Here is a 121,420-nt window from a genome sequence, read left to right as displayed (position 1 = left end):
TTACTATATAAGGTTGGAAGTGATGAGTTGTTTGAAGAGAAAGATGATAAGCAGTTAGAATAAAGGAGGTGTGACTTTACACGGGTGGCCAAGGAAAGCCTCTCTAAGTAGGTGATATTTGAGCAGAGACCTGAATGGAATGAAAAAAAAATGAGGAAGCTCTGGGAGCTGAGTGTTCTAGGCAAGAGAACAGCAAGGCAAAGGACTTGAAATGGGGCTATGTTTGGCATGCTCCCATGTACAAAACTGCGGAACTGCAATACGGGTGTCACTACTAGGTGCCTGTGCATTTAGAGTGTTGCAAAGTGAGGTGAATCATGGGGCTGAGGTAGTGCATTTGACAATGCAATCTAACAGTGTGCTGTGTGTGTGCGTGTGTGTGTGTGTGTGTGTGTGTGTGTGTGTGTGTAGAGGGGTGTGGGGGTGCCTAGCTGTGTGAGTGGGTGTATCATAGGATGTTGTTCAGCTGTGTTCTGGCCCCAGAGGGAGAGCGAAATCCCTGGAAATCACAGTTCTGCCCTGCCCCTGGGTCTCCTGGCAACAGCACCACTTTGAAGTTACCAGGAGACAGAGTTGCCAGGGCAACAGGGGCATGAGTGGCTGCTCTGGGGAGAAGTCTAGGTGAAGAGACCCAACCAGTGATCACTTGATCACTCACTTTGTTCCTCCTTCTCTCCCAGTTTTATATCGATCCTCCCTTCTTTTCTTCACTCACTCCTTTAATGAAACTCTATTGAGAATCTACAAGGCGCAAGGCACTGTTCTGGGAGCTGGAGATACCAAAGTGAACGTGACAAACAAGGTCCTGTTGTGGCTCTCCCTCAGTCTCCCAGCCCCTGCCCCTTTGCCTCGTTTCTTCTGGCCCCTTTTTTGTTCCGTGGTCCTGCCTTCCCCCACCCTAGTACCCCAAGCAGGACTCCAGCAGGCCCCCAATCAGTGAGGAAGCTGAGACTCCCCTTCTCAGATCCTCGGAGGTGGCTGCTGCTGTTTTGCACACGAAAATCCACAAGCCTGCAGGCCCAGACACACACTTGTGCAGGTACTCAAAAGCAGAGAGTGGAGCACACAGCTCATCCATCTCTCCACCTCTCCACTGTCATTGGGTGACATCAGCAGAAACACAGATACATGCTCATCACAATATTCTTGAGATATCATGAGCTCCATATTACAGGTGAGCAAACTGAGGCTAGGAGACTTTAAGTAATGTATCAGTGATTAGGGCCTGCTCCCTCCAAATCTTAGCCCTTATGTTGTCTGATTAGCTGATTAGCTCACAATAATAGTATTCGTGCTGCTTCCGCCGGCGGACTCACCCAGGGAAGAGCCTTATCTCCCTCAAAAGCCTCCTTTTCTTCCTCAGACTAGGTTATTTGCCCCTTCACCAGGGAGGAGCTAGGAAACGTCGATTTGGCTTTGATGAACAGATCCTTGGACCAATGGAGAAGCTAAGTGCACTGTAACCAATGAGACCTCATCTTGGGCGGGATTAAAGACAGGAAGGGGCCGCCGATTGGACAGAGGTACGCTGCGAATGGCGGAGACGCTGAGGCGGGTGCTCAGCTCAGGCAGCGCGGCTGGGACCGGGGAGGGGAACACAACTGAGGTCGGACCGCCTTTGCTGCTGCTCGGTGGCCCAGGCTCTGGAAAGACAGCGCTGCTATTCGCATCGGCCCTGGAGGCGGCAGGGGAGGGTCGAGGCCCAGTCCTTTTCCTGACCCGGAGGCCTTTGCAAAGCCTGCCCCGCGGGACTAGAGCCCCTCTCGAACCGCTGCGGCTACAGGTAGGGAGAGGCAGGACCAGAGGCGGACCAACCAGTAGCGGGGCGGATGGGGGAGTAACAGGTAGGCCGACCTATGGCGGAGACGAAGGAGGGGCAAGCCAGAGCAGCCTTTACGGGATAGATTCTGGAATGAGTCGGGGGTGGGACCATGCGAAGCTTTGTTAAGATTGAGTGAGAAACTACCCAATGATGGGGCGGAATTAGCAAAAGCCTGTGCCAAAAGGGTGGAGTCAGGGGCGAGGAAGGGGTGGGGCTAAATCTGGGTCTTGTCTTGGTTGGAGTTGGTTTCTGGGCAGCCAGAGTTAATGATAGGGTCCGACGCTACGGGCGGGTTTTCTGTGGAAAGACTGCCCTAGAGATTTGGCAAAGACGTACCTTTTCTCAACTAATACCGGCCAGTGGTGAGCGCTGTATTAAAAAGAAGGGGGAAGGAGAGGCGCGATCAGAATAGTATTCAACTACTCTGAACAGCTTCACTCTGGAATCACCGTCCTGGGGAGTGAGAGCCTCGTCCAGGAAAGTATGCAAGGAAGCAAACCGTCTATAGCTGGGAGCCTGGCTTCCTGTGCTGAATCTGACCCTTTCCTTTTTTCCTCTCTGTAGAAGATCCGCTTCCAGTACCCACCCTCAACCCGTGAGCTCCTCCGGTTCCTGTGCTCTGCCCATGAGGCCCGGGGGCCAGTCCCCTCTCTCCTGCTGCTCGACGGCCTGGAGGAGTACCTAGCAGAAGACCCCGGGACCCAGGAAGCTGCCTACCTGGCTGCCCTGCTTCTGGACACAGCTGCCCACTTCAGCCAGGTTGGGCCTGGCGGGGGCTGTGGGCTCATTGTGGCCCTCCAGACCCAGGAGGGAGACAGTGGGGATGCCCTGCAGCTTGCGCTGCTCCAGAGGTATTTCCCTGCCCAGTGCTGGCTGCAGCCGGATGCACTGGGCCCAGGTGAGCACTGCCTCCGAGCCTGCCTGGAGCCAGGTGGGCGGGGCCCTAGGGCAGAGTGGTGGGTGGCTTTCCGACCAGATGGAGAGATGACAATCACCCCATGCCCCCACCAGCCTAGTGACCCCAGCTCAGACAAGGGTTCAAGCTCTGGAGGCCAGCCTTGAGCTTTGGTGTGTGACAAGCTCTCTGTGCCTCAGTTTCCCATGACTGGAATACCTACCTCAGGGACATGAGCAGATTCAAAGACCTAAAGATTATAAAGTGCTTTTTTCTCTTGTAAACATAGCATTTTCACATCCATATTGTGCCCAGTCAATGTGTTGTTTAATTTTGCTGTTTTGAACTTTATAAAAAGAGTTTCATGATAAATGTAATCTTCTTAGACTTCCTTCTTCTCCTACTCAGCATTGTCACTAAGATAGGGCCACATTTTTTTCACTCACTCCTTTTTCCCTACTGCATATAATTCCGTGGGTGACTATACCCCAATTTACTCATCAGTTTGGCTTACTTACTGCTATTAACATTCTTGCAGACATGTCCTGGTTCATGTATTCGAGGGGTTTTAGGGTAGATACCTAGAAGTGGGATTGCTGGGTATGTTCATATGTTCAGCTTTCCTAGGTTATGTGAAACTTTAAAAAAATGGTTAAACCCAAACTCCCAATTCTAGCCACTTGATGACATTCGGTGTCATCAGAGTGCTTTCTTAGAACAGGGCTGATTCAGAATAAAGCCTTATGAATGCATGTTATTGTTGTTATTAGTGGCAGGGACTAGCTGGCGTTTCATTAAACAGCTTTTCTCTCCTGGGTGCACAGCTAAACTACATTTCCCAGCTGTCCATGGTTCTGTTAGAGGAGCCAGATAGTTAGATATGAGCAGAGAAAGGAGGACACAGGCCAAATGGCAGGAATTGGGCAAAAATGGAGGAGCACAGGCCAAATGCAGAAAACCATACAGCATGTAAACAACAGGGGTCCCTGGGCAGAGAAGGAAAAGGAGGAACCTCTGGGCTGATAAGAAACCACACATTTTGGGGTGACAAGTGGCCTGGAGGCCAACAAAGAAAGGTGGGAAAAGGCAAGAATCTCTAGTGTCCGAATGTAACCTTTTGCAACTTATGCCCTCATTACAATAAAATTAGCTTTGCAGATAAGAAGTACCTATCATGCGCCGATGCCATGACACTTCCGATCCAAACTAAATAAGGATAAAAATCCATCTTCCCTTTGGGAAGGTGTAGTTGGGATGAAAATCAGGGAATACAAACCCAAACCCTTCCCTCCCCAGTGAATAGTCTGCTGATTCATTTTTACGCTCTATGTAACCAACTTGCCAAAGAAACTCAGGGCAGCCACTCACTTGAGCCTGCCTGCTCTCCCAAGTGTACTATCTATCCTTTAATAAATCCCCATTTTACTTTCTTAACCTCTATGTCTTGTCTCTGAATTCTTTCTGCGACGAGACAAGAACCTGATCATTGGCAACAGCTCTAGCCAGGGTCTTATGACCATTTCTGGCCAGGAGAATTTGTGAAGAGAGAGCACTCACCCCTAGGCTAGATCCCTAAAATGGCCCACAGAATCTTCTGCTGTCTCCCTCTTTGCTTGTTGGTTGGCGAGATGCAGATTATCCATCTAAAGGCCCCAGAGTTGCCCTGGGCAAAGCCACAGTCTGGCCTTCTGACTCATCCCAGGGATAGCTGTCACCTTGTTTCAATTGAGATATGAGGGAAAACATTTACTATGTTAAGTCACTCAGATTCAGGAGTTGTTTGTTAGGGCAGCTAGCATAACTTATACTGACTAATTCATTTTATTTTATTTATTTATTTTTCATTCTTTTTTTAAAAGCTTTCTTTTGGGGGGAGGGAGAAATTAGGTTTATTAATTTTTTTTAATGGATGTACTGGGGATTGAATATAGGACCTTGTGCATGGTGAGCACATGCTCTACCACTGAGCTATACGCTTCCCCTAAATTCACTTTATTATAATTATTATTATTATTACCATTATTATTATTATTATTATTATTATTATTATTATTATGGCCAGATCAGAATTTCAGACTGAACTCAAGGCCTTTTTGGCTGCCCCTATGGTCTGGGCCTAGGGAAAAGATGGGGCTTACAGGGTATTGATAGAAGTCATGACAGAAAAACTTATACGTGTTTATATATATTATATATATATCTACATAGAAAACTGTACATGTAAAAATAACTGCAAGGTTGTGACTTTTTGAGTAGGATGAATTGAGCCGAAAGCCAAGGTCAGCAACGCCTCTAGTCCTGAGGGAGGCCACACTGACGCTGCCTGATAAATCTTGGGTCTGCAGTAGCACTTGAGATCACACTGGGTCCCCCAAGCACCTGAGGACTGGAGTCCTAGGAGCAGGCCACATAGTTCGGGGGTGAAGGCTTGGAGGCTGGGACGAGGCTGTTCTCATAAGGGTTGGAGTACAGGCCATTGGATGAGCCCCCCTGAGCTCCCTGGGAGCCCCCCGAGCTGTAGTCAGTTGAGATGCCAGAGTCAGACACCATGAGGTACAGGTACTTGAGGTGGGGTGGGGTGGGGGGCAGCTCAGTGGGCAGTGCCCTTGGGCGCAAGAGCTGGGAGCTGGGATCCAGGATGGTGTACTCAAAGCTGGCAGCCGAGGCCCCCTCTGGCCCAGGCTTCAGGGCCGAAGCGGAGGAGCAAGAGGATGCTTCTGAGGCTTCATCCACGGCTGCTGTGTCCAAACCGCCACCAGGCCGTGGGAGGTCCTCACTGGGCAGGCTCCGGGGCAGCAACCATCTGTCCAGCACCAGGTAGGTGTCTCGGGCATGCTGACTGCCCACAGGTTCCAGGAGGGCCCCCTCTTCATCTGGTCCTGGCTCCCCCACCTGGGTGACCCCCCAGCAGTGCTCAGAGAGGACTTCCAGAGGGGCAGGTGGGTCCTCTGCGAAGGGGGTGCAGGGGCTCCACCACAGACAGCCGTCAGTCTGGTACAGCCACAACTGGGGAGACAGCAGCAGCCTGCTCAGAGACCGGGCCTTCAGCCACAGGAGCAGGGAACCCCCAGGCCCTGAGGGGACAACCGGGCCACCTACCTGGAAGTTACCCTTGTGGGTGGTGAAGAGGCCCTCAAACTCGCTCTCAGGGCTTGGGATGCCAGGCCAGATCTTCTGTTTCAGAGCCCTGGTGAAGCCAAATGAAATGAGTACCTGGGCATGTGTCCTTGCACATTCATCAGTACCCGTCTCAGCACCAGTCACTGGGTGTGGATACTGAGTCCCTCGTGACTGTGGTGGAGGCAGAGGAGTGAATGGGCTGAGGAACAGGGGCTCTGCCAAAGCATCTGCAAAGCCCTACAGAAGGGCAACTGGAACAGAGTTTTGAAGGATGCATAGGAGTTCAAATACACTGCTTTATGTCCCCTCTAAAACTGAATCAGGCTTGCCTAAAAGTCTATTACTTCTCTCTTCACTCCTTTCTATGGTTCCTCAATGTATTCAGAATAAAATCTAAACCCCTCCCCACAGCCTTGCAGAAGACCCTGCATGATCTGACCTGTCACCTCCCTCATTTCATCATTCACCACTTCCCCTCACACACTCTGCTCTAGCCATATAACTTTTCTTGCAGCTGCTTCAGTGTTCCAAGCTCATTCCGTTCTCAGGGCCTTTGCACTTGCTGTTTCTCCTCCTTGCTTGTCATGTGGCTGCCTCCTTCCAGGCTTCAAGTTTCTGCTATGATGTCACCTCCCAGAGGCTTTCCCTGACTATCCTCTCATGTCCCCATGCCCCATTTGTTTCTGTGATATCACTCATCACAATTTACAATCAAATATCTGCAAGTTCCCTTATGTATATCTGTCTGACTCAACTATGAGATCCACAAGGTCAGGGACATGTCTGGTTTACTCTACACTTTCTCCCCAGTGCCTAGCACATAGTTGGCACTTAATATGTATTTTCCAACCAAGTAGATGAACAGGGCCTTGAAAGACAACAAGGAGACTGATTGGCAGACATGGTAGGAAGGAAAATCCAGGCAGAAAGAACAGCATATGCCAAGGGTGGGGGTGTGAAACCACATGCTATGTACTTGGAGTTTCAAAAGCCTCAGAATTGCTGGTCATATCATAAAGCGCCTGAGGAGCTTGACAAAGGGGCAGGAGGCACTTGGGGTTAAATTGTTCCATTAAGCCCATCTGGTTGATTTTACAGAAGTTGATGAAATTGGAAAAAGGAATCCAAGAATCCAAGAAGAGATTCTTGGATTCCCAAGGAATCCAGGAAGGGGCAGTCACTGAGGTAGGAGGAAAACCAGGTGAAATTATGCCCAAGAGTGGAGGATTTTAACTAAGAGTCTGGGTCTGACCTGGCTTGCATCCTAGCCCTGCCACTGACTCCTCATCGTGTGACCTTGAGCAAGTGCCTGCCCCTTTCTGCCTAGTTTCCACACGGAAAGGGGAACGTTGGTGAGGAGTCCAAGACAGGTGCCTGAATGGGGCGCTCACCGGCGGTGGGAGAGCAGGGCGAGCACGGCCAGCAGCAGCAGGATGAGCACGAGGATGAGGGAGAGCGTCAGGATGAGGGGGTCCAAGTCTGGGGAGCAGGGAAGAGGTCAGGGTGATGAGCTTGCCTCGTGCTCGGTCCAGCCCCTCCTACACCCCTGCCTGGGGTCTCACCACTAGCGGTCAGCAGCGACGCAGGCTCGGACCAGGCGCTCCAGAAGCCACCGAAGCTCGGCTCGGCCATACGCGCGCGTACCATGAACGTGTAGCGCGTTCCGCCGCGCAGGTTGCTCAGCACGCATTCAGTGCGGCCATCGAGGATCTCCACCTGGGAGCGAGGCCGGAGTAAGAGGCGTGGTAGGCAAAGAAGGGTACGTGGTGGGTGGGCCCTGAGGGACGGAACCAGTCAGAAAGAAAGAATCTAGCCGAAGCATGGGGAGGCGGGTAATAAAAGCAGGAAGCAGAGCCCGGGAAGGCTCAGTGCCAATCAGGACGGGGCCCCAGGTAGCTGGGGGCGGACTCGGGCTATTTGCGGGGCCAGAGTACACAGGGGGCGGGGCTCTGGAGAGGTCTAGGGTTTGGGACAAGGGGATGAGACTGAGTCCAGGTGGACTGGGGAAGGGGTACATTGGGAAAGGGGACAAGTCGGTGGACGTGGAGCTGCCTCGGCGGCACGTGGAAGGGCGAGGCCATGGGAGCGGGGCTGTGGTGACCGTCTGGTTGGGACTTAGAGGGGCTGTCGACCCGAGCCTTTGGCGATAGGCAGTAGAATTAGGGCCTCACCCTCTGCGAGCCCCCTGCGGCGTTCTGTGCCGAGATGTTCACCTCGTAGCGGATAAGACTCGCCATGGGTGCCCCAGGCGGCGGAAGCCAGCGCAGTACTACGTGGCCGCCCTCATCGGCTCGCCGCGCCAACAGTTCAGCGGGAGGGTCTAGGAGCACTGCGGAGAGGGGTTACTCAGGTAGGCGGAGACTGGGACCCCCTTTCGATCACTCCTCCATTCTCAACGCACTTACCCACTTCGTTGATGTGGATAATACGGTGATAGCGTGGAGCTCCCGAGGAGGCCGCAATGACGCGCAGCTCTAGGGGCACGAAGCTCGACGTATCGGCTGTAGGCAGCGAGCACCAGAAACGCACCAAACCGCGGGCCGTGGGCGCCTGATGCAAGCGGCACGACTTCCACGGCTCACCCCTGTTAGCCGAGGAACCAGCGAGGGATGGGATCAAGATGGGTGGTATTGCCCAGGACCGAGGATGCGTTCTGGACAATACAACCAAGGGGAATCGCAGCCCCTACATAGGCGATCCCTTAGTCCTGATTTGTAGCAGTGATGTCCCAGCCCTGAAGTTTGAAGTCGGGCTCCACCAGTAATCACGGGAGTGTTCCAGCCCGGGCCACTAGTGGGCGTGTCTGCCCTGACCCCGCAGGCTTCCCACTAGGAACCAGCAGCGGAGATGCGATCCTGCCCCTAGCACCAGGAGATGTCCCAAAGTGCAGGCTCTGGGGAGCTCTGCCCGGCCCGCTCGCCCTCTCCACCCTTGGGGCGCTCCACCTGCCCCGTCGGACTCACTCCAGTTGGTAGGAGAAATTGTAGTCAGCCGGACCGACCCCGGCTCTTGCCGACTCCTCCCAGAAACACACCAAGTCCTCTAACCGCTCCGTGAAGCACAGAAGCTCTTCGGGCCCGCGGGCTGCCAGTAGGGCCGCTAGGGGTGAGGGCCAGGGGAAGGGGGCGGTCAGGGGACCCGGGCCCGGTTCTCGGGCAACATCATCCTCCCGTGTCTCCTGCCGCCTGTGCGAACCGATAAGAAAAAAAGCCCCGCCCCGCTCTCTACCCAGGCGGTACTCTTCGAAGGGTAGGGTGAAGTGTTGCCCCCCGAACTCCCAAGTTCAGGCTGCGTGTCTCACTGTCCCGCCCCCCACCCCGCTCCTGCCCACCCCGCGACGGGCTGAGCTGAGAGCAACATTCAAGGCCTCCGCGACCCACTGCCGGCCCCGCCCAAGCCCTGGACAGGCGTACGAGTGAGTGTGTGCAGGAGGAGGGGCCCCCTATCGGCCCCGGCAGGCTCCCGGCCGCCCGATAGCGCCAACCGTGCCCCCCGCCACCCTCCCTCAACCCGGCGGACCCATGGATCTGGCGCCCGCACACAACCATGTTTACAGTCTCCTGAGTCCTGGCCCCTCTACACGGACCCGGGTTTATTTTCCTTCCCCCACTGTAGGGTCGGCCAGGTATCCTCCCCTCAAGGACTCTAGACTGCAGGGCCTGGACTCAGCACCACCCCTGCCCCATTTAGGGTTTAGCATGTCCCAGGCTCCCTGAAAAGATAAAAGAGGACTCATGTCCCTCTCTAGCTTCTCCCCCAGAACCCAGTCTGAGAACATAGACCCCAGTCTCCCATGTCAGGTGCCAGTCTAGGGGTTCAGACACCAGCTTCGCTCCCAGAACAGACTGGAGGTTCAGAACCTGTCATGCCCCCCAGGACCCAGTGCGGGGGGGGGGTCCACATTCAGCTCCATCCTTACCTTTGCTTTCAAATTTGGGATCCTGTGGGTTGGGTGGGGGAGCCCAGGCGGCCCCAGCGAGCAGGAGGCAGAGTGAGCCAACTCCAGGACAGAGGGACGCCCTGAGGTGATCCATGATGCAGCCCCTGCCACGGGGGTGGGGTGGGGGTGGGGGCACAGGACTCCTGCCCCACCTTCTTCCACCCCTGGCACAGTCCACAGCTGGGTCAGCAGCTGCCTCCGCCGGACACAGCTGACCAGGCCCTTCCCGGCCAGGCGCCTCCAAGTGGAAGCTCCTCCGAGGGGGTGGGACCAGCAGGCAGCCTGGGCTGAGATAAGAGGGAGGCAGCCGCCCAGCCTGGCTAGAGGGCTGGGGCCCTCCAGGGTTCTGAAGCCCCTTGGGGGGAAGGGGGCAGGAACAGCTCTGTTTTCTGCTGCAGACACAGTTTCTTGCTGTGTGACCCTAGACAGGTGACTTACCTTATCTGAACTTCAGCTTTCTCATCTGTAAAACCTGGCTTGGCACATAGCAAACATTCCAAAAATGTAAGGTACTGATATTATCATACTGATCAACATCTCTTCCCAGTCTGTGTAGGAAAATAATACTTCTAATAGTGAGTGGCAGTTGAGTGTGAAATGCCAGGCAGTGTTGCCAGATGGTGTGTGTGAATGAGCCTGTATTTGTTTGGTTTCTTTCAGTTTTTTTTTTTAATGGAGGTACTGGAGATTGAACCCAGGACCTCGTGCATGTGCTCTACCACTGAGCTATACCCACCCCAAATATTTTATTTAGTTTGTGGGTTTTTTGGGGTGGAGGTAATTAGGTTTATTTATTTAGTTGTTTTAACAGAGGTTCTGAGGATTGAACCCAGGACCTCGTGCATGCTAAACATGTACTCTAACCACTGAGCATATCCTCCCCCCGAGCCTGTATTTGTAAAATTACACATATTCTGGAGTGTGAGATTTCATTTGTGATTTTTTGGAAAAAGTTGTTGTTGTTATTGTTGTTTACTGCTTACATTTGTATACTCAGGATTTTATTTTACAAAGAGTGTGCAGTTCTTTTGATAATCTGGAAAGTATAAAGCAAGCCATAAAAGCTTTTTGCTTGGGCTGAGCTTAAACTGGGGGGATAGAGGTACATGCCTCGGGGACCGATGAATACCTACCTCACTGCTTCAGACTGCCAATCAGAGAGCACCATTCCCTGGAGCACAGTGATTGGTTCAGGGTGGGCATGTGACCCAAATTGATTCCGTGAGTTTCCATCCTGGGACTTTCCCTGGAGTTACTAGGAAAAGGGATGCCATTTTCTGTTGGGTAATGAGGCAGGTAGATGGCGTAGCCAGAGACATCTTGGCCATTAGGAGGGAAGAAATTGCCTGATGATGAAGCTCACATGGGCTTCTGCACTGTCTGTTCCCTCTACCTGGAAGGCTCTTCCTCTAAATATCCGCAGGGCTCACTCCTTGACTTTATTCAGGCCTCTGACTAAATGTCACCTTCTCAGTGACGTTCTCCTTGATAACCTTACTTAAAATAGAAAACCTCTCACCCCACACTCCCCACTGGCCTTTAAACGGCTTATTTATTTATGTATTTTTGCATTCCCTGTACTTATTATATCTAAATTACTTAATTCTCCCTAGTATCTGTTTTTCATTTATTAAATAGGTATGATAATGACGCCTCCTCCATAGGTCTATTATGAGGATTATGAGATAGGTTATGTCAAGTTCTGACGCGCCTGGCACATAGTAAGCACTAAGTAAGGATAGCAATTATTTGCTTAGCGTGCTTGAGATCCTGGGTTCAATCCCCAGTACCTCCGTTAAAATCAAACAAACAAACAAACAAACAAACAAACCTGCGCTACCTCCCCCACCCCCTACCCCCCAAAATAGGCATTTATTTCTTGCTTTTGTAACAATCCAAGTAGCAGCAATAAAATATGGCTGCTCCCTGGTCTCAGAGAGCCATGATTCTTTCAGTTTGTGGCTATTATTCAGAGGGTATGAACCACCCAGTCCAAGATGATCCATTCCATGTCTTCATTCTAACCAACAAGAGGCAGAAAAGGGGGAAGGAGAGGACACATCACTTCTCTTTAAGAGGCAGGACCTGGTATTTACCCACATCCTTCCCCTTTACATCTCATTGGCCCAGACTTAGTCATATGACCACATTTTGCTGCAAGGGAGACTGGAAATGTGCTTTTTACTGGGGGTGGTCAGCTAAAAATCAGTGGTTCTATTACTACAGAAGAAGGTGATAGTGTTTGGGGGAAACAATGGACAGTCTCATCATCAGAACAAATCGGAGCCGAGAGATTTTGTTACAAAGTCCTAGTGACATCTTTTGAGTCCCTGGATCCAACTGTGCCTGAAGCTGGACCCATGGAAATTTTCGATTACACAAGCATTAATTTCATTTTTTTTCCCACATACCTCTTTGAATTGGGTTTTTGACAACTTGAAACAGAAAGAACTCTGCTTAATACAGTTAGATATAAAGGCCTTAGCTGATGTCAAGCAGAGTGGGAGTTCATAAGTGGGTATTATTATTGTTGTTACTGTTGTTGTTATGGCTGTTGCAGGGTCCTGCAGCTCACTTCGACTGTGCCTTCTCCACCTGTTTTTCAATCTACTGCAGTACTGCTAGCTCACCCCTCTCCTTTCATCCTCACAGCCCTTATTGACTCATGGGTGATGATCTTACTTGTTTCTGATTCCTGTGGAATTTTGTTTTTTTACTCTTCCATATACATGACAGAAAGGAAGCATTTCACCCCAACAATGTTGGGGGGGGTCCTGAATCCTCTATGTGTGACAGAGAACGCCCCCCTCCCCCCCACCGGTGTCTAGTCATGTCTCACCCAACATTTTTCTTAGGGCTTTTAGTTTTTCTTTTCTTTTCTTAAAATTTTTTATCCTGATGAACAGTGAACATGGTGTACAGGCGCAGAACAAACAAGACTGACTTCTGTTTCATAACTTTGGTCACTATTTTCATCCACTTCTGTCACTTCTGATGTGTCTCCAACAGTTACAAGATTTCTCTGGGGAAGGGTCTGACCCCTGACCGCCTACCCCTGTCTATGTCTATGGGCTGAAGCTCTGCAGTTACCCCATGGGCTGATGTCTTTGGAACAGAGATCCAGTGCCAAGAGGGTCAGAGGGATGGGGTCCGATAAAGTCGGGGGGTGGTTTACAGGGTGCAGAGAGAGCACAATGGCCTATACTGGAGAATAGGAGCTTTCCAGAGAGGAGCCCCCTCCCCTGCCCCCTGATGATGGAAGCCAGGCCCCTTGCTGCCCATGGGCCCATTTCCTGGAGGGAGGGGAGGGCCACCTCAGGTCGGGGAGTTTGAGGTTGTATGCTGGGTCCTCTCCTTTCGCCGCAGCACGAAGTCTCCCGGAGCGGCTGGGCTCATGGCGTAGAAGACATTGGCATTGTCAGGAATTGGGAGCTCTGGCCAGGCATGGAGAGGATGGTGAAAGGCCCACACAGCCCCACACTTCCCCGCAAAGGACTTACATAAACTTCCACCATTCACTCTGGAGACTGAACCACCTTGGGTCCCTCCAGCCAGTGCTCAGCCAACCTCATCCTCCTCTCACTGGGAAACTGGACAGCTTCCCATTCGAAGCCTGTACAACTTCTTTGACTTGGAACCTGGGCAACCTCCTGCTATTTCCCTCAGGGTCTAGACAACCTGCACTGCGAGCTTAAGCAAACTCAGGCCACCCATCCCAGTCAACTTCCTTCTCACCCCACCCTTTCTCCCTGCAGCCAGTTCCCAGCAAAGTTCATGCCACCCTCAGTCTTTCACTCCAGAGGGCTGAGCCTGAACAACCTCATAATTCTACAGATTTAAGCCCAGACAACCTTCTACCCTCCCTCTTCCATTTGACCCTGGACAATCTCATTTTCCCATAAATCCTAGGAAGACATTTTTAGTGCCCGCTTCCCTCACACTGAGCCAGGACAACCCTCTGACCCCGCATACCAATATTTTTCTTCCTCTAATCCTGGAGCCTGCTTCATCTGATCCCTACTCTGTGCCCAGAACCACCCTGGTCAGTCTGCCGCCCTCCCAGATGCCCCCTAGCCCGGGCTCTAAGCTGTCCCTGCTCACCCCTGTCCCCAGGAAGGACTTGGAATAGCTGGTAGTCACGGGCCCAAGACTGGGCCACATTGTGCTTTTCCAAGGCTCGCTGTACCACGATGGGGGCCTTGTCCTGACTAGTGAGCTGGGAAGAGAGGGTGGGAGGTGAGTTATTATGGCCTAAGCCCCCAGGGCAGGGCTGCCCCCAGTGGGTCCCAGGCCCAGCCTCTCACCAAGATGCTCCGATACAGATTCCCGTGGTCGTTGTCCATGCTGACGCGGATGATGCGGGCTTCTGAGCCCTGCTGCCCCGAGAAGGGGATGTGAAGGCCACTCAAGGGCAAGGCCAGAGACCGGGGGCCTGACAGGTCCGGACTCAGGGGTAGCTGTAGGCAGTGGGGGTGGGGGCTGAGCAGTGAGAGCATAAGGCCCCTCCCTCACTGTATTAAACACACCTTCCCCCACATCCCAAGCCTGGGGACATGAAATTAGGGAACATACAAACACAAGCCCACATCTTTGCCATCCCATTGCATACAGACTTTTATGCCCAAATTCACACATGACCCATGTTCACACACAAACAACTCTGTGTGCCCAGAGAGCAGTGAGTACACACATATGTTCACAATTGTTGTATGTGCACAAGTCCATGTCCACGAACTACCCTGCACATGGTGCCATGGATGTTGTGGGAATTCATGCCCACATCTCCCATCTAGGTATGCTGGAGACACACATATCCTTGCAAAAGTGTGTGATTGCACCCCAGAGGGCCACTGTGGGCAAGTGGAAGCTCTGGTGCAAATTTGAGCATAATGGATGGACAATCCCCCAAGCAGGGCCACGGAGAGGCACAGGGCCTCCCAGATAGACATCCAGGGTGCTTAGACAACTGTGTGTACAGTCTCCTGGGTATATACCTGGCCCCAAAATCCTGTGTATGGACACACACACACACACACACAGCCCTGGGTCCCTGCAGTCCCATATGAACACACAGTCCTGGTACCTTGGTGCTGGGGCCCTGGGGCCCTGGAGAGGCTGGAGGACTGCCAGGAGGAGGGTCCTTGATTCTAGGACTGGATGGGGGGGACGCTGGGGACAGACTGGGGAAGACACAGAATTGAAGGTGGGATGGTTCCCCTGATCTCTGACCCTGCCATTTGCAATCCCTTCACCAAACGGGATGCTCACCTGGAGGTGGAGGATGAGGGGTCCCTGGAACTTCCCCCAGGGGATGAGCCTCTCTCTCGGGACAGCTTCCTGAGAATAGGGACAGGGGTTGAGGCTGAGGCTAGACCCAGTGCCAGGAGCGGCCCCCATTTCTGCCCACATCACCACCCCACCACACACTCCCTGAGACTCACGCACTGAGGCGCTTGGTGAGGCTGATTCGCCGCCGGATGTGTGGGGAGCTAGGACAGGAGGCAGCCGGCGGCTCAATGACACGGGAGATGCGGTAACTGAGGGGTCAAGATCCAGGTGGGGTGGGTGGGTTGGGAAATGAGAATTAGAATCAGTCAGGAGCTGGGTTTTGGGTATATGTTGCAGGGAGCAGCCAGGGACTGGGCAACAAATGTCAAGGTCAGGGTAACAAATGAAATCATTACAGCATCAGGGTCGTTGTCTCAGGGATGCAATGAGATGGCTGGGTTGGCAGGTCACATGGGGATTCACAGAGCGGGACTGAGGAGTCAAATTGGGGCAAGGATAGAATTCAAGGTCAGATAATTACTGGGATTAATGGTTAGGGTCATAGATTCAATAGAATGAAAGGAAACCACTGGGACATTTGGGCTGGGTGGTCTGACCTGGAGCCACAGTCAAATATACGTCAAAGTTAGAGTCAGTTGTTCAGAACTGGGAGTCAATGATTAGACTCAGAGAGTCAGATGGAGGTCATGAGTGTGGTCAAGGGTCAAGTAGGATCAGAGATGTGGAACAGAATGGTTGAGTAGAATGGTCAGCCTCCCATTAAAAGGTTGAAGTTGGAATGTCAGACGGGGTCAGAGTTCGAGATCAGAAGTTGACTGAGGGGATTCAGGGTTCAGGAGGGGGTCTTAGGAGGAGCTGGAGAGGTGCGTGGGGTAGGTGTGATCCAAGGTTGGCCGGTGAGGGGGTCGGGCCAGGCTGCGGGCTGGTCACCTCTGCTCCTCACTGAGCTGGTGCTGAGTGCGCAGGGCAGCCAGGATGGGCAGGCAGGGGTTCAGGCAGTAATTCTGACAGCGCCTCTGCAGCTGCTGGATGTGAGCCAGGATCTCCCACTCCTGAGGGGACAGCCTCTGAGAACCCGCCCCCGCCCTGTTCCCTCTCAGATCCCTCCCCTCATGTCCACCCCAGTGTGCCCACTTACCTTCCTCCTCTTCTCAAAGTTGATGAGATCCCCCTAGGGGCAAACTTTGTCTGAACTGGAGCCTCCAAGGTCAAGGATCAAGGGTAAAGGTCAGGGGCTGGGATGTAGGAAACCTGACTACACTAAGGGGACTAGGGTCAGGAGCACAGGCAGGGTCAAGGGTGTGATGTCAGGAGGCCCACTGGGCTGAGGGTGAGTGGTGCTGGGGTCAGGAGTCAGGGCTCAGGGCTCAAGGCTCAGACCTCCAGCATGTCCGGCAGGGCTGTATCCAGCATAACCAGGTCCGTGAGAAAGGTGCCAAGGTATGGGATGGGGCCTGGGGGCAGCTTCTGTGGGGGCCCCAGAACTCCAGTCACTTCAGCCATCACTGACTCCATCACGCTCCACCCCCTCCCTGAGGATCCCGCTGGTCCCTCGTTCCAAACCACATCACTCACTGAGGGCAGGCTTCCTAGGGGGGCGGCGTCCTCCTCTTGGGACCCCTCGGTGGCCTCCTCCTGTGGGGAGGGGAAGGACTGGGCAGTCCTGGGGTCTCTTTGACCCCTCCCTTGGGGAAGATGCCTCAATCACAAGCAATTGTAAAGGCCATACTCAAGGGAAAGGGAAAAGGGGGAGAGAGCACATAAGCAGCAGGTAGCAGGCCACACCGAGGACGATGACAAGTGGGGCTCATGGGTGCCGTGGAATCCTTGCACCTGGCCTGGATGGAACAGGCCCACTGGTGATCCCCAGGAGAAACCCTGAAACTTGCTTTCACAGCATCGCTCTGCCTGGTCATTAGTGACATAAATTGCTGGGCAGCTCTTTTACTGTGTGTCTCCCCATCTGGGGCCTGACTCCCTCGGAGGGTAGGAAGCTTGTCCGTCCGTTCACGGCAGAGCCTTCTGGCCAGTGCCCGGCACACAGTAGGTGCTTAATGCAGATTTCCATTCATTCACTTTACAGATACCTACTGAGCACCTGGGCCAGGCACTGTTCTGGGTGCTGGGGAGGCAGCAGTGAACGAAACAGACAGAAACCCTGGCTGCATGGAACAGACATGAGCTAGGGAGAGACGGCAACCACCGAGCTAGCCAGACAATGTAAGGACAGGCAGAGATAAGGACAATGGAGGGGGGCTGGAGGTGCTGCGGGTTCAGGGAGGGCCGCTTGGAGGAGGGAACATGTGAGAAGACACCTGCAGGAGGTGAACATGAAGAATGTTCTGGGCAAAAGGACGGGCTTCATGTGCCATAGATTCTGAATTCTCCCTATGAACCAGCATCTAATTGCAGTTAGAACCTAAATCTTGCCTACAATATGTTAGACTTGTTGGCACACATTTTTTTGTTGCTGTTGTTTTTAGTTTTTGCTTATCAAAGTCAAATGCTTAGCACAAATTTTTCCCCCTTCACTCTGTTCAATCTCTGGCCTTCAGCGACCTTTTCCCTGTAACTTCTGGTATTTGTTGAATGAATAAATAAGGCAGCCACCAAGTGTCAGCTATAATGAGGGCAGCAGAGGCAGCTAAAAACATCAAGCTGCCCACAAACAAGAGGAAGGTCATTCCCGCAGCGTAGGAAAAGGACACTGAATGTTGTGACAATGACAAGAAATGCCCTGCCAGGCCTCAGGTCCCCTTCCTGAGCCCGGAGGCCGAGGGCTCCTCACCCATCCGTACCTGGGAGAGAATCTCTCTGCTGCTGAGGTGGTTGTTCTCATCGGAGAAAATCTGCGAAAGTTTCCTGAAAGTGGATAATGGTTCCCTGGCAGGGGGGACAGGAGATGGGTCAGGGTTGGCAGGGGGGAGAGTCAGAGATGGGAGGGAGTGGGCAAAAGGTCTGGCCCCAGTATCCCTACCCCCAAATCCTTGCTCACCGGCTCAGGGCGCCCCAGCTGCGCTTGAGCCGGTATATGGGGTTAGACTGCAGGGCAGACAGGATGGCTCGCAGGGAGGAAAAATTCCGCAGTTCTCGGCAGCGCTAGAGGGCAGGATGGGGGACGCTGGTCACACCCCAAGGCTAATCCCCACATTTGATCCATCTTTCATCCTGTGACTTGTGACCCTATGTCAGACCCTTACAACTCGCCTCACATCTGAAGAGCTACTCAGATTCAGACTCCTCCTCCAGGGCCCCTCCTTCCCCACCTGCAGCCCCAGAGCTCCTAGAAGCGCTCATAGCTCTCCGAGACCCAGACGTCTCCTCCCAGGAGAGTTCAGGTGTCAACTCTCTTCTTCCTTCCCCTCCCCCCTTGGCCCTCCCCCACTCTCTTTCCTGGGCCCCCGTTTCGACTCTTCCTATCTGCCCTGAGGCTCCTGCCCCACTTCCACCCAGTCTCTTTCAAGGCCCCCGCCTCCTCTTGGCTTTGGCTCCTCCAATCCTATCCCCTCCTCAGAGCCCTCTTCCCCTCCTTATTATTCCTAGACCTGCCCAACGTCCCTCTGCAGTCCCAGCCCCCACACCCCAGCCACCAGCCTTGCCCAACCGCCTCCTAGGCTTTCCTTTAGGCAATTTGGAGCTCCAGCCCTCCCCTTATCCCCAGACCCGGGTCCCCCACCTTTCCGCCCCCGGCCCCTCCCCGAGCCTCGGCCCCGCTCCTACGCCCCGCCCCCAAGCTTCCTCCCACCCTCACCCCTCAACAGGCACCTGGGCGATGCGGATCCACTTCTCCAGCCGCTGTGCCCTCTGCGAGGGGGCCAGACCCGGCGCCCCGAGCACCGAGCCCAGCACGCAGCCGGTCACCGTGTTGAACTGGGTCACAGTGGCGCGTACAGTGGGGGCGGTGCCTGTGGCCCCCGGCCGGTCCCGCTGCGACCACACGGAGCCCAGGCACTCGCAGGGCCGCACGCGCGAGAAGAGTTCCTGGGCCGGGGGATGGGGTGGGTCGGATCTGTGCTCAGCGGGGCTTGCCCCGACCCCTGGCCCTGCGGCGCCCGGACGGATCCTCACCACGTCCATCAGGGTCAGCTGCTCAGCCACCTCGTCTACACTGAAGTCCAGGAGCTCAGGGCCTTCCCGCAGGGGTCCTTCCTCCTCTTCCAAGCAGCCTACCGGGGAGTCTGGGCGGGGGATCTGGGCAGCCCTAGGAGGTCCTGAGGGAGCATTACAGGGGCTTAAAAATCCTGAAGTTTGAATCCAGGACTGGCTGTGTGACCTTGGGCGTCTCTGAGCCTCACTTTTCATATCTGTGGAAGAGCTATCCCTGAGTGTTTTTAAGAAGGTCAGGACAGCAGTAACGTTCATTGAGCACCTTGGGTGGGTTAACTAGGAAATTTAGCACACTAACTCAGAGAGGGAGGTCCTATTATGCACCTTCTACGGGTGGGGAAACTGAGGCAGGAATTTGCCCTAAGTCACACCTTCAGTAAATGGCTGGGCAGGGATCTGAAACCAGGTGCTCGGAGGCTAGAAGAAAAAATAGAGATTTTTGACTTTGAACTTGTTTTGAGATAAGATCTGTCTGACCTTTTCTGGTGGTGAGTGGTAGTGGTATAACTCTGTGGTATAACTTTGTGTTTAAGAGGAAGTTACTGCCATGAAGTCCCAAGTTCAAATCCAAACTTGTCCATCGGCCTGCTGTGAGAATTAAAGCAAGACTTTTAACCTCTCAGTGCCTTAGTTTCTTCACCTGGAGTCTCTCTCTCTCTTTTTTTCCAAATGAGATCACACATACCAGACTTATATAAATACTATAAGTACTCACTAAATATGGTTTTTTCGAGGTGGGTTTCAATAGTGGCTCCCTCTAGGGGACATTTGGGGAAATGGAATGTTGCCACAAAGGGAGCCTGACATGCACAGTGAAGCATTGTGCCATCCAGCCTCCAGATGTCCCTCCAAGATATTTGCGTCCTTGAAAAGTCTGTTTACAATAATGTGCATCTAGAACCCAAGTAGCTTGTTCATAAACACTAATTATTTTGGCTCCAGGAATGCAAGGTCCGTGAAAGTCTGGACTTTGTTCTGTTTGGAAATTGCAAGTGCTGTTCACCATTTTGGAAATCGATGTTACCAACATCTATGCTCTTGTGTCTGTGTCGTCAGTGTCACCAGTGCACTCCCCTGCATTAGTCTGTGGCTGTCACATTCACCATGATGCTATGGCAGGCAAACTGAACAACTTCAAGTCTCCTAGTGAGGCATGTCCAAGTATTGACACACTGACTAGTACAAGTTATTGTTGTATAAACTGTTTTTGTTTTACTTCTCCTTCCTACTACATTTCCACTGTCATATTATTATTTTAAAATGATCTGTGTGAGTCTGCTTAATTATCTTTCATTTCAAATTGGGACAGATGGCATTGCAAAATATTAGTTAGAAAAAGTGGGCATTGGGGGGAAAAATTGCACCTAAATCTAATCAAACCTTTAGATCTTACAGCAAATGTGGGGGATAGAGGAACAGGCTTCATGTCACGATGAGAAAGCAAACAGGTAAATGGAGAAGAATGTAAGAGACTCCTCAGGACAAATGATCCTTTTCCCCCCCAAATGGCATTAAACAAAAGGCAAAGGAGAACTGTCATAGAATAAAAGAGACCTAAGAAATGAATTCCTTGAATGGATCTTTGGATTTGGAAGAAACAACTATAAAAAAAAGACAATTTAGGAACAGTGGGGGGAGGGTTTGAATATTTTAAGTAATTATTGCTGATTTCCTTGGAAAAGATTGTGGACATAATGGTTATATCTTTTTAAAAGTCCTTGTCAGTTACAGGTGTAAACCAAAGTGTTTATGTATAAGGTGACATAAGTCTGGAATTTGCCTTCAAATCATCCCCCCCCAAAAAATATTTTTCGTCAAACTGATAATTGTTAAATATAAGCAGTGGGTGTTTGAGTGCTCTTCATACTATTCTTTCTACTTCTGTACGTGTCTGAAAATTTCCATGGTAAAAATAAAGATGTTAAGTTTCCCAGAGCCTAGCATACAATCAATATTCAATAAATGTTCATTTTTCTCCTCTGACCTCAAGAACTCATAGCTTAGGGCAGCACTTTCAATAGAATTTTCTGCAGCAGTGGAAATATTTTCTGCTTGTGTTTACTAGTGTCAGCACTAGAAATGTGGCTAGTGTGACCAAAGAACTGAATTTTATTTTTATTTAATATTAATTACTTTAAGTTCAATTTCAATAGCCACACAGGGCTAGTGGTTACCCCAGTGGGCAGTGCAGCTCTGATGACTTGGAATCAGTTGGTGAAATATTGAACGCAGAGGAAGAAAGATACTTAGTAACCAGGAGAAAAGGTGCAGGGATAAAATGTATATAAATAACTGAGATTTTTGTTACCAGGAGATAGATGTGGCTACTACTTTGTAAAGCAGGGAGGAATATAGCCACTTTAATCTGAGGATTAAAGAATGGGGATTAAGGATACAGATGCTTGTATGAAAGAGATCAGATCAAACACAGATGGGTGAAAGATGATACTTCATAAGCAGGCTGCAATTATTCAGTCAACAAATCCGTGTTTTTCCTGACCCTGGGGACAGAGCTGGGGACAAGACCGATGGCTGCAATGCAGAATAATAAGGCAGGTAAGAAGACCAAGAGTGGGAGGGGACCCGAGAAGGCATGTCTGAGGAGGTGACAGTTGAACAAAGATCTGAATCATGTATGTGGCTATTTTTCCTTTCCCCCAAAGCTCTCTACAACAGAGGCTGGCAGCCTTTTCTATAAAGGGCCAGATAGTTTGCTGACACCTACCTTACTAGAAAATATCAACATGACTTCTATAGATTTCATTATAAGTGGTAGATTCTGTAAGTAAGAATCCTTGACAACAACAATAATGAAAATAATACTATTTGCCAAGCCCTCATTGTTTATTTGTTTACTTGTTCACTGATTGACTGCCCCAGGGAGCTGGGAGCTCCTGTCCACTGTTTGTGAAATTTGCTATTTTTAATAACATAATTGTTTAAAAAACAAAAAACAGAGCCAGTGGCCAAATATTTGTTGAATGAAGGAAGAGGCCAATGAGGTAAGTACTGTGATCTCCCCCATTTTGCAGATAAGGAAATTGAGGCTCAGAGAGGTGAAGTGACTTATCCAAGGCCACACAGTTAGCAATTGGCAGAAATGGGATTTGAACCCAGGTCTTTGTAGTTCCTAAGGCAAGTAGCATTAGAATGATTTGTAGCCAGCAACACAGGGTATCCTGACCCAGTGATGGATCACCTTTGTACTTTGGATATGTTGGGTGGGGGAGGTGATAGACAAATGCCAATACTTCAGACAATGGGTTATTATGCCCATTTTACAGATGGGGAAACTGAGGCTCCGGCTGGGTTAAGTACCTTGCCCAAGATCTGTAGCTCAGCAAGGGGAGGGGCCCTCTGAGGGAGGGAGTATGCAAGAAAGGCCTGCTCAAGTCATTATCAGTTCCCCAAAATGCTCACCTTCCCAGCTCTGGGGCTGCTCCTCTTCTTTCTGCTCTTGCTCAGCCTCCTCCAGGAAACCTCCCAGCAGCTTTTCTGCCTCCTGGGCCTCAGCCCCCAGTGGGGCTGCCCAGCCCAGAAAGGTGCGGATACTGCCCAAGTCGGAGTGGGCTGGGGGGTCCCGAAAATCCTGAGGGTGGTCCCGCAGCCAGGAGCCCAGCACTGACACCACAGCCCTGGACAGAGGGGCGGGGCCTCAGAGCCTGGCTGGAACCTGCAGACCTCTGGATCCCCTGCACTTCAGGCCTGACCTTTAACCTCTGGGATTCCCCTTCCCCTACCCAGGGGGAGACAAACCTCAGGTTCTTGTTGAAGCTCAGATCTCTTCCCTGTGTCTTCCTGATCTGTACCCTGGAAAGAACCCCCTCATCAGGTGAAAAACAGGGGGCCTGGAGGGGACTTAGTAGGAAGGTTCTTGGGTGGGCGAGTTTCCTGGTTCCAAACCCGAAGGAGTAGAGAGAGTATCCAGGTAAGGGGCTGGGGTGGGAACATGAGGGTCTCCTGTCAGTACTGACCCTGGTGGCAGAGGTGGCGGCGGTGGTGGCAGGAGAAGGCTCAGCACACGGGCAGTGGGCACAAAGGCCCGGTGGGTGGCCAGGAAGGCAGGCACGAAGCCCGGGTCCTGCTCTCGGTCTCCAGACACCAACTCGCGCACCAGCCGCTCCAGCCGGGCGGCCCTCAGCGTGCGCACCTTACTGGTGCGGTAGTGGAGGAAGGTGTGGGCAGCCGGGCTGGGGCTCTGAGGGGCAGTGGGACAGCAATGAGACACAGAAGAGTGGCTCCCAGCACCTCTTTCCAATCGTCCATAGACACACTGCTCTTGCATCAGATCCTGTCCATTTTTCTGAATCCTGCGCCTGGAGTCTTATTCTGCCCCATGCACAATTGACCCCCGGAACTCGCCCTGGACATCCTCATCTGCCCAGGCCCTGCCCTGCCCTCTGCCTCACTTATAAGGTACCCCTCCCCCACCCCTCAGGCAGCTCTCAGGTCTCCAGCCGCGCTCCACTGGCCTGTTCCCGATCCCTGTCCTCTGCAACCCCAACCGACTCCACCCCTACCCCACCTGGCCGCTTCTAAAGACCACTCCTCCTTCTCCAGCTCCGCCCCACTGAACCCGGCTCACCTAGGCCCTGCGGTTAAGTTCAGTCCCCAAGTCGTGCTCCGGCAATGCGTAGTCACCTGACCCTGCCTCACACATCCACCCCACTCACCTGGCCGCCTCCAGGCCCTGTTCTATCCTTACCAGGTCGCCACTAACCCCTGCCCTTCAGTCGGGCCGAAGCCCCGCCCCTCCACTCAGCCCCGCCCTCACCTGGTCACCTTCTGCCCCGCCCCATCCTCCAACTCCTGCCTCACCTGGGTGCTCCCAGGCCCTGTCCCCGGACTCAGGCGCTGACTGCGCTGCCGCCGCAAGGAAACAGTGTACACCGCGCCGTCCTCGGTCTCCTCGCCCCAGTCCTGCAGCGGCGCCTGGACGAGGAGGCGGGGTCAGGACGCCGCGGGGACGGGGCTTGGGGTCTGGGCCCCCCTCTCCCGCACAGGCTCAAGCCTGGTCCTTTCCGTTTCACCTCCGCTTCCCAGCCAGAGTCAGCAAGACTCGGGGCAGGGGCTCAGGCTAGGGAAGTTCCCTTGGCGTGTCGGGTATCGTCCTCACTGGTCCTTGAGAAGATGGGGTGGCATTTGGGGATGTCCCAGTGCCCAATCTCACGGAGTCTGTCTCTGGCACCTCCTGCAGACATGCTCAATGGATTGGCACCCCCCCCCCAATCCCTAAGAGGAATCAGACACTTCACTGGGTCAGGGGCCCGGAGGCCCGAAGGGTCCGATTTGTGCTGAGAGAGGGTCCGCGGGGCGGAAACCTGGAGTTTCTGGACTTAAGGGTGGCCAGGGGTTTGGGGTCCCAGGACCTCGGGTCCCCTTACCAGGGCGAGCTCCTTGCCCGCTGCTCGCTCCATGGTCGGCGCCTGTCCCGCTCCGCGGCGCCGCTGAGTGAGGCGGAAGGACCAGTGGGGCGGGGCGGCGGGGGAGGCGGGCTGCGAGGTGGGGGGGGCAGAGTGGGGAGGACCCACGGCTCTCGGATGCCCCTGCCGGACCCCAGCGCCCAGCCCAGGCCCTTGGGGAAGAGGCTCTGCACCTGGGAGAATGGACATCTCTCTCTCCCAGGGGAGGACTCTTTTCAGTGTCCCCAGGTATGGGGGAGCTAGTGTATATAGCTAAGTGTACAGCTACACATCTGGGTCCTCAGGAGGAGGGTCTCCTATCCTCAGAGGAGGAGGCCTGGTCCATGCCAGATGTGGGGCTATCTTTCATTTCTCTGGAGGGGCGGAGAGAGCTCAATCTGTGTCCCCAGCTGATGGGAGTCATCGCTCCCCAGGTCGGAGGGGGCTGAATCTGTAGCCCTGGGTTTGGGGGCAGCCGTCTTTGGGGCGGTGCAGGATCAAGGAGAAGCGAATACTCAGGGGGCTGGTCGGTGACCTTTATTGCGCGATTCCGAGGCCGGCGGAGACCAGCCTGGGGAGATTTTACTGTGGGAACGTCCAGCAGCCCAGCCCCCTTCTCTACTCCGGGCGTTGCCTGCTCGCTCTGCTCCCTTGCCAGGGCTGCCTTCCGTCCTTGAAGGTGCCCCGGGGGCCCGCGGTTGGGCCCAGAGGGGTCGGGGGCTCTGCAGGGGCCTGGAAGCCCCAGGTAAGCTCGAGAGCGAGTCTAGGACCTCTGCGAGCGAACGCGCCTCTTGTTGCGGGATTCGATTAATTTCTGGGAACGCATCTTGAGTGCCTTGCGGGTCACCACGTCGTTGTCTTCGTCCTCACTCTCCTCTTCATCTGCGAAGGGCAATGAGAAGATCAAGGTTCCCATTCCTGGTTCAGATTTCCCTTTCCAGCCTTTAGCATCCCACCCCTACCTTGGCTCTAAGTCCGGCCTCTGACCACCTCCCGGTGCTTTGCTTGGGCCCCCAGCCCCGCCCCCCTTTCCTGCCCACACTGACCGAAGAACTTGTCCTTGGGACTGGCAAGGGGCAGGGCGATGCGGGTGTTGTACGTCGGCAGCTTTCCCTCTAGGGTGGAGTAGAACTGGGGGAGGGAGGAGTGGGGAAGCAGAGTGTGGGCGGGCAGGGGCTGCAAGGAAGTCCGTTCCTCCTCCTCCCCACCCCACTCTGAGATATACCGCCATTCCATTCGGCACCTCTGCCCACTCCTGTAATTTGCTTCCAGCCCAGCCGCGGCATTTGTTCTCAGCACGCACCCTGATGCCCACCCCTAGTCTCAAGGTCCCATCCGTTGGACTCTCGAGGCCCGACCCTCGATTCCCCCCAGTCCTGACCTCTGGCCTCCCCGGGCCCTCTGGATATTCTCCTGGCTCCTCAAACCTCACCTGTTGTCCCTAAGGCCTATTCCCAGCCCATGGGCCTTCCCTCTGGTCTCCAGGGAGTTGCCCCAGCGCCTGTACCCTCAACCCCACCCCCTGGCTGAATGGGCACCTCGCGTTCGGCCAAGTGGCGCAGCATCGCTGGCACATCGTGGTCCTGGAGTTGTCCCTGTAGCTTCAATAGCTTTTCCTCCACAAGGCTCATCAGGTTGGGCAGATAGTCACCCGCCTTGGAATCCAGCTCTTTTTCCGCGTAGCGGTCGTCCTCCTGCGGCTGAGGGCGGAACGGGGTCAGCCAGGAAGGGCGGGGCCCTTAGGGCAGGCTCCACCCAGGCGTGGGGCTTTCCTTTCAGGGCCGAGGCCTTTGAAGTGAGGGGCTACTAAGAGGGGTGGTGCTAATCTCTGTGGGGCCGGGGCCCTGTGGTCATGGGCCATGCCTGTGAGGCAAAGCCTCTGAACTCCAGAGACCCAAGCCAAGGAGTTAGGGGAGGAGGGGGTGTAACTGGAGAGAGGCCATTGCGGCGATGACCTGAAGAAATGGAACTCAGCTGCGGGCATGGTGGCTTCTCTTGTCTGTGGTCGCTCCAGGATTGGAGTGGGGTTTCTGAAGTTTTGGGTGTATGGGGGGTGATGGGTGGGACTTTCCCACGGGGGCGGGACTCGAAACGGGACAGGGTCTCTTGAGTCCTGGGCCTCTTGAGGAGTAAGGGGGTGCCCCCTGAGACGTAGGTCGGGTTTCCCCTATGTTTGGGCCTCTGACGATCTGGACAGGGCATGAGGTGGGTTCCCATGAGTAGGCGTCGTGGCAGGAACCCCACCTGGATGGTGACGCCGCCTTTCACATCCTGTGGGGCTCTGGGCGGGGCTTCCTTGGGGGCGGGGCCTGCCAGTGTGACGTGTCTCAGCTTGCTCGCCAGATGCTCGAAGCCCTCCTTGGTCATTTGTATAGCCCGCAAGGTGCGCTCCAGCCGATCCTGTGCGTCTGCGCGCCGCTCCTCCTCCGCCTTGAGGCGCCCCCGCAACTCGGCTTGCAGCTTCTGCTCGCTGCAGGGAGCAGGGAGGCCGCGATTAGAGCACCGGCGATCCCCGTAGCCCCTCCTCTCGTCCTCGGGCACCGAGGCCTCACCTCACCAGCTTGGCCTCCCCTGAGTACTTGAGATCTTCGAGCTCCCGCTGCAGCCCCTGCTTCTCCTCCTTCAGCCTCAGCAGCGTCTGCTCGTTCTCGCTCTTGAGTGTCTCCAACTGCGTGAAGGTGTCGCCCTGTGCCAGGAACCGCCGCACGATGGCCTGGGGGCCGCCCAGCTCAAGTCAGAGCCAGGGCCAGGGCAGACACAGGTGCATCCCTCCCGCTTTCCCCGGGACACGCAGGACAGGTGGCCTTGAGCTGGTGGCTTCTGCACAGCGCTGTTTGGGCACTCTGTGAATCAGAGTCCGGGCTGCGTGGTGGGTGTGCCATTCCGGACACATGATTTTTGCGGGCCCTTCCTTGTCTATATAAGGAAATTGAATCCACCAAAATCAGATTGCCGGGCAGCGATAGCAGTGAGCACAGCTGCTTTCCTAAATCAACATGCCAGCTACATTCTGGCAGTGAATCTTGCCCACTCCCGTGAAGAAATACGGCCATCGTGAGAGCGGAGCTATCAGCCACTAGGCCAATTTCTGGAAATTGCTCCAGATGACCCCATTCGTCCAAGTGCCAGAACTCCTCGGGGTCACCCCATGGAAAGAGTAGTGGGTTGGAGAGTGCCCAAAGTGGAGAAAACGGACAGGGGTCCAGGGGAATCAGTATTTGCCAGCCGGGACATAAGGTCTTAGAAAGTTTCGAGGAAGATGCTGCCCAATGCGCGCCCCAGAGCAGGGGCCCAGCTTGTCAGGGACGGAGGCTGTCACTGGGCAGTCTACTGCGCCCCGGACCCTGTTACAGGCGCTGGAGACAAAGGAGAGGAAAAGCAACACGCCCAGTCCTCCTAAAGCTGACATGCCAGAGTAGTCGGCGCCCGCGTAAGCAGGAACAGGAGAGAGGGTGATGACCAGCGTAGATAACTTCCGTGGGTTTTGCTGTGAGAGGCAGCAGAGAAAAGGGGCCTGAGCTGGAGGAGGAAGGGGTGTCTTTCAAGAAAAGAGTAGGTCTGTATCCTGAGGAATTGATACGGCAGAGAGAGGAGGCTGAGTGTGCTGGCTTCCTGGGCTCATCTCTGTCTGGAACTTGGGAGGGGCCGCGGGCAGCACTCACGTGGGTTTCCGCCACGCCAGTGACGTCCTTGACCTTGCCGAAGAGCACTTCCATCTGGTACAGGTTCCAGCACTTCCGCAGCTCCTCCTCCTTGGAGTGCAGGCTGTCCTGGATGGTTTCGTCAGACTGCAGCAGCACGTGCTCACGCTGGGTCTGCTCATGGGTTGAGGTCAGGGCCAGAGTCGGCTCACGGACAAGGGCTTAGGGCAGACGCTGGGGGTGGGGTGGGAATGGGTATCCGAACCCGGGTCACGGAGGGAGTGGCCCCCAAGCTTGGGGCTAAGGGCACCCAGACAGGGGTCAAGAGTGCTTGACAGAACCTTGGTCAGAGCTGGGTAGCCTCAGAGGCAGTGCAGAGGGGCGGGGTCAAGAGAGGGGGCGGGGCCTGTCGGTAAGGGGTGGGCTAGAGGCAGGATCAAATTCTGGACACCGGCAAAAGCTGGTGCGGAAGGATGAGGACCCACCAGAGAGTACAGGGAGCGTTGGAGGGCTGGAGGGCCGGAGGAGGAGTCAGGGATGTGGGAGGAGCCATGGCATCTAGTGGAGGTTTCAGAAATGGGGAAGGGTCCGAGGCGTGGGCCAGCATAGGGGCGCAGCGTAGACCTGGTAGGGCCGGATCAAAGCAGGAACAGGCTGAGGTCGCCGCCCCGCGCTCCTGGTGCTCCCACCTTGCGCTCCATGCGCTCGTTCTGCAGTTTCCTCTCCTCCGCGCGCTTCTTGCACTCGGTTAGGTAGCGTTCGCGCTCCTTGCGCTCTCGGAACACGGTCTCTTCCAGATACTGTAGCTGGTTCTGGAGAGCGGGCAGGGGAACGGCAGGACCAGCTGGCATCTAGGGTGGCTCTGGGCCTGAGCCGCAGATCCAACTCTAGACAGCTGGGTCAGGCTGTCGGGTCCTGGGAGAGAGATGGGACAGGTTCCGGGACAGCTGGGGTTCAGATGTTGGGGCCAAGAGACCGTGACAGCAGGGGTTCAGATGTTGGGGCCAAGAGACCGTGACAGCAGTGGGACAGGACCCTCAGGGGCCGACAGGCTGGCACCTTAGCGATGTCCCTGGCATTGAGCGCCTCCTGATTCACTACGTTCAGTTCCTCCAGCTCGTGTTTTGTCTTCACCACCTCAGCCTCCATGAAGTCCAGCCGGTTCTCCAAGTGAAGGCTCTCCTCCTGGAGCATGGGAGATGGGGCGGGCCTGTCACCACTGTCCCTCACCAGGCTGGCTCTCCCAACCCCAGTCGTCCTGGTCCCTACCCGTAGATAGGCCTTGAGCTGCAGGTACACATTGGTGATGTGTTCCGCTTCCTCGGCCTTCATCTGGGCCTTCTCCAGGCGGTTCTCCAGGTTGCGCATGGTCTAAAGGGGAGCAAGGCAGAGCTGGGTCCCCTCCCTGCTCAGTTCCTCGCCCAGGATTGAGCCCTCCACAGACCTCACTGACCCCACCTTGGCCACCTCTGTGTTGCTGTCTTGCATCTCTACCATCTCCAGCTCACGCAGACTGTGCTGCAGCTGGAGCTCCTCCAGCCACTTCTGCCGCAACCCCAGCTGGTGCCGAAGAGCGTTCAGCTGCTTCACCTTCTCACTCAGCTGGTGGTCCAGATGTTCCAGGGCCTGCTGGAGGAATAGGAGCAAGAGCAGGGACCTGAAACCCCGTCTGGTCCTTTTACCCTTTCTTCTATATCTTGATTCTCACCTCCCCTGTCTCTTAGTAGCGTCGGACCTCGGTGATTCCCCCTACTCCTGCAAAGTCTCCGTTTTGGTGGCTGCCAGGACCCCCACTCCCTAGTTTTCCACCTACCTCCCTAGCTGCTGCTTCTCCATCTCCTTTGCCATTGAAGAGCCGGCCCCTGGCCTCTCTCTTCTCTGTCCACACCCACCCCCTTGGTGATCCTATCCAGACTCAGGGTTTTAAAAGTCACCTATACACTGAAGGCACCCCAACTTCACCTCCATCCTGAACTGCAGATAGTAATCCATATCTACACTGCCTTCCAGATGTCTGCACAGGCAGCTTGAAATTATCATGTCCAAAACTGAGTAAGTACTCAATCTTTCCCCAGACTGGCCCTTCTTGACTCTTCTCCATTTCAGCTCATGGCAGCTCCATCATTATGGGTGCTCAGATCCAAAACCTTGATGCCATCCTCATCTTCTCTTTTTCTCTCCCACCTACATTCAGTTTGTTAGCAAATCCCTATTTCAAAGGTTCCCCCAGAGGGGAAAGGGTATAGCTTAGTGGTAGAATGCCTGCTTAGCATGCATGAGGTCCTGTGTTCAATCCCTAGTCCCTCCACTAAAAATAAATAAATCTAATCACTTCCCCCAAAAGGGGAGTCTTTTTTTTTTTCTCCCACTGCACGGTGACCAATACCTAATTACCTCCTCCCCAAAATAAAAATAAAGAATTTAAAAACATTTAAAAAAACCCCAAAAGTTCCCCCAAAGAGATCTCTTTCTTCCTATTTCTACCACCTTTGTCCTAGTGCAGCCAACCCCATCTTCACCCAGATGACTTCCTCCTGGCTTCTACTTTTGCTTTTTCACAGTCCATTTTCCACTTCTCTGATTCTTTGTATAAAATCTGTACTCTTCATCATGGACAGCAAGGCCTGCTGCAAGGTTCTGCCTCTGCTGAGTGCCCCCTCACACCGCATCCAGCCACACTGTCCTCCTCTGTGTCCCCAACACACTTTGTTCCTACTCCAGGGACTTTGCACTTGCTGTTCCAAAGGCCTGGAACACTTTTCCTTGATCATTTCTTGCCTGTCCCATTATCAGCTCAAATAGCTCCTTCTTAGAGAAAGCAAAGACCCCTACCTCTCCATCTAAGGGGTGACTCCTCCCCTCCTATTCTTCTCTAGTAAGTCACTCTGTTTTATTCATTTCTCTTGCCGCCACTGGAAGTTACTTTGTTTCTTTGGTGTTTCTTATTTTGTTTCTATATTTTGTTGTTCTTTGGTGTTCTTTTCGTTTCTGTTTTCCCCACTAAGATATGAGGTTTGGGGGAATGGGGACATGGTCTGTTTTTTTTTTTTTTCACTACACGGGGGCCAGTACCTAAAACCATGCTAAGTACATGATTGGTCCATGATAAAGACTGAGTAAATATCCTCCTACACTGTTTGTGGGAATGTAATTTGGTGCAGCCACTACAGAAAACAGTATGGAGATTCCTTAAAAAACTAAAAATAGAGTTACCATATGATCCAGCAATCCCACTTCTGGGCATGCATCTGGACAAAACTCTAACTTGAAAAGGTCATGCACCCCAATGTTCATAGCAGCACTATTTACAATAGCCAAGACTTGGATGCAACCCAAGTGTCCATCGACAGATGACTAGATAAGGAAATTACGGGGTGTACATATATAATGTATACATAGATAATGGAATACTACCCTACCATAAAAAAGAATGAAATGCCATTTGCAGCAACATGGGTGGACCTAGATATGATCATACTAAGTGAAGTAAGACAAAAACAAACATCATATGATATAATTTATATGTGGAATCTAGAAAATTGATACAAAGAATTTATTTACAAAACAGAAAGAGATTCACAGACATAGAAAACAAACTTATGGTTACCAAAGGGGCAAGTAACCGGGAGGGATAAATTAGGAGTTTGGTATTAGCAGATACAAAGTACTATATACAAAACAGAAAAATAAGGTTCCAATGTACAGCACAGGGAACTACATTCAATGTCTTGTAATAACTGATAATGAAAAAGAATATATATGTATAACTGAATCACTGTGCTGTACACCAGAAACTAACACAACATTGTAAATCAACTGTATTTCAATAAACAAAAATAAAGACTGAGTAAATAAACAGAGGTTGGTGTGGAGAAAGGATTGGAGAGGGTAAGGTGGGGGACAGGGAGGCCAGTGGGGTGGGGACCCAGGCTGGAAATGACAGGAGATGGTCAGTGGAAAGGGAGGGGGCAAACCTGGCTTGTCCTGTTCTTCAGGTACGGCTTCTCTGACTTCCATTCCCGAATCACTGCCTGGACAACTTTCTCATCTCCCTGCAGGGAGAAGAGCCTAGTTGCCCTACTGATTCAGGCCACCTCTACCTGAGGCCGTGCTCTGCCCCTATCCCCACCCTCTGGAACCTCTTTACCCACTTTTGCACCCTCACCTTGAGCAGGTCCGTCAGCTGCAGTTGCAGCACCCTGATCTCCTCGTGGAGGTGGCGGATGGTCTCCTGATTCTTCTTGATGTTCCACTGGGTGCTCTCATAAAAGGCCTTCCGGTCACCCTCTAGGGTCATAGGAGGTGGGCAGGCAGAAGCAGAGCATCATAGTCGGTGGGGGGGATGACTTCCCAGAGGGAAGACCTTTTGGTAATTGTCAACATTATAACAATTTTACTTTGAGCATTTGTTATATGTTGGGTGCTGAATTAATAATTTTCGAGCTATCAAATGCCAGATGCCAATAAGTACATACCCATAAAGATTATACCCATTTTATAGATGAGAAGACTCAGATTTATTAGATTGTTCAAAGTCACAACCAATCTGACACCCCAGCCCATACCTTCAACCACTATGCAAAATTACCTCCTAATAAAACAACAGCAGCAATGGTTACACCAGGATTTCCTAACTGTGGCACCCGTGACATTTGGGATGGATAATTATCTGCTGTGTTGAGCTGTCCTGCGTATTGTCAGATGTTGAGCAACATCCCTGGCTTCTACACCCCCCCAGTGCCAGTAACACCTCTCTCCAACAATGTGACAACCCAAAATGTCTCCAGACATTGCTCAATGTTCTCTGGGGAGCAACATGGCCCTCTTTCATCGAGAACCACTGATTTACACTTTACAGCGTTACTAGGTGCTAGGCACTGTTCTAAGAACTTTACACATTTCAACTACCTGTGGGGTTGTACTGTTACTATCCCCATTTTACGGATGGACAAACTGAGAGTCATTAGGTTACTCTTAGTCTCCAACAGTCAAACTAGTATATGTAGAGCCAGGATTTGAACCCAGAAAATCTGGATCTAGAATTTATGAACTTCACCACCCCATACATGGTAGAAGAGTTGAAATTACATAAAAGTATGAAATACAGTCCAGTCAGTTCTGAGCGAGGGAAAGGTTTTATAAGAGAGATGAGGAAAACCATGAACAGATATACGTTTTTGACACCAGAAACTGGCCATCTGGATGGATGCCAGTGAAACGCTGTCACACCATGCTAGCTCAGAGGACTTGACTCATGACCCTTCTGTACCCTCAGGACCCATCTTACCTAACAGTTGTATCTTCCTTTGTAACTCAGCCACTTGCATGCGCACAGTGGACTTCCCCTCGGTGGCATGGAGGGGTCCAGCCTTGGAATAGAGTGGATGCCAGGCCTGCGCCGAGCCCTTGCCTCCGGGGTGGTGGGGCTTGGCTTGAGCCTGACTGCCCCTTACTTTGGAGTGGGTTGAAACCTGGTCTTGAGAAGGCATGGCGTTGGCAGAGGCCGCCCAGCACAGAAGAGACGTCATGATTGGGTTGGGGCCTAGGGCCCCTGGGTGTCAGGGGTTCGACTAGGAATCGCCTCAGACCAGGATCCGTCAGCTTGGGTTCCTCGGGCTCTGGGAATACACTTGTCGACCGCTCGGCGGGACCTCGCGGCTTCTCCAGATTGCTAGGTAACCTTTCCCTCCTCCCTCCAGTGATCCCATGGAAACCACCCGCGTTCCACACCACCGCTCTCATTGGCGGACGCTGTGCGGAGGGGCGGTCCCAAAAGGGGGCGGAGCAGGGCCGCGAAGCAGAAAGATGGGGGAGGGTACTTTGGAGTCACGTGCTCATTTCTTTTCCTCCGCACCCCTCCAACTCCACCCCACCAGGGGTTCGCGGGCATTTTTCAGGAACTTTCTGTTCCGGCTGTGGAACCCGCCACTCCCAAGATGGAGGCACCTTGCGCCGCCATTAAGCGGGAACCTTCAGAACTATTCCCTCTAAAGGCTTCACAGTCCTATCCAAGATGGCCGGCTCGGTTCCGGCCTCCGCTACTTGCCACTCCCAACATGACGGCCACGAGCCGCCGTTCAGGGAGCGCAGCGTGATGCCGGAAGTGACGTACCCCACCCATCTCCACTTTCTTTCTGCTGGAGGGTTCGTTGGCCGCTTCGTCAGGGGGGTGCGGTGGATTTTGACCTTTGCCCCAGCGTCGTGTAGGTGATGAACCAGTAGGCGGGAGGGCACCCCAGTTTCCTACTGGGGGCAGTCAGAGAGTGTGCGTCTGGAGAGGGGGAGACTGTTAACCCTTTCGGCCTATTGGCGGGAATTGGATCGCTAAACATCCCCTCCGTCCCCCATAGGGAGCTGAGGTTTTGAGACCCTCCACCTTTGATTTGGGCCAAGTGAGTCTCTCCTCCGCTGGGCAGGGTTGGGGCGGCCCCTGTCCCCCAGTATAGGAAGCAAAATGAGCCCTAGGTGCCCGGAAGCAATGGAGGAGTCCAGTTGGCTGGAGAGAGAGGTGCCTTCCTTTGGCTGGAAGTAGCTCTCTCCTGCTGACGGGCCGCCCCTTTCTTGCTGCAGCGTGCGGGCACAGCACATCTCCCAGCAGCCCCCTTCCTCCTACAGAGCCCGTTTCCGGCTTCCGAGCCTCCAACAAGATGTTACTATTGCTGCTGCTGCTGCTGTCGCCCATGTGTTGGGCCGTGGAGGTCAAGCGGCCCCGGGGTGTCTCCCTAACCAGTGAGTCGGCCACTGGAGGTGGTTTACAGCCGGGGCCGGGGTCGTGGTGGGGGGGGATGGGTAGGGTGTGGAAGGATCCTGGGATAGGCACTTAGAGCCTTGTGCCTCGGTGTCCCGGTCTTTGGGCAGGGAAGGTGGCAGTGCTCAGCTGGTGGATGAAAGGGAGAGGAGCCACTGGGCTGAAAGGGCCTTTTCCTGCCCTGGGCTAAGCTCCTTGCCCACCTCCCCAGACCATCACTTCTACGACGAGTCCAAGCCTTTCACTTGCCTGGATGGCTCTGCCAGTATCCCTTTTGATCAAGTCAATGATGACTACTGTGACTGCAAAGATGGCTCAGATGAACCAGGTGAGCTTTATCTTCTTTCATTCGTTCATTCATTCATCATATTGAGCAGTCAGTGAGTGCCAGGTCCTGTGATGTAACCAAGACAGACTGAGTCCTGTCCTCACGTGGCTCCCTGTTGAGTAGGGGAGGAATGCAGGCACAGATGTGTGTAGTCAGTGGTTTGGTGAAGAGATCTGTAGGTAGCTAAGGGAGCCCCAGAAAGGCCCCGACCCGGTCTAGGGGTCAGGAGGTGAGGTCTCGGCTGAATACTGAAAGGTGCTGCAAATGGAGGGGCCAGCATGTGCAAGCACCCAGGGGGTGGACAGAAGTTGGGGCTGAAGGATGGACAGAGCCCGAGTTGGAGACAAGGCAGGGGGTAGGGTTGGCAGGGCCCTGTTCTAGAGGCAGGAAGGAGCACTGGAGAGTTTTGTTTCAAGCCCTGAGCGTGCAGTTGTCTTGCCTCTCCTTACGTGGCATCAGTTACTCTCACATTTCTCGTGCTCCCTGGGTACACAGTGGGTGTGACATGTCAACATCTGAGCACACCCTGCAACCCCCCCCTCTTCTTTCCCGCAGGCACAGCTGCCTGTCCCAACGGCAGCTTCCACTGCACCAACACTGGCTACAAGCCCCTGTACATCGCCTCCAGATGGGTCAACGACGGAGTGTGCGGTGAATGAGCTCACACCAGGGTTGAGGGCCGGGTGGTGGGTGGAGGGCACGAGGAGGCGCCGTCAGGTCTGATGGTGCCCTCATCTCTGCCCTCAGACTGCTGCGACGGGACGGACGAGTACAACAGTGGGATTGTCTGTGAAAACACCTGCAGGTACGTGGGGGACACTCCTTACCCACCCCCACCCTCGACCTTGCCTCGCCCTGCTCGGGGAATCAGGTTCCCTCTCTTCTGCTTTTGTGTATCGAGTGCTTACCCCGTGCCAGGTGCCTGGCCAGTGCTCCATCAGTAGTCTTCCCTCTGGCCTGGAAGCAGGTGCAATTTGTTTGCCTGTTCAACAGACCAGGAAGCTTAACCTTAGGGAGGTGAATGACTCCCTCAGGGTCACGGAGCTAAGGAATAGCAAAGCCAGGACTCGTACCCAGAGTGGTCTAACTTGAGACTCCATGCTTTTCATTGCTACGCTCTGCAGCAGGACCTGAAAACTGAAATGCCTGCGGGCAGGTAATTGAAACAGCAGAAGCAGGCTGAGTCTAAGACGGTAGGGAGTGGTGGGGATTGTGGCATCTAAAGGGACAGCTGCCCTCCATTCCAGTGAGTTGAGGGCAGATGGCAGGGCCAGGTTTGTCTTTTCAAGAAGCTGAAAGTCCCAATACTTTTTCTTAAAATTTATTATCGTATTATCTAGTTATTTAATTTTGACAGAGACGGTGGGGAGGTGATTAGATTTATTTATTTTTTTAAGAGGAGGTACTGGGGATTGAACCCAGCACCTTCTGCATGCTAAGCATGCATTCTACCACTTGAGCTATACCCTCCCCCTGAAAGTCCCAATGCTTACGTAAACTCTCCTGATGGAAGATCTTTTAAGTAGAGTAAACTGAGCAGAATGTGCTCACTGGCCGGGTTGCCCTTTGGGTCTGGGAGTCTGTGATTTCTGTGCTTTTCTCTCCTTCCTCTCTTGGGAGCTGCCTTCCAGCCCTATGTCCCAGCACCCCCTAGTCCCTCCCCTGACCCTGAGGATGGGTGACCCCTGCCCACTGTCCCTCCTCCCGCAGACAAGAGAGCCTGGGGAGGTGGGGGAAGGAGGGTTTGCTCTGCCATCTTTGCCAGCAGAGGTGGAGGGTGACGGCAGCGGGGGGTTGAACCCTTCTGGAGGAGGCAGACCTAGTGGGTCCTAAGTGCCACCGGGTGGTGCTTGTGTGTCCCCTCTCCCCAGAGAGAAGGGCCGTAAGGAGAGAGAGACTCTGCAGCAGATGGCGGAGGTGACCCGTGAAGGGTTCCGCCTCAAGAAGATTCTGATCGAGGACTGGAAGAAGGCCCGAGAGGAGAAGCAGGTGAGGGGCCTGCTGAGGTCGGCCCAGGGTGACAGGGAGGCAGGGACTGGCGAGGCTGGATGGAGTTTACATCTGCTCCCAACTCCTGCTGTCCTGGGGCCAGTTACTGTCTGTCTGTACCTCGGTTCACTTGTGGGTCCACTGGCGTTTAGTGGCCAGTTAGGCCAGTACCAGGTGGGTGGCAGGCAGCGCAGGTGTCGACCAGGGCCTTGGGTGCAGACTGACGTGGGCTCGGAGGAGCTCTGGTGCTCCTAGAACAGGGGGTACGTGCCTGCATCCCAGTTCTGGGGTTCTGTCATCTGTAAGAGGGCCGATGACTGGCTTCTCACTTCTGGGGGAAGATTCAAGATGGGGTCAGTTAGCTGCAGTTAGGTTATTAGTTCAATAGAATGGGTGCTGGGGGAGTGGGGCAGAAGAGGGTGTGTCCCCAGGGATGTGTCTCTGCCCCCTTTGGCTGTTTGATGGGTCAGAGCCCTCAGCATTGCTCCTGGGCTCCTGCCTGACCCACTGAGCAAGGGTTCCAGCTCTATTTCTCTTCCCCCGGAAGGTTCCAGGTCTTTCCGTTCTCCATGGCCTGGCTGGTGAGGTACCTCCTGAATTCATGGGGCAGTGAATTCAGGGGCAGATATTTCCTGACTTTAGGGGATAGTTAGGGGAGCCGCGTGGTGAAGTTGGCTTCATGTGACCTTTGCCCTCCTGGGAGGATCCTGGCAGCAGGCCAGGCTGAGGTGTTGGCCAAGGTCTTGGAAAGAAAGCGATCCCGTGGTGCTTAGACTTAAGTCCCTACAGCTTGGGACCCCAACCCTAAGCTGGAGCCTACCCAGCACACATGTTACTTTTTGAAATAGCCACAGAGGCCCAGGATGTGCTGTGTACTGGGCTCACGCTTCATGGCTTGAAGCAGACATGAAACTAGATGTGGGACTGCCTCAAGGATGCATCTGCTAGTGGGAGGGGCAGACAGACAAAGTGACAGCCAGGGCTGCTGGGAAAAGGGATATTCGGAGGTGCAAAGCAGAGAGGAGACTTTTGCTCCGTCTGTCTGCTCCCTGAACCTGTCTTGGGGGCAGGAAGCAAAGAGGACTTACTGGAGGAGGAAGCCTCCATCTAAACTAAAATCTGTACAGTAATTCAGAGTTAGCCAGGCAGAGTGGGTGTAGGTCTGCTTGGTATCAGAGTTTAAGACTGTGGTGGGAAGAATGGGGCTGGAGAGGTGGGGGCAGGGGCCTGGTCGTGCAGGGCCTCGGGCTATGTTGGGGTGTTTGGGTTTCTCTCCAGCGGGCTGCCAGGAACCCCAGAGGTCCAGAGAAGGGTGTGCATTTTGGACAGATCCTGTGGCCACAGTGTGGAGTAGAGGCAGAGAGGTGGTGGTCTGTGAGGGAGCAGGCAGAGCAGAAAGAGAGCTGGCCCCGTGTCTTCTGCCCACCCAGAAAAAGCTCATTGAGCTGCAGGCTGGCAAGAAGTCCCTGGAGGACCAGGTGGAGATGCTGCGGGCAGTGAAGGAGGAGGCCGAGAAGCCAGAGAAGGAGGCCAAAGACAAGCACCGGAAGCTGTGGGAAGGTGCGCCCGGCGGGACTGTGGCTTGCCCTTGGCTTCTGGCCTGGAGGAGCCTGGGGTCGGGAACCTCTTCCTCGTTACCTCTCGTTTGTTGTTTCACTGATTGTTGGTAATGATGCCTTCGTTCCCTTTGGGTTTGGTTATTTTTGACTGTATGTTGGTCATCGTGTTTAGAAGTCATTTATAGGAGTACCTTGCAGCCGGACAGGAGGTTCTTCTCTGGAGGGTAGGGAGAGCTTTTGTTTCTGCCATTTCTGTGGGAACGCTATTCCTTTCAGGGATTCCCTGACTCCACATTCAGGGCAGGAGCTTCCTCCAGCCTCTCAGGCAGTGTGAGCCGAGGTCTGAGCACAGGCTGGGGGAGTTCTGGGCCAGCATATCTCTGCGGGGAGCTCCGTGGGGTTACAGTCATTGGGAGAGAGGGGTCACCTTAGACTTTAGATTTTCATTTCCCTTCCCTCACAAGTTACCAAAACGGACACCCATGTTTGCCAGGATTAGCCAAATCCCTGAGGGTGAAAGCGGCTTCCGCACACTCTTACCTTCTCGCCTTCCTCTTTGCCCTGGCAACTCCTACTGCCTTGGCTGGTTTTAAGGTGATTTTTTTCATGTTTTGTCCATGTTTTGTTTCTCGCTCTTGGCAGATTGTGCTGCCATTATGGGAAATCTGAAGCCTTGGCCTTTGTTCTTGGCCTGCTTGGTGTAAGGACACACATGGTGGAAGCAGGAGCGAAGGGAGAGATGAGGCAGAAACCCGTTCCAGACTAGTGAGAGGACAAAGCCTTGTGAGAAGGATTTGGAGTTGTGGCCCTAGCTGCTCACAGGGCTGGTGACCAGGAACTGGCAGCCTTCTCTCTGAGCCCGTGCTGTTCATTTCCTCCATCTTTCTCAGCATCTGCTGCGTTTTTCCTTCATTCCCTCTCTCTGTCCCGATTTCTCATCATCAGTAATTCAGTCATTCGTCCAACAAGCACTTGCTGAGTGCCTGCTCTGTACCAGGCATACCCCAGGTGTCGGCAGTACAGCACAGAACAAGATGGAGAAAGCCCTTGCCTTTAGGGGGAGGGAGGGAGTGCAGGCAGAGGGAACAGGTGCAAAAGCCCTGAGGCAGCATGATGTCTAGTTTTTAAGGTGCAGCAAGGAGGCCACGTGAGGGAGTGAGAGCATCATGGGGGAGACAAGGGCAGGTGCTGGTGGGGCAGGCTGGGCAGGGAGGCCTCAGGCTTTTACCCCAAGTGAGGGGAGAGCCCTTGAGGATTCTGAGCAGAGGAGCAGGAGCCAGGAAGCCGGGGAGGAGCTGACTGCACTGATCCAGGCAAGAGAGGAGGGGGCTGGGACCAGGGTGTGGGCTGTAGAAGTGGAGAGAAGTGGGTGGAGTTTGGGTACAACCTGAAGGCAGACCCATCCTCCCCCAGCCTAGCGCAGGTGAGCAGAGAGGCTTCCAGTCCAGAGTTCCAGTGGCCTGTTGGCAGGGCCACCTGCACAGATTCCCTTCTTCCTTCCCTTCTGCCTCCAGCCTGGCTTCCACCATTTTCCACTCCTTGGAGACCCTGGGACCTTGTTATTTCTTCTCTTTCCCAGGGGGTGGTCTCCAGCTGGCACCTTCCTTCTACCTAGAAGCACGCTTAGGCTCTGCCCCCCAGAAGGCTGTGCCCAGCCTCCACCTTCTCCCCAGTGCTGTGAAGCTGGGCAGTCTTTTCTGTCTTTGTCCTGATGGAAACTAACTTCCTAAACTTCCTTGTTCTCCTGGTTTCTGAGGCCCGGATTTCCCCCGCCCCTTTCTCAAACCTGTGAGCTTTTCTCTACCTTCATGGAAACCACTCCTCCACGAGGGCGGTCTTCTTGCCTCTACTCCATCTGCTCAGTGGGCCTCTTTTGAGCTGGGACCCTGACCTGGAAATCCAGCTGTACCTGAATGTACTTGGACCCCAGATTCACCAGGTCACCCCCTTCTCCCCCAAGCCTCCTTCCCCCCCTGAGTGACAACTGCCATTGGCTCATCCTGGGTCATACGGCTGCCCATGAACGAATCCTTGGAGCCGGGAGGCACAGCGCAGGTTCTGATTGGCCAGGCCCCAGGGCTTGAGTGTAGGGTGAGCAGCCGTCCCCAGGGAAGTGGAGGGAGGGGTATTTGCTGGGAAAGTGAAGCCAAGGGTTGAGATTCCCCTCCTTCACTGGAGTCTTCTTGCTCCTGTTCTTTGCCCTCCTGGGTTTTGGAGTGAGTAGCTGGTGACCAAGTCATGCACAAGGGGTCACCCAACTCGGACTTTTAAGAGTGGTATGAGTTCCAAAGCCGATCATCTTGGGTAGAGGGTGTGGGTGTGTGTTAGAGACATGGGGTGTGACTGGGGCCTTGAAAGAAGGCTGGGAGTTCCCTGCTCTGTTTTTCCCTAGTTTCTGTTTGATTTAAAATATTCCATCTGATTTCCATATTCTCTGTGAAAAAGAATTTGGTAACAGTCTCCAAAGTGGTAAAGCAGCCAGGGAGAGTCTTCTCCTCCAGGGCAGCATCTCCTCAGGAGGTAAACCTTCCGGACCTCTCCTGCCCATCCCAGACAGAGATGCAGTTCTGCAGAGTGTAGTGACTCCGAGTGTTGACTCTAAAGCCACACCTCAAGTGCTCAGTGGTCCCTTGTAGCTGGTGGCTGTCATTTTGGACAGTGCAGGTGTAGACCATGTGCATCTCTGTGGAAGGTTCTGTCGGACAGCGCTGGTCGACCTGGTGAATGGGTGTTGTGCTGCGCCAGCGTGCACCTAACTTCCTTTTTTTTTTTTTTTTTCTGAATCCTTCACTTTTTTTCTTGTTGTGGTAAAATTCACATAATGTACAATTTACCATCTTACTGTTTTCTTTTTTTTGGTGGGGGAAGTAATTGGGTTTATTTATTTATTTATTCTTGGAGGAGGTACTGGGGATTGAACCCAGGGCCTCATGCATGCTAAGCATGCGCTCTACTACTTGAGCTGTACCCTCCCCCTCAACTATTTTGAAGTGTACAATTTGGTGTCTTTAAGTACATCCACGATGTTGTGCAGCCATCACTGCTGTCCAGTTCCAGAACATTCCCAAGGGAGCCCTGTGCCCATCAAGCAGTCCCTCCCCATTCCCCCACCCCCAGCAGCCCCTGGCAACCATGCATCTGCTTTGGATTTCTACGGATCTGTCTGTCCTGGACGTTTCACATCAATGGAGCTAGGCAGCTTGTAACCCTCGTGACTGGCTTCTTTCCCCAAGCATCGTGTTGTCAAAGTTCATCCACATTGTAGCCTTGTGTTGGGCCCCTGCTTCCTTTTAACAGCTGTGTCTATCCCATTGTCTGACTTTGGCAGGATTTGTTTAATTCAGGCGCCGTCTTTTATCAGGTTATTGGTGCTCGTCTTGGCCGTTTTAAGCGCCTGCTGTGTGGTAGGGGTGGCCCTTGGCCCTTTGTGACTGAAGTTGCGATGTTTTCTCCTTTCTTATCGTTCACCTTTGGTGCCAGGTTCTTGGTGCTCCTTGCCGGGCTGTGTGTTAGAACAGGAATTCACTCTTGTCTCGTCTTTGTTTCTGTTTCCATCATCTTGCTTTGCAGCAAGCATCCTTTTCTACGGCGCTGGGCGTTCTTGTAGCTCAAGTTCTCAGGGTGGGGTTGCTGAATCAGGTTCAGGGGTAGGACACCAGGATCTGACCTAGATCCCCAGGGAGGAGCAGGGAGGCGCGTGGGCTCTGGAGGCGGGCAGCCTGGCTGGGGCCCTGGCTCTGCCCCTCACCAGCTGGGTGACCGAGGGCAGGTCCCTTCAAACACCTGAGCCTCAGGCCCTCACCTGTGAGAAGGATGGTGTCGCCTGGCCTGCTGAGGTCTTGTGGGATCTCCTGGGACACAGACTACTCGTCCTGTTGTAGAGGGCCGAGCTTCGTGGTGGAGCTGCACCATGACTGCTTTCCTGAACCCCACCTGGGCCAGGTGGGGACCAGGAAGGCCGGGGAGGGACCACTGGAGCAGACACGCAGCTGCAGCCCTGCGTCCACTGGCCATGGCTCAGTTCCCTTCTGTGCGGTGGCCTTTCCCTTCTCCCGAGACACTCCCCCGGGCCCCAGGCTCTCCCCCTTCAGGCCACTCCCCCAGCCCGACCTCCTTCATGCTTGACCTCTTCGCCTGGGGGCCTCCTGGACATGGCAGACCTAATGCATGGCCCCCTGCCTCCCCTCGCACCGTCACCAGTCATTCAGACCCGAAGTCTGTGCACCCTGTCAGCTGTCCCTTCAGGATCTCTCCAAATCTGGCACTTATTACCAACCCCCTCGCCTGTCTCTTGGCCCCAGTTTGCCCCACACGGTGGCCTGACTGGGCCCCAGGGCCCAGTGTAGGGCTGTGCACGTAGTGAGTCCTGTGGAGTGGGGGCAGGGCAGATTTGGGGGTGGGCGGAGGGTGATGGAGCCGGCCCCTCCACAGAACAGCAAGCTGCCTCCAAGGCCCAGCGGGAGCAGGAGCTGGCTGCCAGTGCCTTCCAGGAGCTGGACGATGACATGGATGGGGCGTGAGTGCCTGCACGGCCTGCCCTGGGGTCCCTCTTCCCACTCCCTGCGTTTAGAAATCAGCCACAGCCCACCTCCCCACCCTGGGGCCTGAGCTGATCCCAAGCCCTCTCTGAACAAGGCGCTGCTTACTCTTGGATAAAATGGGTCTAGAGCAGCTCCGGGGGGAGGAGATGAGGGGGAATCACCCCTGCGAGGAGCTGGGCTTTTGGCAAGCCTACTCCAGGGCCTGGGTCGCTTTGGTGAAAGTCAGAACCCACCTGTGTCTTGAACTTGCCAACTGAGCCCAGGCTCAGTGGAGGGTGGGCTGTCGGGAACAAGGGGGCTGGGCAGGCCCCTCAGTGGGAGGTGTGGGGCATCGAGGTGCAAGGGGCTTCAGAGGGACCAAAGTGGACAGAATGCACAGGTCGGTCTGTTCCCTGTTTGGTGGTGGTGGCAGGCAGGGGGACAGGAGGTGGTGCCCGGGCTGTCGTGGGTATTTGGGCTTCGCTGGGTGGAGGGTGCCAGGCCGAGGGCAGTTTCGCTGTTCTGGGTTCTAAGGGTGGAAGGAAGTGGAAGCTGAGTGGCTCAGGAGAGCGGTCTTGAGGGACCCAGGGGGTCCAGATGTCTCCTAATCCCACCCCTGAGTCTGTCCCTTCCTTGAGCCCCTCAGGAGGGGGTAGGAGGCAGGGACTGGGTACCTGGGACCTGCTCCTCCCGGACACAGGGGCCAGAGGCGGGGCCCATCCCCAGACCTCATCTTTTCCCAGCTTCCTGCTGCCCACCCCTCCCTGCCCCAAGGTCCTGAAGCAAGTTCTCAGGAGGGGCCCTGGCAAGGGAGACAGGCAGCTGGCTGGGAGCCAGTGGGCCTCACCCCTCCTTTGGCTTCTGTTTGTGCTCCTAAAGGGTCTCGGTGGCCGAGCTGCAGACCCACCCGGAGCTGGACACGGATGGAGATGGGGCACTTTCAGAAGGGGAAGCCCAGGTACCCACCCTACCCCTTTTCCTGGGACTCCTAGAGGGGATTGCCCCAGGGTGACCTCAGGTCCCGAGGGTCCTGGTCCCATGGAAAGTTCCCTGCTGGCCCCAGGCCAGGGCTGCTGGGGCACCTGGTGTGGCCGATGTGCCGTGCCTTGCCTGGGTGAGCAGGAGGGCAGCCACCCAGGGCTGCTTCTTCCTGCCCTTTGGGACCTGGTGGGGTTACACAAGTACCCCTGGCACCTGGTCAAGATAAAGCCAAGTTCCCCACACACGTGCCTACACCTGCCCCCCCCCCCCCTGCCCGCCAAGTGCACGTACCGGATTTGCCCTTTTCACAGGCAGGCCTTTTGCTCTTTTTCCTCACAGGTTTGGACTCCTGCTTCCCGGTCTCCCATCCATCTCGGTCCTGCTGGTCCCTCTCCCTGTCCCACCCTGCCCTCTGCGTCTCCCACCTAGGGGCTGGCAGCGTCTGGTTGTCTCTCACTTTCCCTCCCTGGTCTCTCTAGTCCCCACCCTCTCCTCTCCGGCCCCCTCCTCTTTCCCACAAGCCTGTGCTGCCCCCTTCTGGCTGCTGCGCCTCACCCCGCCTGGCCCCAGCCTGGCCTTGGGCGGTCAGGCCGTGCTGTGCCTGGCACCACAGCCTGAGGCCCCCCTCGAGAGTGCCTGGGGTGCGGGGTGGCGCATGTGGCGTCCTGATCCTCACACCACCCCAACATCCACACACAGACCCTCCTTGGGGGAGACGCACAGACGGATGCTGCTTCCTTCTATGATCGTATATGGGCTGCCATCCGGGACAAATACCGGTCCGAGGTCAGTGGGGCAGGGAGGGCAGGGAGGTCCTGCCCCCTCACCCCGTCCCTTGACGCCTCACAAAGAAACTGCTTCCAGTTCTGGCATCGGGCCACGCTGACCAGCTGGGCGACCCCCCCACTCTCCACAGAGGCCGCCCTGCCTGCCCCCAGCCGTCTGTCCCTCCTCCTCCTCTCCCTCCCTCCCTCTTGGCTCCTCGAAAGGGGTGGAGACTTGAGGCTGCCCCTGGGCAGTAGTGTGAGCCAGGACCCAAGCCCTGGGGGTGGCAGGTGGACCCCTGAGTCCACAACACCAACCACTTTGCACATCTGCCAGGTGCTGCCCACTGACCCGCCATCGCCTTCTGTACCCGACTTGATGGAGCCTAAGGAAGAGCAGCCCCCGGTGCCTTCACCACCCACAGAGGAGGAGGACGAGGATGAGGAGGAAGAAGAGACAGAGGAGGAGGAGGAGGAGGAAGAGGAGGAAGAGGATTCCCAGGTGCAGGGGGAGCAGCCCAAGGTGTGTGTTTAGGGGAGAAGGGGGTGATAGGGTGGGGGCGGGGTCACTCGCTGACTCTGTACACCCCCTGCAGGAGGCCCTGCCCCCACCTGTGCCCCCCCAAGCAGCCAGCCCCACAGAGGAGGACAAAATGCCACCCTACGACGAGCAGACACAGGCCTTCATCGATGGTGAGGGCTGAAGCTGGGAGGGAGGGGATGCCCCCATTGCCTGCACCTTCAGGGGCCCAAGAAGCAGGCCTTACCTGCTCTCTTGAGACAGGCTTGGGCTGGCTCCAAGCAAGCCCAGGGGACTTGGTGGCCTGGACGGGGCATCTGGGGCCTGAGGAAGCCAGCACCACCCCCTCCAGCCCCAGGGGACCTCCTGCCTCCTCACAGGCTGCGGCTTGTTTGTGCTACTCCTGGCAGGTGAGGAGCCAGCTGAGCCCAGGAGCCCTGGCCCTGCTCCCTCTGGAGCTGAGAGCCTGGGCAGTGAGGTGGGGTCTGCCCTGGGGCTGGCGAGGCCCCCAGGGTCTTCCTGGGCCCAGCCCTTGCCCAGAGCAGGCCCGGGGGCTGGAGGAAACAGGCATGTTTGGGGCATCCCCTTCCTCTTCCTGGATTGGGGCAGGGGCACCTCTGACCTCCTTCCCCACCCCACCAGCCGCCCAGGAGGCCCGCAACAAGTTTGAGGAGGCCGAGCGTTCCTTGAAGGACATGGAGGAGTCCATCAGGTGCGGGGGTGTGTGTGTGGCTACAGCAAGGCCATGTCTCCACCGGGCCCAGCCGCCTGTTCCTGGGCTCCCCAGAGGAGGTGGTAATGGGAAGTCGCCCAGGCAACCTCCGGCAAGGTGGTGGCGGCTCCTGCAGAAAGGGTCCCCAGAGAGGCCTGCTGCTGCTGGAGCAGGCCTTCCTGTGTTGTGCTCAGTCTGGCTGGGGCATCCCGGCAGCCCCTTCACCTCCAGCCTCCCATTTTAGGAACCTGGAGCAGGAGATTTCCTTTGATTTTGGCCCCAACGGGGAGTTTGCCTACCTGTACAGCCAGTGCTACGAGCTCACCACCAATGAGTGCGTCCTCCGTGGGCAGGCGGGGCGGGCGGGCTCGGAGGGCCTGGGCCTGAGCAAGGGTGTGGGGGAGCAAGAGGGGGGCCTGAGGAGGAGTCACTGGAGTTGGAGGTACCTGTATGCCCCCTGTGTGTGGGGACATCATGGGGGTTGGGGCTCATGTCCCCCCACCCACCAGCCCCCTCCCATGACAGGTATGTGTACCGGCTCTGTCCCTTCAAGCTTGTCTCGCAGAAACCCAAGCTTGGCGGCTCCCCCACCAGCCTTGGGTGAGTGGGCTTGGGTTGGGTCCCCATCCTCCGGCCCCTGGCACCTGGTCCCCCTAGCCGGCCCCCCTCAGCACCCCATCTCCCACAGCACCTGGGGCTCGTGGGCTGGCCCCGACCACGACAAGTTCAGCGCCATGAAGTACGAGCAGGGCACGGGCTGCTGGCAGGGCCCTAACCGCTCCACCACTGTGAGTGCCTGGCTGGCGGGGGTGGCGGGGGTACCCAGGACCACTTAGCCCGCCTGAGCCCCGCCTGCCCTCCCCACCAGGTGCGCCTGCTGTGCGGGAAGGAGACAGTGGTGACCAGCACCACGGAGCCCAGCCGCTGCGAGTACCACATGGAGCTGATGACGCCAGCCGCCTGCCCGGAGCCGCCACCCGAACCGCCCGCTGAGGGTGACCATGACGAGCTCTAGCCCTGCCCTGCCTGGCGCACAGGTCCGTGGGGAGGTGGGGCTCCCGCCTCGGCTTGAGGGTGTGAAGGGCATAAGGAAAACACCTTGGCCGCATCCCTGCTCCCCTCACCTGTCGCCCTCCATTTCTCTTTCTCACTTGGCTTCTCTCCGGCCCCAGAACCTCAAGACATGGAACCGGCCCCCAGCGGTGCTGCCCACCTGCCCCTCAGTCTGTGGATCAAAGCCTGCCCTTCAGGATCTCCTAGTGGTCCCTGCAGGGCAGGAACCGGGTGGGGCTCCGTGCCCTGCTCTCAGAGGCCAGGTGGGGCAGAGCCATGTTCCCAGGCCCTGGCCGCCTCCACAGATGTTAAAAAGGAGGCTGCTTTCCCTGGACCCCCACCCTGGTGGCCCCCACCCCACGGCCCCGCCCTGTCCCTCACCCAGGGCATCTGCCTCCCCTCCTGGTGGGGATAAATGACTTAATCCGTGACCTCCAAACAATAAACGTGATCCCCCACAACCTGCTATGTCTGTCTTGCTTTGCTCTGGTGTGGAATGGGCCGGGGTGGCAGGGCTGGACGCAGGGCAAGTGGCTGCATGTAGATCCCGTTCAGCCTCCTCCTTGATCAGGCTGCTGCCACAGCTGGGGTCTCACCTGAGATGATTCACACCTGGGATGTCCTGTGGACAGTGGAGCTTGGCACCACGGGACAGCCAGCCCTGGGGCCACTTCTGTCTGGGTTTCCGCCTGGGCCTGTCTCCCACCCCACAATCACATGTGTGCTGTGGGGAGGCTGAGGGACTCCAGATGAGAGCCAGGCCCAGAGAGGGATAGCAGCCACGGAGCAGGGCCAACAGCACAGGCGCCAACACTCGCATGCAGGTGCGCACACACACCGGAGGTCGTAAGATTCTGAACTTTTATTTTCTGGCATGAAAAGTACAAATAATTAAACAATTCCATGTAAAAGTCTGTTACCGCGGCCAGGCCTGGAATCCCGGTAATAAATAGTCTAAACTCAACGCAAAGTGTTCTTGTTGGGTTTTGGGTTTTTTGTTTTTTTTTTTTGTCTTTTTTTTTTTTTTAACAGTTCTTTATCACCTCCAACATGGACTCTGTCATGATTTGAAACCATCCAAATAAATAACAGGATGAAGGGAGGGCTGGAGGGGCTGAGCCCCTTCCCCATAGGCCCTGCCCCTGTCCCCCCCAGGGATGTGGAAGACCCCAGGCCCCCTCCCCCGGGGTGAGGGGCTGGCCTCCAGGAAGGGGGCCTGGCTGGCTGGGCTGAGTTCTGTGTTTTAGAAAAAGAAGTCCCCTCTCAGTCTGGGGGGTTGCGGGGGGCCCAGGCCTCAGTGAGAGGGTGTGGGGAGGTGCCCCCTCTCCAGAGCCCGGCTGCCCCCAGGGTGGGGGACAAACCCAGCCCTTATTGCTCACAGACGCCTCCGCCACGCTGCCCACGTGCAGACACGTGTCCCCGCGTGCGGAGGGCAGAGGGGAGAAAGCCCCAAGGAAACAGCAGAGGGAGAGGGATGGGCCCACTGGGGGGCCTGCCCTGCTGGAGGGGAGCGGGGAGGTCAGGGAGGACTTAAAAACCACAAGAATAAATAGGTTCGTGTATCAAGAACAAGCTAGGGTTTCACCAGCTAAATAGGACTGAAAAAATTCTCAAGACGAGCAAAAATAATCCCATTAAGATCCCGGACGTCGCTGGCCGCGGGGACCGCCCCACAGAGCACAATGCCCCCCCGGGCGCCGCTCGGCTTTCATTACTGTTATTAATAATTATTATTACTTTAATGATTCCACTTCCCCTTTTATAAATAAATTAGGCATAACCACGTATCGGCAAAACTTAAAGAAACAAAGAGAACATCGTGGTTCCTTTAAACTTGCAAACTGGATGAAGGAACAGAAATATACACAAATGTCCTTACAGGTAACAAGGAGGATAAATAGTTAACATAGCAATAAGTTAAAACTACAAGAAGCTCAATTCGGCAAAAAAGTACAAGAAAGTTAACTGGTGCCAGTTTATGTCTGGTTTTTTTTTCCTTTTTTTTTTTAATCTCTTCTGTGTGTGTGGGTTTTTTTTTTCTCTCTTCCTTTTTTTTTTGTCGCTTTTTTTCTCTTCTGTTTGTGTTTTTTGTCGCTTTTTTGATTTTTTTTTCTTTTTGTTCCTTGCAGCAGAAGCTCCACAGACGTTTAATAACAACACCGGGAGGGGTGGGGGAGAGAGAGCTGGGCAGTCAGATGGGGCCATGGCCGGACACCAAACGCAGGGACACCAGAGGGAGGGCAACTGAGGCTGAAACTGGGGTTTGCAATTCTTAGCTCTGACTGGGCCCACGGTGGGGGGCGGAGGGTGGGGTTGCTGCGAGGGCTCCCAGGGCTCCAGCCTTTGGCTTCTGTTGGATTTTTTTTTTTTTAACAAAGAATGAAAACTAGGGGAATGGAAAGTCCAGACAGAAGCCAAGGCTGGGGCTCGGGATGGAGGCTGCGTCCACTGCCCTCACTGATCTGGAAAGACGGAAAAACCCAACAAACTGAAAGAGGATGACGAGTGGACGGGAAGGGAACTTGGGGCTGGGCCCCTGGGCCCGTCCACCCGGGGCCTGGCAGGGAGTGAAGGGTGCTTGCTGCTGGGGAGGCCCTGGCGCGTGGAGGCTCAGGGCCTGGCCTCCCTCTCGGCCTTGTGGGCCAGGGCCTTGGCCCAGGGAGGCTCAGCCCCAGGGACAGGGGTCCTTTGGCCTCAAGTGTTGGGGGGGCTGCCTCCGGCCCACCATGACGCCAAAAGGGGAACGAGGTATCGTGTGTCTGGATGCATGGACGCTGTGTGCGCACGCCTGTGTTCGAGGGCGGCAGGGACCACTGAGGAGCCAGGAGAGAGCTCTGCAGAGAACCTGGGGCAGGGAGCGAGTGGGGCTGAGTGCCAGGAGGAGGGGCTCACCAGCCTCACTGGAGGAAGTGGGCCGCAGACTGGGCTGGGGTCTGGGCGGGGACCTCTCCCCTGGGCCTGAGGGACGCTGTGGGTCCGTGTGGGTGTTACATCTCGGATTCTCCACGACTGGGTGTCTAGATTTGTGTCCAGATGAATCTGCCTCCACTTTCACGTGGCCACGTGCACGTGTGGAGCTATCCCCATGTCCCCGCATGCATGTGCCCACGTTTGTCCCTGGCCACAATCACCTGTGTCCACGCTGATTGTGGCCACATTTGCCCACGTCCATGTTCACCGTGGCCATATTTATGTAGCCCCACACTTCGGTCTTCTGTTTACCTACAAGTCTGTCTACATGTCTGAGTTGGGCCATCAAGTTCCTGAGGCGTGTCTCTGGGTCTGTCTGTGCTGTTATGTGTCCATGGGGTGTGTATGTGTTTGTGTGTGTGCCCCGGCATGTCTTTGCGTGGCTGTATCTCTGTGTAGCCCTGTGGACCCCCCCAGCCTCTCAGCCCTGCTCCCCGTGCCTGCCCCAGTTGGTAAACATAACCTGCCAAAATATTTTCTTTTTTTTTTTGTCTTTTTTTTGTGTTTTTTTTTTTTCAAGTTCAAGAATCCCCAGTAAAAATTCTCCACGAGGTCTTTTTTCCCTTTTTACAAAAATAGAGTTTTTCTTCCCCTCCCACCCCCCCTTTTTTTTTCATTTTGTTTCTGCTTCCAGCCCCTCCCCCTGCTCCTCACACTCCGCCCAGGGGCTCTGGGCCAGGGATGCCCACACCCCTCTCACGTTTAGCTTTTTTGGGGATTTTTAAACCTGTTCCCACCCCCTCAGGCTCACCAAGGTGTTGGGGAGACCTGGGCAAGGGGGCCTGGGAGGGCACCCCCAGTGCCCCCCCAAGCCATCCATGGAGGGTGGTTGAAGGTGGCTGGGGGCACATCTCTGCTTTCGTTTTAGCCAAAAAAGGAAACAAAAAACCTTCGCCATGAACAAAACCAAGACGAGAGAGTGAACAGCCCAGCCTGGGGGGGGGGGTGCGAGGGGAGGCAGAAGGATGGGGTGGGGGACCCCCAGGTACCCCCCACTCCCTGCAGACCCTCCCACCGAGTGCTCACCCTGTGGCTTCCGCAGGGACACGGGGCCCTCGTGCCGTCCGTGGTCTGCTGCGCTGTCTCTCTCGGGCCCCTCTCTCTCTCTCTCTCTCTCTCTCTGTCTCTGCTGCCCGGGGAGGGTGGGGAGGGCGGCGGCGGCTCAGGCCTTGTGCTGTTTGCTGGTCTTGAAGGACACCTGCAGCACGCGCTCGCCCAGGCGGTAGCCGTTGAGGCTGGCGATGGCCATGGCCGCCTCATCGTAGTTGGTCATGGTGACGAAGCCGAAGCCCTTGCACTTGTTGGTGGTGAAGTCACGGATGACCTTGACATTGGTGACCGCCCCGAAGGGCCCGAACAGCTGCCACAGCACACTCTCATCAGCCTCCGGAGACAGGTTGTACACGAAGATGCACCAGCCTGCGCCCGCCGCGCCCCCCGACAGGCCCACGCCCGCCAGGCCGCTCATGCCATCAATGGCGATGGGTGAGAACCTGGCGATGAGCGACAGGGGACTACTTTGGGGGTCACGCGGGCTCTGCCCTGACCCCCGGCATGCCCCCGACCCGGTCATGACCTCCGACTGTGCTGTGACCTTGGGACCTTGTGTGTGACCCCTGCATTGTCCTGACCCTGCCACGGCCCTGTGACTTCCCTCTGTGACCCTACTTTAAACTCTACATTCTGAGCCACTGAGACTCCAGCCTCCAATCTCCATCCTGTCCTGACCTCTGACCCTCCCTGAACGTTAGGTACTCACTCATGAGCCTGCCCTGACCCCCGATCCACCCCCTGACCCTATGACCTTGGACCCTGCCTGGTCCTCAGCACTGTTGTCCCTGACCCCTTCCCCACCCCTGGCCACCACCCTCCCCTGGGCACCTCTTCCTACCTACCCAACTCCTGCCCTCGCCCTAACTAGGACCCCACCCTGACCCCGCCCTTGGCAATGCTGCCCCACCTGCCCCGCTGGCCACCCTGCCAGGTGGAAGCCCACCCTGTCCACTTCCTTCTAGCATTATTTGTTTGCACAAGCCGTCCCTGTTGCCAGGAACTCTAATTCCGCTCTGCTCCTGTCTACTGAGTGATGTCTCCGCTGGGTCCCCATCACCCCGTCTCCTGCCCCCTTCATAGCCCGATCACTATTCATAGCTATCTCATAAGAGCGGCTGCTTTTTACTAAGCACGTGCGTACTGTGTGCCAAGCACCATGCTCAGAATCATTCCATCTCCATCAGGGACCAACTCTGGCTGGGCCACGTTGTGTCCCCAGCCCCAAGCCAAGCGCCTGGCACTCAGCACATGCTCAACAGCTCTTGACGCTATTAACACGGGGACCGTCACAGAGTCAGGGGCATGGATAACATCGTGGGGGCCTCAAGGTTCATCCCTGACTACCAGGTGGAAGGGGGCATTCTGTGACCCTCAGTAAAGGTTAGCAACAGCGGGGCCAGTGGGGCACAGCTGTGACCTGGGCAACACTGCCTGCCTTTCCATGGGCTAGAGAGGGCGAGACAAGCCTCGCAGGTCCAGTTTTGTAGTAGCTCTTTCTAGGCTCAAGGGCCCCCAAATCTCTTAATGGCCGCACTACTCCAAGACAGAGGCAGTCTAGGGGTGAAGTGGGGGAGGGGTCCATCAGGGCAAGAGTCCAGCGAGGAAGGGAGAGGGGCTGGGGGCAGCGGGGCGGGGGCACTATTACCTCTTGACTCCATAGGCCATGTTGAGCAAATTGTCCAGCCTGTGGAGACAGAAGGGGTGGTCACTGGTGGCTTCTGGGCACGCCCCTCGGCTGTGACGACGGGCAGCCAGCCTGCCCTCCCCACCCCCACCCAGCAGTCCAGCAGCATCAGCCCTGCCCCCGCCTGCCTGCCTGCCCGCTCCCCGCCCGGCTGGACACTGCCTGGCACGGAACCGCAGTCACTCGGGCACTGCCTCTCGCCTGCCCGGCTGTTGCCCGGCCTGCACTGGAGTCCTCGTCTTCCCCCTCCTGGCCACCCAGCCTGGATCGCCTGCCCTTCTCCCCCCAGGCAGGGTTTGGGTCCCCAGAAGGAAAGTTTGGAGCCTCCCCTCCGCAGTGTCAGGGCCAGGCAACTGACAACGCCTCTGACCCGGTTGCTGTGCAGAATAAGGAAGGGTGCCTGGCCTGCAGGTGCCTGAGGCGGAGGTGGGGCCAGTCAGAGCCGATCCGATCAGGTGATTCTAAAACTCTTGACGCCAGTAATGCCACTTGGTGTGGCCTGCACACACTGAGCACCTGCTGTATACAAGGGCCAGACCTCAGGCCCTGACAGGCCCCCACATTTCCTCTTTGCTGCCCTCAGCAGCCCCTGAGTGTCCTGGTGTTTTTCCACCCTGCAGAAATGGGGTTGGGAAAGGGCAGCTGTAAGCCTGAGGGGAAGGGAGCGGCAGGGGGCTCACCGGAAGCGCTGTGTCTGATGGTGCAGGGGGCCTGCATAGCGCCGGGCGGAGGACTGGTAGAGGTGAGTGAGCAGGGCCTGCCCGGTCTTCTGACTCGGGTTGTTGGCAAACTTGACTGTGATGGGCTCGGCCGCGCCCAGCGGTTTCTGCCCGTTCAGTCCTTTGATGGCCTCCTCGGCCTCGATCCTCTTGTCAAAGCGGATGAATCCCACACCCCGAGAGACACCTGCCGGGCGCGAGGGTGTCATGGAGATCCCGCCCCTTCCTGTGTGATCCCTCCCCCTCCCCGCCACTTTTCCCTGTTTCTCCACTCTGGTCCCATCTCTGTGCCTCTGCCCAGCTCCCCAGCCAGGTGCGCCCTCCTGGGCAGCCTGACCTGTGACCTGGTCCACCAGGATGCGAGAAGTGATGATGCGACCGTATTGGGAGAAGAGCTGCTCCATCTCTTTCTGGCTCATGGTCTTGGGGAGCCCGCTTACGTACAGGTTCGCATCCCGGATGGAGGCAGAGCTGGGTCTGGCATAGGATACCTGGGGGAGGGGGTCAGGCGAACAGGGGTGAGGGCAAGACCCATTTCCCAGATGGGGAGAGTGAGGCCACATCCAAACCACCACTGAGCAACCGAAATCCCTCATCCGTTTACTCAGCAAATACTGTGAGTAGTCACCTTGGGAGGTAGGTGGGGTCGACCAGGGCTTGGTGAGGGGGGCATGGCTGAGATGAAGATAACGTGGCTGGGCCTGAAGAGTGGTCAGAGGGACCCACCGCCCGAGGAGGTCAAAGGAGCTGCGCCCCTGGGGCCACATGTCTCCCTGGGGGCCCCACGACCCCTCACACCCCTAACTCATATTCTCCATCAACGTTAACAGGTCTCACCCCTTTGGAAAGTGAACCTGGGATGTTGGCCCCTTCTCTTCCCGACTACACCGGGCCCCTCAGGGTCACTCAGATCCTTAATCCCCCAGCTCAACCCTGAGACCCCCAACTATCTGTCCTCAGCATGGGCCTGGCCCCTGAGTTGCACATTTGTGTGACCCTTGCCTCCAAGTGTCCCACAAGAAGCCTTCATGGGGGGGTCACACTCAGCACCCCAACTTGCTCTAACTCAGTAATGGCAATTGGGTCCTCCTGGGTGCTCAGGTTCCCAGCCTTGGGTTGTCCTTGATGTCTCAGTCTATCACTCCCACATCCAACCACCATCCATCTTATGGACTCCACGTTCCTCATCATCCAGGATCCATACACATCTCTCCCCATCCACTGCCCTACAATTGCTCACCCAGACCAGTGAGTGCAGCAGTCTCTGCCCTGGTCTACTTGGCCACCCTTGCCCCCGACAGGCTGTGGTCCCCTCCTACAACAGCAGTCAGAAGGCGCCTGTGCTCATCTGAGCCAGGTCACATCCCCACTCTGCTTAGAACCTCTGTGGCTCCCACCTTCCTCAGAGTTAAAGTGCTTCCCATGGCCCACAAGGCCCTGCACAACTTGCTCCATCACCTCGCTGCCCTCATTTCTGCCCAGTGGCCCCCTCAGTATCTCTTGTCCAGCCATGGGCCTCCTCCATGTTCCCTAAACATACTAGGTGTACTCCAGCCTCAGGGCCTTGGCACTTGCTGTTCCCTGTTCTTGAAACGCTCTTCCCTGCCTTTCTTCTCCAGGTCTTAGTTGAAATACCCTCCCTGTGCTCTCCTGTCTGAATTTGGTCCTCTGCCCTTACCCCCAGTTCCCCTCTCAAAGCACTTCTCTTAGTTGTGAATTAGACACGTATTATTACGATCTTTCGATTCATGTCATTAACTGTGGTCCAGCCCAACAATGAAACTCTCTGCAGCTGTTTAAAAAATGGTGGACGTGTATATTTATTCCCTCAAAACAGTGGCGAGTATTGTGAAGTGGGGGAAAGAAAAGTCCATTTACAGAGCAGCAAGTATAGTGTGACCCCATCTCATTGTGTGGTTAGTGATGTCCTGGAAACATGGTTTGGGGACCCAGATGCCAACAGAGTGACTGACAGCTGGCAGGTCAGTGCGGGGATAGGCTCTTTTCCCTCTTCTTTCTGGGGATGTCTATTTTCTCTTACTTCTAAGTTTACCTCTGGGTAGATAGGGGTCATGGTCAAGGGTCTGGCTTTTGTTTGGGACAGTCCGGTCGTGAGGGTCTGGAGTTGTAAGAGGATATTACTTCATTAGAAATAATGAATTAAAAAACTAACAAAATTAATAAATTGGGCCAAAGGCAGATGGGGGTGAGGGTGCTCACTGGGTGGGGGGAGGGGGGATTCTAATTGATACAATCGTGCGCACCTGGGGTCCTCCGGAATAAAAAGACAAAACACCACAGCTGTTATTATTTCTAGAACAGTAAAACTCATGGTCATGGATTTGACGGTTTCCACTCTCCCCTGCCCCATAGGGCTGTGAGTTTTTAGGGGTGAGGACTTGTCGATGGATTGGGGCTGGGGGAGAGGGGAAGGGAGGCTGAGCTCCAGGATGGGTGTTTGGGGTCAGGGGTCACCTGAGGCACAGAGTAGGTCTTCAGGGGTCTTTCCCATCCTTCCATGGTGTGGGCTGACCCAGGTCCCTCGTCTGGGTATCGGTCCTCCCACACCACCCTCACAGGATGGGTCCTAGCACACAACGGGTGGAAATATTTTGGGCAGAATCTGCTGAAACACCCAATCAGGGCCAACCACACAACACGGCCACCTGGGCAGACAGACACGCACACACAGAGGGCCACACTGTGCTACCCGCTGCACAGCCACAGTGACTATGCCAGCAGTAGTGACACAAGGCCACTGCCACATTGATGGTGACCCTGGGAGTCTTGGGGAATTCCAGGAAGAGTTGCAGAATCACACAGCTGTCACACCACCGCACAAGCCCTCAGTGTCACACACGTTTCACCCCGAAGGGGCACAGCCAGACACACCCACACAACCACACCGGGTCACAGCTGGAGTTGCAGTGTGTCACAAAGCACCTGTCACATAAACACCATATCACAGACACATAGCGACACATCCAGAGTCAATAACAGCCAGACCCACATGACTGAAAGCCACCCACATAGCTATGGGGTCCCCCCTCCACGTACACTCGCACATCATACAGTGGCCCTCTGGGCCATACGGTTCATCACTAGGTCCACACTCACAGCCCAAGGGCTCCTGGGTCTAGTTGGCCATGAAGGGACCCATCAGGTCACAGCCTCATTGGCCCCCCCATCAGGGAGAGGAAGACGTTCCTGCACCTGTTATGGAGAACTGGGGGCCAGATGGGTGCCCCGCCCCAGCCCAGCCTCCCCTAGGGTTCAGGAGCAGATTTGCGGGGTGGAGCCCAGACACCCCCAGGAGAGCCTAGAGAGGGGTTTCCATGGTGATTCCCCCCCAGGGAACCTGGGCTTGCAGGGTCCCAGCTGCAGCTGCTGAGAGGGGAGGTCGTGGGGGGAGGGGCTCTGCACAAAGGTGGGGGAGGGGCCCACCCCTAATCCTGCCCTCCCAGACCCTAGTTAGGCTCCAGATGGCAGATGGGCCCCCACACCTCCCCCATTTCCATGACAAAGGCAGGGCAGGGGCTGCCCACCGGACCCTGGTCACTCTCTCCTACTGCCTGGCTGACTCCTTGAGTTGCCAGAGAATGTGGGGTTGATTGTCTCCCCACTGACAAGTGAAGAAACTGGGGTTCAGAGAGGCAGAGCCATTGGCCTCACAACTGGGGCCCCAGCCAGAAAGCCTTTGGAGAGTGATTTGAACCCCTTAGGGGATGAGCCATGGAGGATGGGTGGCTGTTGGGGGAATGGGTGTCTGGGTGGCAGTGAAGGGGGCAGTCCAGGTGGGTGGTAATAAAGGGGAAATGGGCTCAGCTGGGATGGGTGGTCAACGGGATGGGCATCAGCGGGGAATGAGGGCGCTGACCTTGATGGTCTTCGTCTGCAGTTTGAGGCCGTTGAGGGTGTTGATGGCTTTGTCTGCATCGTTGGGGTCAGAGTAGTTCACAAACCCGTAGCCAAGGCTCTGTCCTGTAGGCAGGACCAGGACGATGACCTCCTTGTACTTGCCAGTGTCCTCCCACACCCAGGCCTGAGAGGCTGACCACCCCCCTCATGGTTATGAGAACCAAGACTCCACCCTTATCTGTTCCCTCAGAGTACTATCCTGTCCCCAGGACACCTCAGATATCCCAGGGTCCCACCTGCTCCCATCACCTCCCACCTGGGTCACACCTGTCTCCACACCACACCTGTACTCCTGAGGCTACCACCTCTGTCCCCTACCCCTACCCCCACCTGTGAGCAACCACACCTGTGATCTTGTCCCGAACCAACTTGCAGGACTCGATGTCGCCAATGCTGCCAAAGAGACTCTTGAACTCGTCCTGGGTCATGTTCTGGGGCAGATAGTTGACGATGAGGTTGGTCTTGCTGTCATCAGTGGCTCCATTTGTACCAAGGAGTGGCCCGTTGGGCAGGGCCGGGCCGGCCGGGCCCCCCGCCACCTGAGACTCCATGGCCCCGAGTATCTGCTGGAGACAACAGGCCGCACCCGCTCACGGCCCAGTCCCCACACCAGGGACCAGTGGGAGTGAGGAGGTGGTAGATCAGTCATGTCTGACAGGGGCTTGAACATGTGGAGGGGATAAGGTATTATTACAATAGTTCCTTCCACTCCTGGAACACTAGGCAAAGCACTTTACATGTGATTTTACTGTGAAAAAAGTCCATTTACGCCCATTTGCATGTATGCGTGTCTGTTTGTCTAAAATAAATCTGCATTTTTAGAATAACGAAATGAATACTTTTGTCTTCAGAATAAAAATTAAAGCATTTTTATTAGCTTCAAAGCCCTCACAATCACATCCCTGACCATGTACTTCCCTCCTTCCACCAAAGGTAATTTCTACCCCAAATGTGATAATATTTCTTTTGTTTCATGCATAATTTTCCCACTAGGCATTTACCCCCAGTTTTTCCACTGAGATATTCGGGGTTTTTTGTATATAACATAATAACACCTGCAAATAATGACAATTTTATTTATCGCCAATCTACACGTGTTATTTTTCTTGTCTTATTGCAGGGGCTACCGCGTGATAGTGGCTTCTTTATTCTTGACGTTAAAGGAAATGTTTTAAACATTTCCCAGCTAAATATGAACTTTACTATATTTTGTAGATGGGCTTTATCAAGTTAAGAATGTTTAATTTTTCCCTAGTATCCTAATAAGGATAGTAGGATATATTTTTTAAGAATAGGTATTGATTTTTCAAATGGAGGTACTGAAGATTGAACCCAGGACTTTGTGCATGCTAAGCAGGCCCTCTACCACTGAGCTATACCCACCCCCTCTGGATACTGAATCTTACTGAATACTTTTTCTACATCTATTGAAATGATTTTTTGCTTTAATATGTTAATGTTATGAATTACATTAATTAACTTTCCAATATTAAGTTAACTTTCCTCAGAAACTAAACTTGGTCATGTTGCAGTTTTGTTTATATACATTGTCGGATTTGATTTGCCAAACTTTTTGTTGGTTCTTTGTTAATGATTTTTATCCTCTATGTTCAGGAAGATATGCTATTTAAAAATTTAATTCACATGAGGGCTGTGGTACAAGTTAATTATTCTATGACAAATGAGGAATCTGAGGCTCAGAGATGTCAAGGAACTTGTTGAAGTCACACAGCATATCAGTGGTGGCACTGAAACACAAATGCAGACCTGTCTAGAACTGAAGACCACCCTACTATTCTTTGACTATGCCAGTCAATGAGGCAGGTACCAGTTCTGACAACTCCTTGATGTGTGCCCTTAGATACGCTCTTCGCCATCTTGGGGCCTCTGGTTCACTTTGGTGAAAACTCAAAACAGTTAGTAATGGCTATCTTAAAGGCCATGTAGAGAAGAATTTTAAAGCCTCATCTGGGCTCAGACAAAAACAATGCTGGGAGTGCTTTGTATTGTCTATCATGGGCACAGAAAGGAGCATTTTCTTAGGTATTCTCTTACGGCACAGCAGGTGAACAGGTTGCCCTCACCTGAAAACCCAAATTGGGTTTTATCTTCCTAGAGGGATGAATTAAGGATTTAAAGCCATGCTGTTTCAGCAGGAAAGACCACTGTGATTCATTAGCAATGTCTGTTGTGGCCACAGAATTTTTATAAAGAGTCAGCAGGTACACATCCTCTCAGCCACCCCTGGCCCACAAAACAATACCAGAATTGTTCCCAAATATTGGGCATACTGTGTGCCAGGCACAGTGCAAAGCCCTCTACAGGCAATTCTTATCTTATTCACAGGTCTGAAAGGGGAGAGTTTTATTCCCTCTGCTTAACAGATGCTATGGGCTAAATGCTTGTGTCTTTCCAAATTCATATGCTGAAGCCTTAAGCCCCAAAGTGATGGTATTTGGAGGTGGGGCCTTTGGGAGGTAATTATGTCATGAGGGTGGTGCTTTATAAAAAGAGACAGGAGAGAGATGATCTCTCTCTCCACCATGTGAGAACTCAGTGATAACACAGCTGTCTGCAAACCAGGAAGCAGGCCCTCACCAGGAACCAAATCAGCCCACACCTTGATCTTGGACTTCCCAGCCTCCAGAACTATGAGAAATAAATGTCTGCTGTTTAAACTACCCCATTTATGGTATTTCAGTCAGCCTGAGCTGACTAAGACAACAGATGAAGAAAGTGAGGTTCAGAGACTATGCAGCCTATAAATGGTGAAACAGGTATTTGTACACGAGCATTTCTGATTCAGAGTCTGTATTTCCAACTTCCACTGCCAACCAAGACTAGTGCTGACTGTAACATTTCCCAGCTGTGTGTTCTCAAATATGCTACTTAATGTTTCTGGACCTCTGCTCCACTTTGCTGCAAACTCCAATTTACTGGCAAAGCGACCAGGGAATAATTTAAAACCAATTGTGGGTGCAGCTGGAAAGCATTCTGGGATCGGCTAGCCATGTCTGCCAGAGGCACAGTCCTGGGAAGTGGAAGCAGGTTTGTCATGTCCACCAGCCCTGCCTCACAATACTGCTATTAGTAATCATCTCACTCCATCAACACCTGTCATGTTAGGTCAGGAACCATGTGAAGTGCTTCAAGGAACGATTTCACTTATTTTTCCCAACAATTTTGAAAGATGGCAACACAATCTCCATTTTATAACTGAGGAAACATCTCAGAGACATTGGGTGATATAGATGGGGAACTTGATTGCAAACCTGGATTTGCTGGACATCAGAGCTTTTAATGACTGTTTTTAATGACTGGCCAATGCATTGGGGGCATCTCTGCCACCTAATAGCTGTGACAATCTTAGCTCTTCTTTGGGCTTCTGCTTTCTCTCCATTTATTCTTATTTAAAGGATGACACAGAGGGTCAACTCCCTGGCATCTCCAGTTGGCTTGGAGTGGCTGTCTGGGGAAGCTGTCTGGAGGACTATTCTGAAGCCACGTCCAGGCTCACCAGGAACACAAACTGGGTCGATTAGCAATGTCTGCCACAGGCACCTGAAGTAAAGCAGTAATGTAAACGCCACACATCTGCATCCTGGTCTTGTAACATTGACACTTTTCTAATAATGTGGCCATGTATTGAGGGCCTGCTATGTGCCAGACAAAATTCTTTATGTGAAAATTTCCAAGCAATTCTCCCAACATTGAATGTTATGGAACTCTTTTCTCCACTTAACAGATGAGAACACTGAGTCTCACTGAAGGAGGAGGGATTTGCACAAGGTTGGGAAGCATGCAATTGGTGAACTAAGAATTCAGATCCAGGGTTTAGACTCCAGGGCTCACTTTCTTAATGAAAAGGCCAATAATAATAATAATCATAATAAAAATAACAAAGCAAAGCAAAGTTGCACACCTAATCTATGCCAAACCCTGGGCATCACTACATTTAAATCCACTCTGTTGGCAGAGTCTACTCATTCAATTCAACAAATATTTACTGGGTGCCACCATGTGCCAGCTGCTGGCTCCACCCTCCTCCCTGTGTGTCCTCGGACACTCACGTTGCCTCTCTGGGCCTCTGTCCCACCACTAAAGCTATGGCACAGAAGTCCCCATGTATGAGGAGATGGAGTCTGAATTCCTGTTCAGCAAGCTAGAGCTCTGTGATTGGTTGATAATGTCTGCTATGGGAGCTCAAAAAGCAATCAGCAGTACACAAGCCACTGTTTCAGGGCACCACCGGATTCCAGCTTTGGAAGCATTCCTATGGACCAGGCACTGAACAGGTACAGTCTTCATTGCCTTCCCATAACCACACTGAAAGGTGGATATCATCTCCATTTCTCAGATGGAGAAATTGAGGGTAAAAGGGATCTGTGACTTTGCCCAGGATGACAAGGGGAAGTGGTGGTGATGGTGTTAGGGTTTGACCTCTTTATCTGATGACCCCAGAATCTACAGGGTTACTAGTTCTCTACCCACCGCAAATGCTGTCTTCAAGTTGGATAGCATTAAGAGGTGACTTGGGGGGGGGGTTCCAACCCAGGATCTTGAGGCCCAGTCTGCTAATCTCACCACCACCCCATCTCCCTCCCATCTGTGCCAGAGCTTAGAGGGATCAGTGTCGCATTTCCTCCAAGGCTGAGCCGGCTGAGCTGCTAATGGGGATCGGATTGGTGGAGGCCACACCCGCCCAGCCTCAGCCCACAGCAAATACATGTCCTGGGATGACACAGGGATCACAGGGACCTTTGAGGACTGTCCCAAGGCACGGATGGAGAGATGAAGTCAGAGGTGAGGAAGGCAGATCAAAGATGGAGAGGCAGACCCTGACTTGCAGCAAAGGAATATTCCCTCCCACTCTCTCCAACTCTTCCTCTGGTTCTCTCCCTCTTTCTGTTTCTCTTTCCCTCTTTCCTCTCAGTTTCTCTCTTCTTCTCTGTCCCCATCTCTCCTCTCTGAACCCTTCTCTATCTCCACCTCCCTTTCTCTCTTTCTCCAACTCTTTTGCACCATCGTACATACATCTGACATGGATTGTGCAGTGAACACACCTGAGGTCACTTGCTGTGTCAGACCCCCTTGGTCCCCAGCTGCGCCCCCTGGCCCTAGTCACGGTGACAGATGCCAGGGTGCCGGTGACAATAGGGCACTGAGTGGCTATGCATGGTAAGGCTAGGCCACCACGTGGTGCTAACTGAGCATCCTACTTCTGGGCCCTTCTCCCTCCACGCAGGGCCCTCACTGTCTCAATACATCCTCTCACTTCCTTCTGGCCTGTCCCCATAGTGGGTCTCTGCCTGAGCACCCTCCATCAGAGTGACCAGGACTCCGAGGGCTTCAAGGCCCTTGTGTGACCTCTGACCACACCCCTCACCATTGTGCATCACCTTCCCTTTCCAAATGAGGGTACAGATCACAGCAACGGATGCTGGACTGTTGTGGGGGTGCCAACGGTCCTCAGGAGGCCTCACTCAAGTTTCTGGATCTAGGTGAGCAGCGTAAGGCACAGAGAGGGGAAGGGGCTGGCCAGAGATCACACAGCAGAAAAGGGTGATCTCTCTTGGGCCTCCTTTCTTAGAACCAGGTGGGCGGGTCCCAGGGTCCAGCAGGGGAGAGGCCCAGGCATGGAGGGAGTGCTGAGCATCCCCCCAGCCACTATGCTCGCTACTACTCGAAAAAGAGGCCTAGAAAGAGACACAGCGTACAGAGACATACACACAGAGACTAGAGAGACAGAAAGAGCTTAAGAAGGAGGCCCGGGCGCCGGGACCAGACAAAGGACGCTCGGCGGCGCGGGGAGCGGAGTTGCGTGGCGGGGGCGGGGGCGGAGCCGAGGTGGGGCTAGAATTGGTTAGCCCCGCCCCCGGGATACGCCCGGGCTGCCGAGTGGAAATCCGAGGGCTCGGGCGAGGCCGGGCCCCTGGGGCCCCGGGGCGGGGCCTAGATGGGCGGGGCATGGGCGTGGTTAGGAAGGGCGTGGCCGGGCGTGGCCACGCGCTCGGGAGCTGACCAGCTCGGTGGCTGCTGAAAGCACCGGGAGCTGGGCGAGTGTCTCCGGCTGGCTGGCAGGCGGGCGCGCTCAAGGTCACCCCGCGGCCCAGGGCTCAGGCGGGGTGGGGCGCCTGGACCTGGGCTAGGGGACCTGCCTGAGCTCCTTACCCCATCCCCTGGGGGGCGGGGGCTCAGGGACGGAGCAGCAACCCCCCCTCGGCTGGCCCTCCTCTCCCCTCCCCCTCCCCGCAGCCTGAGGCGCCCGCGCGAGGCTACGGCCCGCGAAGAAGCGCCGAGAAACAAAGGGACGCGGCGGCGGTGGCGGCGGGCCCGCGGGGCCTCCGGGCGCGCCCCCTCCTCTCCCCTCCCCGCTTGCCGCAAGGTCGACGGACTCGAGGACGAGACGCCCGGCTCCCGGGCGCGGTCGAGGCCCAGGGCGCGCGATCCGACGCCACCCCTTCCCTGGGGCTCTCAGGGACTCCTTGCCGCCTTGTCCTGGCCCAGCACCAGTGATTGGGCCCTGTGTTTGCCTGGGAGGCCTGCTGGGTCCGGGCCTGGATGGAGGAGGCATCCTCCGCCGCTGCGGCCCCTCCCCCATCAGGCCTGCTGAAGGGGGGCAATCCCGCCCCCAGGCCGCCGTAGGATGTCTCCCGAATCGCAGCTCGGTTCCCTAAGGCCTCTCAAGCCAGACTCCAAGCGACCCTCAGGACTCTGGGCGCGGCCCTGCCCACTTTCTGGCCCCGAGGCTCGGTCCTACCCCCCCACCCCGGGCCTAGCTAGGCCTGGTCCTACCCCCCCTCCCCATCTTCTTGGAGCCTGTGCCTAACCCTTCTCCGACCAGGTTCCCTCTCAGCGACAGGGGAATACCTACAGTGACCATTCTTGTGTGCCCGGCGGGCGCGGTCCGTGTTGAGGGCGGCTCCGGGGGTCGTGCACTCCTTGGGGGGCGCTCGATGCTCACGCTGGGGTCCCGCCCAGGCGGCTTCTGGTGTGGCCGCTGCAAAGATCTCGTTGAGGGCAGCGGCTCCCTCGAGGGCCGGGGACGGGCCCGAGCCCGGGTGCGCGCGCGCGGATAACCGGGCCCCGGGGTGGCCTGCGGGTGGCAGGGGATGGAAAGAGGGAGCGGGCGCGGGACTGAGAACGCCCCCTGCGCGGCCCCGCGGGGCCCGGGGAGGTTGCGCTTCCCGACAGAGATCGCGGCGCTCTGCCTTTCGCCGCCGCCCCTCGGCCCGGCCTGTCCGGTCCCCGGTGTCTAGTCCTCTCCCCTCGCCCGCCCTCCCTCCCTCCCTCCGGCCCGCGCTGCGCGCTCCGCGCTCTGGGCCGCGCCGCCGCCGCCCCCAGCCCTTTATAGCAGCAGCTGCCAGCGCCAGCGTCGCTTATTGGCTGCGGCAACTGAGCCCCGCCTCCTCGCGGCGCCCGACGGCGCGGCAGGTGGCAGCGAGCGCGCGCTGGCCAGCACTCCGCACCCCAAGAAAGCACATCCTGGGGACTCGGGTTGCCAGATTCGCGCCCCTTTGCCCTCACGGATTCTGCTTCCTGCGTTGGCGCTCCTTCTTGGGCGGGCTTCCTGCTCGGAAGACAGGAAGGGTTCCCCTCTCTCCAGTACCCAGAGTTGGAGGAGCAAAGACCGCTAGGAGGTATTGGTGGCCCGATTGTAGTACCTTCAGGAGGTGCTGTCTACAGACAGGACTGGAGAGGGAGGACGAATCAAGACTTCAAGGGAAGAGGCCTGGGTCCTCAGATTTGAGGGGATCAGGTGTAGTCCTAAAACCAAGGGAGGAATGTGGAGGTGGCTGGGAATCTAGTCCGCCTGCAGAAGGAATTAGGATCCTGTGGATTCTGAGCTGGCTAGGTGTCTCTAGGGTTCAAACCCCGCTTAGGGAGGATGGGCACCTAACAGTGCAGGGAGACTCAGCAGTGCTCCAAAGAGGGTGAAGAAGTTTGGGGCTTAGTGTTCCAGGCAAACCCCGCTGGTGACTTGAAAGCCCCGGGAAACCATCGGGCCCTCTTCTACCCCATAAACTTAGGGTGGACGATTCTGCCATGTAAATACTGGCTTCCCCGGCTCGTGATTGGTCGGCCTCTGGAGTCGCGCTCTCTCTGCAAGCCGGGACCTGGCCTTTCACTCAGGCGATAGGGGATGGCGTCTCCTTTGGTGCGCGGGCGTTAAGTGCATGTTTTTGTAGGGGCGGCCACCAGGCGCTAGGAGGTATTCCCGCTAGAGCACTAGGGGCACCTTCGAGTGAGGCTTCAGCACCACAGACAGCGGTCCGACGGCCAGGTCCAGGGCGCTGCGGGCAGGGTCGCCCGGGTCCCCCAACCTGAGAGTCACAGCCCAAAATCTATCCTCGTCTCTGCACGCCCTTTTAGGCTGCAGACTGTCCGAGAGTGCCATCAAACCCAGTGAAGAGTGCCTAATTTGACCAATCAGGGATGGCCTTCGAGAGGACCAATTGCGGGAAGATGCCTTCGAGATTGAGCCAATGGGAGCGCGCGCAGTAGAGAGCGCTGCCACGCCGACGGAAAGGCAAGGCCAATCATAATGGCCCGCGCAATCTGGGCGGCGGTGATGCGGGTCCCCGGTTGGCTCCTGTTGGGTTTGCCCGGGCGACCTGGCTGCCGACCCCGGGGACCCCAAGCAATGGCTTGTTCTCCACCCCGCGTTCCTCCTGGCTCCTGTGGGATCGGAAACCGTGCCTGTGACGGGAAAGGGGCCCCTTCTGGGCGGGCAGACCCGGCTGCAGTTCCCATGGAAACTGCTGGCTTCTGGTTGTGCGGGGAGAGCGAAGGGGACTTAGCCTTGAGGGAAGGCTCGCGGGGGCGGCCCCAGCAGAGGGACTCGCTCATCCTCGCCGACTCATCCGTCCCCAGCTGGAGTAGCCCCCGGTCCGAAGAATGAAATGAGGCCTAGCTGCGGCTCCGCCCCCACGAGCTGGTGAGGAGCCGGCGGGGCCAATCTGCGCGTGGCGCCACAGGGCTCCCCCGGGCACGTGCCCCGGCTCGCGGCTGCGGTTCCCCAGAGTCACGTGGCTACGGCCACCAGGGCCCATGAGGCTTGCGCGCCACCTGGCGGCCGCATGGCCTGGACTCGCTCCCCGACCCCTCTACCTGACAGCCCGCAGGAGGAGGAGGAAGCAGCAGCCTCAGCATCCTCCTCCGGGAAATGGGGCCAGGGCAGCAGCCCCGCCGCTGCCAGCTCCCCTCCCCTCCGCGGCTTCCTGTTCCAGGAACACGCTGAGCCCATTCTACCTCGGGGCTTTGGCACTGGCTGTTCCTTCGGCCTGGGATTTGCCTCCCCCGGCTTTCTTCAGGGAAGGAACCTCTTTGTCATTCTAGTTTATGCTCAAATGCCACCTCAGAGAGGCCCTCTCTGACCACCGACCCAAAAAGCATTCCCAGAAAATATTTTCCGCATGGTGCTTGTCACAGCTGTAGATGCCATACTTAGGGGTTTACTGATCATCTCCCCAACTGGTCCCTGAGCTCACTGAGGGTGGGAATGAGTATTCTATGAATGATCAGGAGAGGACGTTAGGATCCTGAGTCCTGGGAGATGTTCAGTAGCCTCCAAGGCCCCCAACGTTCCACACCTGACCCTGTAAGAGGGGGGAGTGTTTAGGGTTGCCAAGCCCAGGGGGCCCGAGGCAGTGCGGAGGTTAACAGGAAAGGCCGCTGTTCGCGTGTTGGGGCATCAGCCCCTGATCCGTTCTTGCTCAGGGAGGGACCAGCTTGAAGGCAGAGAGGGGCCCACCCTCCCCCAATCATCCAGGCCTAGGGGAAGGGCATCTCCTTTCTCACTCTTTAATCTCACTCTGCTCTCTTGACACAGTTCCAGCAGTGCAGCCCTCTGCGCCAGCTCCAGAAATCCGTGGGGTGGAGGGGCCCAGCCCCGGGGGCCCAGCCCTAGGGCGGGGCAGGGGCGCCTCCTTCCGGCCCGCGGTCCAGGCGGCCCCCGCGGCTGTCCCGGCCCTGGCAGGCTCGGGCTTGGTGTCCAATTGGACGAATAAATAGGGGCGGTCAGTGGTCGGGTGGATCAGGCCGGCTTGTGGTCCGGGTGGCTTTTGAGCGTGTGGAACTTGACGCTGTCTAGCTTCTCGAAGCGCTTCCCGCAGCGCTCGCACGTGAAGTTGTACTGCACCTCGGCCGTGTGCTTCTTCATGTGCCAGTTGAGCGACGCGCGCTGTCGGCACTGGTAGCCACAGATCTCGCACCTGCCGGGACGCCGGCGGGGAGGCACCGGGGGCGGGGTCAGAGCGGAAGGGGCCGCCTCGGTGGCGGGGCCCAACCACTAGGGCGGGACCGCACCCCGAAGAGGGAGGTGCCAGCCAGGGTGGGAGCGCTCAGGGAACCCTCGCAGAGGCAATGCTGGGTCGGAGCCCTCCCAAGGGAGTTGCCCCGTGCAGGTCCAGGCCGGGATGCCCTCCCTTCCAGCCCCTCACCGGAAGCCCGTCACTCACTGCAGAGGCGTCTCTCCTGTGTGCGTGCGCCGGTGTACCTCCAGGTGATTCTTCCTCTTGAAGGACTTGCCGCAGGTTTCGCAGGTGAATTCACGGACACCTGGAGGAGACGCAGAGCTGAGCACGCCGCCGTCGAGGGAGGGGGCTGTGGGGTCACTGGGGCACTGCAGGGATCCGGTGGTACGCAAAGCCTCTGAGCTCAGGCAGACTAAACCCCACACCCTCTGGGCGGACTATAATAATTAATCAGCTAAAACAAGGGCAACTACGGCCCGCATGAGGCTTGGAAGCTGCCCAGGAACGCGACTGGGCAGAGCTGGAACGCAAACTCGGATTCCTGAGGGGCAAAGGGTGCAAACAACCAAGCCAAAGTGGGCCTGAATTTCACCCTAATATTTCAAATATTGGTGCGATTTCACATAAATATCCAAAGTTCTGGCCTCTCAAAAACTCTGAAGCCGTTGCTTCCCATTGGGCACAGACACTACTGCCTCTACGACCTCCCCACCTCTGCCCCATCCAGCCCTGGTTCAAGGGAGTGCCTGGAGAAGATGAAACAGAGGTCCAGCCTCAAGTCTGCTCCCCTACCCCTGCCCACCTGGGGTGGTTCACTGTCCCCTACTCAGTCCTGGAACAGCTCCCACATGAGCATTGTTCGTGGGAGTGGGGAGGCCAGGGGCCAAGTTGGGTAAGAGACAGCCAGCCCCTGCCCAGCTCCACGTGCTTTATAATAGTAGGTGTCACTGGGACCCGTGTAGCTCCAACTTACTAACTACTGGGGAGGTGCCCACTGGGCACCAAATCAACTGCTTTACTTCTGCCTCTCACACCTGTCCTTGTGGTGGACATGGAAGAGGTTCGGAGAGGGCCAGTCCTGTGCTCGGGTTTCACCTTGCCTGCCCCAGCCCTGGCTCCCAGGCCCAGGCCCCTGTGCCCGCGGCTCAAGCTGCCAGCCCCGCCCCCCGGCCTGACCTGAGTGGATGATCATGTGCCGCCGCAGGTGGTTGGATAAATAGAACTTCTTGCCGCAGCCAGGGTGAGGACACACTTTGGTCTTCCCTTTCCGATGCACGAGGTTGACATGGTTCTGGGGGCAAGAGGGGAAGGAATGGGGCTGTGGGTGCCACCAGCCCACCTCTGCAGCTATCCCATTGGGAGGAACAGATGAAGGTTGGCTAGGGCTGGCCTCCCTGGAAGAGGGAAGAGGGGTGCCTTTGCCCTTGGGAGAGACTCCCAGCTCTGAGCTGGTGCCCAAGGGCACAACTGGGGTCAAACAGCAGTTTAACTGAGCACCTACTACAGCCAGACTCTGGCCTGGGGCATCAGTCAAACTTGTCATAACCCTGAGAAGGGGCCCAGCCATTAGCCCAGTTTGTGGATGGGGAAACCGAGGCTCTGGAGGCTTGGTCAATTACCTCCCCAGTATTTGACCCATCTCACAGGTGGGCAGTGGCAGGGCTAGGTCTGCAGTCCAGGGCTGTCAGCCCCACGGTGGCTCTTTGCACTGTGATGCTAAGCTGCCCCCAGGGGCTGGAGCAGGGAGCCCCCAAGTCATCCATTCCTTCATTCTTTCATTCTTTAACTCACTAGCCCGACTGGAGCTCCAGTGCCCAGCACCAGGCCTGGCACCTGCTAGGTGCTCAGCATGTGCTTAATGCAAAAGTGACTCGGCAAATTCAAAGTTCTTCTGATGCAGTGTCTTGTGCCAGGAGTGGGGACATGATAGAACTCTGTCTTTGCTCTCAGGACACCCTGTCCAGACTCCAGAGGGCCAACTGCAGGGATGTCCTGGTAGTGCACTGACCTGGGGCACACAGGCCCCGCAAGTCCTGGGGGATGAGGGTGGGCTTCCCAGTGGAGGGACGTCCTGAGTTGAGCTTAGAAAGGAAGCCTCCCAAACTGACAGGGTTGCTTGGGCAAAGACAGGAATTCCTGAGTTGAGGTGGCATGAAGAGGGGGAGTGTGTGGGGAACCACTCAGCCAGGACTGGGTAGCCAGCCGGGGTGTGCAGAGAGAGGCCATGGCTGGTTGAGGAGGCAGGATGGGTGGGCTAGAGAGCAGGGGGGTAAGGAACAGAGGTGATGCCTTCCTCTGTGGCTGATATCAGTGGGGGCTGGGTGGGTACTTGGGAGGCAGGCCATTGGCACCTGGAGGGTCTGGGTGGGGTCCTCCATGAGCCACAATGCCCAGACCCCCATGCCCAAGCAGCCAGGCACAGAAGCTGGCCCCGCTTAGGTGGTGGCCTCACCTGGAAGCTGCTTAGGGCCACATAGACCTGGCTGCAGCCCTCATAGGGGCAGTGGAACATCTCAAGCAGGCCATCAGCATCCATCACTCGTGACCGCTTGCTCCTCCGCCTCCTGGAGGGGAAGGGGCCCATGGCGTTGGGGCTCTGACACCAGGTGGGCTGCAGGCCCGAGGGCTGCTCCTCGTCCCTGCCCCCGCCCACCCCAGCACCCACTTCTCGGGCTCCTTGGGGATTTCATAGATGATGGCTGACATGTCGCTGCCGTCCAGCTCCTCCCCGTCCGCCTCTGCCTCCGGCTCTGCGCTCTCAGGCACCGTCGCGGCCAGCTCTCCCAGCTCTGGGGCCACCGGCTCCTCCTTCTCCTCCTTCTTGAGCACGTATAGGTCCTCCTTCTCTACGGGGGTGGACACAGGGTGGGCGTCCGTGGGGACGAAGGCTGTCGAGAAGCCTGCTCTGGGGCCACGCCTCGCCCTCCCCTTCCCAGGTCCCACCGCGGTGCCCACCCCGGTCTGGCGCGGCCCCCCAGACCTTTCTTGGTCTCAATGCCTGTCACAGCGGTGGTGTCCATGGTGCTGGGCTGACTGCCCTCGGGCTGTGTCTGAGTGTAGGCCGCCACACCCTCCATCATGGCGCAGGGTACCTCGTCGCCCAGGCCCCCTCCCGGGGCACCGTTGCCCGCTGCCACGTTGAGGTGGATGCCCTCGGCCGTGAGGGCATCGTAGCTGGGGCCGGCAATGATGATCACCTGTGAACCGGGCACCATGCCTGGCATGGGACAGCTGGCCACCACCTCACCCAGTGCCTCCTGGGGCACATTCTCAAAGAGGGTGCCAGGGCCCGGGCCCACTTGCACGGGCACTGGCACGCACACGACTGTCTCCAGGGCTTCGGGCCCGCTGCTGACTGGGTTGGGGCACAGAGGGGTGCCCTGCTCAGCCAGGCTCTCCACGTGCTGGACATCGAAGGGGATGTGCATGCCCTCCTGTGTGATAAGACCACTGCTGCCCGCCGGGCTGGTGGGGGTGACTGCCGCTGTTGCCACTGTAGCCTTGGCTGGCTGGCCCTCAGGGGGCTCCTCGGAGTCGGAGCCGGAGCCGGAACTGGATGAGCCATAGCTGCCAGCCACCAGGCCGTTGCCCACTGTGGTGACAGAGGAGAGGGGATGGTTACAGCTGAGGCGGCAGCAGGTGGTATTTGCTGGGAGGATCCCTGGGGCTGGGCATGGTGACTCTCCCTCTGCCATAAGCGCGGTCAGCTCTCAGGTCAGATTCTCCAAGTGCCCCTCTCCTCGGGACACTCTTCTGCCTCAGTCTCCAGACCCATGCTCTGGTTCCCTGGCTCCTCCCCAGTGGCTCCTTCTCAGCCTCCTTTGTTCTTACGGGCCTGAAACGCTCTCGTGGGGGCCTCTCTTCAGTGCTCCACTCAGCCCAGGGTATCGGCCTGGCTGGCTCCGTTAAATTGCACCCTCATTCTTCACCCCAGCCGGGTGTCCAACAATTCAATTTGGTCCTGACACGATCTATCTGGAGACAGCATCACACTCCACAGGGAAGAGAGCTCAGCCCCACAAGACTGCCCCCACTTCAGATGCCAGCCACAAGTCCTGGGTCACCCACACTCCCGGCTACAGCTTGGAGGTTCCCACAACCCCCTCCTCAGTGTTCATAATTTGCTAGAACTCAGAGCTCAAGCAAGTGCTCTACTTCTGGTTACAGCTGTATTATAAAGGATGCAACGCAGCCACAGCCGACGGAAGAGATGGCAGGGCAAGGTAACTGGGCGGTGGGGGCGGGGCGTGGAGCTGCTGTGCTGTCCACCGGCATGCCACCCTCCCAGCACCAGGTGTTCACCAACCCGGAAGCTCTTGGAACCTTGTTGTCTAAGAGTTTTCATAACCCCGTCTCTGGCCTCCATCCACACCTGGGGGCTGGGGGTCGGGCTGACAGCTTCCACTCTCTAACCAAGTATTTGGCCTTTCTGGTGACCAGCCCCCACCCTAGAACTATCTAGGGTCCCTGCCCTGAGTCACCTCATTAGACTCAGCTGTGTTTTGACCAGGCTCCTTACCAAAGGGGCTCATGAAAAATGAAAAGCATTCCTCTTACTCAGGAAGTTCCAAGGGTTTTAGGAGCTCTGTGCCAGGAACCAGGGACAAAGACCAAGTACAGGCATATCCCATTTTACTGTGCTTCGCAGACGCTGCACTGCTTACAAACTGAAGGTTTGTGGCAAACCTGCCTCGAGTGAGTCTTTTGGCATCATTTTTCCAACAGGATTTGCTCACTTCATGTCTCTATATCACATTGTGATAATTTGTAAGATATTTCAAACTTCTCCATTATTACTGTATTTGTTATGGTGACCTGTGATCGGTGATCTTTGATGTTACTATTGCAAAAAGATTAGACTCACTGTGGATCCAGATGATGATTGGCATTTATAGCAATAAAGTATTTTTAATTAAAAAAAAATGGGGCGGGGGGTAACTAGGTTTGTTTATTTTAATGGAGGTGGTGGGAATTGAACCCAGGACTTCATACATGCTAGGCATGCGCTCTACCACCGAGCTATACTCCTCCCCCTATAAAGTATTTTTAAACTAAGGTATGTACATTGACTTTTTAAATGCATGACGCTATTGCACACTTAACAGACCACAGTATAGTGCAAACATCACTTTTATATGCACTAGGAAACCAAAAAGTTTGTGGGACTCACTTTATTTCGATCTTTGCCTTATTGCAGTGGTCTGGAACCAAACCCGCAACATCTCCTAGGTCTGCCTGCATCTATTTTTATTGTACTGCCACCACCCATACCCTGGTGCCTCCTAGTGGACAGTTCTTGCCTGGACCTCCCACGGAGCTGCAGACTCCTGCCCCCTGCTGCCTCTTCTGCTGCCCCCGGTGGGGGTCTTACAGACATCTCAGACTCTGCTTGGCAACTCTGGGCTCTGAATCTTCCTTCAGAGAAAGACAGCACCGCTCACAGACATCCCCGTCTCAGCGGATAGCAGGCAGCTCTGCCTTTCCAACTGCTCAAGCCAACGTCCTGGGGCTCTCCTTGACCTCTCCCTTTCTCTCACACCCACTTCCAATCTGTCAGCACAACCTGTTGGCGGTGCTTTCAAAATATATCCCCAGGCTGATGGCTTCTCCTACCGCCCCCACACGCCCTGCTCACGGCCCCACCAGTCCCGTCGGGACCATGACGTCCTTCTTTCCGGGTTCCCTCCAACCATCTCTGTTCCTATCCTTACTCCCCCTACCCTAGTCTGTCCTCCCCTCTGTGGCCAGAGGGAGCCTGTGACCACCTGCTCAGGTCACATCCCTCTCTGACTGAGAATCTGCTCATGGCTTCCTGTGGAAGAAGACAGGCCAACTGCTCACCAAACCCCTGTCTCTTCCTCCTGACACCTGGGTGGATTACACGTCCCAGCATCCTTTGCCATTAGGTGTGGTGATATAGCTGAGTCCCAGTGGAATGTGAATGGAAGTGAGCTATGTTAGGTCAGGAGAGCTGGGATGCATCTGTTTCAGCAGCTGCAGAACTTACCTCAGTTAATGCCCTTCCCAATGCACTTGGCTTGGCAGCGAAAGCCCTCACCACAGCCACACAGCCCACACATCAGCCCTCGTCACTTCCTCTCCAGCCCCACTGACCCCCCTCCCACGCCCAGGGACACTGGGCAGGTTTCTGCCTCAGGGCCTTTGCACTTGCCTCTCACTCTGCTTGAGACACCTGCATGGGTTCCCTCCCGCACCTCCATCAGACCTGTCCTCAAATGGTATTTTTCAGGGAGGCCTCTGACCACCTTGTCTCAAATAGCACCATTTTCTCTCCTTTATTCCCCCCCCCCAATACTTACCACCTTCTGCCACACTCTAGGTTTTATTTGTTTTTATCATTTATTTTCTGCTTCCCCTCTAGACCATAAACTCCACAAGGATGGGGCTCCCTGTGCACTGGCCCCAGTGCTCAGGGTACCAGCTGCTTAGTACACATTGTGTGCATGTTTGCAAACATGAATGAATCCACACCCAAGGCTATGATGAAGGCCAAGGGGACTGACATCCTACCTAGACATTTGGTGCTCACGTCCACATACAGGGAGAAGCTGGGAGCAGGAAAGGTGAATGACTGTCCCTTAAGTTACACACTTGTGACACAGCTGGGGCACAATCTGGGTACAATGTGTCCTACACCCCCAGGGGCTCATGGAGCACAGGCTCTGAAGCCAGGTTGCCAGGTGGGATCCCGGTGCCCCCTCCTCCAGCTGCGTGAATAGGGGTGCCTGACAACCAATCTGGGCCTGGGGATAACCTGGCACCTACGCAGGGCTGTTTGGGGTATTTAATGAGTAAACAGGACGGCAGGACTTTCAGGAAGCAGCCTCTCAATGTCTTCCGTTATCCTTACTATCATACTGCGCCACCCTGGACTCACAGCCCTGGGGCGGCAGCCGGGGTAGGTTAGGGGGACTGCCCCTCTTTCTAACACCCTGTGATCTGCGGGGTGGATTGAACCCCCTGACTCCACCCTGAAGGAGGGGGCAGTTACCTAGTGAGTTGGGGGCATAGACAAGGCATGTGCCTGGATCCCAATTACAGCGTCCAGCTGTTAAGCCAGCACTGGACTTCTTTCCAGTTGATAATAATATTAAGGACAGAATTGGCTGTGCACCCAGTGGCCTCCCACTGTCCTGGTGGGAGGTCCTCTTCCTGAGTGAGAAACGGCAGGGCCGCCTTAGGCAGAGAGCTGGTAAGGGTGCTGCCAAGGGACCAGGGCTGGGACAGGCCCACAGCCACTTCCTCACAGCCCCCCAGAGCCCACAGCAGACCTGGCTAATTGATCCCAGCACTCATTCTGGAGAGCCCAGATCCAGAAGCCACTAGCATCAGGGTTGAGTTGGGCTGTAAGGGGATTCCTCTCGGTGCCACCTCCACCCCGGGCAGACCCAGCAGCCAATGGGCCAATCACATTACTTCCAGGGCTGCCTTGGTTTCCTCGACTGCCAAGTGGGGCTAATGACAGGGCTGTGGGGAGGACTCAGGGTGGTTGGGGGCAGGGCCTGGAGTTGGGAAGACAAGATGGCCAAGGGGCCGGCTGCCTGCTGGGAGCCTGGCTGACACATGACAGGGCAGCCGTTGGCCAGGGTGCCCACCCGGAACACCTCTTGCCCACGGCTTCCCCTCGGCCAGCTGGGATGCCACCTGCTCAGAGATGCCTGCCAGCGAGGGCTCAGCCCCAGTGACTGACCCCACCCTCAGCTCCTGCAGGGCACCTGGCAGTGGACCCCAGGCTCCTTCTGATGCCAAGCCCCCGAGGCAGGCGGGCAGCCCCCTCATCATCCATGGTGTCTCCTCTGTTCCCCCGCCAGCGCCCACTGGGCCTTCGTAAATGAGTCCTTCCCAGTCCTGAGCAGGCTGCCAGCTCCCACCAGACCAGTGTGGGTGGGATGACAGGAGAGGGGCTGGGGAGGGTGGGGCAATGGTGGGGAGAAAGAAAAGCGATGGAAACAGGGGTGAGATGGAGGACAGATGGGAGAGACAGTGGAGGGAAGAGAAAAAAGGAAGGAGATGGGAGAGAGGATGAAACAAAGAAAGCTGAGTGCAGGGGATGGGAACAAAAGAAAGCCCAAGAGTGGAGAATGGGGTGTAGAGAAACGAGAACAGGCTAGAGAGGAGAGAGGAGGATGCTGCCAGACACGGTCCGGAAACTGAGAAAGAGCCAGAGGAAGTGAAGGAGGATGAAGAGGCGAGGAGAGGACCGTGCCCACCCTCCCTCCAGATCCCAGGCCTGCCTGCGACTGACCTGGGCCCAGACGGGCAAATTGCCCCATGCCTCGGCTGTCCCTCCACAAAGTGGGGACAGCTCTCGGGCTCTGTAGGGACTCCGACACTGCAAGCCCATTAAGCACCAGTGCCGAGTGAGTTGCTGTGGGGTCTGAGACGCTGGCTTGGGCTGGTAGGGCCCAGGAGGGCAGGGAGCCCAGGTCAACACCCGACCCCGGAGGCTACAGAGCCCTAGACACCAGAGGCCACCGTGCGCCCTCACCCCGAAGACCCACCTTTGTCACTCTCGGGGTCCGAGTCGCTGAGCGGCTTCAGGGGTGAGTGCAGGTCTTGGAAGTAGCGGTGTCCGGCTTCGCACTGCCACACGGCCGTGGTGTACAGGCCGAAGGTGGGGTCCAGCTCGGCCAGGTGTGGCTCATAGGGGCAGCGGTGTTTGTGGTCCTCGTACCAGATCACCACGTTCTTCAGGCAGTTCACGTTGCGCCGCCGCCCTGCGCACACGGGGCCGGGGGCGTGAGGGGTGGGGCTCCGCCTGCCAGGGCAGCACGGCCCCCAGAACCACCCGGGGCTCTATGGCTCCCAGTGGCTGAGACACCCTCCTGAGTCCTGTCCACGCCTGTCCCCAGTTTACACATCAAGAAATTGAGGCTGGGAGATGCGAGACCCACCCTGGAGACAACAGAGACTGGCCAGAGACCGTCCTCGGGACCGTCCTCGCCAGATGAGTCAAGTCAGATAAACAACAAAGCCTGGGGCACAGCAGGTGCGCAACACGTGTTAGCTGCTCGTTAGGCTTGCAACCATCCTCATCAACTCCCCGTCTCCCGCCTGGACCAGCTCAGGCCCTCGGCCCGGCTCCCAGCTCTCACCCTTGCCCCCTGGCAGCCGACAGAGGGCGCCTCTGAACCCTCGAGTCAGGTCACACCCTTTGTCTGCTCAGAATCCACCACTGGGGATAAAAGCCAAAGTCCTCCCTGGGGCTTACTGGGCCCTCACTTCCCACCCTCCCCCCAATCACCCTGCTCTAGCAACAGGGCCTCCTGCCTGTTCCTCGGCCTTTCCCTCCTTGGCCACCCCTCCCCTTCCCTCCAGCCAACCCAACTCAGGGTCCTTTTTCTCCAGGTGGCACCTAGATATCATCTGTGGTTATTTGGTTCCTATATTACTGTCTCCCCCACCAGAACGTCAGCTCCCCAAGGGCAGGGACATTTATTTCCCTGTGTTGCTCCTCCTGCGTCCCCAGCGCTCACCCAGGGTCTGGCCCACACAGGTGCTGGATAAGGGGGTGCTGCCAGGGGGCAGGCTCAGTGGAACCGCACTGCCTGGATTAAAATCCCAGCTCTGCCACTTCCTAGCTGAGTGGTTCCAGGGAAGTGACTTGGCTTCTCTGAACCTCCGTTGTCCCTTCTGGGCAAAGGGAGAATAATGGTCCCCATTCCCTGAGGGCTGCTGGGGAGGAAAAACTGAAGGCATCCACAGAGCCCAGAACAGGACTGGGCACATTGATAACAAGGAATGGTGTCTGTGATACGTGTGATGATCCTGGTCCCGCGGCCGAGGGGGAGGAAGGTGGGCCCCTGACCTTCCAGCTGGGAGATGAAGAGGGGGCCCAGGAAAGGTCCTTGGACTGAGGGATGGTGCTGGGGGCCCCAACCAGTGATGACCACGGAGGACCATCAGCCCACCACTGCCTCCTTATCTTCCTCCCCACCTCTGGGATTGGGGGTCTCAGTCCTGGCTCGGTTTCCACCTCTGAGAACTGTGAGAAGGGAAGGGGCTCACTGTCACCAGACAGCTGTCCCTGGACCATGGGCCCTCACCCTGCTGGACGTGGCCTGAGACCTACAGCCCCAAAGTTCAGGGATCATGATGGGGGACACGTGCTCCAGCCCCAACCCTGACTGCCCACGCCTGGCTTCCCCCCGAGCCTGGCACACCACACACCCTTTAGGCCCAGGCACAAGCTGTTCCCTCTGCTCTGCCTGGCCCTCCCAGGCTGACTCCCACGCACTGGGCAGGAGAGCAGAGGCTCTAAGGGGACCACTCGGGAAACACACAGATCTGCATCTGCGGTCTAGTCTGGCTACTTTCTGGCTGTGCAGCCTGGGGCAGTGACTTGGCCTTTCCCCAAGAGGTGATGATGATAAGAGCCCTCCCCTACACCCCCTGCGCTGGGCACAGTACAGGCTCTGGTCCCCTCTGACATTCCTGCTCCAACCCTCCCCCTCTCCTAGGCCAGGGCAGGCCTCGTCTCTGGGCCCACGTCCCCCTCCTTCCTCACCAAGGCCCTGCTCGGTCTGTCCCCTAACTTTCCCAAGAGACTCTGGGCTCTGTGAGGGCAGGGGGACTGTCCCATCCCGCACAGTGCCTGGCACCGGGGGGCCCTCCATGAATGGTCCCTGAGAGCGCGAGCAAGGGATGGAAGGAGGGAACCAGCAACAAAGCCACTTACTCCCAACACCACCCCCACCCTGGCTGCAGCCCCACTTACTTTTCTTTCGCTTTGGCTTTTTGGGGACTTGCTCCCAAGGCTTCCTGTAACAGAGAGAGGCAGTGGGGAGTGAACGCGGGGCATGACTGGTGTTGCTGAGAGGCTACAACTGCCAGAGCCGAATGTTAGCTTCTGCTTCCCTGGGCGGCCTGCTCTCCTTCCCACGCCCCTTTCCTTGGGCTCGCTGCTGCACTGACGGCAGCCCCAGCAGGTGGGTCTACATCACCACCCACCTCACAGAGCGGGAAGCTGAGGCTCAGAGGGTGAGGCTGCCTGGTCAGGGTCCCATGGCCAGGGAGTGGATTAATCAAGAGGAAGCTTATGGGGTGGGGGTGCTGATCTAATCAAGGGAGCCCTTAAAAGGGCCCTGCTGAAGTCAAAGACTGGGGGCTGAAAATGTGGGGGGCCTGTGAGGGGCCAGGACCTGAGAACGGCCTCCTGGAGCTCAGAGCGGTGCCAGCTGATGGCCAGCAAGACAGCAGGGACCTCGACCGTACAACCCCCAGGACATGGATTCTGCCAAATCTCTCAGCAAATCTAGAAGAAGGTCTCTCCCTAGGGGAGCCTCTAGATGAAGATGCAGCGAGCTGATCCCTTGATTTCAGCCTTGTGAGACCCTGAGCTGAGGATCCAGCTAAAATGTGCTGGACTCCTGACCTGCAGAAATGTAAGATAATAAATTTGTGTGGGTTGAAACCACTAAGTCTATGATCATTGGTTACAGAACATGGAACATTCATGGAGTCGGCCTCGGACGACCCCATCCAAGGTCCTATGGATCTTGCCCTAGAGGCTGGCCCAGAGCCCTGGGGAGATGGTCAGCCTCAGTCTGGGGGGGCTGATGCTGCTAAGGACCTTGCCCCTGACCTTAACTGTCTGCTCTACAAGGGTCTTGTCCCTGCAGCCAGCTTAGGCCCAGAGGCCAGGCCATCATGTCCCCCTGCCTCCAGGGCCTTCCTCTCCTCCATCTCCCCTGGGCCCTTTCTGTAAGGGTGTTTTCACACCATGCTACAAACTGCTCTCATGGCCACCAGGGGCAGCCACCTTGCTCAGCCTGGCAGTAGTCGATCTGGTCCAAGACGGTCCAAGACCTGGGTTCGGACCTGTGTGCTCCGTCTACACGCAACCCCCACCCCACCCACCGACAATCTCCATCACCGCACCGACACCACTCTGGTTTCTCCACACTCGGCTCTCCTGCTTGGTCCTCTCCCCACACACCACCACTGCCCCAAGCCCCTCTGCAGCACCCCATGAAGGGGGTCTCACCAGCATCTCACATGCAAGCTGGCATCTGGCCCTTCCACCTCTCCCTTCTCAGTGAATGGCAACTGCAACTTTCCAGGTGCTCAGGCCCAAACCTGGGGGCATCTCTCATATCCACAGCCTTCGGGGAATGCTGCTGGCCCAAAGTTCAACGACTTCTCTCCATTTTCCCATGGCCCCGCCCAGGGCCACCCCCATCACTGTTCACATTGGACCAGCCTGCCTCCTTCCTGTCTCCCGGCTCCTGCCCTCCCCTCCCATGGTCTCAATGTAGGAATCTGTATGATTCTTTTGCTTTTCTTGTTAAGAGTTTAAGATGTAAACAGAAAAATTCAAACACACACAAAGTGAGAGAGAAAGGGAGAGTGAGCCTCCTTGAACCCATCACCTGATTTAACGACTGTCAGCTCTTGGCCAATGCAGACCTCACCCATTCCTCCCACCACACACATCATGGAGAGCACCTCTCTTAAAATCTAAGCCAGTTGTTGGGGAGGGTATAGCTCAGTGGTAGAGCATGTGCTTACCATGCACGAGGTCCTGGGTTCAATCCCCAGTGCCTCCATTAAAATAAACAAATAAAACTTAATTACCTACCCTCTCCAAAAAAAAGGACAAAACAAATAAAACCTAAGCCAGATATGTGATCTCTCTGTTCAAAATTCTGCTTTTAAGAAATGCAGAAAATCCTTTTCTGGGAGGAAAAGCCAGAACCACAGTCCTCCCTGCAGCCCACAAGCCCTTGTCACCTCCCTGTCCTAGTCTTCTCTCAGTCCTTTCCCTCACTCATTGTGCTCCAGATACACAGGCTTCCTCCCTGTTTCATGTACATACCAGCTAGGGTCCTGCCTCAGGACCTTTGGACCTGCTATTCCTTTGTCCTCGAACACTCTGCCCCTGGATATCTGCATGGCTCCCCCTGACCTCCTTCAGGTCTTTACTCAGATGATAACTTCTCAGTGTGGCCCACCATGACATTCTAACTAAACCTCTAACACACTCATGAATCCTCTTTCCCTATTTCCCTTTTGGTTTTCTTCCACAGCCCCCATGACTCTCTCACACACTACATATTATTATGTTTCCTGTCTGCAGTAGACAAGCCTTTGCACATGCTAGCCCCTCTGCCCTCTAAACGTCAGCTCCGTCAGGCGGTGATCTTTGTTTTGTTCATTGCTGTGCCCTTGGCATCTATACAAGTGCCTGGCACACAGTAGGTGCTGAATAAATGTTCATTAAACAAATAAATGGGGCGGAGAGTATAGCTCAGTGGTAGAACTCATGGTTGGCATGCACAAGGACCTGGGTTCAATCCCCAGTACTTTCATTAAAAAAAAAAAAACCCTAAACAAACAAACAAACAAATAAATAAATAAGTAAGAGGGCAACAGAAATTCCACTACTGACCATTGTTTCCCTTTGCCCACTGGCTGTTAGGAAGCTCCAAGGCAAATTCATAGCCCATTCACACTTCTTCACATCTCTTGAACCCCTCTGGTCAGGTTTTCACCTCACTGTGCCACACAACTGCCCTTGTCATGTCCCCTGTGACTTCTGCTTCAATTCAGCAGCACTGACCCAGGCCCCATTATGTTCCCTGTTTTTCTTTCTGTTTTCACCCTGATTTTCATTTCTGCCTTCCTGTCCATGTTTTACAGTCCTTGAACTGAAACCATTCCAGGTACCACACGTTATATAACTGAACAACTAGAATAACTGGCCCCCTATCTCTGGTCATGTCTACTGCCCACAGGAGACCCCTCGCTCAGATTAGTGTATTTTCCTGACTGCTCATGTGCCCCGGGGGTGAGTTTTGCCACCTACTGCCTGGGTTGTCTCAGTGTCCCAGCTCCAGTTCTGCAGGCCCACACAGCTCCAGCTCAGCCGAACGAGCTTCTGCAAATACCACTTTCAGCTTAAGAACCTCCAAGGGCTCCCAATGGCCAGTGGTTCTCAACTCCAGCTGTACATCAGGTCTCCCCGGAAGCTCTTCAGAAAAAAATAAACGGTCTGCAACTCCACCCAGAACAACTGAATCGGAAACTCCAATAGTAGGACACTGGCTTCAGGTTTTATAAGTGCTCAGCATTTTCTGCCCTGCTCTTGGGCATAAAAACCAGCCTGCCACCCTGGGGAGGGGGTGGGTACAATTCAGCAGGTTCTGGTTGATTCTTCGTCCTCAGAATCTCCCCCCAGAGAAACATGTGAACAGGTACAAGTGAAAACCAGGGCAGAACAAGGATTTTGTTGCAGCATTGCTTGCAGCAGGGAACAAACATCATCATAACAGCTAATACCTGGACTATTCATTAAGTGCCAGAAACTGTTCTAAGCCCTTTGCTGTATTTTAACTCATTTAATCATCACATCAACCTGTAAGATAAGAGAAAAATTCCATCCATGATGCTAGTTCTCAAGACCGAACTGAGATTCTGCAAAGGCCTCTGCCCTCCACCTGAGCAGCTACCTCGAGGTATCCTCTTCACCTGAGTCTCCCTGGGCATAGGTGCTCCCCAGGCGCCAAGAGGCTTAGGCGAATGCGATCTGGATTGTGAGGGGTCCTCTGGGAGGGTGGGGCCTAGGGTTGTGGGAATGGGGCCACACATAGTCACAGGTGGGGCACTGAAACCTCTTGAGGGGTAGGGTTGGATGGCCCGCGGTGTACAGTCACAGCCCCCGGCTATATTGTGGGAGTTTTAGGCGATAAGGCCTGTGAGAGGCCAGGAGCCAGCAGAGACCTCTGGCCATTGAAGCCTCAGGAGGCGGGGCCGCCCCTCCAGGGACCGGGCCGTTAGAAACCTTGGAGGTGAGGCCCGTACCAGGATTGGGCAGCCAGAGCTCTAGCGGGCGGGGCCAAGCGCCCAGGAGGCGGGTCGGGAGGCTGGGCACATCCTACGATTGGGCAGCCGGAGAGACGGGAGGCGGGGCCGCGAGCCAGGCGCATCCCAGGACCGGCAGTCAGAGACCCGGGCCGGCAGCCTGGGCGCTGGGCGGGGTTCACAGGTGCCAGGGGCGGGGCCTGGGTAGAGGGGGCGGGACCAGGCTCAGCGGGGGATGGGGGCGTCTCCTCCCTCATTCCCTCCCTCCCTCGGGCCGGGCCCCCTCACCCGTGGCGGCCGCTACGCTGGCCGCGCTCCAGTGAGATGAGGTAGGCGGCGAGCTTGGCGTCGCTCCAGCCGCTGCGGCGCCGCAAGTCCACCCAGGGCCCGTGCGCCTCGCCCAGGTACACGCGCCGCACGTCGTACTTCTTCCGGGACTCAAGCCGCCGCCGGGCCCGGTCCGACTCCGTGAGTCGTGGCCGGCCCCGCGCCTTGCGGCCCGCCGCGCCCTCCTCGGCGGCCGCCTCCCCGCCTGCACCCGCCTCAGCCTCCGCCTCCGCCTCGGGCTCCGGCGCCCGCTCCGCCATCCCCCCCTCCCTGGTTACCAGCCTCCCCCGTTGTTAGGAGCCCGGCCGGAAGTGGCGCGCATCTTCCGCGCCGACGGGAAATTTCTCATGGACTCTCACTGCCCCGCGGCGCCAAGAGGAGACCGAGAGCGGAAATTGCGCATGCGCAAAGCGTGTGCAACCCACTGTCCTTTTATTCCTTCTCTGTTAAACTTTGTAACTTCGCAGAGACGGAAGTGGGGATGCTGAAGGTTTAAGGCTGACTCGGGAAGAAAGAGACGGGAGAGTCCGTAGACTCTAGGGGAATGGGGGCTTCCTCCTCCGCACTCTTATCCTGAATGCATTGGGGGATGACAAGGGAAGGGTGGTAGCTGTCAAGTAAAGGCAGAGAGAAAGTCTGGGCCCCGACCAGTCAATGCTGGTTGCTGGAGCCCTTGAAAAGCCGCGACACCAGGTATTAATGGGGCAGGGGAGGCCACACTGCCAGAGAGGGGGCAAGACAGCCCCAAGCTGGAAAACTTTTATTTGCTGTACACTCAAAAGGTCATCTCATGCTTTCACACCAGTCCACAGTCTGTGCTTCTGTGACCACTCAGGCTCAGCTCTGGCCCTGCTGCTGTCGCTGCTGACTGTTTTCCTCTTCTTCTTGGCCCTCAGGTGGGGGTGGGGGTGGCAGTGGCTCCTCCAGCCCTGAGGAGGATGCTAGGAGCTCCCCGGAGGACCCAGCCAGGCGGAAGACCACTGGAATCTGGGCCAGGGCTGGGTTGGTCTCTTGCAGGCCCTGGATCCACTTGGCCAGTGTGGCCTGGTCATGGGCACCCGTCATGCATATGGCGAAGACAGGGCCTTCCTCCACTGTTGGGAGAGACAGGATCTGAGTTCGTGCAGTGGGGACTGGAGCTGCCCCCTCATGCCCACAAGGGTGGGGACTTTAAGTTCCTTTCGCATTTTGTGTGTGTCCAAGCCTTTGTACAGGTTATCCCCTCTGCCTAGCCTGCCCCACTCCTGCTTCACCTGGGGATGCAGGAATGCCTCCTGGTTCAATGTTCCACCAGGAAATCCTTCCGACTCCCACCTGAGGCTGGGTTGTATGCTTCTCCCCTGGGACCCCAAGAATATAACTTGCCTATTCCACCACAGGCCCGAACTGTGTGTGTGTGTGTGTGTGTGTGTGTGTGTGTGTGTACGTACTTGGGCCTCTGCTGGGTCTGTGTATGTGAAACTGGGCTGAGTCTCAGCCTGGGCCCCACCCCTCGACTCCTGAGGTCACACTTCTTCCTGCGCAGTGTTTGGAATCCTACCCATCCTGGTTTTTACCTTCATTGATGTCAAACTGGTAGTCATCCCAGCCACTCCTCTCGTAGGACAGGTCTAGCTGCATCGGGTAGTAAAGGTTCCACTCCTCTGGAATCTCCTCCACTTCCTACCCCGGGGAGGGGGGCACAGGCAGGGTCACAGGCCTGGGATGTTGCGGCCACCCGCTGCCTCTCCCCCCAGCCTACCCCCTCCACTTCCCTATCCTCTGCCCCACCTCTAAGCCAGCTCACTCCCCCCACGCTCAACTCCCGTCTGGGGCCTTTACCCTCTCCTCTGGGGGCAGCAAGTCAGCTCTGAGGATGTGGTAATAGACACATTTGTCTCGAAGCCACAGGGAGAAAGGGCCCTCGACGAAGATAGGCCGGGCTGGGTTGTGGTGGGCCAGGGCAGCCTGCTGATCAGGACTCTGGATTCCTGGGGTGGAGACGCACGTACTTGGGGCACCTGGGCTGAGGAGCTGTGCCCAAAGGCCCGGTGAGAACCGGGCGCCCCCTCTGCAGGACCTTACCTACAATGTGTGGCTCTGTGGGATCCGCTGCATCTGTAGCGTCTTTGGGCAAAGGCATCTGCAAAGAAAAGCAGGGGTGGAAGCTTGCAGCCTACAGCCCCTACAGAGGAGCCAGGGAGAGAGAAATAGGGAAGGGGGTTCCAGTGATTTCAGGGCCCCTCTTGGGCCTGTCTACTGGGCCTCCCCCATGTCACTCAAGCCCCCCACCTTCTTGGTTCCATCCAACTTGCCAAGAATCATTTTACTAAATCATAAATGTACAACTGCTTCTTAATGCTACACACACACTTAGATTTTTTAAAGTAATAACATTATGTCTTATTGCACCATAATCCTGCTAATAGCTTTTCAAAACTTTGAGAAAAACATTTTGATTGTATATGTGTATCTTTTTCTCTCACACTAAAAGTTCTGGTTCCTACCATGAGTAACACATTTGCATATTTGACTTATCCATCAATCTACGTAAATGGTCTTGATATTACAACTGAACAGAATGCTAAGGGATTAAGTTCAGGATCCTCAGAATACAGGCCACTGAGGACAGGCAGTCAGATGACAGTGAGTCAGAAGAAATTTTTTCTCTCTTTGGTTATGCTGTCAATTAGCCACATCCATTTGTTTTCAGCTTTGGTGAATTTCCCCCCCCCCTCCTTTTTGATTATATTTTTAATAGTCTAAACATTTCCATAGTTTAGAAGCCAACTCATATTAAATAGCTGTCTCTCTCCCACTCCTCTCTCTGCCCCATCTCCTCTGCCCGCCCAGAGATAAATCATTTCTACCCATTGCTGATTTATCGTTGAATTGCTTACGCTTGTGAAAATAAACAAATAGCTATACGCACTTTTATTTGCTCTCCCTTCTCACACTTACGGTGGCTCATGACACCACTGTGCCTACCTTGCCCTTTCACTTCTTTCAGTCTTTAACTGAGGTGCCACAGTGGACACGGACAACTCCCTCTGGATGGATACTTGGATTGTTCCCATTCTAAATCTAGGTGCTCATTGGTGATCATTCTGCCATGATCTTTCTGTATGTACTTAATAATGAGGAGGGGGGAAAGAATATTTAAATATAAAGGATATATATGAAAAAAAAAAGGTATATATCTGCTTGCAAATGCATAGATCTTTCTGGAGGGAGACATAGAAGTGGTCACCTCTGGGGAAGAAGCCTGGGGGCTAAAGGGCCAGGCTAGAGAGGAGAGCTCTTCACTGTATGTTCTTGCAAACTGTTTGGTTTCTTAATGCATTTAAAAAACAAAGAAATGAGTTAAAAACTACACTTGCTCTGCAATATACTCAAGGCCAAGTCTGCCCTCTCTCACCTGGACACCACATCACCACTTGTAGTTTCCGTGTCCTCTGTGCCACCCCCTGCAATCCAACACCATCCAGATGGCCACCAGGGGGCGCTTCCTCAAATCCTTTACTCACACCACATCCCTCCTCTTCTTAAAACCTCCCGGTGGCTCTCTCCTCACTAACCCTGTGTCCTACGTGCCTCTTCTCCCTCATCCCAACACCCTCCTCCAGGTAAAGGAGGCCCTTTCAGCATCTCATCAACTCCCAGCTGCCCTCAAGCCCTGGCCTGTGCTGCTCCCTCTGCCTGGAATGCTCTCCTTGCCTCTGTTCTGCCTGAGCCCACTTCGCCCTCACCTCCTCCAGGAAGCCCTTCCTGCTCCATGCCCCTTTTGGGTTCCCCCAGCCCCCAGGGCTTCTCTATCTCAGAACCAGTGACTCTGAGGGAACCTGTTCTCTGGGGTTGGCCTCCAGCACCAGAAGGTAAGTGCTGTGAGGGATTCTCTTTCGAGCCCTCATGTGGACTGGCAAGAGTGGGGCCCCCAGAATATGGGCAATATTTAAATCAGTTATTGAACAAACAGCTGTGGAGCCAGGAATACAGTGAGTGTGGGGAGAGGGGAAGGAGCAAAGGTCAGAGGTCAACCTGTGCTGAGGGCCATGGAATCTAGCAGAGGCTCAGCCAGGGAATCATGGCCTGTCTCAGCACAGCCACTTGGGGTTAGCGAAGGGGACCCGCCCCGGGGAGGCGGCCGAGGTGTGGATACCTGGTAGATGGTGACCCTGGCACTGAGGTTGGGCTCCATGTGCCGCAGGGCCAACCTGGCCAGGTCGATGGGGTCCTGGGGCAGGTCCCGGGGAACAGGGAACGGGTTGATGTTCTTGAAGCGGGTGAACCACAGCTTCATGCGCACAAGCTTGAGCATGGGGTAGCTTTTGCGTCCAAATATCTGAATCAGCAGGAACTCCGTCTCCTTGTTGGGCATCACCCCTGTACCAGGCAGATGCGGGCAGAGCCTCAGGGAGGGGCCGGAAGAGGGAAGGGAAGGGAAGACAGACAGAGTGAGCAAGAGATGGAGTGGGGTGTAGGGGCGAGGAGGAAGCCAGACAGACAAAAAGGAGACCAGCCAGAGCCCGGAAGCGATGGAGGGCCCGAGACCCTGAAGAGGGAGGCAGCCCACTACCTCTATAGCCCTTCCCGGTGCGTGCTGCCTGCTGGCCTCACCGTGGTTCTCCATCTGCTCCAGGACGGCGATCCCACACTCCTGCTGCCGTGGGTAGTGGATGAAAATCTTCTGGATGATGCTGCGAGGCCGGAAGACCTCCTTGGGGAAGATGTCGAGCAGCAGGTTGTAGACAGCCAGGTCCCGCTCGACGCCGTACTCCCGCATCTTGCGCAGAGCCAGGTAAATGAAATCGATGTGGCCCCGCTTGTGCACGTTGTGCTGTGTGAAGTTCTGCACGGCCCGCACAAAGCTCGCCTTGTCCTGTGCCGCATCTGGCGCCTGCCTGAACAGCTCCTCATGGCGTGCCAGGGCCTTGACCGGCCTCCTTGGGGGCTTGGGTGGGCATGGGACCAGCGATGAGTCAGGGCGGTGGGCGGCTGTGCTGCAGTGGAGGCTCCGCAGAGCCTGGGGTGGCACCTGTGGACAGAGATCCGCTGCTGGAATCTGGCGTTCCCCAGTGTCCCTGGGGGACTGCTGGGCTGGCTCTTTGCTGGGAATGGTGCCAGTGGCATCCCTAAGGGCCTCCAAGGAAGTGTGGTGCTGTGGGTACAAACCCAGGTTCAGGCACCATCGCAAAGTGTGACGCAGCAGGGGTAAAACCCCGATGGAGGGATCTGGCAATTTTCACCACGATGAGACAAGCATGCACCCTCTGACGCAGTAAGCCCACATCTGGTATTTAAATCGGACAGCTCTAGACACACCTGCACCGAAAAACTTTTGTGCAGAGGCTTGCATCATTGGTAACAGCGCAAATGTGCATCAGCAAGGAAGTAACTAAGCAAATGGCTGTGAACCTGGACAAGGAGCACCTACCACTAAGGAGGTCTCATGTGGCCTGGAGTGAGCTCTGAGGTATATCATTAAATGAGAAAAAGCAAGGTGTGAAACTGTGTACAGTAGGTTTCCATTGGTGCAAAAAAAAAAAAAAAGGAAAAGAAAACGACAGCTTATAAATAGTAGGTCCTATTATTTATAGATTCCATATTTGCAAATCTGCCTATTTGCTAAAATTCATGTTATCCCAAACCCAACACTCTTGGCGCTTTCCAGCCATTCACAGACACACGCAGTGGGACAGAACATCTGAGTCACCGAATACCTATGTTCCCAGCTGAGATGGAACAGGGTGACTGCTCTGCCTTCTTGTTTTGGCTCCCATGCTGTCACCAAGTGTCCTTTTAGAGGTTTATTTAGTGCATATTTTCTGCATCTTTTTGTTTTGGTGATACTGCTGTTGAAAATGGCCCCGAAGCCTATCTAGTGTTCCCACGTGCAAGAAGGCCGCCCTGTTCCTTACAGAGAAAATAAATACACATGGTAGGTTAAGCTTAGACATGAGTTACAGTGTTGCTGGCCATGAGTTCTAGGTTAGTGAGTCAACAGTACATATTAAATAAGATGTCCTTAACCAGAAACACATATACCACAAGGCTATGATTGATTGGTTGATGAAAATGTGACTGGAGGCTCACATGAACTGTTTCCCCTGGGAGCAATGGTTCAGTATTTGCTAATTCAGTGAATGTGGTGACTTTCTAGAATGTTACTGTGAATACTGAGAATCGACTGTATAGCTAAATGTTTTCTGCTTCTGTGAAGTATCTCTGGAAGGAAATACAATAGGCAGGCAACATCTTGCCTCTCGAGAGGGCAGATAAGTGGTGGCCAGATAAGAGAGGGACAGACCCTTGTCATGGGATAGCTTCAGAACTTTTTGCATCTTGAACTATATTGTCTGCTGTAATTACCTATGTAAAAGATAGATTTCAGAAACTGAATTTAAAAAGGAAAATGCAGGTTTCGGAGTCAGCAGGAGTCTCGGCTTGGCTGTCCTCCGCCTGGGGATGCTCACTTCCCACTCTACTGCGCAGGCCTGTTTCCCCATCTGTTATGGTGGTACTGCCCTCGGGTCAAGGAGACCTTGTTCCCCAGGTTGGGAATTGCATGCTGCCTTGAGTGGGCCAGATCCCTCTAGAATAGAAGTTGGCAAAACTATAGTCTGTGGGGCAAATCCAGTCTGCTGCCTGCTTTTGTATTAAAGTTTTATTGGAACACAGCCATGCATTCATTATGTCTGGTCTGGGGCTGCTTTGTGGCAGAGTTGAGTAGCTGTGACAGAGACCACATGGCCCACAAGGCCAGAAATATAATCTGGTCTGGGGAGGGATAAACTAGGAGTGTGAGGTTAAGAGATACACACCACTAGATATAAAATGGATAAACAACAAGGATTTACTGTACAGCACAGGGAACTATACTCAATATGTTGTAATAGCCTATAATGGAAAATAATCTGAAATAAATAAATAAATAAATAAATAAATAAATAAATAAATAAACGTATATATAAATAACTGAATCACTTTGCTATATGCCTGAAACTAACACAGTATTGTAAATCGACTATACTTCAAAAAAATATCTTAAAAAAATTTTTACTATCTGACCCTTTACAAAAAAGTTTGCCAGCCTGGTACACTAGTAGACTTCTTATTTTAATATGAATTGAATGTTTAAATTAGAATGGTTACACATAAGGCATCTTTTCAAATATATGGCTAATAAGAGCTCATATTTACTGAATATTCTTACGTTCCAGGGACTGTTGAGCACTTTCCGAGAGTGAGGCTCATTTAATCTTTCCACTGTCCATTGCAGGTGTGCACTTGGGGGTGCCTATTTTACAGATGAGGAAACCGAGGCCCAGAGAGATGAAACACGATGCCTGGTGTCTGTCACACAGCTACAGGCAGCAGAGCTAAGATGGGAGCCCCTGCTCTCATCTCTCTGCTCTGCTGCATCCAGTAGCCATCCTGATGTCCTGCTGAGGTAAGGTGATACATATGCATTTTTTAAGGCATTCATTTAAAGTGAAAGTGGGTGGTATATGCGTAGTGCAAAGAGCAGAAAAGAACCTCTAGAATGCCCCCCAAAGAAGGGGAGACACCACAAATGAAATAAGGTAAATGAAATGCAGAGCATGGGGCCTGGCACAGAGGAAGGGCTCCGTGCTCAATAGGGGAGCTATTAATGTTACCACCACCACCACCATCATTGTTGCAGTCTACAGCTGTTGATCAGCCTGGGCCTTCTGGTCACTTTGCGTAAGGAAGGGAAATTCAGTTTTCTGCTCACATCTTTACAAGTGAATGCAGGAGGTACCCACAGTTGCCACCCAAATCCACTCAGCTCAGACCTTATTTTCTTGCTTTTTTTTGGGGGGGGGTATTTAGGTTTATTATTTACTTATCTATTTATTAATTTATTATTATTTTTTTAATGGAGGTACTGGGGATAGAACTCAGGACTTTGTGCATGCTAAGCATGCACTCTACCACTGAACTATTACACCCACCCAGTTATTTATGTTTTAGTGGAGGTACTGGGGATTGAACCCAGGACCTTGTGCACGCTAAGCACATGCTCTACCACTGAGCTATACTCTCCCCCCACCACCTCAGACCATCTTAATTTCAAATTCAAGCCCCTCACTCACATGGGCCCCAACACTTCTTAAAATGAGTAAGAGACATTCAACTGGCCGTCAGAGCAGACAGGCCAGCCCAGACCTCCCCCACCCCCTCAACCAAGAGCTGGCTTCACTGGGTGGATTCTGAGGGCTTAGGACCAAATCCTGGGCCTGCCTGTCTTTCTCCACCCCAAGACTGGTGGTTACCTGAGAAAAGGGGGCTCCTGTTAGGGCAGTGCCACAGATGCCTCCCCAGCCCCGAGAGAGGCCCCGGGCCAGCAGGATGGCTTGGGCCCAGCTCATGCCTTTGCCTGTTGGGCAGACACCTGGGAAGAGAGAAGAGAGCGCATCAGCCAGGCACCCCACCCGCTAAAAGCAATGAGACCCCTCTCTTGGGCAGGGCCCCATGCCAGGCTGCACGGCTAACTCCCCAGCTCCACTGGTCCCCTCACCCACAAGGTGGAGCTTGTGACTGTTCCAATCAAGGATCGCTGTTCTGCTGGGCCAGACCCTTCACTATCTCGAGGAATTTGCTCCTGCATTGGTCTCCATCCCTAGAGGATCAGTCTGTTTTGTTCAGTAGCTTCCTTTGCATACCAAACATTTCAGCCTTGATAAAATTCAGTGTTTGTTTCAGTCACTGACCCTTGAATAACATGGCTTTGAACTGTGTGGGTCCACTTATATATATGCTGAGTTTTTTCAAAAAATATGTACCACAGTATCACACGATCTGCGGGTGGTTGAATCTGAGGATGTGGAACCGTGGAGACAAGGGCTGACTGTAAAAGTATATGTGGATTTTCAGCTGTGTGGAGGGTCGGCACTGCTAACCACTACGCTGTTCGAGGGTCAACTGTATATTCACAGAATTGTGCAACCATCGCTAAATCTTATGTTTTATTTTTTAATACTTTCATCATCCCTTCCCCCCAAAAACCTACACCCATTAGCAGTCACTCTCATCTCCCCTCACCCTCAACCCTGGGCAATCCCTAATCTTCTATCAATTTGCCTACTCTGGGAATTTCATGTAAATGAAATCATATAACATGTGCTCTTTTGTGACTGGGCTTCTTTCACTTAGCATGTTTTCAAGGTTTACCCACGCTGTAGCATGTATCAGACTTCATTCCTTTTAATTGCCAAAAACCACATTTTTATTTATCCATTCATCAACTGATGAACAATTGCATTTCTTCCCACTTTTTGACTATTATGACTAATAGTCACAATAGTGCTGCTATGAACATTTGTGTAGTTCTTGTGTGAACACGTGTTTACACTTCCCTTGGGTATATACTTAGATATCAGATTACAGGCACATATGGTAACTATGTTTAATCATTTGAGGAACTGCTGAAGTGTTTCTCAAAGTGGCTGCACCATTTTACATTCCCACCAGCAACGTACAAGGGTTCCAATTTCTCTACATTCTTGCCAATACTTGTTGTCTGTCTTTTTGATCACCAACATCCTAGTGGGTGTCAAGTGGCATCTCACCGTGGTTTAGATTTGCATTTCTCTAAAAATTAATGATGTTGAGCATCTTTTCATGGGCTTATAGGCCATTGTGTATCTTCTTTGGAGAAATATCCATTTAGATCCTTTGTCCATTTAAAAATTAGATTATTTATCTTCTCATTATTGAGTTGTATTATTGAGTTGTTTATATATTTTGGATACTAGGAGAAAGTATTTGTAAATCCATCTGCAGGCCACCACTTCAGTCCAAGACCTCTTTTCATCTACCCAGCCTCACACTTCTTTCCTTACCTGCCTCCAGTCAGTTCTCCCCAAAGTGGTCAGAGGTAGCTTTTTAAAATGTAAACTAGTGGGGAGGGTATAGCTCAGTGGTAGAGGTTCAATCCCCAGTACTCCATTAAGATAAATAAATAAACCTAATTACCTCCCCCTCAACAACAACAAAATGTAAACTAAATTCTTTGCCTAAAATTACTAATATCATACAATATAAACTTAGACATGTTCCACCCCTTATTCCTGGCAGCTCTAGTTACACTGTTTCTTAAACAAGCTAACTTTATTCTAGTCTTGGAGTCTTTGAACTTACTTTTCTCTGTTTGGAAATTTCCTCCCCAAATCAGGCCATAGCTGTCTCTGGTCATTCAGGTCTAAATTCAAATGAGCCATCCCTGACCACCACTCCACTCCCAATCTAAAGCCCCATCGTTCTGATGAATGCACATTTTTTAAAGCAATCATTAGCATCTGAAATCAGCTGTTTCAGTTATTTTTGACTTGTTCAATGTCTGGCTCTCCTGGGAGATCCGGGATTTTTGTCTTCCTTATTGCTGTGTCTCCAGCACCTGGGACAGTGCCTGGTTTATGGTAGGTACCCCAAAAGTATCCGCTGAATGGGAAGAGCTAAATTTCTACAAAACTTCTATAGATCTGAACACCTAGGCAGGGTGTACCTACGGCAGCTCTGAGGCTGGCTGCCAGAATTTTGAGTCCTTTGGGAGAAACAGACAGACGCGGGTCGAATCCCAGCCTAGCTGCCGACCTGTGGCGTGACCTCGAGTAGATGGCTTTAACCTGAGCCTCAGCTGTCTCATCTGCAAAATCAGAGACTAGGAACGTGGGAGGCGGGTACACAGAGGGCGACTTTTCCCGGCATGTCCCCGCTCCGTACTCCTTAAAGGTCACCGTGCCCTGGCTCTGCAGCCGGGATCCTCCGGGGCCGCCCTCCTGCGCTGCCAGCCCAGAACGAGCCGCCCCGGAGCCCGTAAATTCGCGCTTGCCTCCCCACGCGCGACCTACCTACTCACGCGACCAGCCGCGGAATCTCGGCCGGTTCTGTCTTGCCGCTGGGCGCCGCCATGTTGCACGGAGGTCTTCCGGGTCATGGGCTAGCAGGGAGACAGCAAATCAAGGACGCCGGTTTAGAGAGGTCCCGCCCCAAAGGGAGAAGCAACCAATAGGGAGGCGGAAAAACTTTGGCCTCGCTTCAAAACGAGCCAGGCCCCGCCCCTGGTAAGGCAAACAGCACCCTCCACCGAGGAATTGAGTATGGTCCGGGTAAGAGTGACTGGACCAGCGCCCGGCTGGGCGGCTGGACTTGGGGCAGGGCGGCGGAGGGCTGTGAATCCAACTGGCAGCCCCAGTTTCCCCACCTGAAATGTAGGAATGAAATACTAAAGGTAGTAGTAATGTGGATTCCTTCACTTGTTCAACAAACTCGAGCCTTACTGCGTGCCAGGTGCTAGGGATTTGGCACTGAGACCGGCCTAACTTGGTTTCCTCCGCAGATGTGTAGCCATCATCCTCTCCATGGCCATCAGCACTCTCAGCGGGTACAACCTGCCCTCCGTGGAGACAATCAACATCAGCCTCACTCTGTAAGGGTCAGCGAGGGCCCTAGTCGACATTCTCCACTTCACCCCTACTCTACACTCCCGTGGGGTGAGGAGTTGACAGCACTGGGAAGAGGGGTGGATACTGCTGAAGGTGTTCCAGGGAGGAAGAGACCCTTCCAGGAAAGTTCTCGGAGTGACGCTGCCCCAGCTAAGGAGCCTCCTGGGCAAGTCTCTCTCTACCCCAGCCCAGGCAGAGCCCAGACCAGGGCCTTGACCCCTGCAGGCCGGGCCCCTAGCTGCCCTGTCCAGAGCGGTCCAGAGTTGCTCCCCTCATCCCACAGACTGCAGCTGATGACTCTGGTGACCTGCTCTATGGTCGATGGGGTCCAGCTGGGTGGGACATGACATTCACTCAATCCTCTGCCTACTTCTGAACCCTGTTCCCTTCAGACCTGGTGGTGATTTTCCACAATGGAATCAGATGTTCCTGTGTTACCATTCGGCTTCTCTCTTCAGCTTCTGCTGCTTCTGGAAAGGTCCCTGGAGACACTACCTCTCCCACCACCCTACCTGCATGTGTGGAACATCTCTTGTGGGCTTGGTTACCATGTGCTCCAAGAGGACAGGGATATTTTGTTCGTTTGTTTGATATGGTGTCCCCAGCATTAGAGACAGAGCCTGGAACATGGTAGGTGCTCAATAGATGTTAGTTATTAAAGGTAGTGAATATTCCTGAAGCTCACCCCAACTTTTAAAGCCTGCCAACAGTCCCTTGTGACAGCCCCATGCATGCCTGCCTTATGGGGACTGCCTTATGCATGCCTGACTAATTACTCTGCCACTGCCCTCCCCCTGCGGACAGACCGCAGTGCCTTTCAGACTTCTATGTCCATTTGTGCCTGCTCACAGCCCTTGGTCAATTTTGAGCCCCTCACTAGTGGCCTCACTGAATGGCATGGCCATGGCTGTAGTCTGTGTAGCCAGCATCAGTGTGATGCTGTTCTAATATTTGAGGGGTGATGACCTTGATTATGCTGGTCCTGAACATCCTTAACAGGCTCTAGATGTGCCGCATCACACGGTCCAGAGACTGAGGTAGGGGAGCCCTCTCAGAGTGCCCCAGCGCAGAGTGTGGAAAGAGACTGTAGAGATCTGGAGGAGCTTCCTTCCACCCACCAGCATTCTTAGACCCAGGGCCAAAGTGGGGGAAGTTGTGCATAGGAGGCTGAGGGTGTGCCCCCCCCACCACAAGAAGGCTCAGAGTCACTCAACATGCATTTGTTATTATTATTTTTAATAGAGGTACTGGGGATTGAACCCAGGACCTCATGCACGCTAAGCACGTGCTCTACCGCTGAGCTATACCACCCCTGCCACATGCATTTACTGAGAGCCGCCTTTGCACTAGGCACTGTTCTAAGTGTTGAGGAATAGCAATGAGCAACAAAAAGATTCCTGACCTTGGGGAGCTGGCATCCTAGTGGGGGAAGACAGATGAAAGACTCAGGTTCTATAGAAATATTTTTACAACTATTTTCAGCTTGAAAAAATTAAGTGCAACTTCAAAACTGTTTAGGATATGATTTTGTGTATCATTTTGTCAATCTCCATTGACTTGGAACTTAGAACATATTACCTTTTGTATTTAACACTGATTTTTAGTCCCTTTTTGCTTGTGTGTACAATTTGATTCTCTGTGTTCTCATGTAATTTAGAGATTTAGATTTATGCCTTCTGTCATTCTGCCATCTCAAACAAAGCATCAAAATACATTCATTAATTCAACAACTATTTATATGTATTTTAAAACAAATATATGTTGTGTGCTAGATCCAGAAGGAAATATAAAATTAATTTGAAAAACAGAAATTTAAGTCCTCCAAGTGCTGAGAATTTGTTTCCAAGAAAGAGCATATTTTCATGAAGTAAAAATAAAATGCTATGTGTGGTTAACAAAACGGCTGATATTAATAAACAGATTAGGAATTTTTTAAGTAAATATTTTACAGCTTGAGCTGTGTGGTGATTACGTGGGTGTGTATGTAAGTAAAAATTCATTGAGCTCTCCATTAAGATTTGTGCATTTACTTTAAGTAATATTGAAGTTTAAAAGTGATAATTGATTCATTGAGCTACAATTTGTATCCTTTTCTATATGTATGACATACTTTTAAAGTCTGTTTAAACACTTCACATCCATTAGGGTGGCCATTATCAAAAAAATAGAACCTAACAAGTGAAGGAAGTGGAACTCTTGTACACATCTAGCAAATGTAAACTGTTTTCAGCCACCATGAAAAACAGTATGGCAGTGCCTTAAAAAATTAAAAATGGAGTTACCATATGATTCAGTAATTCCACTTCTGGGTATATACCCAAAAGAATTGAAAGCAGGGACTTGAATAGATCGTTACACAACCATGTTCATAGCAGCACAATTTACAATAGCCAAAACAACTCAAGTGTCCATCAGTGGATGCATGGGCAAAAAAAAATGTGGTGTATGTGTGTGTGTATATGTATGTGTGTGTGTATATATATATGCAATAGAATGTTATTCAGCCTTTAAAAGGAAGAAAATTCTGACACATACAACAACATGGATGAGCCTTGAGGATATAATGCTAACTGAAAGAAATTAGTCACAAAAGGACAAATACTGTATGATTCCTTTTATATGAGATACCTAGCGTAGTCAAATTATCATAGAGACAGTAAGTAGAATGGTGGGTGCCAGGGGTTAGGAGGGGGGAATAGGGAATTAGTGTTTGATAGGGGCAGAGTTTCCGTCTTGGAAGATAAAAAAACTTCTGGAGATGGATGGCGGTGATGGCTTCACAACATGAATGTACTTAATACCACAGAACTGTACACTTAAAAATGGTAAGTTTTGTGTTATACATTTTATCACAATTTAGAAAAAAGTCTATAAAAAAAGATAAGGGATACGATAAAAGTGAAGTAGAAAAGGGGAGGAGGTGCAAGAGGGGTTTGCAGTTTGAAACTGGCTGGTTTGGAGAAGGCTTCACTGAGCAGGTGAACTTTGAGTAAAACCCCGAAGGAGGTGAGTGACAATCTAGAGATTCGGGGAACACTTTGGGCACAAGGAGAAGCTGCAGAGGCCCTGTGTGGCTGGAGTGGAGTTAACTGAGGGAATGTGAAGAGGTCAGAGTGGAGTGGGGGGCTCCTGGGTTTCCCCAGAAAGCCCCGTTTTTAGGCTGTTAATAACTCAAGTAGATTAGAACATAAAACAAGGGGTTGGCAGTAGCAGAGGCTCCAGGCGAGGGCGGTTATCCGCCCCTCTAAAGCCATTTCTGTAGTCCTTTGGCCTCTACAACACAGGGCGCTCACTTGGGGTTAGAAATATACACGTAGTCAGCCCTACGATGCCTCGACGACTCTGCGCAGCCGCAGGACATCGGCCTTATCAAGATTCCTGTGATTGGTCAATCTGAGAGGTGCTGTAGCCAATCACCTGCCGGTCTAGGAGGGCTTGCGCTTTCCCACCCCCCCCCACCCCCAGCACGTTGACAGCCACGTGGGCCTCCGCAGGGAGTGCTACTGCCCTCTGCTGGGCGTGCCCTGCTACGAGCAGGCTCAGTTCGCGCTGCTCAGCAGGACCTTGGGTGAAGGCATGCGTGGTTGGTCGTAGGGTGGCTGATTCCGCAGCCGCCTTTTCGAGCTCCCGGTTTTCCTCCTCCTTGTGAGGCAGTTGCAGCTCTCATTTTATTTATCCTTCCAGAAGTAGTCGATTCAGACACACACACATCTACATATTTTTTAAACACAGAACACAATATTGCGTGTGAAGCCCTGTGGTAGACCCTTTAACTCCCAACAACTCTAGCAGCTTCACAGTGGAGGATCCTGGCAGACATCACCTTAACCAAGGGACCAAGGTTAACATCACCAGCAATGAGTCATAGTGACATCATAAGCCCCTAATATGAGAAGGGAACATCACCTCTCTGGTATCCTTCCCAGTAATGCAAAATCCCCAGTCTAATCAAGACAAACCAAATTGAGAGGCTACAAAATTACTGACCAGTACTCTTCAAAAGTGTCAAAGTCATGCAAAACTGAGGAATTATGACTAAGGAGTCTAAAAAGTCATGACAACTTAATGCAATGAAGGATCTTGGCTTGGGTCCTGGAACAGGAAAAAGGGCACGAATAAAAAATTGGAAAAATCCAAACTAAGTCTGCAGTTTATTAATAATATTGTGCCAAGGTTAATTTCGTAGTTTTGATAAAGCTACTATGGTTATGTAAGATGTCAGTAGTAGGGGCAGCAGTGTGAAGGGTATTTGGGAACTCTCTATGCTATTTTTTGCAACTTTTCTGTAAGTCTAAAATTATCTTAAAATAAAAATGAAAATCAAACCAACCTACCGAAGCAGGCACTATTAATATGCTCATTTTCCAGAGGAGGAAACTGTGGCACAGAGAGGTTAAGACACCTGTCCAAGGCCACACAGCCAGGAAGCACCAGGTCATGTCCCAAACCAATGGAATATATATCCAGGGTCCCCTCTCTTAACCATAGCACACAGTGCCTTTATTTAATTGAGACAAAATGCTGCATATTCTGCTGTCATCTTTGTCTAGCTCACGTATTCCCTGTTGATGGCTCTACAGGGTGACTTGTTATGAAAAGGCCCCTTCAATAAATGGTATTCTTCACACCTACATTTGTATGTCTAAGGACTATTCTAAAAACGAGATATGCTGGTTCAGAAGGTGTATTAGATTGGCAGGGTTTTCCAGAAAACAAAAAATGGAAACAATAGGAAAAAATATATGAGAGAGAGAGAATTTATTGTAAGGAATTGACTTCAGTGATTACGGAGGCTGAGAAGTCCAAGTCCAAGATCTGCTGTTGGCAAGTTGGGGACCCAGGAGAGTTAGATGATGTGGTTCTAGTTCAAGAACAAATGTCTGAGAACCAGGAGAGCCAACGGTATAAGTTCCAGTCCAAGAGCTGGCAGGCTTGAGACTCAAGAACAGCTGATGTTTCAGTTTCAGGCTGAAGGCAGGAAAAAAACCCATATCCCAGCTCAAGGCAGTCAGGCAGGAGGAGTTCCTTCTTGCCAGGTTGGAGGGGAGGGGTGTCAAATAGTCAAGCCTCCAACTAACCAGATGAGGTCCATCCATATTGGGAAGGGGACTGTTTTACTCAGGCTGCAAATTCAAATATTAACCTCATCTAAAAACACCCTCACAGATACACCCAGAATGTCTGACCAAGTATCTGGGCACTTCTGTCCCAATCAACTTGACACATAAAATTAACCACCAGAAATGATAAGGACATTTATCATTTTGAAAGCTATTAACAAACTGCCCACGCCCATCAATGATGCTTTCTAAGCCTCGCCAACATTGTGTGTTGTTACGTGTTCTGATTTTTGCCAGTCCAGTCCACTTAAAAAAAAAAAAAACAACTCTCTTGTTCAACCAGATTTTTCCTACAAAACATCTTCTTGCAACGTGCAAGGCTGAACAAGAGACTGGGCAGCTGTAGAATGGCCTGGAATAACCCCAGCCACAGCCTGTGACCTGACGCCCTCTCCACCCTCCAACTGGTGTTCTGGGGAGGGTTGGAATGAAAATGGGGACCCTCCCACCTCATCTGTCCTCAGTCTAAGAGTTGCTGGGCAATTATGCCCTTCCTTTGTGTGTGGTTAAGCACCAACATTTCAAATGGATGTGGGTTCCAGTCCTGACTTACCGATTTTAATTCCATTTGCTCAGCAGTGTTTGAGCACCTGCTGTGTGCAGGCACTCTTTGGGTACTGGAGATAGACCAGTGAACATGAGGTCCTGGGTTCAATCTCCAGTACCTCCATTTAAAAAAGTAAGTAAATAAATAAGTAACCTAATTTCCCCCCCAAAAAAACCCCCAAAACACTTGTTAAAATGAAAGTTTGATGTAGGGGGACATACCCACTTCCAGGTGCAAACACTTAAGTGAACAGCTCCCTTCTGCTCACCCTCTCACAGTCTGGGGGTGAGGGATGCTATTATATTAGAGCAGGTGGTCAGGGAGGGCTTCTCTGAAAAAGGGGACATCTGAGCAGAAAATATGAGGCAGAAGGTACGCAGGCATCTCGTGGAAATGCGTCCAGGCAGAAGGGACTGCTAGTGCCAAGGTGGGAGTGTGCTCGGCACTTAAGAAATACATGTGGAAGATCTGCGAGTAGTAGGAGCAGTGTGACCCTGGGAGAGTGGCTTGGTCTCTCTGAACCTGGAATTTTCTTTATCTATAAAAAGGGTCTAAGAATTTCCACCCTGAAAGGGTGATGGTGAGGATTAAATGAGATTGTGCCTGACACAGTGCCTGGCGTGGAGCCAGCCTTCCAGAAACAGAAGCCATTTTGGGAGGGGAAAGCTAGTTGGGGGGTGGGAGCTGGCAGACCCAGGATGGTAAGATAGACAAGAGTAGGGAGAAGGGGGGAATTCTCCCGGTTGACATACAGGCACAGAGGTGTGTGAGAGTGTGTGTGTGTGTGTGTGACAGTTCTGAGAGTCAGGAAGTTCATACGGGGTCTCCTAAGATTGAAGAAAGGCAGGGCTTTTCTTCATGACTGTCCTGGACTTTTCTGGAAACTCTATTCCTTACAAGAGTGCATCCTTTTCATTTTGATAGGAAACTGAGACACAGAGGGGCTGCGGCCTGGGAAACGCCAGATAGGAGCTGAGTCGGGGACAGCACACCGGCAGCCAGTGATGGGGGAGTCCCTTGGGGTTGGGGTCTCGGGAAGGGATCGGTCCCCTTTCTGCGCCTCTGCCTTCATCCATCACACAAGACAGACAATACAGAGACATAGAGAAAAACGGTGACCCAGAGACGCGGAGCAGAAACAGAGACACAGAGATGGAGAGATAATACAGAGGAGACATGGGGCGAGAGAGAAAGACAGAGACAGACAGACAGACTCAGAGTCGCAGAGAGAGACAAAGGCTGAGACAGAAAAAGACTCAGCTACGTAGAGAGACGGACGCAGAACGACCAAAAGACACAGCAAGAGATACAGAGACACCGATCCAGAATTGGAGGGACAAACGGAACCAGAAAGGGCTGTCCCCTAGGGAGACCCCGGGCTGCCCCGTCTGGGGGCGCGCCAAGTGCTCCCCCACCCCGCCCCCGTCGTGCCTGGGCTGTGACTTCAGAGCCCGCGCGGATGCTATAAATGGCCAAGCGGCCGCGGGCAGGGGGGCGGGGCCGAGTGAGTCAGAGCGTCCCGTCATCGCCTCCCGGACGCCGCCAGGCCCCGCCCCCGCCCTTCCTGGACCTCCAGGGGGCGCCAGCCGAGAGCTCGGACAAGGCGCGGGTCCTCGCATGCGCAGTGCCAACCTGTGGCCGGCAGAGGGCGGCCCAGCATGGGATGGATCCGAGAATCTGCGTGTGCTAATCCTGGCTCCGCCACCCAGGAGCTGTGTGACTCCGGGCAGTGGGCTTCACTTCTCCGTACATAATATAGACCCCACATCATAGGGCTGCTACGAGGAATGAGTTAACAAAGCCAAGCACTCAGTACACAGCGGGAGCTAATTGTAAGCTTATTTTACGTATTTTGGCGTATCTTCAACGTATCATTCATTACACTCCATCACCTTGTCCTTAGTTGCCTTAGCCCAGTTTTTCTCAAATGGGAGCAATCTGCCGCCAACTACCCCTAAACCCTTCTCAGAGACATTTGGCAATGTCTGGAGACATTTCTGTTTGTCAAGGCTAAGGGTTGGGGAAGGGGGTGCTCCTGGCACTGAGTAGGCAGAGGCGAGGGCTGCTGCTTGAAGTCCTGCAATGCTCAGGACAGCCCCCCTACCATGAGGAATTATCCAGCCCGGATGTCAACAGTACCAAGATTGAGAAACTCTGCCTTAGCCTCTTAGCGTTAGGGTCATAGCCTCATAGGCCCATGTCCAAATTCTGCTCTGGCACTGGTGAGCGATGTGACACTGAGAAAGGGATTTCACACCCCGTGCCTCAGTTTCCCCATCTGTAAAGTGCATATGATAGCAGCATCCTCTTCTGAGGGTGTTGTGAACTATGAGCTGATACATGTACAGCACTTGGGGTAGGGCCTGACATAAGGGCTGTTATATTATCATGTCACTGCTGTGCCCTTAGCATGTGGCCAGCAAATTACCATGTCCTTAACATATCATGAGTGTATGGCAGGTTGCTGATATGTTACCCAAGTGTCACTAACATGACCTTGACATTTGTGGCATGATGTGTGCATGTCATCCATGTCATCCTTGTGGTCCAGGGGTGAGATCTGGCCAGGCAGGGCTGCCTGCGAGTATTCTCTCCAGGCCAGCCTGGCTAGGACAGGGATATATGGGGGTGTCCATGGCCTGCGACCCAGAGATCCAGGATCTCTGCTCCCCCAGGTCCTTATGAGGGGCTGGAGGGGACGGCAGTAGGGTGCCAGATTCTCAGCAGAAATACTGCTATTTCCTGAGTCTTTCCCTGTGCCAGGCACTACACTGTGCATGTCAGGGGCATTATTTTTTCTGACCCTCCACCACCCTTGTGAGGCAGGCACCATCATTAGTCCATTTTACAGACGTGGCAACAGAGGCTCAGAGAGGAGAAAGGACTTGCTTACAGTTATAGACTCTTGGTTTCTGGATTTAAACCCCAGCTGGTGCTCGATAAACTACCACAGGCGTCAGTCCTGTCTCAAGACTGGAAAGAGATGAAGAGAGATGACCTCAGAGACGTGGGGACATGGCCTCAGAGTCAGACACAAAGAGACTAGGAGACCCAGCCTGAGGCCCACTGAACAGTGGGGAGAGGGGAAAGGTGGGTCTCTGTCTGGCCAAGCCCCCCAACCCAAGAATAACCCAGGCCGCCCCCCTAGGTGGAAACAATGACACAATCAGCTCCCAATACCAAGGCCCTGACATCACGAAGTGGGGGTGGCTGAGATGGGGGTGCCCCGCCCCTTGGCAGTCCCCTATGGCCAATGGGACGGCCTTGGAAGAGGCCCGGGCCGCCTCCAGATCTTCAAAAACGTGTGAGGAGGGAAGAGGGGACAGACGGAGCCTCAGCTGCTGCCCCGGTCTTCAGCGCACAGCCACCGCTGCCCACCCACCATCAGCCAGCATGTCCTCTGCTCACTTCAACCGAGGCCCCGCCTACGGGTTGTCAGCCGAGGTGAAGAACAAGGTAGGGCTGGAGGGCCTCCCCCTGCCTGGCCCACATGCCCTGCAAGGCCAGAGGCCCCACTCTCTTGAGGTTCCCTGGACCCTCTTCTTGCCCCATGTGACTTGGAACCTGAGAGAGAAACAAGATGGGGAAGGGGCGGACTTCCTCCCCGGCCTGAGCATCTCAGAGCCCTGAGCTACTGCTGAGGTGTGAAATGGGGAAACGTAAGCCATCATGGGTAAACTGAGGCGGTCGGTCCATTGCAGAAACCTCACTTGATCAGGGTCCCCTGTTAATCCTTTTTGTTCCTGGGCGGCTGGGGAAAGACTTGATTTTGCCCACATCCTCAGCCTGGCAAAGAATTTGAGGAGTGTTCCAGAGCTGGGGTTCCTGGGAGGTGAGACCCCAAAGTGTGGGAGATGGTAAAGGAGAGGGAGACAGCTAGGGAGGGCAGAGAGTGGGCATTAGGGACATAGCAAGGGTCTACTCATTTTGGAGCTGGGGAAACAATGAGACACCTTCTTAGGTCTATGGATGGGGAAAATGAGGTTTCAGAGAGGAGAGACAAGTAGCTGGGTCCTATATAAGGGAAGTGCAGAACTAGGACCCTGAACTTGCCCCTCCCTACCGACACACACCAGAATGGGGTCAGCTTGTCCAGGGCAACGAGGTGGAAGTCCCCAGCCCACTGGAATGCTCTCGTAAGTGCTGCCAGGGAAGGAGTCCCAACCCCATTGGACAGAGGGGAAGACTGAGGCTCAGGGTGGCTTTTCCCAGGGTTCCACAGGCAGGAAGTGGGGAGCTGGGATTGGGAATCTGGGTCAGGGGGATCTTAAGGGCTGGAGTAAGGGGCAGGTTGTGGGGGTAGGTGCTCAGGCCAGAGACAGATCCCAGCGCCGCCCCCGCCTCCCCCCAGCGCCGGCCCCAGAGTCGAGCGGAGCCGCCACGCCATATAAGGCGGCCTCGGGAGCCCGGCCCGCGGGGCCGCGCTATATAAGGGCCGGTTTGCTTTATAAAGCCGGGCTGGTGGGGAGGGGGGCGGCAGGGCCCGGGCCAGGTGAGGGGGAGGTCCCCCCATCTCCCCCTCTCCCAGGAGAAGGGGCAGCCAGGTCCCCCAGGGGCTGGGAGCTTGTCTGGGCTGGGGTGGAGGGTTCTGGGGAAACGGAGGGGGGCCAAGTGGGAGAAGAGAAGGCGGGGGTAGGGGAGTTGTGGGGAGAGACGTAGACAGAGATTCTGGGAGCCTGAGACAAGAGAGAGACGGATGGGGGAGGGCAGGGCGAGCCAGGAGCGAGATAAGACTGAGACAGGGATGGAGAGGCGGAGAGACGGCGGAGCCCTACCCTCACCAGAGGCAGGGAACCTGGAGTTGGAGACCGAGAGACCTATGGAGGCAGAGATGGAGGAGCCCTGGGCCCCACCCCCAGACGGACGTGGAGAGATGGGGACGCGAAGACAGGACCAAGGAAAGACAGACAGAGCTGGGAAAGAGACATCCAGCGATGGAGAGAGACAGAGAAATACAGACATGGCTGGGGCCAGCATGCTCTCACCCTCAGCCAGAGAGGGAGCCGCCGGGATGAGGACCTGGAGAGACACTGAGACAGAGATGCAAGACAGAGCAGTCCCCTGCCAGGCGGCACTCAGCACTCAAGAGCACTTCCTTAGGGCTCCTCCTTCCCTGCCTGAGGCTTCCAGGAGCGGGGCAGGGCCAGGAGAAGCTAAGCCCCAAGTTTGGTCTGGAGGGGGAACCAGAGGGCTAGGCGCCGCCCCCCCCCCCAGCTCAGTATCTCACTCTCCACCCGCCTGGTCCACATTCTCTGGTGCCAAACCTCAGAATGCCCGGAATGGCACCCTGGGCAGGTGCCACCTCAACCCGGGCCCTCAGCCCCCCAGCACACACACACCCCGTCCCCCCTCCCCATTGGACACTGGGGCAGAACTGCTTTAGTTGGGAAGGGATGGAAGAGATCAGGCTTTGGGAGCCTCGGATGGGGCCTGGGAGCCAACCTTGCTCTCCACTGTGTCCTCACCACCCTCTCTGTGCCCCCACCCCCAGCTGGCCCAGAAGTATGACCATCAGCGGGAGCAGGAGCTTCGAGAGTGGATTGAGGGGGTGACAGGACGCCGCATCGGCAACAACTTCATGGACGGCCTCAAAGACGGCATCATCCTTTGCGAGTGAGTGGGGCACTCCCTTCCCTCCGCCTTGGGCTGCCCCTGCCCCAACCCCTCACCTCTACTGCCCAAATCCCTCACACAACCATAAGCCCAGAGCTGGATTGGGCACTTTATATCTGAGACCTCAAAACAGAACTCTGAGAAGGAAAATGATCATTGTGCCCATTGAATAGAAAAGAAAACTGAGGCTCCGTTACGTGAAACACATGGCCCAGAGTCTCATGCCATTCCAACAGAAATGACTTCAGAATCTAGAGTCTTCAGTGCATACAGGGCAGCCACATTTGTGGCCTTCAGAGTTCCAACAAAGGGAGATCATAGCTAAAAGGCAGCGGGTCACAACAGTTGTCCATCACTGGCTTGGTGACCTGAGGGATGTGTCACAGTAATTCTAGTGGGCTTTGATTTTCTACTCTTCTCAGAACCTAATCACCAAGGGAGATGCAATCCCTCACAACTCTCAAGCCCTGATTCCAGATTCCACCTTCCAGATTCCACCACAACCCTATTTCTGGGCGGGCCCCTGAGCCCAGCCACAGTCCTGTCTTCATCTCTGAGTCTGACCCAGGGCAGAGTGACCATGAGGGCTAGAGCGCGTGCTTGGGAAGTTTCCCGAAGGTGCAGCCTTACCCAGCCTTAGCTGCTGGAAAGGGAGGGGCCAGGGTATGCTGTTCTACCATATCTGCTAGGAACAAGGAATGGGGGTAGGGTGGAGAACGTCCTGGTGTCACAGGTCTTAAAGAGTGCAGAGCCACCCACCTACCCATTTATGGAGTAGGTGCATTTATGGAGCACCTTCTGTATGCCAGCCAGGTCTAGGTACTGGGGATAGTGAACAAAAGACTCGACTTAGAGCTCATATAGAGCTTTAGTCCTAGTGGGGGGCGATTGACCAAATAATTAATGAAATAATCACACACATGGCTGTGGTGGGAAATGCCATGAAGAATCAAGCGAGGAAGGATGGGGTTGGTGTGCCCAGTGGGGTGAAGGGTTGCTGCTATGTACAGAATGGTCAGGGGGGGAATATTTGAACAGAATCTTGGATGAAGTGAGGGGAGCTGCTGGGAGGGCTTTTAAGGGCAGGGACAGCCAGTGCAAAGGCCCTGGGGTAGGAGCACGCCTCCTGTGTTCAAGGAACACTGAAGAAGCCCGCATGATCAGGGAAAGTGGAGGGAGTTACCTGGGGGCCAGAAGATACCGGACCTCTTAGTCATGCTAAGGAGTTAGGCTTTTATTCTCAAGGCAATGGGGGACCATGGGAGTGCTTTGAACTGGGGAGTAACTGGAACTGTATCAAGGCCATTTTAGCTGTGGGATGAAAATCATCTGGAGGCAATGAGGTGGAAGCGGGGAGCCCAAAGGGAGATCAGAGATCCAGGCAAGAGCCCAGGAGAGAGACCCTGGTGGTTCAGACCAGGGCAGAGGCCAGCTTCTGGAAGTCTTCAGGAGCAGAGCCAAAGGAATTGCTGAGGGATCAGATGTGGGGTTGAGAAAGGGAGAGGAGAGTCGAGGGCAGCAGAGGGCTTTGTCTGAGACCTGGAAGGGAGTGGTTACTGAGCTGGCGAGGATGGAGGGAATTCTAGGGTGAGGGGCAGGTGGGTGCCATGAGTCTGGGTAGGGTGGGTGTGATTGGAAATTTCCATGTGGGGAGTTGGAATAGAGGCTGAGAGGCCAGCTGCAGGGAGATATTGGGGAGTCATTGGCATAGGAATGGCATTTAAAGTCAAGAGTTTGGACGAGATCAGAGAGGGTGAGGGTGGCCAGCACAGAGGCCCCAGTTCTGAGCTGCGGGCTCTCCGTGGTGTAGAGGTCTGAAAGAGAAAAGGAGACTGGAACATGGTCACCAGTGAGGCAGGGGCACACCCGGAGACTCCTGTACACCCTTGATAGGGAGACTTTATGACCAGGACCAAGTCGAGCTCCCCGAGTTTGGTTGCCCATCTCGGTCCAGCCTGTGCCTGCCGGTGGTGTGGTGGGGCTGCTGCTGAGAGCTGACTCAGGGGAAACAGCAAAAAGGATAGTGCCCGCCGACTGTCATCCTGACCCCTAGTCCTGCTGGGTTGGGTGTGCCCGGGAGCTGCCAGGTCACCTTCCTCACTGCCCTCCCCTCCTCCTCGTAGGTTCATTAATAAGCTCCAGCCAGGCTCCGTGAAGAAGGTCAATGAATCCACCCAAAATTGGCACCAGGTGAGCCTCGACTCTCTTAACTCTTTCAAGCCCTGGCCCATAGCCCCTCAGACCTCCACCCCCTCCCACCCCTAACAACCACCGGCTCCCCTCCAGCTGGAGAACATCGGAAACTTCATCAAGGCCATCACCAAGTACGGGGTGAAGCCCCATGACATCTTTGAGGCCAACGACCTGTTCGAGAACACCAACCACACACAAGTGCAGTCCACCCTCCTGGCCCTGGCCAGCATGGTGAGTGTGGGTGGAGGGTGGGCACGGGGCAGGGGGGCTGGGCGAGTCTGGGCTGGGATGCTGGTGCCCACCCCCCCACCCCTAGCCCAGCAGGTGCAGCTAAGGGCCTTCAAGGGGACGATGCAGCCTGGGGGCTCCCTCATCAGTCCCAGCCCCCCTCCTTCCCCAGGCCAAGACGAAAGGGAACAAGGTGAACGTGGGAGTGAAATATGCAGAGAAGCAGGAACGGAAATTTGAGCCCGAGAAGCTAAGAGAAGGGAGGAACATCATCGGGCTGCAGGTACCGCCCCTTCCTCACCGGGGTCTCGCTGATGAGAGGAGGCGGGAGGACGAGGAGGCTGAGAGGGCACCCTGATCCCTGAAGGCTCGGGGGGGACAGGATGGTCCCTACTACTAAACTATCTGCTCCGCATTTTCTGTACCCTAACTCACTCCTCCAGTGGTTCTAGGGGGTGGGTACTGTTGGCATCATACCTTTTATATAGATGAGGAAACTGAGGCCAGGAGAAGCTAGCTCCCTTGCCAGGATTGCCCACTGGAAGTCAGGCCCCCGTGCTCTGAGCCACTTACCAGTCTGTGACACACCTTCTCTGGGCCTCAGTTTCCAGTCTGTAGCCTGAGGGTGGAAACTGACATCAGTTACACCTCAGGGCCCATGGGGAGATTCTGTAACCCTCGGGGTGATTCTCCTCCTGGCTTCCCTAGATGGGCACCAACAAGTTTGCCAGTCAGCAGGGCATGACAGCCTACGGCACCCGGCGCCACCTCTACGACCCTAAGCTGGGTACGGACCAGCCCCTGGACCAGGCCACCATCAGCCTGCAGATGGGCACCAACAAGGGAGCCAGCCAGGTATGCGGGGGCAGGGGGGCGCACAGGCCGGGCTGGTGGGGTCGTGCCCCTCGCCACCCCCATGGCCTGACCGCACTGCCCTCTGCAGGCCGGCATGACCGCGCCCGGGACCAAGCGTCAGATCTTCGAGCCAGGGCTGGGCATGGAACACTGTGACACACTCAATGTCAGCCTGCAGATGGGCAGCAACAAGGGGGCCTCGCAGCGGGGCATGACGGTGTACGGGCTGCCGCGCCAGGTCTACGACCCCAAGTACTGCCTGACGCCCGAGTACCCGGAGCTGGGCGAGCCTGCCCACAACCACCACCCGCACAACTACTACAACTCCGCCTAGGGCCCTGGGCCTCCCGCCTTCCCCCAGGGAGGCTGGCTGCTGCTCCTGGCAGGGCCTGGCCTGGCCCGCCAACCCCCTCCCCCTGCATGGCTCCTCCAGCCTCCTGGCACCTGCCTACAGGGTTAGCGTTTGGGGGGAGCAGATTGGGGGGCCCGTGGGGTGGGAACGGGGGTCTCCTCCCTGGAGCGCTGCAGGGGTCCAACATGGAGCCAGGTGTTCCCAACACACCCAAAGGATGCACTGAGCAAAGCTACCCTGCTGTTCCCCACTCCCCACAGGTGGCTTCCCCCAGAACAAGAAGCCCCCCAAGCGAAGCCCCCAGAGCCCAGGCTCGCCCCCCAGCCCCCAACCCCATTCCCACAGTGGGAGCAAACTGCATGCCCAGAGACCCAGCGGACACACGCGGTTTGGTTTGCAGCTGGCGTACGGGATGTGACAGCGGCGTTTGTAACGCGAGCACTTTCTTTTTCTACTTCACTGGAGCACAATAAATGCCTGTAAAATCAGCCGAGGACTTGGGGCTGCTCCGTCCCCCCAGAGCCTGCGTGGCTCTTGCGCACATGCCAACAACCCTGTTCAGATACACTCTGTCTCCCGCACACACATCTGCCCAGGCACACACACTCACCGCACCCTCAGATGCACACACACAGCTCACAGCTGCTCGCTGGACCCAGGACAGGCACCCTACTCACTCACACACAAAATCCCCACACCCACTCTCACACTCACACATGCAGTACATACTCCTACCCAAGACACATAACATACACCCTCACAAGGGTGTTCCCCCAGGACAAGAAGCCCCCCAAGTAATATCCACACACACGCATGTGCTTGGTACCCACGTGCCTTCCCTGGGGGTCTGTGGGTTGTGTTAAGAGGCCAAGCCCCGGGCCAGGCTGGATGGGATGTGAATCACAATTCTGCAGCTCACTAGCTGCGTGACCTTGGGTAAGTCGCTTCCCTTCCCTAGGCCTGTTTTTCCATCAGAGAAATGAGGACCTGGAACTGTGTGGGGTCTCAGGAAACTTAAATGAAATGATGCCTCCAGACGGGATGACATTTGGCTGTGACAGTGAGAATGGACAAGCCGGGGCCTGGAGGCCCCTGTGGGCGGGGGGACTCTAGCCCTGGAGGAGACTGCGGGGGGTGGGGGTGGGAGTGGACAGAGCGCTGGGGGAGGATGGGCACTTTGGGTGCCCAGGGCAATGGCCCGTTACCAGCTGGCACAGAACTGTTAAGGAGCTGACCGCAGGGTGCAGCTGGCCCGTGCAACTGGCTCCCTCTCTGCCCTCTTCTTAGGGCTGTTGTCCAAGCCTGGCCTGCCAGCCCTGGACCCTAGAAGTCTGGACAAGGCCCCAACCTCTCCACATTTCAGAGGGGCCCCGAAGCCACCAACTGCCAGGGTTCCAACGAGAGGGTGCAGCCGTGCTGTGGGCACAGTCTTCTTCCCTCTCCTCCCCAGGGCAGGGGGTGAGGCTGGAACCTGGGGACCCACAGAGACAGACATCAGTGGACCCGCGTGCATAGCTGCACACAGCCCCCAGGGGCCTTGTTAACTGGATTCTAGGCACTCTTGGCCTGGCTTCCCGGAGTCCTGCTCCCTGAGGGCCAGCAAGGGGAAGCTATGCTGAGGAGGATCCATGCCTGGCCCAGGGCCCTGCCTCCTCGGGAAAACAGCACCATATTAGCACTTGGCCTGTGAGGCTGAGGGGGCGGGCCCTGGATGGCAGAACAAGCCCCCTTTCCCTGGATCCCAGAGAGCACACCCCTCATCCCAGAAGTAGGCACCTGTCCACCTTCTATCCATGTCTGCTGGGTCCTGCCTTGGCCAGGTGACCCTACCTGGGGCCTTGGAGGGAGGAGGTGGGAGTTCCAGGGAGGGTCATGTCAGGGCAGAGTGGGACTTTGGGGACACATAGCAGACCCAGTGGCTGGACCTGGTGGACAGGGCTTTAGGCTAGCTCAGCACCTTCTTTGGCTGTTCGAATCCCTCACTGCCCTAGTGGGTCCGAGTCTGCTCGAATCATGCCAGGAATCATGAATAGGCTCCCTGGGAAGGTTCCATCATCCTTCCCACTGTACCAACGAGGAATCCAAAGCCCAGGTGACTTGCTGCCAGGGCTCATGAGGCCAGACAGAGGAGGACTTGGACCTGGCCCAGGCTGCCAGAGCGTCAGGACACCCACACCACAAGGCCATCTGAGGGGGTCATGGGGGTACCCAGGTGCTCACCACCAGCCATGTTCAGATGGGTTTTTTCCAACACCGCCACAGTTAACTCAGTTCTAACACTATCTGCCTGGACAGAACACCATATCCCACAGGATAAAGGTTACGTCCAAGACTGCCCCTCCCCACTCCAGCCGCCAATCACAAGTCCAGGTTGTTACCTGTGCTTCGGACCAACCAGCTGTAGATGGGTGGTTCCCATGACCCCCTCCTCAGATTTGGTTAATTTACTAGAGTAGCTCACAGAAGCTGGAGAAACATTTTACTTATTAGATTACTGGCTTATTACAAAAGGACCTAACTCAGCCAGGTGGAATGTGTGTGGGGCGAGGTGAGGTGGAGGGCTGTGGCCCACCCCTGCCCTCTCCAAGTGTCCCAGGGTCTCTGTGTGTTTAAGGTCAAAGCTCATCAGATTTTGTTTTCAGCTTAATTCACCCTCCCCCTTCCCAGGGTTGGTGGGTGCCTCTGAGATTTTAGTAATCCCTTTCCAGTGACCAGCCCCACCCTAAATCATTAGCATAATCTCAGGAGTGATCAGAGGGGCTCTTTATGAATGACAAAAGATACTCCAGGTTGCTCAGGAAATTCCAAGGTTTTAGGAGCTTTGTGCCAGGAACTCAGGGAGAGGGAATGTGCACAAAGGCCAATATTACACCACGAGCGTGCCTCAGGCCCCACCTCCAGCCTTCCAAGACTCCTCACCACCCTAGGAAAAAGGCCCCTTTCACTACCCCAGACTCCTCCAGTCCTCCCCACAGCCCTCAGGAAGCCAAGAGCTGTTCCCTCAGCCTGGACCCTGGGCTCATGAGGAATTGAGACCCCCAGGCTGTGAAGCCAGGCCTCCTGGGTTCAAGAACAGTCTTGGGTACAGGGTGGCCCTTGAGCCTTACCCCCTACAGGCTGACCACCCCACCCCCACACCATTAGACCCGTTTCCCTGGTTTCACCCCCAATGCCTGCAGAGCGGACCAAACATTGGACAGTTGGAAGGACTGACCAAACTCCACTTCTACCGGCACGCTAGGCCACCTCTGAATGCCTGAGCCCCCCACCCCCCTTACCTCACTGAGCCCCTGGGGCTGACCCAGAGCCTAGGAAATCAGAGAGCCAAGAGTTTTGCATCGGCTGCTTTATTTAAGGGCTTGTGACTGACAGCTGTCTCCAACCCAGCCCCTCCCTCCTCTACAACAGCAACCAAACATGAAATCAGGCCACCCTGCTAGGGGGCCCCTGGGACTGTGGCTGGAACCGCAGGCCCAAGGCCTTGGAGGGCAGGGAAGGAGGGTGGGCAGTCCAGTTCACACGGACAAGTGCTGGTGACATGGGTGAGGAGGCTGGAGAGTCCTGAGGCAGCCTCAGCTGGGCCTGCCCTTGCCTGGGATGTCCTGACCAGGGCCCCAGAGGAGCCAGGGGCCAGAAGAGGGAGCAAGTCAAAGGCTTTGAGAGCTGAGAGAGGCAGTTCAGGCCCTTGGGGCCCAGCAACCCTTCAACTCCACCCCGTGCCCGCGAGGACACCCCCACAGCCACACCTGCAGCCATACACAATCACACTCACACCCACACCCATTCCACACACACAAAGGGCTGCAAAGGCCCTGGACCCACACCCCAACCCTGGAATGTCTCTGGATTGGTACCCAGCAGGCGGGGCTGCCAAGGGGGGTGGGTCTTCTGCGTTGCTACTGATTGGCTGCCTCACAGGCATCTATCCAATCGCTGTATACATCCACTGGTTCTGATAGATCTGAGCCGCTTAGGTCAAGGGCAACTGGTAGCACTGGGCCCCTTTCTTATACATACTCTGTTGCTCACACAAGTGTTTGTCAGCCCCTTGCCCTGCACCCTGTCACCCCACATAAGTCAGCAGGTGGTCCTGATTCCTCTCTGTGGCCACAGGCCTGCATCAGGGCACCTAGGAGGGCTGGGTGTCCTTGAGCAGCCCACTCTGGGCAGGGCAGCCCTGACCGCCCCACCCTCACCCCCTGGAAAAAGCCTGGTTTCCCAAGGATACAAGTGATGGGCGTCTGGAATTCCTCTAGGCACACGGTACAGGAGATGACACCAGTGTTGCGGGCCCGATCCCTGGAGTGGGAGGAGACAGAAGGACTAGTGAATGAGAAGGCCTGTGTCTGTGGGTGATGACCCCCACCCCCCAATCAGGAAGGCTGGAGGAGATGGAGGATGGTGGGAGTGGGGAAGCCGCCTCCCGACTGAGGAAGGAGAGGGGAGGCCCCTGTCCCCACTCACATTTTCACATCACAAGACTTCTCGTGGTTGCAGAAGGGGCAGGTGAACTGGGTCTCTAGGGTGCCTGTCATCTTCTTCTTGGGGGGTGGCTTCCGTTTTGACTTTCTACGCCCCATGTCTGCAGGAGGGCAAACCTGTGGAAGGAAGGCGGCCGAATTCAGTGACTCATGGGACCCATGCAGCCCTCTAGATTGACTCTCTAGGAATCAGGCTGGCAAGCAAGCCTGGCTGGCCTGTGGTGAAGGGAGGACTGGCACAGGGCCCTGAGGATCCCAGGGGCGTTCCCTCCCATTCTCTCCACACAGATGCCCCCGCCATGCTGTCCACCCCAAGGGGCAGTCCCCACTCCTAGGGGCACTGGACACCCTAGTTCCTCCTCCCACCCTTCTCACAAGGCTCTCAGGGCCCTGCACTCTCCCACCCCCTCCTCAATGGCAGCTCCTCAGTCTTTGCTGCTGCTGTGATCCCACCCCCATCCCCACATCACAAGAGGCCACAAACCCAATCTTTGGGTCCCTCACTGCTCCATCTCCATTCATCTCCACAGAGAGCTCACCCAGTGTCAGGGCTTCACAAGCCTCCTCTACACTTTCGTCACCTCTGAACCGCAGACTCCCCTGACTACCTGCCTCAGCCACACTTCTTCCGATGCTAACAAGCGTTTAAACGTAACCTGTCCAGAACCAAGCTCCAAACACCCCAACCTGCTCTCCCGCAGTCTTCCTCAGCCCAGCAGAGATCAAGTTCCAAAAACCTTGGACTCACACTCGATTCCTCTGGCCCTCTCCCACGCCCCTTACCCCACCCCAATCCTACTGTTCGACCTCTAAAATACATCCAGCATCTGACCACTTCTCCACTAGAATGTCAGTGCTGCGGGCTGGGGTGCGAGCATGATTTGCCCACTGCTGAATCTCCAGCACGCACAGTGCCTGGTATGCACTAAGTGCTCAGTAACTATCTGTTGAATACACAAACAAGTCTCCGGGATCAGAAGGTACAGATGAGCCCCAGAACCTCTCATTTTTTCCAGTGACTACAGCACCCACAACTACATTCCAGAAAAGGGGTCTGGCCTGCACATAAAGCTCCGGGGACTTCGGGATGCACTTTTGTGGAGATCTAAGTCCAAGTGCGCCAAGGGGGGCTGGAAGAGGGCTCAGCCACCGACCCTGCCGTGACTCAAGAGGCGGCGGGTGAGCCGGTCGCTCCAGACTTACCGAGGCTTCGGCGTCGCCTCTCGCTGGCCGCCCGTAGGAGCCAGGCCTCCGAGCAGCCGCGCTTAGCGGGCTGGGACCTCCCGGAGGCAAGCTCCCCGACGGGCCGCCCCCCAAGCCCTGGTCCCTCGGCGCCTCCCCCAGGACCCCGTGAGCACCCGTCCTGGAGTCGTAGAGCGATCGACCCCTCTCAGCCCCAACGCTTGCCCTCGCGAACCCTTACCTGCACTCGCCGATCCTCGTAGCGACTGCCTCGCTCACCCGGGAGACAGTGACTTCCGATTCTTGGCGGAGGCGGAAATCCCTCCCCTCTCCTTCCGTCTCGCCAACCGGCAGCCGGGACCGCCCAGCGAGTAGGCCCCGCCCCCTCCAGCATCTTCTCTGCGTGCATGCGTACTCGCTTCCCATGCGCTTCCGGCGAGCTCCGGTGGTGGCTTTCCTGCCTTTTGGGAGCGGTGGACCGGGACTTAGCAGCACTGGAAAGGCAGCCTCGCCCTTGGCCGCAGCATATTCGCTTCTCTTCTGTCTCTGTTCAAATCCCAGCCCCTGGCAGCTCACCTGGGTCACCCCGACGGGGAACACACATATCTCAGTGCTGAGGAATTGCAAATACAAGTGTGGCGGAATCCGAGTGAGGGGGAAGCTTCTAAGACGCTCTTCTCAAATTTTAACAAGAACCTGCAGATATTATTACAATTCAGGTTCTGGTTTATTAGGACAGGAGTGGGGCCTGGAAGTCTGCCTTTCTGACTGGCTCCCCAGTGACGTCCATGCTTTGGTCCCTGGACCACACTTTGAGGGCCCGAAGTTATCATACACGGAGATTGAAAAAAAAAAAAAAAAAGCACAACCTCAAAGTTGAGAATTATATTTTATTAGGCAGACTTTCTGAGGACTAAAGGCTGGGAGGCAGCCTCTCAGAATAGCTCTGAGTGCTCCGAAGAGGTAAGAGAGAAGCCAGGATATACAGATTTTGCAACAGAGACCAGATAGTCAGAATATCAAAAGATTACTGTTAGTTAAAGAACCCCTCCCCCAAAAGAAAACCAGACATCTCAAGTTAAGGAATTTCGCATATTTCTATGGAGGGGAGGTGCAAGGGTCTGGGGTCACTGAAATCATTCCTTTGATAAGCACCTTAGCTCTCTAGGGCCAGTATCCTGTTCTTTGTCCCATCCTAAGTCCCCTCTGGGTGCACCATTGGGGGTGGCTGCCGTGGCTGAGGGCAGCCCGTTTGTCTCCATCCTGAGTTGTCTCAGTGCTCACTGCCAGGTGCCGGCTGTAGTGGCTTGATGGCTGCAACATCCTTTGTTTAGATGGTGGGCAACATTTTTCATTCACACGAGGTTGGATAGGCAGGTAGGGGCTGGGTGAGGGCTCCAACAAGGCTCTGCAATTCCCACGAAGTAGTGAAGAGGCCTTAAACATAAAAGATCAGTTGCTACATTGTTCAGTGCAACAGAGGAATGCATTTGGATCTCAGAGCAGATTATGGTGGAGGGGGTTGCCAAACCAGTCTGAGAAGTTAGGGAAGGCTCCTCTGGGAGCCTGATGCTCAGGATGAAGTCCAAAGCCTGAGTAGGAATTACACAGACAGAAGTAGCACCTATAGAATTTATGAGGGAGTGAAGGAGAGAGGAGAGGCAGGGGTGACTCTTAAAGTCTGGAGACCCTGGGTGCTGCCTCTTACTCAGATGAGGAAATCTTAAGGGAGGTGATTTGGAGGAGCGGTCAAGGGTTGTGTTTGGCTGTGATAGGTTTGAGACAAGCATATGGAACAATTGGAATTGGAGTCAGGATATCAGAAGGATCTGGAGTGATTTTGAGCATCATTTTATATGGAGGGTAACCAGAGGAGTTCACATGGTTTTGGGGGTGAGGGGCAAAACAGCAAAAGAAGGGGGCTAAGAAGGGGACCAAGGGCTCCCCAACCTTAGAGGTGAGGAGGAAGAGGAGCTAGCAGGAGAGTGGGCCCACCCAGTGAGGTAGGAAGAGAAAGAAGTGAGTTGTCCTCTCCTAGAAGCCTCCAGAAGATGTTTCAAGATGGCCAGAGTGATCAGCTGTGTCACCTGTTGCTGAGTTTGAGTCAGATGAGAAAAGAGAATTGACTTGTTGACTTTGGCAAGTGTTTGGTCCCTGGTGATCTTGATAAGAGCTGTTTCATTAGAGTGTTTAGGAAAACGACTTATAATGAGATTATTTGCTATGAATCTGTCTCCAACAAGTCCTGTAGAGGGCAGTGTTAGTCTTGAAACTGCCAAGTGTAACCTTTGGAAGTGCCTCTGGAGGACCCTCTCTCCCGTGCTTGTACAAACCTGGATACACTCAGGATGGGAGCATACTATACATGTTACTTTGTAACTTGCTGTTTCCACTTAGCAGTTAACACACATACAGGGAACTGTTGTGTGACTCTGCCACAGTGTATATGGACAATTTTATATTCACTCATGATTGCCAGTTTTGCTGTTTTTTTCTTTCTTTTCTTTCCCTTTTCCTCTTCTCTCTCTCTCTCCCTCCTTCCCTTTCTTCCTCCTTTCCTTGACATCTTTATTGTGATATCATTGTTAGACAGTAAACTGCGTTTTTTGCTATTTACATACACCCGTGAAATCATCACCACAATCAAGATAGTGAATGTTTCCATCCCCTCCCCAAGAAGTTTCTTATATCTCTTTGTAGTCAGTTCCTACCCAACCCCCAGCCCTTGACAGCAGCTGATCTGTTTTCAGTTTCTAATGATTTGCAGTTTTTGAGGAAGTCACATAAACAATCACGATATGGAGGCTTTTGAGTTCGGCTTCTTCTATTCAGTTTAGTACGTCTGAGGCACATCCATGTCGTATTTATCAGCAGTTGTTCCTTTTCATCACTGAGTTGTACTCGGTTGTATAGTTGGATCACAATTAATCTTTTCGCCCATTGATGGACATTTGGGTTGTTTCCAGTTTGGGCCAATTATGAATAAAACTCCTATGAACTATCTCATTCAGATCTTTGTGTTCGTTTTCATCTTTTGTATTTTATTTTTATGCTGAAATATGTGATTCCCCTGGAATTCATTTTTTTGGAAGGGGTAATTAGGTTTATTTATTTAATTCTTTTTATAACAGAGGTACTGGGGATTGAACCCAGGACCTCATGCACACTAAGCACGCCCTTTACCACTTGAGCTATGCCCTCCCCCTCAGAATTCTTTTTTGTATACCGTCTGAAGTAAGGTTCAGACTGCCTTGTTCTAGGTAAATCCGCGAGGCAGATAACATCTGTCCGTGACGCTGCAGTGCCACCTTAACCTACATCACGTGCGCATGTGTTCTTGAGTTTGTTTCTGGACTCCTTCTGGATGTTTTCCCTGAGCCAGTGTCATGCTGTTTTGATGACAGTGCGTTTTGCTCTTTGGTAAAGCAGGTTTCTGACCTCGCTATTCATGATTCTTGGCCTCCCAGGCTGTTGAGGGGGTGGGTGTGGCCTGACACTCCAGCGACAACCTGCTGGCGGGATGAGGGTGCCCTGGCCGGCCCAGCACCTGGGCTGAGTGGAGGGGGGAGATGATATTATCCATGATGATTGAGTCAGATGCAGTTGCCCGGGAAAAGTAAGAACAGACGAGACTCTGTGACTAGTCTTAAGGAATTCTGCCATCTTACTCCCTGTACTTTACAAGGCATTTCTAACAACGGCCGTGTGCTGGTGGACGTCCCTGAGCTGGATGGAAGCCCTCTCTGGGGGCCTGTGTGTCCACCCTGCCTTATTCCTTTTGGTGCTCCTGGGTTGGCACAGGACTTGGTCCTTTGTGCTTGGTAAAAGTGCTTGGTCATTGCAGAGGAGGGGCCCAGTCCCCTCCCTGCCACTTGCTCCTGTGTTAGCTTGGATGTGTCACTTCTCCTTTCCACTCTCTGGGCCCTGTGAACAGGAATGTTGGGCTAATTCCACGCTTGGCAAACAGGGACACTGGGCTGACCTCTGATTCAGCCCCCTGCCTACCTGGAGCCTCTGAGTCAGTGGGAAGTGGCAGGGCGACTGCGAGCTGCCTTGACTATCGTGGTTACAAGTGATTGAGGGTCTGCCACCTCCTAGGCATGCCTTTGGGCACCTGGCTTGATCTGTAGAGCTTCTGTGATGTCCTCTGAGAAGCCAGGATGATGCTGGCCTTTTCTTGATAGGTCAGGTTTAGAAGTGATGGTTTTTTTCTCTGTTTTTATTTTGTTTTTTTGGCATAGAGCTTGGCTGGTAGTGATGTCAGCTGGAAGGAACTCAAGGTAACTTTTGGTAAGTTAACTTTGTTTAATTTTAACAGTAACACATGTACCTTGTAAAGAGTTTAGCTGTATTGATGGCTACAAAGTAGCAAAGGAAAGGGGCCACTTCCACCAAGTTCCTCTCCCTAGAGAGGTGAGGCAAGGGACGCTATGATACACCTTCAGCCTTTGCAACTATTCTCTTATGAACTATTTGGCAATGACGGGTGCTTGATTCAGGAGAGAGCTCTCCAGCCCCGCCTCCCTGCTCCCCTCCCCTCCCACCCCACCATTGCCCAGAGCTCAGTAACCTCACGTATTTTGTCCAGGTTGCTGTTTCCTGTCGTTCAGCTGGGCTGGCAGGGGGAGCCAAACAGCTGGGGCCCTGGCCGGTAGCAGTCAAAGTGGCTGTTGAGGGTGGGGCCAAGGGGGCGGTCCCTGCCGCCTGGCTGGCTCAGGCTGTTTGTGGTGGTGTTAGTCAACCCAGAAGCCCAGGGGGGAACTGGGTTTCTCTGCAGCTTTCAGCTCAGGGTGAGCAGTCTGTAGCATTCCTCAGCAGAAGCAGGCCCTGAAATAATCCTACTTCTGGAAGTTTTCCCACGTACAAACTTGCACAGATGTACAAAAGCATGGGTCCAGGGGTGTCCGCTGCAGCTCTGTTGGTAAGAGGATAAGAGGGGAAAAGATTTTGGCAGGTCCCAGAGGGGAGCTGGTGACATAAGACAGAAACTCCGGGGCTGTCAAACAGCAGTCCAGGTCTGGGGACCGTATCTTGTTTATCTTCCAAACATATCTGCTCAGGCAGGAAGCAAGTGTGTGGGGTCGCATCTAGCAGCATTGTCTGAGGATAGCAAAGGTATTGGAAGCAATCCAGGTGACCCTCGGGAGGTGGCTGGTTAGGTAGACAGGGGGGACAGGCACACAGTGGGGCCTCTGTAGCTGCAGGAAGAAGCGCCCCCGAGGGCAGATGGGCAGATGTCCAGGTACCACAGGCAGAAACAGCAAATTGCAAAAGAGAACATTTGGGCGGGTGAGGAACGTGCTTGTATCTTGATTGTGGTGGTGGGTCACAACTTACTGAGCTGCACACTTAAAATATATCAACTGTACCTTGATAAAGATGGTATGGAAAAAAGAAAAGCAAAAGGCAGATCAGTAGGAAAGCAGAGGAAAAAAGTTCACGTTTGCTTTCATCTGCAAGAGAAATCCTGGAGGGAAACATGAAGCGTTTATAAAAAGCTGTCTCCTCTCTGGAGAGGAGAGGTGGACCGGGTCGGGCTGAGAGATCATACTTTTCTACAAAGTTTAGATTTTCGAACCATGTAAATATCCCCGATTCCATATCGAAATGAACAAAAATGAATGTTCTGATATGAACCATCAAGGGGTGGTTAAGTAGAACGCGTGCGGAACTGTTTATATTTCAGGATGCTTTGTTGAAAAAAGGCAGGTGTTTTTATTATGAAAGGAAAGAACTTGATGATTGTTGCCCCCAGGGAAGCAGGCAGGCGTGGCGGAGGAAGGCTGGCTTCCTGTTGCACCCTTCTTTCTTTCTTTCTTTTTTTTAATGGAGATACTGGGGATTGAACCCGGGACTTTGGGCATGCTGAGCATGCGTTCTACCACTGAGCTATTCCCCACCCCTCTGTTTGGTCTTTACTTAAAATCACATCCATGTATGAGGCCAGTCGGTTATGGATGGGGCTGAGAGACGGCGGTGCAGACCAGCAAGCTGGGGACCCGTGACCCGTAAACCCAGGTGTTGCATCTCACCAGTGAGGTGGGCAAAGGGACACTCATGACACACATTCAGCCTTTGCAACTATTTTTTTTTATTGACTATTCGGCAGTGACAGAAGGATGCCTGATCTGGGAGACAGCTTTCCCTCCCTGCCCCCCATTGCCTGGAACTCAGGCTGGGCGAACCGGGCCATGGGGCCTGGCACTCTGGCGGGTACAAGCGTCCACACTTCTTTCACATATGCAGGCATCCTTGTCACAAG

General features: G+C 54.6%; 11 protein-coding genes, 1 long non-coding RNA gene, 1 other non-coding gene and 1 pseudogene across 34 annotated transcripts in view; 5 read left to right on the top strand and 9 right to left on the bottom strand.

The window, feature by feature from the left end:
- The first annotated feature begins 1,524 nt into the window (after positions 1–1,524).
- SWSAP1 (SWIM-type zinc finger 7 associated protein 1) lies at positions 1,525–4,151 on the top strand. Its single transcript, XM_010978295.3, has 2 exons — positions 1,525–1,783; positions 2,387–4,151. The coding sequence occupies exons 1-2, from the start codon at positions 1,535–1,537 to the stop codon at positions 2,882–2,884; spliced, it is 747 nt and encodes a 248-aa protein (XP_010976597.1). The 5' UTR covers positions 1,525–1,534; the 3' UTR covers positions 2,885–4,151.
- A 735-nt stretch (positions 4,152–4,886) lies between these two features.
- Positions 4,887–10,233, bottom strand: EPOR (erythropoietin receptor). The gene is made up of 8 exons (XM_031437203.2): positions 9,757–10,233; positions 8,801–8,936; positions 8,243–8,421; positions 8,009–8,166; positions 7,400–7,553; positions 7,229–7,316; positions 5,817–5,904; positions 4,887–5,723 (listed from the first exon to the last, which is right to left on the bottom strand). The coding sequence occupies exons 1-8, from the start codon at positions 9,869–9,871 to the stop codon at positions 5,112–5,114; spliced, it is 1,530 nt and encodes a 509-aa protein (XP_031293063.1). The 5' UTR covers positions 9,872–10,233; the 3' UTR covers positions 4,887–5,111.
- A 2,488-nt stretch (positions 10,234–12,721) lies between these two features.
- Positions 12,722–24,625, bottom strand: RGL3 (ral guanine nucleotide dissociation stimulator like 3). Of its 4 annotated transcripts, none has more exons than XM_010978293.3 (19): positions 24,558–24,625; positions 23,992–24,105; positions 23,148–23,371; positions 22,930–22,983; positions 22,594–22,808; positions 19,135–19,277; positions 18,832–19,047; positions 18,062–18,165; positions 17,865–17,949; positions 16,642–16,701; positions 16,447–16,533; positions 16,205–16,237; positions 15,997–16,118; positions 15,219–15,314; positions 15,046–15,114; positions 14,861–14,957; positions 14,082–14,234; positions 13,879–13,993; positions 12,722–13,211 (listed from the first exon to the last, which is right to left on the bottom strand). In XM_010978293.3, exons 1-19 carry the CDS (start codon positions 24,588–24,590, stop codon positions 13,093–13,095), a joined length of 2,139 nt encoding a protein of 712 aa, XP_010976595.2. In that variant the 5' UTR covers positions 24,591–24,625; the 3' UTR covers positions 12,722–13,092. The 4 variants fall into 4 exon arrangements, with proteins under 4 accessions (XP_010976595.2, XP_031293058.1, XP_031293059.1 ...); XM_031437198.2 differs by having other exon boundaries at positions 17,865–17,928; XM_031437199.2 differs by lacking the exon at positions 16,447–16,533.
- An 80-nt stretch (positions 24,626–24,705) lies between these two features.
- Positions 24,706–47,851, top strand: PRKCSH (PRKCSH beta subunit of glucosidase II). Of its 8 annotated transcripts, none has more exons than XM_064480241.1 (18): positions 24,706–24,824; positions 34,832–34,945; positions 35,176–35,292; positions 35,848–35,943; positions 36,040–36,097; positions 37,164–37,281; positions 38,712–38,841; positions 43,272–43,356; positions 44,240–44,318; positions 45,041–45,127; positions 45,443–45,628; positions 45,702–45,798; positions 46,268–46,337; positions 46,582–46,671; positions 46,863–46,937; positions 47,026–47,125; positions 47,206–47,374; positions 47,510–47,851. In XM_064480241.1, the coding sequence occupies exons 2-17, from the start codon at positions 34,864–34,866 to the stop codon at positions 47,350–47,352; spliced, it is 1,617 nt and encodes a 538-aa protein (XP_064336311.1). In that variant the 5' UTR covers positions 24,706–24,824; positions 34,832–34,863; the 3' UTR covers positions 47,353–47,374; positions 47,510–47,851. The 8 variants fall into 8 exon arrangements, with proteins under 8 accessions (XP_064336311.1, XP_064336312.1, XP_031293053.1 ...); XM_064480242.1 differs by lacking the exon at positions 24,706–24,824 and adding an exon at positions 34,334–34,419 and having other exon boundaries at positions 45,443–45,607; XM_031437193.2 differs by lacking the exon at positions 24,706–24,824 and adding an exon at positions 34,334–34,419.
- Positions 25,091–33,914, bottom strand: ODAD3 (outer dynein arm docking complex subunit 3). 2 transcript variants are annotated; one of them, XM_010978291.3, is made up of 13 exons: positions 33,504–33,914; positions 32,382–32,503; positions 32,191–32,268; positions 29,675–29,845; positions 29,486–29,587; positions 29,276–29,401; positions 28,906–29,028; positions 28,238–28,390; positions 27,128–27,288; positions 26,820–27,045; positions 26,114–26,275; positions 25,622–25,706; positions 25,091–25,457 (listed from the first exon to the last, which is right to left on the bottom strand). In XM_010978291.3, the coding sequence occupies exons 1-13, from the start codon at positions 33,742–33,744 to the stop codon at positions 25,339–25,341; spliced, it is 1,869 nt and encodes a 622-aa protein (XP_010976593.3). In that variant the 5' UTR covers positions 33,745–33,914; the 3' UTR covers positions 25,091–25,338. The 2 variants fall into 2 exon arrangements, with proteins under 2 accessions (XP_010976593.3, XP_031293056.2); XM_031437196.2 differs by having other exon boundaries at positions 29,675–29,842.
- A 1,525-nt stretch (positions 47,852–49,376) lies between the features above and the next one.
- LOC105087683 (basic proline-rich protein-like) lies at positions 49,377–50,562 on the bottom strand (annotated as a pseudogene).
- A 405-nt stretch (positions 50,563–50,967) lies between these two features.
- On the bottom strand, positions 50,968–65,034 carry ELAVL3 (ELAV like RNA binding protein 3). 3 transcript variants are annotated; one of them, XM_031437189.2, is made up of 7 exons: positions 64,609–65,034; positions 58,081–58,300; positions 57,694–57,797; positions 54,154–54,307; positions 53,778–54,003; positions 53,059–53,097; positions 50,968–51,874 (listed from the first exon to the last, which is right to left on the bottom strand). In XM_031437189.2, exons 1-7 carry the CDS (start codon positions 64,615–64,617, stop codon positions 51,523–51,525), a joined length of 1,104 nt encoding a protein of 367 aa, XP_031293049.1. In that variant the 5' UTR covers positions 64,618–65,034; the 3' UTR covers positions 50,968–51,522. The 3 variants fall into 3 exon arrangements, with proteins under 3 accessions (XP_031293049.1, XP_031293051.1, XP_031293050.1); XM_031437191.2 differs by having other exon boundaries at positions 50,968–51,853; XM_031437190.2 differs by having other exon boundaries at positions 58,081–58,297.
- A 2,487-nt stretch (positions 65,035–67,521) lies between these two features.
- Positions 67,522–83,493, bottom strand: ZNF653 (zinc finger protein 653). The gene is made up of 9 exons (XM_031437188.2): positions 83,102–83,493; positions 78,729–78,772; positions 76,513–76,728; positions 70,971–71,582; positions 70,656–70,836; positions 70,443–70,554; positions 69,167–69,281; positions 68,195–68,294; positions 67,522–67,948 (listed from the first exon to the last, which is right to left on the bottom strand). Exons 1-9 carry the CDS (start codon positions 83,398–83,400, stop codon positions 67,771–67,773), a joined length of 1,857 nt encoding a protein of 618 aa, XP_031293048.1. The 5' UTR covers positions 83,401–83,493; the 3' UTR covers positions 67,522–67,770.
- On the top strand, positions 80,487–80,559 carry TRNAG-ACC (transfer RNA glycine (anticodon ACC)). The gene has a single exon. It is a non-coding gene; the product is annotated as a tRNA-Gly (tRNA).
- A 367-nt stretch (positions 83,494–83,860) lies between the features above and the next one.
- On the bottom strand, positions 83,861–94,074 carry ECSIT (ECSIT signaling integrator). Of its 2 annotated transcripts, XM_010978283.3 has the most exons (8): positions 93,994–94,074; positions 91,417–91,535; positions 87,737–88,154; positions 87,279–87,502; positions 85,205–85,262; positions 84,962–85,110; positions 84,697–84,802; positions 83,861–84,234 (listed from the first exon to the last, which is right to left on the bottom strand). In XM_010978283.3, exons 2-8 carry the CDS (start codon positions 91,510–91,512, stop codon positions 83,978–83,980), a joined length of 1,308 nt encoding a protein of 435 aa, XP_010976585.2. In that variant the 5' UTR covers positions 91,513–91,535; positions 93,994–94,074; the 3' UTR covers positions 83,861–83,977. The 2 variants fall into 2 exon arrangements, with proteins under 2 accessions (XP_010976585.2, XP_064336329.1); XM_064480259.1 differs by lacking the exons at positions 83,861–84,234; positions 84,962–85,110.
- Positions 87,782–96,540, top strand: LOC105087598 (uncharacterized). Of its 2 annotated transcripts, XR_004131886.2 has the most exons (4): positions 87,782–87,917; positions 90,399–90,569; positions 94,482–94,571; positions 94,980–96,536. It is a non-coding gene; the product is annotated as an uncharacterized LOC105087598 (long non-coding RNA). The 2 variants fall into 2 exon arrangements; XR_010378149.1 differs by having other exon boundaries at positions 94,482–96,540.
- Positions 96,541–103,568: 7,028 nt separating this feature from the next.
- On the top strand, positions 103,569–109,983 carry CNN1 (calponin 1). Of its 2 annotated transcripts, none has more exons than XM_010978282.3 (7): positions 103,569–103,710; positions 105,746–105,867; positions 107,991–108,057; positions 108,154–108,291; positions 108,461–108,571; positions 108,997–109,143; positions 109,232–109,983. In XM_010978282.3, exons 1-7 carry the CDS (start codon positions 103,648–103,650, stop codon positions 109,475–109,477), a joined length of 894 nt encoding a protein of 297 aa, XP_010976584.1. In that variant the 5' UTR covers positions 103,569–103,647; the 3' UTR covers positions 109,478–109,983. The 2 variants fall into 2 exon arrangements, with proteins under 2 accessions (XP_010976584.1, XP_064336339.1); XM_064480269.1 differs by lacking the exon at positions 103,569–103,710 and adding an exon at positions 104,728–104,746.
- Positions 109,984–112,826: 2,843 nt separating this feature from the next.
- On the bottom strand, positions 112,827–115,475 carry ELOF1 (elongation factor 1). Of its 2 annotated transcripts, none has more exons than XM_010978281.3 (4): positions 115,400–115,475; positions 113,960–114,093; positions 113,724–113,794; positions 112,827–113,461 (listed from the first exon to the last, which is right to left on the bottom strand). In XM_010978281.3, exons 2-4 carry the CDS (start codon positions 114,073–114,075, stop codon positions 113,418–113,420), a joined length of 231 nt encoding a protein of 76 aa, XP_010976583.1. In that variant the 5' UTR covers positions 114,076–114,093; positions 115,400–115,475; the 3' UTR covers positions 112,827–113,417. The 2 variants fall into 2 exon arrangements, with proteins under 2 accessions (XP_010976583.1, XP_010976582.1); XM_010978280.3 differs by having other exon boundaries at positions 112,827–113,456.
- A 5,750-nt stretch (positions 115,476–121,225) lies between these two features.
- The window catches only part of ACP5 (acid phosphatase 5, tartrate resistant), a 3,664-nt gene continuing 3,469 nt past the window's right edge, over positions 121,226–121,420 (bottom strand). For all 5 annotated transcript variants that reach the window (XM_031437181.2, XM_031437184.2, XM_031437182.2 and 2 more), the window contains one exon: positions 121,226–121,420. This exon is cut by the window's right edge and continues 397 nt beyond it. The gene's annotated coding sequence lies outside the window, so the exon portion shown is untranslated.

This window comes from Camelus dromedarius, chromosome 27, assembly GCF_036321535.1.
Source record: "Camelus dromedarius isolate mCamDro1 chromosome 27, mCamDro1.pat, whole genome shotgun sequence".
NCBI classification, from domain to species: Eukaryota; Metazoa; Chordata; class Mammalia; order Artiodactyla; family Camelidae; genus Camelus; species Camelus dromedarius.
This window is presented reverse-complemented; position numbering and strand designations above follow the sequence as displayed.

Excerpts from the sequence above, each read along its gene's own strand:
- ODAD3 (XM_010978291.3), bottom strand. The coding sequence starts at position 33,744 with ATGACGTCTCTTCTGTGCTGGGCGGCCTCTGCCAACGCCATGCCTTCT. Across the intron at positions 32,269-32,381 it reads AGCTGACGGACCTGCTCAAG|GGAGATGAGAAAGTTGTCCA; the intron begins GTGAGGGTGCAA and ends TTCTCCCTGCAG. Across the intron at positions 29,846-32,190 it reads TGAAGAACAGGACAAGCCAG|CAGGCCCTGGAACATCTGGA; the intron begins GTTTGCCCCCTC and ends CTATTCCTCCAG.
- ZNF653 (XM_031437188.2), bottom strand. The coding sequence starts at position 83,400 with ATGGCGGAGCGGGCGCCGGAGCCCGAGGCGGAGGCGGAGGCTGAGGCG. Across the intron at positions 70,555-70,655 it reads ATCCCCAAGGAGCCCGAGAA|GAGGCGGAGGAGCAAGCGGT; the intron begins GTGGGTGCTGGG and ends CTTCCCCTCCAG. Across the intron at positions 67,949-68,194 it reads ACAGGAGAGACGCCTCTGCA|GTGCGAGATCTGTGGCTACC; the intron begins GTGAGTGACGGG and ends GCGTCCCGGCAG.
- ELOF1 (XM_010978280.3), bottom strand. The coding sequence starts at position 114,075 with ATGGGGCGTAGAAAGTCAAAACGGAAGCCACCCCCCAAGAAGAAGATG. Across the intron at positions 113,795-113,959 it reads AAGTCTTGTGATGTGAAAAT|GGATCGGGCCCGCAACACTG; the intron begins GTGAGTGGGGAC and ends CTCCCACTCCAG. Across the intron at positions 113,457-113,723 it reads ATTCCAGACGCCCATCACTT|ATCTATCAGAACCAGTGGAT; the intron begins GTATCCTTGGGA and ends TAAGCGGCTCAG.
- SWSAP1 (XM_010978295.3), top strand. The coding sequence starts at position 1,535 with ATGGCGGAGACGCTGAGGCGGGTGCTCAGCTCAGGCAGCGCGGCTGGG. Across the intron at positions 1,784-2,386 it reads TCGAACCGCTGCGGCTACAG|AAGATCCGCTTCCAGTACCC; the intron begins GTAGGGAGAGGC and ends TCCTCTCTGTAG.
- ELAVL3 (XM_031437189.2), bottom strand. Across the intron at positions 54,308-57,693 it reads TGCAGACGAAGACCATCAAG|GTATCCTATGCCAGACCCAG; the intron begins GTCAGCGCCCTC and ends CCCCTCCCCCAG. Across the intron at positions 54,004-54,153 it reads CCTGGTGGACCAGGTCACAG|GTGTCTCTCGGGGTGTGGGA; the intron begins GTCAGGCTGCCC and ends CGCGCCCGGCAG.
- EPOR (XM_031437203.2), bottom strand. The coding sequence starts at position 9,871 with ATGGATCACCTCAGGGCGTCCCTCTGTCCTGGAGTTGGCTCACTCTGC. Across the intron at positions 8,937-9,756 it reads TCCCAAATTTGAAAGCAAAG|CGGCCCTACTGGCAGCCCGC; the intron begins GTAAGGATGGAG and ends CCTCACCCCTAG. Across the intron at positions 7,317-7,399 it reads GTCGCTGCTGACCGCTAGTG|ACTTGGACCCCCTCATCCTG; the intron begins GTGAGACCCCAG and ends CCTGCTCCCCAG.
- CNN1 (XM_010978282.3), top strand. The coding sequence starts at position 103,648 with ATGTCCTCTGCTCACTTCAACCGAGGCCCCGCCTACGGGTTGTCAGCC. Across the intron at positions 108,572-108,996 it reads GGAACATCATCGGGCTGCAG|ATGGGCACCAACAAGTTTGC; the intron begins GTACCGCCCCTT and ends TGGCTTCCCTAG. Across the intron at positions 109,144-109,231 it reads CCAACAAGGGAGCCAGCCAG|GCCGGCATGACCGCGCCCGG; the intron begins GTATGCGGGGGC and ends TGCCCTCTGCAG.
- ECSIT (XM_010978283.3), bottom strand. The coding sequence starts at position 91,512 with ATGAGCTGGGCCCAAGCCATCCTGCTGGCCCGGGGCCTCTCTCGGGGC. Across the intron at positions 84,803-84,961 it reads TGCTGCCCCCAGAGGAGAGG|GAAGTGGAGGAGATTCCAGA; the intron begins GTAAAGGCCCCA and ends TCCCCGGGGTAG. Across the intron at positions 84,235-84,696 it reads CCAGTTTGACATCAATGAAG|TGGAGGAAGGCCCTGTCTTC; the intron begins GTAAAAACCAGG and ends CTCTCCCAACAG.
- PRKCSH (XM_064480241.1), top strand. The coding sequence starts at position 34,864 with ATGTTACTATTGCTGCTGCTGCTGCTGTCGCCCATGTGTTGGGCCGTG. Across the intron at positions 35,293-35,847 it reads AGATGGCTCAGATGAACCAG|GCACAGCTGCCTGTCCCAAC; the intron begins GTGAGCTTTATC and ends TCTTTCCCGCAG. Across the intron at positions 36,098-37,163 it reads GTCTGTGAAAACACCTGCAG|AGAGAAGGGCCGTAAGGAGA; the intron begins GTACGTGGGGGA and ends CCCTCTCCCCAG.
- RGL3 (XM_010978293.3), bottom strand. The coding sequence starts at position 24,590 with ATGGAGCGAGCAGCGGGCAAGGAGCTCGCCCTG. Across the intron at positions 14,235-14,860 it reads CCCAGGGCCCCAGCACCAAG|CTACCCCTGAGTCCGGACCT; the intron begins GTACCAGGACTG and ends CACTGCCTACAG. Across the intron at positions 13,212-13,878 it reads AGTCCTTCCTGGGGACAGGG|AGCTCCCAATTCCTGACAAT; the intron begins GTGAGCAGGGAC and ends ATGCCTGGCCAG.